This window comes from Scatophagus argus, chromosome 12, assembly GCF_020382885.2.
Source record: "Scatophagus argus isolate fScaArg1 chromosome 12, fScaArg1.pri, whole genome shotgun sequence".
Taxonomy (NCBI): domain Eukaryota; kingdom Metazoa; phylum Chordata; class Actinopteri; family Scatophagidae; genus Scatophagus; species Scatophagus argus.
The window spans coordinates 16,800,018-16,923,389 of NC_058504.1; the positions used below are offsets into that span (position 1 = coordinate 16,800,018).

Below are 123,372 nucleotides of genomic sequence, written 5' to 3' on the forward strand. Positions count from 1 at the left end.
CTGTCCGGTAGAGCTGAAGACGTATGTAATTTGGTGGATGATGTGTCAACCCGAAAGATAAACCGTTTGATTTCCAAATTTGTTTTTGCAATTAATGACGAAAAAAAAAACAAAAGAAGTTTAGCTCAAACCGAGCCAGACGAGTGAGAATCAATCATGATGAAAACATTTTCGCATGTCCCACCACCCCCAGCCCACCCACCCACCCCTTCTCCCACTCGCGTTTACTTTATTTCACCAATTATTACAGCAGGAGCCGGGCCAATGTTGACTCTCACTGCGCCTGAGAAAGATTTTACGGCCATTCATCAGCTTCGCGAGGCGCACAAATAGTCTTTAAAACTATAAACACCATCTCTGGGTCGGAGACAGGGGGACCCATTTACCCCGTGGCTGTGCTAAACGCTCAAGATAAAACAAACGATAATACTGTCTGTCTCCTGTGACCGGCTCCACAGGCATTAATAGCAGGTTTAGTGCCAACCTTGCGGAGGGGGAACACATGCGGGCTATGCGTCAATGCGCAAAGTTGTCTCAGTTTTACCGTGAAATAATTTCATTTTGTTTTTGCTGATCTGCTTATCGTGGAACTGAACAAAAAACTGAAAGTGAACAGCTTAAAAGTCGTAGAGACGTTGATGTTTAATTGGTTAAATCTTGGGTGTCATATATGACACATCTTTAGGATAAAGTGACTTGCAGCGTGGGTGGGAGTGTGTGTGTGTGCAGGCAGGTTTGTCGTCATCTGTTATCACGTCCTGATAACGCAGACAGTGGCTCCACAATCTTTTGGGAGACAGACAGCAGAGTGTGTCGCTCCTGGTTTCAGGTTCCATGTTCAGGGACCCAGCATGTTGTCTGTCCCCCTTTTCTTGACGCTTAGTCTGCTCAGTTTCCCGTCGGATGACGGACGGGTCTACACCCAAAACCCGTGCACGCGCACGATCGGGTTTATCAGACACGTTAACCCCTGTTAATCCCTCTCTACAACTCCCATAATGCAAATCTGACCTCCTTGGTCGTTATTATGAACTTCTGATGGGTACAAAGTTAGATAAATTATTTCTCTTGGTACTTGAGGATACGTATAAACATCCTTCCCAATGCTGCGCCTGTGTAATTAACTGGGAACGCATTGTGCGTGATGACTAAGTGCAGAAATATCCACCTAACAAGGATGTATGAATATGAATGAACTTCATATGCTATAACCCAAGTTAGAAGAGGATACATACCTCCAACCAGGGCCAAGAAAATGACGGCTTTAAGATTCCTATTATCGATTTAATTTGCTTTGGAAAGGGAACAATAAACTCTGGGCTGGTGTAGGTCGGGATTATCTGTAGTGGTTGAACACATATAAAGGCCTATAAGCAACATCAGCCCTAACATGTACCAGACATCACCTCACGTCATAAAACGGGAATACCAGTGGCTCCATACGGAGGGTCCCACTGGCTCCCTTCCTCCCTCCTCCCTCCTCTCTCCTCCCTGCGTCACCGGGAGGAGAGGGAGGCCAAGAAGAAGTTTGGAGACAGGACTGACATTCAAAATGCACACTTCACTCAAGATCAGTCTGCTATACCAAACGAATACTTAAATCTAGTAAATATTACCAGGAAGGAGAGAGAGTTTGTTGACGTCTTTTTGTTGCCTCCATATGACAGGTTAATAGGTTACTTTTGGAGCTCTTGGCAATGTTTCCCAGCCCCAGCACGTCCACTCCCTTCTCTGTAAAGGATATATTAAACCTGGAGCAGAGTCATGACGTTATGGTATCTTCTCTGGATGTCTCTTCTCATATGGACTGCTGCACCGTGCCGACCTCCTCCTGCATGCTGGCCCGCCTGAAGCAGGAGCCTCTCCGGGACATGTCCGCTGCCACCTCGCTGTTTGGAGAGGACCTTCACGAGTCCAGAGCGGGCAGAGGCAATGCACTCAGCTTAGCTACAACCTTTTATGGGAAGTCACTCATGGAGATGGATATTGTTAAGGATGGCAAATCGGACGCGTTTGAGGGGAAACGCGCAAAAGGTGAGTCGATGAAGATGGCGAAATTTGAATTAGTAGGCCTGTGCAGAATTAGGCCCACAGACTCCTGCTGTGTTGATGAGGGACAAAGCGCAACAGATGCTCCAAAAATTAGTCCACTGAAGCAAGCAAAAAGGATTAATACAAGAAATACTTCTATTTGCGTTGATACTGGATTTTTACATTTGAAACTTAAGTCAGAATTTTCTTGTAGGCCTGTTAAGACATCAAAGATTTCAGAAAAATGAAAATCAATGTCAGGACTACAAAAGGTGCATTGGCAAACATAACACAGGTTCTATGGAGTTATCTAGTTACGTCTCTCATGTGTTATACTACATTTAAACAGTAAATTATATTTTTTTCTCCCCAAAGTTTAGACTGAATACATCATGGGAATTGAGCCACCAACCTTGGCAGAATTTGCACAAGCGAATTACAGATACTATAAAATACGATACAACAATATTAATATATTTATCATTGCTTTAATAATTATATTTTTATTGGGCCTATTACTGTTGTCAGTAATAACAGTAATGACTCTAATGACTGACTGAATGTTTGAACTCTGAAAACAGTCCAAATACCTATCGAGCGCTCTGTGAAGATATATTATATTTTATCACATTTTCTTTCCGTCTTTCCGTGGAATCAGAGGAATTCAGTCCTCCGGCCGAGCCCGTGGAAGACATAAAACCCGAGGATGTGGACCGACCAAAGTCTCGGAGGCGCAGGAAGCCGCGGGTCCTCTTCTCCCAGGCGCAGGTGTACGAGCTGGAGCGCCGCTTTAAGCAGCAGAGGTACCTGTCCGCCCCGGAGAGAGACCACCTGGCCGGCGTGCTGAAACTCACCCCGACCCAGGTGAAGATCTGGTTCCAGAACAGGAGGTACAAGTGCAAGCGGCAGCGGCAGGACCAGAGCTTGGAGATGGTGTCCCTGCCGCCGCCCAGGAGGGTGTCGGTACCGGTGCTGGTGCGGGATGGGAAGCCTTGTCTGGCGGCCGACACAGCCACCTACAACCCCTCCTACAGTATGGGTCACATCAACCACTTCACTTATAACAACTATCCAGCTTTCAGCAACTACACCAGCCCCGGCTGCAACACAAACTATGCGTGTAATTATCCTGCAGCCACAATGCAAACTATGCAAGGATCCTCCAACAACGGGAATTACATGAACTTCGGGGTAGGGGACCTGAATAATGTCCAGAACACGTTTTCTGCCAGTAATGGTGTGTCTTCGTTACATGGCATTAGGACATGGTAAACAGGAGACAAAATACCAAACAGGCCCTATAAGCGTGTTACAGTTTAACTGACTGCATGTGGTTTTAGATGTGTCAAGACCTTGCCGAGTTTGTGTAACTTCTCTTACATCTAATAACTTACTTTTAGTATATTTTCGTTTTCTTTCCGCACCAGATTTTCTCTAACATTTTTATTTAGACTATTTTCGTGCCGTTCGCGCACAGACACGTAAAGCGAAAATAAAAAAAAGACCCAAAAAGTTCTTTAAATGTTATTTTAAACTTCTAATCTGCCAGATCATTTTCCATTTTTAATTAATTCCTTATTCTATTGGCAATGATCCACGATATGAATTGTTAAACATTCGTATTCTACTTATAAGAATAAGACGGTGAGCAAAAAAAATACAACCTAATACTCAATTTGAGTAATTCGATATAGGATATTATTGTTATAATTCTAATTATTATTTAAAAGAACGACTACGTTCAGAAAAACATCAGAAAAATATTAATTATACAGTACATAATAATAGTGAACTTAAACTATGCCAATATAGGCCTAATCTGGATCACATAATGGTTCAACTAATTATACAATAAGTCAACTTAAAGGACTCAAACGTCTGTACACCCCTCATATGGCTTGTGTCTGGTTAAAATGTTGAAGTGGCAATTGGGAAGCTTCCTTCAATATGCTTAAACAAGGTGAAAAGGTTGCTAAAAGTTTACACATTTTACAGCCCGCTGTCAGCCACATGTACACTGTGCACACTTTAAATTTTCTGGCACAGAGAAGCCTGTGATCCTCGACCTTGACCTGTATTAAAGGACTTTTCTTTTTTCTTTTTTCTTTTTTTTTTATTAACTAGGTTCTGCTCTTTTAAGTGGCAAATTGTATTTTTTGGATCCACAAACACTTTGATTTTCATTAATATGTCAAACGCCATCCTGAAAGTTGAACGTTCACTCTGCAAATACGGGGACAAATCTGTTAAGTGGTCCTACATATTTATGTTATTTTTGGACAGTATATTTGATTATTAAATACATACCCTTTTTGAAACTTTAAGTTGTTGCTGTGTTTTATTTGAGAATTTGAACTAACTTTAACTGCACTCACAGTGAAAATGCACAGATAATGTGTGTAACAATGAGATAAATAACTGAACAAAGCTCCCTTCACCTGTAAAAGTTAATACACAAGTGCGGAGTTGGACAAACTCCATCTATTGGTCCTGTGCTCATGCCATCAGTCCCCTCAGACCCAAGTCCACTCGTTCAGATACAAACCCAAACACTTGATTGACACGACTGCAGTGCTAAATGCAAGAATAGTCAATTTGCTTGACAGAGAGCCAGAGTCCTTGTCTAAGTGTGCAGTTATATGAACAAGCTAGGAACTGACTCTGCCCAACTGCCACCACTTTACATGAGTAAGAGATGCTTAGGCATCTCTCAAGTCCCTCCACACACGTTCTCTTGTCTTCTGTCCTGTTTTAAACAGCACACATCTTAGAAACACGTCAAACATCAGGCCAGAGGACTTTTTATTTATTGTTAATCAATACTGACAGCATTTACATATATTAAACAAAATGGCAACGCCAGGCAACTGCAGAGAGGGTAGCAAGGTCATGTAGCTCCTCTGGCCACCCTCTCCTCCAAGGTGTTGAAAAGGCAACGTCAGATAACAGTGCCACACAAACCTAAAAATATCCCCCCTCATCCTCCACCCGCACTGCAAAGGCAGAGGGAAACGGGTCGCAATAATCTGCTTTTCCGGGTCTTATCTGAAGAAAGGCAGAGATGTATGCTGCTCTATCTCTGCCAGTGTGATCACTGCCACTGCTTTTCTGAGCTTTTCTGCTCCGCCGCCGACCCGAGCAAAGCTGGTGGGAAGTGCGCGCACCCGTTTTCTTTTGCTCCGACAATCCGGCTCAGTTAAACATAAACTTAGTGAGCGCAGTTGAGCTTCAATAGCATGAAAATTAAAAGTCAATGCAATATTTTGTTCCTTGCAAAAAAGCATTAAGTAATAATAGTGCTATAATAAATTAGACCTTACGGTAATCATACAGTACATTGTTATAAATAATATTTTTTTTAAAAGCGTGTGCATCACTTGCACATTGATTTTATGATATCAGGTGGTTCAAACACCTGTTAGTGAGGAATGTGAAGGAATTTCTGCTGAGCAGAAATGCTTGTTTTTAAGTTCTGGTATTGTTCCTACAATGTGCATACTTAACATTGTTACAACATTATAATAAATCACATACTGCTGTAACAATGTTTTGTAACATACATGTCATTTAAATCTGGTTGAACTGACACGAAAAGTGCACTTGTTTAGTGAATGTCAGATTTTATTGAAATTCTGTTTCTCTCTCTCTCTCTCTCTACTCACACTTACCTGCACTCAAAGCAACGTATGAAGTAAACTGAGAACCACTATTTTAAGTGTGTGGGAATTATTTTCTGCACTTTAAGAAGCTTTAGGTTTGTGAGAATATGCGTGAAAAGAAAAACCATACTGATATCTTCCACAAGAGTGTATAAAAGAAAAGATTAATATGGTTTGTCTATGTGCTCCCACAACTTACTGTCACAGTAACTAACTAAGGATGGATATTGGACACATTTTGTTCCACCAACACGTCTTTTCCATTAGAATGCACTATTTTCATTATATGAAGAACCAAATTCTTTTCGATAAATTAAACACTGCATGGGACTACAGGATTGTACCTTTATATTCCTCTTTGCGGACAGTATTTCACCCTCAGCAGCATCACAGTTCAGGAAAGTGAGCGATCCACATTCCCCTGGGCAGACACTCGTGTGTAGCGTGTGTGTGTGAGTAGTATGACAGGCAGCATTCGGCGGTGTTTAAATCATTTGCCCCGATCGTGGACAGCGCAAATGTGTGTGGTAATGGGAGAGTCCCTCAAAAGGTACCTGGTCTACAGGAAGGGGAACAGTCTCTTCTTGAGGATGTAGAGAACTGTGGCGAGGAAGAGGGCAAGTGCCAGGAAGATTAGCAGTTTATCAGTGAGCTCCCTGCGGTTGTATTTGGTGATGAGTTTCCTCCCGAGCTGGATGGTCCCCGTCATGGTCTTAAATTCGTCATTGGTCTCTTGGACTGTCCTTGAGGACGTTGCTTCAAACAGAAGAGAAGACTGCTCTCAATACAAATTCAACTAAACTAAACCGACATTTTAAGGATCTTTGGACATTGTGCCCATGCCATAAATAAGATAATTAGGAATTTTGGGAACGTTATGTTATGTTTCCTTCACTTACCTAGTGATGTCATGGTCTCCTCGCTCTGCTGAACCTGCTGTGCCATCATCCGGCTGATGCTCATGAGATTCTCAGTAATATCACTAGCTGTCTGAGCCAAGGACTCTTTGGTCATCTTCCTGAAAAAAACAAAAAAAAAACGAAAAACAAAAAACAAGACTCATGAACGGACTAGAAAGATGCAAAAACAATGTACTTTTCAATTACAACACTGAAAATACTTTTATAAGGCATAAAGCTGGTTCTTGCCTGTGTCCCTCTCATTTATGAGACAGTTTCTCTCGCAAGCACAACACATTGTCAGCTCACCTTTGCCTCACTGCACTATTTGTTCCATTAAGAAGTGCCTGCTTTTCCATGTTGTCTATGGACAGTTTGCTGGTCAGGTTGGCTTTCCTCCAAGCTGTCTGGTTACTGAAAAAATCAGAATCAGAATCAGAATCGTCTTTATTGCCATGTAAGTGAACAGGTTTCACATTGCGAGGAATTTGTCTTGGTGATTGATGCATACATAGAATGGAAAAACGAGTAACATATTATAATAGAATAAAATAAAATAGAATAAGGTAAAACAAAATAAAATAAGATAAGTAAAATAAATATGGTTCTGGAGGTAGTACAAAAGCGAGGTAGTACAGGGTGGAAGTAGTGCAAGTAGGTGAGGTAAACAGTGCAAATGGTCAGCAGGTGGATCATGACATGACAAAACAACCACAACAACAACTTTATGTAACTTTAAACAAGCAATTTTCACATGCTACTCCTCCACATTATTACTGAAAATAAGACAACAGTTTACAGTTGTAAAAGTTGGGGAATGGTTGACAATTAAAATCTACAGGCATTACCTTAGCATTTGTTTTCTGTGTCCCTCTACCTGACCAATCATAGCTTGCTTGTCTGACTCTTTGTCCTGCTCCTTAGCCAGTTGCTCGAAATCCTGCCAAAGAAACACAACAGCACCAATATTTCCTGAGCCGTTTATTATCATGAAACCAAGAGCAAGTGGTTGATGCACAGCCAATAATGAGGTTCTCACATGTTTGCTCAGACATTCACACGATATTCAGTTTCTTACCTGAATCCGCAGTCTGAGGTTGTGGAAACTCTTTTTAACCTCTGTGTTCAGCTCTGTCAGCTTGCTTTGAGGACCTGTGCACTCACTAATATCCTGGTGAGACATCAAAACAAGAAGGACACGTGACTTCCATATCATTTGGGAAGCAAAGACATGCTGCAGGAAGGTACGTGTTGTGGCAGTCTCAGCTGTTCTATCAGGATGAAATACCATAGGAGATCACTGTAAGCCCGGGTGCATTGTAGGAAAGGAAATGGAAAGGAAAAATGGAAAAATCAGAATTCTTGACTGAATATGCACAGAATAATGAGCTAAACCCTTGGTGTATTTGGATTTTTTAGCTTACAAATGACTTTAACTATAAATCAATTATCCAAATCATTTTCTATTAATTTCAGAACTAAGTGACCCAGTCACGTAAGATATCGACTGGATTTATAATATTACACAAAGCTGATAGAAATGTCTTATTTTTTTGCACGTTTATCTAACCATTTAATTTGTTTTTGATCTGACTGAACTAACGGTCTTTAATTTTTGATACCGATTGTCCAGATTTCCTGCTATTTCACTGAGTATTTTAAGCTCAATTTGATGTAAATAGTCAATTCTGACTAAGAGATATAACTCCATCGGCAGGTAAGTGTAGGGACAGCTCATTTCCAGAAAACGGCTCTAACTGTCGGCACACCGGCTGACTGCAGCTGGAAACAGGAGATGTAGCATAAATGCTAACAGACAAAAACACTCGTCCCTTCAATGACAAGCTCAAAAACGGACGTGTCTTAACACGGCACCAAGTAATCTTACCAAATGTACATTCGCACCTGAATGAGAGCTTTGATTTCCAAGTCATATTTCAGTATTTCTTGTTCACATATTCGTACGTGGACATCTGAAGACGCCATGTTGCCAACGTAGTCGGCCTGATGTACGGCAAGCCGGAAGTCTATTTTAAACTTCGACTTTCAGTTTTGGCCAAACTGCCAGATCCATGGCATCAAAAACATACACTGCTTACAAAATAACCAACCGAAACTAATTCAATATAATGCATAATATAGAAAAAAAGCAAATGAAAAGTCTTATAAGTACATACTTGGTAATACTAATAAAATCTATGGTGAAAATAACATGTACGTGTTCTTTACATGTCAAGACACGTGTGAGCAAACACGTGTGTATATCCAAATATATGTGTATACATGTGCACACACAGGATGACTTTATTTAACAGGACAATTAAGTCATTACACTAATGAATTAGGCAAAGCAAAATAAAAATGCTAGAGACCAGTCGGGTTGATTATTAATTTATTACTTAACAAATATTGTATTGTATCACTAATACAACCAGACAAAAAGACATTAAACACACAGCACATCATTTACTGAAAGGCAAGTTCATTCATATTAACAACAGCAATAAACTCAATATACATAATGTAAAAACCCAACAACATCAAGTGAAGGTTGCTTTAATTTAACAAAAGCACATTCAGCGAGATCTCTCAGTGCTCCTTTGGGAATCATTCTGTACAAGGCACCAGTGTGGGCATCACTCAATAATCACACAAGGGTCTGAGTTTAAGGCGATTCAGATGGAATCTCTGCTCACTGATGGGAGTGAGCAGTACACATCCATTGGTATGCAGTAGTGTCAGGTCCTGTTCTGCTGAAAAAAAAAAATCACAATGAATAAACGTTTAGGAGAAAACCAAGCCAAGAGATAAACTACATTATCAACAGGCTACATGTTGTATGAGTGCAGTGCCTGTAGGTAGGTTCAATACTTTATTCTTCAGATGAAGATTACCTGCAATGATCAGGAGTCCTGGGAGGGTAAATTAAGGCCAGTGGAAGCTCAGATACCAAATGGTGTCAGTGGACAAAGAAGGCCCAATAAGTGGGTTCAGCTGGGCAAGAATTGCTATCAGCCAGCTGATGGACAGAAAGATCAAATGTGTCAAAACAAAACTATTCACACCCTTCAAAACTCTGTGATATGGGTTGTTTCCTTCAGTCTAACATTTATTGTTCTACATAGTACTAAACTGAGGGTTATGGGGAAATAATTTCACTTGGCTGCAACACTTCTTCGTCTCTACTGCACCCTTTTGCCCATTTGACATGTAACAGGACACCATACGCACACTTGCACCTAACTGTGAACATAAATAATTTACTATAACACAGAATACACTTTATACATAACAGCACTGTACACCTGCTCCTTACTTTGGCTCCATTATTTTGATTAAACACGTGCTGTGGGTATACACAAATGTTTTAAAACACAGACTGCCACAACATGATGTTAAAGAAATCTTGGTATATTTCCGGGATTATAATACTTACAACAGGTAGCAGCAAACTGAAGTTAACACCAGCATTGTGACTATCACTCTGCGGGAATACGAGAAAGTGTTTAGAAGTGGTATACTTAACATCCCATTACTGCATACATGGTTTTCAGTATACATCACAGGTCACAGCTCGATCTCGTGATGCCAGTGACAAACGGGGAAATAAGGGAAGTTGCACTGAGCACATTTTCCAGAGATGGAGAAAAAAAATACTCTTGAGTGTGGTGTCGACATTTAAGGAAATAAACGATACAGATTTAAGGCAGGAAGATGTTAACAACCTGAGCATTTAAAAGGCAATACGGATGAAGTTTCCCTCGACTCGCGCAGGAGGAAGGGCTGACAAATTAGCTCCAGTTAGCTAACAATAACTTTTATTTAACGTCACCAGCGAGTTAAGTTTAACGTTTAGATTGCCGAGACTGTTAAAACTCAGAAACCTATTTAATAAGGCCGCGCTAGGTTATAGACTCCACATATACCTGTATTAAATGAGAATCATGAGAAAACATACTTTAAAAACCTGAGTTAGTTAAGCTTTGAACTGGCTACAGGAGCTAGCTAACAAACTTACCCTCTGTTTGGTCCTTTGGGGATGAACCAGGGCACAACTCCTCCAACAATACCCCAAAACAGGGTCATCACTGACATGGCAATCACAAAACGCAGCTCCGCCATCGTAGTACTTTATTTTAAACCACGAATATATCAGAAGTACAAACTTTTGACTTGAGAAACTTCAGAGCTGCCCAGCTGTCAGAACAAGCAGCAGGACGACGGAGGAAAAGGCAGCTCGTATCACATGACCAAACGCAGAGGGAGGGCTTAAGTGAGTCCGCACAATGTTGTATTAAATATTTGTTCGCAAAATCAAAGTCTGAAACTCCAGGAAGACGAGGGCAAATTTTCTGTAGAACAGCGCACTATTTCATATATAATTACAGCTTTACAAATGCAACCGGTTAAGTTGTAAACTAAAGATTATGACAATTTTGCATAGCAAGCAGTTAAAGTAAATGCCTGAACTTCAAACACCATTTTGGGAAGTTAATTTACTTAGGCATTTTATTTCGAAATGGTTTTCACGTAGTAGTTTATTTCGGACTTCCTATAATCGGAAAAGTTCATACTGCGGTAAAAAGTGACACCTATTGCTCATTTTGTAGAATTGCAAAATTATCAGCACCATACCAGCAACATCAGACTGCTGTTGTTAAAAAGTACACTATATAAAAAGTACACTATATAGACAAAAGTATTGGGATGGGGCAAAGTCCATAAAGACATGGTTGGATGATTTTGGTGTGGAAGAACTTGACTGGCCCACACAGAGTCCTGACCTCAACCCCATCCAACACCTTTGGGATGAACTGGAATGGAGATTACAAGCCAGGCCTTTTTGTCCAACATCAGTGACTGACCTCACTGTTGCTCTACTGCATGAATGGGCAAAAATTCCCACAGAAACAAAATCTGGTGGAAAGCCTTCCCAGAGGAGTGGAAGCTGTTACAGCTGCAAAGCTATCTATGTATTTAGAATACAATGTCGTTAAAATCCTTCTTGGTCAAGAATTTCCCTCCAGGGATTAATAAAGGAATTCTGATTCTGATTCTGATTCTGATGGTTTAACGGTGAGGTGTCCCAATATTTTTGTCTATGTATAAGAATAAGAATAAGAAAACCTTTATTTGTCCCACAAAGGGGAAATTGCAGCGTTACAACAGCAGGGTACAAGAACAGCACTGGAATAAGAGTTACGGAATAGGATATATAAGAAATATAAAAATAAACATAAAATAGCATCTACTTATCTGTAGCTGTATATATAAAAAAAACAACAAAAAACAGTTATATGGGTCGGGTCACATTTTGAATAAATCAAGTCCTGACAAGTTTAAAGCCAACGGTGATAGTCATTTTAGTCAGATGATTAAAAAAAAAACACCAGTGGCATTTTACTCGATCTGCAGTTTTCATGTACAATGTCTACTCAGGAGGGCCCAGCTGCATATTCAGACTAAATTGTACTACGCAACAGACCCTGATGAAGATCTTCACCAGGTAGGTTTGGTTCATATGCCCAAACATCTCCAACGTGTATCATGTAATGTCTCTTATAGCTAATGTAACACTGTAGATAGACCTACTTGCTTCCACCTCAACTCCAGTTAAATTTAACTCAGTGTAATGATTCCATGCTCCTGTGCGTCTAGGCTTTTAGACGATCTTTTCAGCTCAGTTTAGCTTCTTCATAACCTTGATGGATCAAAAGCATGTGAATCAAAGCCACTAGGCCCCACACACTTCTTCATTTACACTCTGTAGCATGCACACATATGCCAGGACAAATTCATAAATAAAAACATCCCTTTCCTAGACTTTTGCTGTTACAAGAACTTCAAGCACTTGATTTAAAAGCAGTGCGCTAGCGTGAGGGTTTGAGGACTTTGTATAGACCTAACGCAATTTCCCAGTGCTCAATAATATACAGTACAGAACTTGTGTTCAGACTACATAAAAAATGGCATGCAGGTCTAAAATATAAATTCTTTCCCACTCCCACACTTAAAACACGACACAGACAAAGCATGTGTTTCCATTTACACAGTTTATTGATAGCAAAAGATCATTTTCACTCCTGCATCTTCTCAATAGTCTCCTCCTTGTATTTGCCCTTCTCCTTTCCATCAGCGCGAGACTTGGCCTTGCGTTCCAGGATCTTCTTGCGGTCCTTGTCCAGCTTTAGCCTGGTGATGACCACCTGCAAAGGAAGAGAAAAACAAAACTAGGTTAGCAAACAAGTTGTAAAGTGTCTCATTGACAGTGGTATCAAGTAAAGATGAGGAATAGCTGGAAATTTTCAGGATTTTACACATCCACATGTAGAAGGCATAAAATTAGCGGGGATCACAAGCAAGACTTCAGAGAATGGGAGGAGTTAGGAAGGCTTGACATGTTTTGAGTTTATTTGCTTATGTTGCACAAAGTACCACACATCTCAATATATCACAGCATTACTTATTGCTGTCATATTGTCTGTAAAAGACTAATAAAGTAAGCTCATTCTCTGCAGCTATTAAAGGTATCACAACAATGAGGTGTACTTGTAATTAAACGGCTGCACTCCATTTGTGTGTGCCACTGCCGATATAACTGCCTGCTGTGACATGTAAAACTGTCTGCTAAGATGGGCTTTGAGCCGAGCCAAATGCAAGTACAAGAACTGCATTTCTGATACCTCTAGTCTGCTCTGGTCAGTTTAAGTACCTGTGAGAAATTGCCAAAATGCTGTTGGTAGTTCTTCCAATCACATCTAGTCGACACTCTTGATGTCCTCAAAGCTGATTGAAATGCTACAGCCCAAACACTATTTGATTTGATCATGGATGTAAAATCCAACAGCTGTACCAAACTCAATTTGCAATGTAGGAAAATGTTTAAAAAAAAAGGCCACATTGGCTTGGTGGAAAAGAGGGATAAACCTAAGGATTGGTTTACTGTTGTGGACTGAACAATAAAACTGTAACAACAGTAGTAGTTAATTCAAAAGACCCTTTTCCCACAATATGTATTTTGACTGGTTAATGAACAAAAAGTCCATGTGTTACTAATAACGCAGGCCCCTGTCTGTTCAAGTGTCCCAGTAAATCACGGCAGTATAAGATGAGAAATAAGATGAACTTTACTGATAGTATGATAGTGACCAAGCATGCACAATATTGCACTCAAACTGAAATAGCTAGATGGAACTCAGCCATCGATTTTATTAGTTACACATGTACTTTTCTTTACTATGGCATGTCAAAATGTATTCCATGAATAAGGTGTCTACAAAAGCGCTACAACACATGCTACCTCCACTGTTGGATACTGTACTGTATCTTGACATTTCAGTTGTGTGGCTCCATTTTATGGTTCTGGGGCTTTATTTTAAAATAATATAGTTGAGGAAGTATTACACTGATATTTCTAACTCTCAGTTACATATATAGATGAGCAGAAACTTTATTAATAACTTGCATAATAACACATTTAATGCATAAACACTGAGTTACTGCCTTAAAAATTACCAGTATCCCCTTAGACGGTTGTTCTAATGGACTGCATTAACATGTGCAAGGGTTTCCAATTCCGGATTATAATAAACAGCTCATTATTAACATAGATTCATTACCCAATTAGATTCCTCACTTTCACTACCACTCACAACTTTATAGGGACTGAAAGTTCAGTAATGTTTAACACTGCTCATCCACTTAGTGCTTCCCTGTTTTTGTTTTCTGTTTTTGTTTACCAGTCAAGCACACTAAACATACAAGATGGAGAACAAGAGGACTCAGGTCTTGACAATTTGATGAACCTAATGGACACCAAGAGATATACCACCTTACCATTTCAGAGAGACTGGAAATCACAAGAAACTGTCACACATATGAACTATGTAAACATCAAACATCAGAACTCTCAACAGGACCTAGTCAAACATAGCAACAGCCCGACTACAGTCCCAAAGATCACCATGAAGATGAAACACTTCAGTGCTCTCAAACATTCAGCTCTTTTTGAGTGTATTATAAGTCTGTCATCTTGAATACACTGCTTTATAACTGTTGCACTAGACACATCATTGGTATGTATGATTATCCGATTTTATATTCAGCATGTTTGCACACTACATAATAACTTAAGTTATCAAAATATACGCAACGGTGCAAAGGTACAGTATTTGCCCCTAGAATTTACTGAAATGGAGGTATAAAGTAGCTGAAAATAGAAATACTTACAGGTATACTACTAAGAAATTTCCTAAAAATCAATGAAACACTTGTGCCAAACTCATTCACTTCTAATATCAATAACTTGTCGCTTTGATGGCTAGTAACTGGCATCACAGCTCATAACAAAGACGTGTTTTGACAAATGTCAAGCATTTTTAATCTAATGTTGAACACTACACACCACAGCTAAATGTTGCTCTCCCCTTTCAATCTCCGTAACACAGCGTATGCAAGCTCAGTAATACAAACTTCAGGCCACAATAAATAAAATTTCTCTGGTACTTAAGGAGCACAATACAAGGAAAGTACGTATAATTCTATTAAAGTAAAAGGTGTTAATTGCTTAGGATTGCACACAACATTGTGTGATAAACTTATACTCACTTCATATCAATGAAATGTCAAAAAGGCACAAGAACCTATTGCTTAAGTGTGAGTTTTGACAAGTACACGAAATGCTTTCTGACACAAGTTTGCATTTACTTCCCTGGTGCACAATAATCAATTTTATAATACTTTTTTTTAAAAAAAATTGAGGCAGTCACACCATTTGAAGAATCGATATAATTGTGTCTAACCTTGCTGGGGTGGATGCCGACATGGACTGTGGTTCCGTTGGCCTTCTCTCTCTGCACACGCTCAATGTAGATGACGTACTTCTTCCTGTAGACTTGCACAACTTTGCCAATCTGCTGGCCTTTGTAGTGTCCACGGACAACCTGTTTGTAAACACAACAAGAAAGTCAAACAAATGTGCCTTGCAAATCTTGTGTGAATTAGGACAAACTTTCAGCAATCCAGACAATACCTGGACTTCGTCATCTTTGCGGATGGGCATGGACCTCACGTTGTACTTCTGGCGGAGCTCCTTGGACAGGGGGGAAGACATGATCTTCCTCCTGATGTGTGAGGGGGCATTGAAGTGCCTCTTACGGTTCTTGCGGCGGGAGGATGTTACAAATGGGTTCAGCTTCATGATGCTGGCAGCAAACAGGACATAGAGATTGTTCAACACTTGACAACTATGGTTTCATGTTGGAGAAGTTGCAATTGTTTGATAAATCTTTTCCCATTAAAGCTTTAAACGTGAATCCTACAAGCAAAGTTCTAAAGAAAATTAGCTTAATGAACACCGAATGCTACTTATAAAACATCCATCGACTTTGCGTTCTTTGCATTTTAATTTTCCTGCACACAAACACTCCTGAAACACATAAAGTAACACTGACAAACTAACGCTGCAACCGCTTAACATGTACGTTTACCCTACAGTATTAAAGTAGTAGTTAGCTAACTAGCATCGAGGGTATGACAGCTTTTAAGCTAGCTACATGACGCTACTGCGTTAGCATAATACATAAACCTTTAGCGATTGTATATACCAACATTAACTCAGTGACAGTGTCGAACGAGGTACGGAGTAAATACAAAACACAATAACTACGAAGGAAGCCCAGTATTAATCGACCAAAGCAGGAACTAAAGACAGTCAGTAGCCGACATGCGGATAACGACGAACAGAATGGAAGCACAAATACTGAGGGGCTTTGATTAAATAATCTATAGTCAATATGGATTTAATATTGGTTACTTTTGAATTGTGACAAGGTTCGCGGGGTGTTTAGACTGTTGTAGGAATACACAGTGACGTTAAAGGGAGGATGGATGGTGATAACTTTAGTGAAATTATCTGCCAGGAATTCTTACCCTGCCGTTTGCTCCTCTATGGCCGGCGGAAAAGAGACTCGTAAAGTACTTCCGCTGGCATTAGTTCACACTCAAGTCTCGCGAGATGTCCACGGACAGAGCCATAAAACTCATACGAACATTTATGTAAACAGTAAATATATTACACTTACAGTTGTACTTTGTAGTTTTAGCCCCTTTAACACTACTGCGCGTCAGAATAGTAGAATGTATAGTCAACGTATGAAGCGATTTTTAAAACTTTTTGCTCGTTTTGATTACTTTTTCACGGTCCCGCATTATACTAGGATAAGTTCAAGTTCATAAATATGAATTTAATGAGTCCTATTTTCAAACTATTAGCCACTGGTTTTCTTACCTGTTATTTTTGCGACGATTTAACTCTGGTGTGCCGTCCATATAAAATATTACCACGAGATGGCGCCAAACCAAATTAATCGATAACTTGGTAAGCAGCTGGAAACAAGTTTTGTCTGTGATTCATCAAGTTTTGGCCTATACTGACCTCATACTCTTACGATGTAATTTTGTGCCGCATATGATTGAGCTTACTCTTGTAATGCGAAAATACAAATGGGCTATAGAACATGGTGATCCAATTTGCAAATTTAGTAAGAGTTATTAATAGCCTGTTATTGAATATCGTTACAGAATCATCATTTCCAATTGCTCATTTTGCTCCAAAACCCTTACAACCAAACAAACACGAGGGTTGGATGGAGGAAGAGGAGGAGGTGCATGGTGGTGATGGTTACACCGACAGACCACACATACATCGACCTCCCATCTGAGAGGACAGCGACCCCCTGTCCTGCTCACTCACACAACTAAGCTACATACACGCAGTGAACTGACACCGTGCGCTGTAGTGTCTCCGAGCGGCGCGCAGTTTCACTGGAGCCTGCCTGCCTGCCTGCGTTGTCTGCCTGCGAAAAGTGATGCTGTCATAGCCCCCTGCGCCGCGGACGGAGAGCCCGTTTCCCCTCCCGCATCCCCCCCTCGGTTCCTCTCTGGCTGGCTGTCGCGGCGGCAGTGCGGATGAGGAGCCCGCAACTCAACGCTCTTCATCCGTCGGCAAGCATCGGAGAAGAAGATGAAATGTTTTTCCCGTTATCTCCCGTACCTTTTCCGCCCTCCGAGCACCATCCTCTCCTCCACTTGCCACACCGAAGGTAGGGTGGGACGCCGAGGAGACTGTCAAGGGCTGCGAGTTGTTTACTTTGAGCTTGTGACATGAATGTTTAGGCTGCCACTCTGTCTCCGACAGCACAGCACAGGCTACATGTGTGTAGAAGTTAAGATTGTACTGCTGTAGGGCTCCTAACCCACTGTAGATTTGCCACTGTGCGTGAAGTTGTCGGAGCCATTCTCAAATCTTGAGATGGGGTATATAAAGATCACTGATGCAGATGACTTGAGGGATTTTTATGTGTGTGATTGTGTGTCTGTCTTGTCTGGTGACTGTCACAGCTGGTTTCACTTATGTTTGCATTTTTTTATAGCCAGAGCTGAGATCACACAGGCCTAGATGTAATGAAATGTCAACTTTGTGGAGTTGCTTGACAAGGATCTTTCATTACCCCTTAATATTGGTTCTTCCAATCATTTCATCCTATCACATTTCGCTTAAACAACCCCTAACACTAAAACACATGGCACTAAGCCTGGCTGAGACTGCTAACTCACTTCAGCTCAGATGGTGGAATTTCCTGAAAAAGTCAGAACCTTTGCTACAGTCACTGCCCTGGAGCTTTCCAGAGTCAAAATCTTGAACTGAGTGAATTGACCTCGACTATGATAGCAATAAATGAGTTCATAAGAACAGGGCGATACATCTTGCTGATTGTGCTGTCAGACAGGGAAGTCCAGGAGGGTCTGAGTGTTTGTATAACCAGTCATTTACTAGGTCATAATGTGGAGAGTGAGCCACTGCATTATTTAGCTTTGCATGGTTGCCCTCCTTCCTGTATGCGCTCTGCCCTCGGCCCTCTGGCATGCCAAGGAAGATGGTGTGATACAGTCTACAGTGGAGTGTGTGGTGGTCACAGCCACAGTCACAGTCTGTGGAGTTGTCCTATATAATGTATACTCACTCACTCGCTCCATCAGTCTTTCGCTACAACATATCCATGACCGTTTTCGTTTTCAAAGTTGTACTTCCTGTCCCCCATTCATTATTGTTGTGAGCAATTCTACATTGATTTGTTGGAGAAATTTCATCTATAAGGTTTAAGAGAGGACATTAATTAATTAATTGATTAATACTGAAAAAATGTGGAATGTGAGTATACACCACAAAGCATGAGCTTTAGAATGGCAGCAAAGCAACATACAGTTAAACAATAGGAGGGAAAATATATTCAGATAGACGGTATCAAAAAATAAAATACAGATGAGGTATTTCTGTGTTTCCAGGTGAATTAAAAGAAAACCCTGTGACCAAAGGAGTGCAAGAGACACAAGATATCTGAAGAAAATATTAGGGAATTGTACATTTTGTTTTAAGGAATTTGACCAGCAAAGTTGACAGAAAATTGACAGTGCACACAACATAAACATTACAGTGTAATTAAAGTAGAAGTGTGAAACATAAAGGCCTTGTCTTTGGGTATATTACTTGTGATCCATCTAGTGAGCAGGAAAATTAAGTTTTGTTTTTTTTTTAATTAAGGTTTTTTTTGTTTGTTTGTTTTTTCCCAAGGCCAGTAACTTTCAGGTTTCATTTCAGCTATGCCTCTGGTTTGTATTTTTCTCTTTTAACAGCTGCTTATGTTTTGTTGAAATGTGCTGTTTGAACAGTTCATGCCTCAATGCGAGGCATGATAGCCTGCAAGATTCTTTACCATACAAAGTATAGAAAAATGGTTGTCTTGAGCTCTTAAATATAAGAGGTGAAGTCAACAAGCACAACCCTTCACTCTCTCTCTCAGACTCCTTTTGGCTGAGATAAGGTCGTGGAATAATGGAGGAAATGATAGATCAGTAAATGTAGAGCTGCGATGCTCAGCCACAGTAACATGATACACAATCCTGTGTTGTTGTCTGTGTGGAGAAATATGAAACAGTTTTACACAGAAAGCCTCATGTGCTGAAGGCCAGCAGAGTGTGATGACACAGCAGACGACCTTGGAAATGTGATGTAAAAAATATGACACAGGCTGTTTTGTACGTGGGCTATCGACTCTGTGCATATGTGTTTAAAAAGGCGAGAAAATATGTTTGTGCACGTTTGGTTGGAAGGCAGCTACTGCCTCGACGTTTGTTTACGCCTCTGTTTGCGCTTCCTGCAGTTACCTTGTTACCCTGGTTTGACCTTCCACTAGACCTGCTGGTCTTGAGGAGGCTGGTGAGTGCACTGCTGAAGCTCCTTGTCCTTCTCAAGCCCCTTGGTCCTGGTCCCCACACCCCCGCCCACCCCTCTTCAACATCTCCCAGCATTCATGTCTGCTCCAGCTGAGCAGAGTTCACCCCAGGGAAGATGAGTGTGTAGTTACCATGTTGGTGGAAAATACATTACATAAGCCCTGCGCTGGACCCTATTTTGTGTATGTGTGTGTTCTCTGTATTTGGGCCATTGTGGAGAGCACTGTGCCAACATCACATGGATTCACCTGGATCCAGTCTCTGAGGGATATACAGCCATTTTTTGATTGCATGTGTCTTTTAAAGTGTGTGTGTGTGTGTATGTAACCCCTGTGTAAGTTTACACGAGTCTCATTGTGGCTTTTATGTATTTTTTTCTGCTCTTTTTCCCCCTGGTGTTTTCTTTTTCCCCCATTTGATTTCAGTTTGTCAGTTCTGGTGTGATGGATTAAGTCTTAAAGGTTTCCGATGGGAGTGTGTTTGTATGTATGTGTGTCTCCTTTCTGCTGTCCTGTGTTTGAGTCAGAGAAAAATGTGTGTCCCCAACTGACACCTCGCCACATCTCACGCTGCCATCAATCAACATGGCCAGTCCTGCCAGCCTGTCGGCTTCCTCCTCTTCTTCCTCGTATTTGCTGTTTTATCTGTGATCCATTACTTGTTTGAGTGTGACAGAAAAAAAGCAGAAGAGAGTAATGAATATTTAAGATTAGATCTGTGCCAAGAAAGTCTTTGTGATTAATGACTCTAGAGTGTGTATTTGTATATGTGTGTCTGTGCATTTTGCATTTTTTGTTTTATTTATAGGAGCTTGTCGTAGCAGTGCCTGAAGGGGACCTCTGTCGGCATTTTGACAAAGCACAACACTAAGTTGGAGTTTTGTTGGTGAGGAGCACAGCGTATGCTGGTGTGTACGTGTGCCGTTATCATGCATCCTGTTGTGTTATCCTGACAGACACCCACTTCACAGTTCAAAACACACTCCTCACAGTCACTCCGTCCTTGTGTGCCACCGGGGACAAACACCCAGTTTAAACACACACACGCATGCACACACACACACGCATAAGGCATCTACACCGTCATACACGTGCTTGCTCAGTTTCACTTTGGTCAGCTTTTCTGTTCAGAGGATAGAAAAATGAGTGAACAAGGAACAAAAGGATAGTAAAAAGGATACCAGAAGGAAGAACTGAGACAAGCAGACGTGGTAGCTCTTGAAAGCCACTTGTCAGTCCAGTCCTTTATGTTCATGAGCAGCTATTACTTTATATATTACCACTTTGATAAGCAAAGTAACATGTTGAAGAAGGTGAATGTACTTAAAGGGGAACCCCAGTCTTGTGATTGTATTGCACTCCCGTAAAGTTTGTGGACTTAGGAGAGGGGGATTAATAAAGCAGCACAGATATCCTGCCTTGTGGTCTCTTGTGTGAGAGTCCACCTCCAAATCCACTGGACCCAGTGTTTACCACAACACACCCGAGCAGTGTCTTTTGTTAGACTCTACCTGGTAATTGTCCATGTCCTTTAAAATGAATGGAAGTTTGTAACACAGGTTTTTGATGAAAAGTTGGTTCCATAGATTAGATCTTTATCCTCAGATGTGAGAGAGCTCCTCCAGATCCACAGAAGACACTATGCAACTCTATCTGAAATAGTGCTGCTCAGACTGAACTTGATGTCAACTGAACTTGATGTGCGAGCTCGGTAGAGTGGGGTAGACGTGCAGAAGCTTCTGTTGACAAGTAAACATCTGCTCTGCTGAAGTGCCCCAAAGCAAAACATTTCATGCCTACTTACTTCAGGTTCTCTTCTGGAGCAGACTTTATTTGTTTGTGTCGTTGCACAAAGGAGAATTTACATTCATACAGAATGACACAATAAGATGTTTGATTCTGTTTTTGGAAAGGATTGTTTAAAGCAGTGTTTTCATATTTATTTAGGAGTGTTATTTCCTATCCTTTTCTGTTTGTAGGGATGGAGGATTGTTCTTGTAGCTTTCATGTAGATAAACCACATCGTCCTTGTAATGCAGTAAAGTTTAAAGCCTCAAGAATCAATAGAGTAGTAAAGTTTAAAGCTGTGCTAAGCAATAATTTTATATTTACCTGAAATAACTATGTGTAATTTGAAAGGTGTTGGCAGTAGCGATTAGCCCATAATAATCACATGACTCTGGAGTTCTAAGGAACATTTTAGTGTCTTCCAGTTAATTATTTTGTTCAGAACGCAACTTCACCACTTTGTTTTGCTGCCCTCATCAGCATCATTTCCACAAACTCTGGTAAACCCACCGTATCGTACCTGCCCATCACCAGTCAACAAATGGACTAAAACATCAACAAGCTAATAAACACTGTGGAACATCTGTTAGCTAAACAGTTAGATATTTTTCCCGTGCTAATGCTGCTACATGCCAACTGTTTTTGTAAATTGCCAACTGTTTGTTAATAGCTTTCTGTTTACAGCTTGTTGTGATGTCCTGAAGTGGCCAAAATATCAATTAGTGCAGGTTTAAATTATCTTACTGATGTTTCTTGTGTGTTTTAACTAAATGGTGCACTGATCCAATAAACGGGATTGGTATCGGTGCCAATACTGACCTTTCCAAACTGATAATTTATCAGCCAGATGTGACACGTCCAGTCCACATTTAGTAGTGCTTTCTACTAACAGAACAATTTTACAAACCTCACACACAACAGCCTAATTTGTATTTTCATCATCCTAAAAAATATTGGTGTAAGAAATATTGGTAAACCCTTGTGGGCATCATAATGTGGTCTCCACAGCAGTGACTGCCACCGTTGGTGTGTTTGAACTTATTTTGACCTGGTGGTGGAGCTCCTCGCAGACATGTGAAAAACAGTGGCGTATTGCATCAGATATTTGTAATACATGCTCTGCAGTACAGTGTGTGCCCTCCTGAGGCTAACAGGAGAAATTAGTAGTGGCATGGTGTGCAAAGGGAATTGGCCAGTGCGAAATGGAGCAAGAGGGAGAGAAATGCAAACAAATGCCATGTTAAGTCATTGTAGTTGGTTAAGTTAGGAGTAGATTAGGGTTATGTTTAGGCATTATTTTAGAGGTGGTTAAGGATAGGTTTAGTGCTGTTTTAAGGTAGGTTCCTTAAATTAAGTGTGGGTTGGTATTCTTAAGGTCAGATACTCTCTTTCATTCAACTACATTACCATATGACATTGATGAAAGTCTGTAAATCAAGGAAAGATAACAGAAATTTCATATTGATGAAATACATATTTATGTCTTCTGCCTATGACGAAAGCCAGCCATGACTGGAGGCATGGTTTTCATCTTGTTCATGTCTATGTCTCATTTGCAATATCTCAGAAAAGTCTTGAGGGGATTTTTTTTCATATTTGGTATAAATGTACTCTTGTTTTTGGCCATAACCCAAGAATTCATATGATTTCGTGAAAAAATGGCACATAAATGACCAATGGGATAAAATGAACAATGTTAAAGTCACTGTGACATCATAATGTTTTGCAAAGATACATTTCGGGTTATCATTCAATGCCATAACTCAGCAAGAGAAAGAGATGGAGACTGTGATCATATTTCACATGTTTGGATTATGAATTGGTGACAGTAATCATGCCCACCTTGAAACTGTAGTGACTGTAAAGATATTCTGTGCATGTGATGAAGCTCTCTATCAGTCATCTGTACTCTGGAAGTGTCTAAATGAAGACAGCTAATTTCTTTCTGGAAGATTTCACTGAAATCATACATGTCAGTATAACAATGACGTCCACGTAACCATGAGCTACACGTAATACATTTTAATAAATTCTTTCAGTGTTTCCACTACTGAAACATGACTGGTGCACAGAGGCGTACAACCCAGAGACAGTCATTCTGGTTTTTATACTGAAATGAAATGAAGGGACATAAAGGGGTGTCTCGACGGACGGAAGCAAAGATTAAGTTTTATGGTATGCTTTGGAGAATGCTGAGTAGTAATATAAATTATAGCTGATATGATGTTAATGGGATAAAACGTCGGCCTTTGAAGCCCACCAGGTGAATCTTCCATACAAATTGAGATGAAAACACCACAACATACAAGCCTTTTTCTCACACAGCACTTATCCGCAGTCTCACTTTACCACAAACAGTTCTACACAGTAGGTCGAAATGAAAACAAGGAAAGAAGCGAGCAATTACAGCATCTCTGAAACTCCCTTCACTCCTACAGCCTCACAGGAGGTAGCATATTATTACAGCAAACATAGTGACGCAAATTTCATTCTCTCCTTTCTTTATCGCTGTTTCACAATATGTACAACAAGCATAAATGTTTCATCTCTGGCCTGTAACTACTCCCAGCATTGGAAGTCTTGCACAGCATCGACTATGGCCCTGTTGGGAGCTATGGAAGCAGACAAAGAGGCTCCTGATTGAGCGGGACTGCTTGGCCTGTGCACCGGCTGGCAGGCTCCAGAACAGAGACTCCTGTTGGGATTGTGGTATATATATAGAACATCAGGATGGGCTTCCTCTTTCTGTCTCCCTCCTTCTCTGCATCTGCGTCTGTGGTTTTATTAAGGGTCCTGATGGTTTGAGTGTGACAGGTTTGCACTGCTGCAATAAAATTCATTCATTAAATCCTGAAGTAAGGCAATGTTTGTACTTGAGTTATGCACCTCTGACAGTAATGTAGCAATGAAACAAACAATGACTGACAGAGTTATTTCGGTGTAATACCTTCCTAGATGTGATGGACCAGTGTATTAGTTTAGAGACAACAATGGCTTGATGATTCTTTTAAAAATTGCTCTGATTAATCTCTTTCAGATAAAATCTAAATGACTTAAGTTAGATTAAGCCAAGCTATGATATCACAAGCATTCACACACAGATAAAAAAAAACAAAAAAACATCTTTTTGTTTGCATCACAGCCTCTTTACGTTGTGTGAATAGACTAGCTTGGATGAAACTTTAATGAGGACCCAAAGCTGATAAAATGGCACTGGAGATAATAAAACAAAGAGTTGCAGCAACTTTACATGTTTTAAATAATTCAGCAGAAGGCAAGAAAAACAGATTTTTAGGTTTAAACAGAAGCACTGTATGTATGTGTAGAAGAGGTAGCCTGATGGTGGATTTTTGATTGCAGTAGTTATGGGAGAAAAACATATTAGCCGATTAATTGGCCCAAATCACTTGCCTAACTCTGTGGAAAATGTTTGACCCTGAAACAAACGGTCTTAGACTTCAGAATTAGAAAGTGTTGAAGTGAACATCTGAATCAAAGTGATACATACCTAAATAAATAAACAAATAAACACACTAAACATCCAACTCAAAGTAATTAAAAATACAGCTCAAACTAATCTTGAAAAGTATAGGTGTGAGCGATTATTATAATTTTCCCTCAAAGTTGGTGATTCCAGCTGAGAAGTTTACTGGTGGAGGCTGCACAGCCTCTTAACGTCCTGTTGGCGAAAATTAATCTACCTCTAGATTGTAGTACAACTGTATTTAAATTATGATGCATACTTGGAAACACATAGACGGATGGGGGTATTTGTACACCAGTTGCCATGGGCTATGTGGAAAAATCATACTATAGCTGATTAAGCCACAGCAGGCAACTGTCAAAGTGAAAAAACAAAAACAACATAAAGAAAAAAACACAAAGCCATTTGCCAGGGAGAAAGTTAGTGACTGACTAGTGAACAAAGTGTAGCATTTAGCAGCTAAATAGCTAAATGTGCCCTTCAGGAAGACCAAAAAGAGCTTTAAGGAGAGCCAATACTGGACTCAGCACAATGCCAAATGAATGCTAATGTTGCTCCATGTCTGCTGGATGTGTAAATAAGTGTTGACTAACAAATTCATTATATATTAACAATTCCAGTGACTGCATTTGTAACATGATGGGTTTTGCTGTTTCAGGGATTCTTAAGCTCATCTGACAGGGCTGTGGGGGTACATTAGACAAAATTAGAAAAGATTACAAGATTTATCTATTGTTAATGGAAAGTAAAAGTTAAACTGAGCAGGGTGCTTGAAGAAATAAGAAGTCCTGTAATGCTTTTTGGGTGTGAAAATAGATGAGCAACCCTTCCCTCCATAAGTGAAAACTGTGATTATACTGGGCTTGTGTTTCAACTAACATTATGCATGTTCAGTTGACTTTCCTTGGTTAAAAAATGGTTAATAAGAAAATAAGATTATGGATAGGAAGGCGGGAGAGCCTGAGGCCCCAGATATTGATTCCCTTTTGTGATCTCTCAGAGCTCCAATGTCCTGGTTTCACAGGAGCCCTTAGACAGATGAGCCATGACCCACACTGTCCTGACTCAAGTCCTAGGAGAAAACAGAAGAGGGGTTTTTAATTTAATTTCCTACAGCTGGTGTTACGCCCATTTTGGTAATAATAATTACACACATACACAGGCCTAATCAAAATGCTCAGAGAAGTCAAGGGTTGCGACTAGAAGTGGGAGATAACAATGTCATGTGCTCTCAGGACAGTGGAGAAGTCGTTTTACAAGACCAGAGTCCCTGCTGGGGGTTTATCTCTGTAGAAACCAGCCATACCCACAGGAGTAATGGCTGCCATCCAAGTAAATCTCGCTTTAGGTTCCCTTTTATAGTTTCCCTTTTATAGTTGCCCTGCATAGTTCTTCAATATCTCTCTGAAAATAGCCGCCCACTATTGCACAGTCATCACAGCCCTTCTTGTTCAGAATAACCTTAGTAATGCGGTCGATATGGGGAGGGGATCAAACCAAAACATAGTGTGAAGCAGAGCTGGCTATAGATAGAAAGCTGTTTGTTGTGTGTTCTGTCTGTCAGCACCACAGACAGAGTAGTGGTCACTAGTGAAGGAGAGAGAGAGAGATACTACATCACTCCTCAAGCTGTTCTGTAGTGAAGGCTTTTACTGTTCTGTCTGAATGGTGTTCTACACATGAGACATGGCACTGGATAAATAATGTAATCTAATGCTACTGTATGAGGCAGCAGTACATGAAGTACCAGTCTGTCTCTCCTTTCTGTCTCTTTTTCACCACACAGCCCCCACATATGCACACATAGACACAGTCTAAGTGCTTTTATATCATATATTTGTGTGCATCTCTCATTTAAGATTTGTGATATTCAACATTTGTGATTTACACTGTGAGACACATCTTATTCAAAGCTAGTGCCGATGTGCAGGAAAACAAGGTGGTGGTGCTCCCCCTGTAGTGAACCTTATTAGTCATCAGTGGGCCCATTTAAGCCATTTAATACTCTCTAAACTATTTTCAAGTTTCAAGAAGTACTGCCCACACCTCAAATAATCAATACAGTTTCTTAGCACAAGTGTATCACCACACACTTTCTTTTGTTCAAGCTTCTGTACATTGTAGTCTGCCTGCCACCTTTGCAACTCAAGTTTTATTGACTGTGTATATTGCCTGTGTCTATTAGGAAGTAAGAAAATGTCAGTCTTTTCATACAGGATCTGCTTAACTTGCAAAATGGCCTGTATATTCCAGATACATGCAAACAATCACACATGACTTGTGCACTGTGTAGATTTATTTACTGGCAGATACGGGAAAGAGGACACTCCCTCCACTATTCGTTCAGACTGAAACATCTTCATAATTAGGCTATTATATGGATTGCCATGAATCTTTTAATGTGCTTTGTGTTGTTGCTAATTAGCAAATGAACATGCTAACAAGCTAAACTAAGATGATAAACATTATACCTACTAAAATGGCATGTTGGCAATATCTTTTTGGACATGTTAGCATGCTTATGTTAGCACGCTCAAAACACCTCACAGAGCTACTAGATGTTAACATGAAGATTTTATAACCATTTGACTCTGTTTTGTGACTGAACTATGTACCGCACATATTAAACAAACGAAAGTGTGCTCTGTATAATACAGATTCATGCTTTCAAGCTTAATTTGTCAAAATTTGCTTTCTAATATTCGGTATTAAACACCAGGGTATAACAACACAGTGTAACATAATAGAACACATCTACTCATGGTGTGATAAGTGTTCATCATTTTTTGAACATTTTCTTCTTTGAGACATTTGTGGAATATTTCACATTCTCTGGTTTGTCAAATAAAATTAGATGAGGAGCCCATGTTGACCATCTTTGTCTCGAAGAAGAACTTATATAGATTTGGTTACCATACTGGATTCACGCCTCCCTCTCATTCGGTGGATTACTCAGACGTGACTGAGTCTGACTCTGTGGGATCAGCGCTGGTTATCTCATTTATTCAACATATTCACAGACAGGCTCAAGAGACTCACAGGCTGTTTTCAGAGGGCAAGGACTCCAAAAGAAAAAACATTTTTGGCAAATCTATTAAAAGAAATCTAGAAAACCAGCATATCTGAAATATTGTCCAGAGCATCGTTATCCATTTTCCATCAATGTTAATCATGCACAATATAACACTGACACAAACATTTTAGGAAGAAAAATTGTATTGAGAATGCCAGAACAGGAGCAGCTGAACTATGACTGGGTATTGAAGACTGTCAGGATATGTCAGTTCAATAACTCTTCATTTTCAGTCTCACATTGGCCTGAAGATAAATGACTTTGCAGTCTTTCTAGCAGTAATAGTTTCATTTTAAATTATGTGTCAGTAAGTAGAGGGTTGTTCCCATTTTGTTATATAAAATGTGCTTTGTTCAGTTCAACCTTGGCTCTTAGTGATTAGCCAACATTGATCTGAACAAATGGCTCTGTGACCCACTGAGCATAAAATGTGTTTGGACGCCTGGTGTGTGACTAAGTGTAAAAATTGGGTTTCCCACCAGCAGCCAATTTAAAGTTAGGAAATGACTTTTGAGAGCCATGACCTGACACAACCAAACTGATACATCCTGAGAAAAATTATGTTTTATTCTTTTGCATGTAATGTCCTACACATTGCTCCATGATCGAATTGACTTTGTGCTGGTTTTGTAGAGACAAAACTGCTCAGAAAAATAAAGTAGCTCAGGAGATCACTAGCAATATGGTGATTTAGATGGCTGCAGACAGTGGGGTGCATTTCATTGAGCCCATCTGGCCTGTTTGAAAGTGTTGCTGAGTCTGAGAGAGGCGGTCAGGCGATAGAGCCGTGAATGTGATGGATGGGGTGATGGATGCAGGGGGAGGGGAGAAGATGAGAGTGCAGATTTGGGGTGAAAAAGAAGCTCTTTTCCGGCAGAGTTGAATCTCAGGCTTGGCTGCGGCACACTGCTCTGCCTGTTTTCATACCAAGCACTCGGCTCTGGCTCCCAACCAGCTTCAAAGCAACCAATGCCTCTGAACCCACCCGCAAACTCTCTTTCACTTTCTCTCCATGACGTTTTGGCTCACCCTTGTCTTCCCCTCCCTCATCTCACTGACTTTCATTCACAACCTGCTTCCTTTGGCTCTCTTTTTTCGATTTTTCTTACCTTCACTCTCTATTTCTCCACCCCTGAGCCTTTTCTCTGGCCTTCCTGTGGTGTAGAGGGGTGTGGGATGGGGCCAGGGTCTGCAGGTTTCCATAGTGACACTTTGTGTCCTGATGTCATTAGTATTGACGATGTGCAGCTAGGCCAAGCTGTCCTGGCACAGGGGCTGTTTACTGTTTACCCCAAACTTAGACCATTCACTAAATGATATGTGTGCATGTGTGTGTGTGTGTGTGTGTTACATCACAACTCTGTCTGTCTGTCTGTCTGTCAGGGATGAATAAGCAACAGATGTAAAATAAGTGGTTAATGTATGATTTGACTGAATGAATAACCTTAGTGTGAAGCAGCATCGTATGGTTCCAGGAACTGAATTTGCACTGTGGGGAGAGGCTTGGCAAGGTGGAAGTGGCTGTTTCACAGTGAAGCATCCCCTCTGTCTGCTTGCTCACTGTATGATTACTGACACGTGCCTGTCGAGCACAACTCCCAGCACCCACTCGTCGTCTCACTCCTCGTTCTTCTGGCTGCTTCACTGGCTTGTCCGTCTGAGGAGATGGACATCCCGTTAGCGCGACCTCTCTCAGATATATGTGTGTGTGTCATTATTTGCTTGCTGGTGTGCCCACATGTATGAACTCATGCATCCATAGTAAATGCATGAATCACAGGGCTGCTTTAACATCCCCTCTCACAGATTGCTCAGCTCAGAGCTCTCCTGCAGGCCCTCAGCTGGCAGGTTTGTCGCCTTTGCGTTGCCAGGATAATTAGTTCTGCTTTGTGTCTTGGGCCAGGACAAAATATGGATCCCATATTGATGCTGTCACATCACATGGAGAGCAAATGTAGGATGCTCGCTCAGGACATAAGCTTGTTCTTACTAACTTAAATAAAATCATCTTTGCATCATCTAATCCTTTGTGTACTGTGTGATATAATGGTTACAGAATGTCTTGGGATGTGGGAAAAAAGCACTTCCTGCATTGATTGAAATACGAACTGAGTCTTCTCCTCACACACACACACACACACACACACACACACACACACACACACACACACACACGGATATAAATAGTTTATATTTTGGGTTACATTCAATAAGAGTATCAGAGAGTGGATACTGTATTACAGCTAGTATTTGTTTATCAGGATAAATCAGTACTGCAGTGTATAGTGCACTTTATTGTTTGTCTGTTTATATTTGACCCTACTTTTTTTGGCTTTAAATTTAATGTATTTTTTGTAGTTGTGTGTATGAATTATTTATTTGTTTTGGTGCATTTTAGTGAGTCACCTGTACAGAACTGACAGGAAATGAGTGGGGAGGGAGAGAACATGCAACAATAGTTCCCAGCACTTGTTTTTATTGTGCCCCCTGGCCACACAGGCATCAAAGATATTCCTTTCAATTTCAATGTAAGTGACTGGGGTCACAATTCACATCCTTTGCAAAAATATATCCCAGATTTCAGCCACAGTTAATATGAAACATCTGCAGTCTGCAATCGTACAACGTTTCAGATTTTCTGGTACAAAATCCCCTCTTTGTGCTCCAATAAACAGTGTTTGCTTGCTGATCCGTGAAAGAGGGATAGTACCACAAAAAGGGAATTTTCTACTAAAAAGACTGGAAACACAACTTTAGAAGGTACAATGTATTATCTCAGACTGCTGAAACCTCATGTTGGCTTCAACTGAACTTCACAAATGAGGAGTGCACATTTTGTCCTCCTCCCCACCTTCACTTCCACTGGAACTGAATTAGGGAATTATTTGTTGGCTGTCAAGAAATAATTAGGGAATTATTTCTTGACAGCCAACAAACAAAGACTCTTTCAATGTACATATGGCCATATGAGTATTTAAGACAGGCTTTAAAAAAATGCAAACCAGTCCTTTAATCCTGAAGGCCCTAAGTTCAGTCATCTCCTGCATCAATGCATATTTTTCACCCAGCTCTTCAAGAATGAAAATGGATGTATCCTTGCCAAAAATATCCATATATATTATGTGTTATGCTGTCATACAGTACAGTGTATTGTTATCAGTTTTTTCCCTCACATATTGATATTGGTATTTTTCTCAATTGTTCAGTATTGTTGGAGCATCACTTCACTTTGCCTTTGATTTTAATGATTTATTCTCTGCACTTGGCACCAAGACGTGCCTGGCACTTAATTTTAATTCTAATCTAATACCAACAGAACAGACAGAAACCATTTCTGTGCCTAATGGAGCTGCAATGTGTGTGTGTGTGTGTGTGCGTGCGTGCGGGTATGCATGCACAAACTAGTCAACTAGTTTGAAACCAAAACTTTCCATTAATAACGGACTGCATATTCTCTCCATCTCTCTCTCTCTCTCTCTCTCTCTCTCTCTCACACACACACACACACACACACACACACACACACACTTGGAAATCATGAATGGATTGATAAAATGATGATTTCTGCATAATGTTTCATTACTCTTATAGTTGTGTTGGTAGTACTACTCTACCATGTTTAACCCTGTAATATTTCATTTTGCCAGATGGTGGAGCTCTAAGATTAGCTTTATTAAGGCTGAAGTGTGGTTGCTCATGTCAAGAAGCTTTGATAAATAGATAGATAAATAGACAGACAGACAGACAGACAGATAGATTGATAGATAGATGAATAGATAGATAGATAGATGCTTTATACAGTGCTTTGTGTAGTTCTTGATGTAGATACACAGGGCATTTCATTTCATTGTTTCATATTACCTGTGTATGAAATCACTTTCACTAGAAAGTAATTTTGACAGACAACCAGCGGGAGAAACAGACAGATGGACAGAACAGTTTTGTGTGCCAATCTTCTCCAACTTCGCTATGTCAGAAATGGCAAGTCCCTAAGGCTGCTTTGGAACAGAAATCCCTCGTACCAAATCAATACATTGAGCAATAAAAACTAAGCCCTGTCCAAATGAAAACCTGCCTCGTTGAGCCAATCGACATGTTTTCATAAAATAAGTGGTGTGAATTTGTCATCGCAGCAGTAGGGCCCGTCCCACCTTTAGCTCGCTGTCAAATGCATGTGTGTGTGTGTCTAGTTGATAGAATAGTGTGGATAGACAGCTTGCCACCCTGTGGGCACCACGACTACAGTCTATCTGTGATCCACGCCGGCAGCTGCTCTGCCAAATGGGATTTTCCAGGAGATTACAGCCTCTAAGTGTGACACGCTTGCATGTGTTTATCTTTGTTGTTGACGGAGTGCGTGTGAGGACTTTTTGTAATAAAGCTGTGTGTTTTTTGTGTTTAAGTGTGTGTGTGTCTGTGTGTGTGTGCATGTTGGGCAGGGAGTCTTGAGCCGAAGTGCAAAGAGAACATGTTCTGTTGTCACATGGGGCTTGCTGGAACAAGACTGAACACTCCTTGGCAAACTGTACCAAGAAAAAGAGAGGCAACGTGTTCAGTCATGGGTCACACTTATTCCACACTGTTGTCTTATAAGCAACATTAAGCCTTGCTGAATAGACCTTATCTATCTTATGAATATGGATGGTAGGAAAGGACACATTTGCTGTATGCCAACTACTTATTAATGTTAGTGTGTAAAAGGCTGAAATGTTCCCAACACATTTTACCAGAGACCAAGGCCACATCCTCAAATCTTTTGCTTTGTCTAATATGAACAGTGTAAACCTCAAATGTATTCAATTTATTATTATTGAAGACTATGAAAACCAGCAATTATTCACTTTTGGAACAATCTGGAACCTACAAACCAGGAATTTTTAATCATGTGAGCGCTCTCAATGATCGTCTGTCAGGTGGTCCATCACTGTGGTCTTGACTGAAATATTTCAGCCACTGGATTGATTGCCTTGATAGTTCACATATTCATGGTGCTCAGATAATAAATCTTAATCATTTTTGGTGATCCCTGAACTTTCATTTGTCACTGATGGTGACATTTAATGAGTTTTTATGTGATATATGACAATTTTAATTTGTTGGTTTTGAATATAGCTATTAAAGCAGCTAACTATCCAGTAAAATCATTATGGATGCTGTTCTAATATCTAAGTTGTTCATTAGTCTATGAAGCAGCTCCTGCATTGGTCACTAGATGACACCATTATAACGATATTGTCTCTATCCTGTGCTATATTATAAAACCTGAATTCATTTTTAGGGTGGGTTTTCAATTTAAGCCAGTTCAGAAAGACGTTTTTTTTGTTTGCTTCAGCATCTGCTCTGTTAAAAGCTGTCCACGGTCCTGAGCACAAGCTGTGCATGGGTCCCTGGTCATGTATGGGGAGGTGGCTTTGTAGTCACACACTAACCTGCTTAACCTACTTTCTACTTGCCGGTCTTTCATCCATCCACAGGGAGGAAATTACTGTAGGATAAATATAGCATGCTTAACAACATGCACAGTGCCCGTCCAAGCTTTCTGAACAACATGAATAGTGCCATGCTTTATTGTATTTCTTGTATCCTCACCCTTAATGCATCACTGATCATTTCACTAATGAAATCCAGCGTCACTCCGAACATGAACTCCCCATGTTCAGTCCATTAACCCAACTGGTAGAAAACATGTTGGGACACGCTTGAACCTTTATTGAGATGAATATGACCAAAATAATGACATTTCAAGATCTTAATTGTCCAATTATGTAGACAGCTGTTGTGTTGCAATGCAATGCCAGTTCAATTGCAGTTTCCTAGCAACCAGAGAGGTACAATTCAATGATTTTCTGTTAAGTAGCATAATTTCCTCTCAGTGAGACTAGCTGAATATTCACAAAACAAATCTAAAATCTGCAATGTGTACATGCTTCTTCATCTTTGGGTTTATGTTTCTGTGCTGTTTAAAACATTGTGATGTGACAGAAACAATTCTGTAAGTGTGTGTGTGTGTATGTGTGTGTGTGTGTTGTGATAGGGTAACTGTTTATGGGTCATGTATGCATCTGTGTAAAGTGCAGTAGACTTTATGAAATTGCTTTGTTGCTGTAAAGAAATTCCTTTCAGTTGATTAATTTTTATCCAGAATGCACAGTCTGGAGCTAATCATCGTGCATTCCTTCCTTTCACTTAATTCATTATGAAGAGAGATAGAAAGAGGGGGGAGGTTGGGGGAGGGGATAGGAGAGTCGGGGGAAACAGAAAATCCAATCCTGCTGGTTTGAAGTCTCAGAGCAATGGAGCATTAGTCTCATCCTGATGTAATTGGAATGACACCAAGAGTAAAGCTGGCTGATTTAGGGACAGCCTCTAGGCCTGATTTAATACCCTCTACCAAAACTATACATCCATCTTTTTATCTTTCTGTCTTCTCCCAGGCCCTGTGTTCTGCTTCATATTCCTCCCCCGCCCTGCCTTGTGCTCCATTCATTCACCAGCCGCTGCCATGTATCTCCATCTGCACTCTGTTATCAGAACAGTAGCTGTGTTTTATAATATTTAAAGCCATAAGGTGACAAACCACTAACAGAGTGTGTATCTTTGCATATTTCAGTGACTGTGTGGCATTTACACACTTGCGTGGATGTGTGTTACTGTCACTAAGGTTATGTTTTAACACTGAATAAATATCTCCAGAGAAGAGTGCAAAGAAAGGGCAGACTAAGCAGGTGTGTCCAAGCCAGGGTGCTGCATCCCCGAGGTTTGCTGCTGCTCAGTCCCCTGACAGATGGAGTGCCAGGCCAATCCTATTACCCCCCATGTGTTTAGCTGCTCTTAATGCCAGGGTGGGTTGCATGGCTAATGGAAGACAATGATGGTTTGGAGGGAGGATCATATACAACTGAATCTAAAACCAGTGAACAAGCAGTGAAAATTCTAACCTTGGTGACTGTTTCTCAGCTACTGTACTTACGTAGCTTGGCTCTCTAAGGGATGTTTTGTCATATTATCTCAGCCACTAACCAGGCTTTACTGTGTGTATATTTTATCCTTATCCAGCAAATGATGAGGAAAGTGACTTTATAAAAGTCTCACCATCGCCTTCAACCTTCTGGAGTGAAACTGTGCTAAAATACTGTTTTCATTAAAAGTATTAGTACCCTGAACTGTCCTGGAAATACATCATGCTTGACTGAGACATTTAGTGACTATATAATAAATATGGAAATAACGGGAGTGAAAAAAAGCCTCGGGTTGAATCTTAATTCTTCAGTCTTTCCTCCTTCTGTATTTATGTCTCTAACATTGGAAACCGTGGCTTTATGTGCCATGAGATAATCATTTATATTGCTGGTAGATGTTCCTTTCACTCTCTGACTGTGCTAAACCATTGTGGGCAATATTGTTAATTAGACTGCAGGAATGTTTTATGACAATACTGAATTTTTAGCCATGCTAGCAGCATGGCTCCGTGAAGCCCAGAGTGAAATAACTCAACAACTATATGCTGCATTGCCTTGAGATTTGATATAGACATTCATGTTCTCCAGAGGAAGAAGGCTCCTGACTTTTCATCTAGCAACACCTTGGGGTTGACATTTTTTGGCGACTTATCCTGCTAAACATCTCAGCCTCTACTTGATGGATTGTCACAAAACAGACAATTATGTTTCTTTAATGTTTTATCCCAATAATTTTCTTTTGTGCAAACACAAGCTTGACATTTTGATTGAAATATTTAAAAACCGTTAAGTGGATTTTTGTGAAACTTGGTATGGAATTGTAACAACTTTGGCAATCCCTTAACTTTTCCTTTTATTCATTCTTGTGTTTCGCAAAGTGGCAAATCTTTCTCCAGCCTTGTTCATGAACGACTGGGCCTTTTCGAGGGCACCGCTTCACATCCAATTATCTGTTACCAATGACCCTGTTTACCTTTTCTCAGTCTTTTCTTGTCCCTGTCCCAACTTGTTTGCTGACATCAAATATAGAGTAAGCATATATTTACAAACATTTGTGATGTTGATGAGGTAAAACATTAAAAGTTTAGTCTTTGCACTGTTTTCAATTGCATACATGTCAAAAGGTTAATAATTAACTGTGTTATTTATGTTTTACACAGCACTGAGGTTGCATTATAAGGGTTAGGTTGCATTATAAGGGTTAAAACTCAGGCCTCTGTAGGGTTAAGGCCTGAGTTTTCCAGTAGGCCCATTGCCCTCCCCTAGTCCTGTATTTGTGGTCCATTTTGGTCTGGAAAATAAGTGAGAAGCTTTTATACAAAAGCATTGACATTTTTCTTTATTTTGCCTAGAAACGAGTCCTGATCATGACTGCACTGACATGCTTCTCTGTGCGTTTTAGTAGAACATCTGAGCAAAGGTATTTGATACAATTTCATGGGCTCGTCCAAATCTTATATTGCGTTTATCTTTTGTGTATTACAGATATAAATTGCTTCAAGGATATCAGCCTGCAGTTTAATCAGTGTCAACCAGTTAGCACAATTTATTGTACAATAATAAGTTTATTTATACTTTATCCTTCTCAAAATATGATTAAAAATATGGGTCTTAAATAGATTTTGTGTTGATTTACCTTAATGTCATATTTGCTGGATTAACTGGATGAGAGTAATCAATATCTTACCCTATTTAAACCAGACATTACCCAGTGGTCAATACTCCAATGACTGCAAGCTTGAGATATGGGAGAATTGCAGTAAACGGGGAGATTAATTGTGCTGTATAGTTGCCATGCAGTCAGATATCTATACTCATGTGTACATGTGTGTGCATGTATGGTGCTTGGTATGCAGACAGCATCTGTGTTGCCTGTAGCCCTCCACTGGCCTCCGTAGGTCAAACAATTACCACACATCAAGGAAAGCAATTGGCCATGACTAAAATATCATTGCCATGTGATTGTGTCCCTATGTTTGGGCTGCCGGAGCCTAATTTAACCCACTTTGTCCATACGATTGAGGAGAATTGAGGACACGCTCTCCAATTCTGGTGCGCCCCCCCGAGCCTTTCCTGCAAGTGTGACACACACAGCTGTGTTATAGACATGCTGTCACTGGTCTCTTTCCCAGTGGAGTGGGAGATGGGGTGTAATGGGCAAGAGAAGTGAAGTAGCAGAGAACAAGAAAGTAGCATGGAGTTAGAGGAGGGGAGCATTAAATGAGCCAAAGGCTGCAGAAACCTGAGGTCTTCTGAGTAAAGGCTCTGAGAGTAAGTGCGCATCGACCTGAGATCACTTATTAAGTCATGTGATTGCATCAGTTTAAGAGACAAACCGGTTTCCAGTCAAGGTTGTAGCTCTGAGATGCTTTCTGCTGCGCTTAAGAATCAGGATGGTCAGATTTTGACTAAGCAGGAGAAAAGGGGGAGAGAAGTGGGAGATGAGATTGGCATATATGCGACAGAGGAAGAGAGGGATATGGTGGATGTTATTAACGAGACAGCATTGATCCCAGACTCTGGCTCCAAGCAGCATTCTCCACTTATTCCTTCATTATACAGTCAAATATCTCTGTGCCTTTAAGTGCCACCCCTGGCCTTCCTCTGTCTGTCTCACTGCCTCATAATTTACTCATTTCCAACAAAATCTGACATACCTGAACCTCTCATCCATGTAGCCTTCATTCTACTAAATCCATTGTTTTGCTGATTCCATTTCAATTTCATTTGGTCTTTGCTGCTCATCTGTAACTTAGCCGAAGTCTTTGTGGAAGGCGAACGCTGTGTGTTTCTTTTGTCCTCGCAGACCCTGTTTAAATATTGATAGAGACAGGAAGCACCGCTGACTGCTCAGTCAGATCTGAGGGGGTCAAGGATGGCAGAGTTTCTGTGCAGATTTCATTAAGGGAGCAGAGGACTGTAAATTTGGAAGCACGCGAATCACAGACCTTCGCTGATGCTCTACCAGCCTTCATTATCTGTCTGCATGGCTAACGCCCTCTAATGTATTCCAATGGAGGTGGAGGTTGGAGAGTGATGGGGTGTAAAATAATATGTGTAGGAAGGCCCTGTTTTTTTTTCTTTTCTTTTTTTGCTATGAGCAGCCTGCCACTCTCTCAGCCAGATCCCCATTAGTAGGAGCAGAGGATTGGATGTGCAAATGGTCCTGTGGATTAGAGAGCTAATGCATTTAGGAGAGGGGGGCTCCACAATCTCTTTATTGCTGCTGCTGCTGTGTGTTGAGGCTCGTGCAGTGGAGATACCCAGTCCCTTTGTGGAGCCTGAGAGATTTAGGGTAAAGTGAGTAGATAAGAGCAGAGATGCACTGAGAGCACAGCCACACTGATGCAACACACACTCATCATAGATTATTGCTGGACCACAAGACGGCTTGTTGTGTGTGGTGTTATTAAACACAGCATGGAAATGAGATCTTTCCAGAAAGCTGCACAGACGGCAGCCCTACTAATCTAATTAATCAGCGTCTGAGTTTTTTTCATTTTCTTCTGCCCTCTTTTCTGCCACTCCTTGTTGCTCTCTCCTCTCTGGTCTAGTCATCTCCCTTACTCAACCCATCCTTCCCTCTGTACTCCCCCCAATCTGCCTTCTTTATGTACCTCTCGCTCTGATATCTGCAAATCTGAACTTCACACCCTCTCTCAAGTGTTTGGGCACAAGTGTGCCATGTCATATGTAACTATAAAGCCTCCCGTTGTCTTTGTTTCGTGAATAGCTGCTGTTATGGAGCTGGGTTCAGGAGCAGAGAGGAGATCAAAGCAGGCACACTGCTCAATCTGTTGTAACAATGTGTAGATGCCTCTGCAGCAAGATGGAGGGATGGTGATGCAGGATCTACCAGGCTTTACAGGCAACCTGCTACCACGCCAGAAGACAGCTGTCGGCTTTACACCTTGCTGGTGGTCATCATGCTGTGAGCGGACAGAGTTTAAACTCCTTCTCTATGTTGGTGGTTCGATCGAGCGTCACATTTGCAGCTTGTGGTTTTTAAAGAGCCAGGCAGCATGGGAGGGGCCCTCCCCCGTTGAAGCGCAGCAGCAGCAGAACAGTGGGGAGCTACAGTACAGTTCTGCGCCATCCGGCACAGTGAGTCAGCTGAGCTGCCGGGATCACAGACGCTGGTGAATGAATGAATGAAGGAGAGAGGAGGAGAGAGGGAGACCCAGGATCTGGATACAGAAATGCGAAGGTGCAGCCGAGGAGATGCGCGGGGCTGAGAGTCTGACACGGAAACACTGAAGTGATCGGAGCGAGCTTGTTGACGCATAATCCCACCCGCCCCGCTGGCTTTGGGATGGGGCAGATCCAGCCTGCCTAAACTCAAATCCTTCAAGAGAGATTTACGCAGAGTGCTGCTGCGGGTTCAGCCACCTTCAAGAAGACGTGACATTTTATTTTAGACCAGTTCTACAAACGTTCTAGGGTGATCATGAGTAGATTTTAATTTTGGTTGGTGGAAGATCCATATTCTCGCTGAGTTGTCCGAAGCAGAGGATCTAATGCGCTCATCATCAGGGTATTAAACACGCCGTTGGAATCGGCACTGTCACTGCGTCGCGGCCGGGTGGTCCTTTGGTTGGATAAGTCTCGAGGACCTGTCCGTACATCATCATCATCACCACCATCCTTATCCTCATCATCATCGTTACCACAGGTATTTGTTCGTGATTGAGTTGATTACAACGGAGATCTGGAGCCATGACAGGCCCCCCGCTGGTCCCACAGCCCGCCTGCTGACGGTACCGGGCATGATGGGAGCAGGTCTGCCGCTTTTAGGATCCCGAACCAGCCGATTTATCAATGGAGGAAGAGAGTGACACCCGGAAAATCAACAACAGCTTCCTTCGCGACCACAACTATGCAACCGAAGGTATTTAAACTGGTGATGTTGGACAGAAAAGCGGCTCATGTTGAGCTATTTTACCGGCACAGCAAAAATAACCCCAGGCAGTAGCTAGAGGGATGCCAGGATCACAGCGAAAATAAGTCACATGCACAGGGATATCGAAGGAATGAATAAAATAGATATTATTACAGCAAATGAGTGCTATAAATGAACTGGTTGACTTAAATAAATGTTCATATACTTGGATTTAGTGGTGATATTTGGCCACCACAGAGTGCTTGAGGGGTCACTTAAATTACATTTAATCACCTCAGACGCACCATAAGCTGCTATTGCCATGAACATTAGATTAGGTTAGCCTGTGGTGTCAGTGGCTGGAGATGATGATGTGGCCTCCCATCATACCGGCTATTTTAGGATCCTGACCGAGAGGAGTCAGACATTTAATCTGCGTAGACTACACGGGAAGCAGAGGAATAAAGCCTCCTCAGAGTCTAGAGTCCAAAGCACATGTGATACAATTGATATATATATATATATAACGAGTTGTCCTCAGTCTATGCATCACAGGGAGACAGAGGAGCTGCCCTCATTTTAAGAGGCAGTGCACTGAAATGTAGATCTCTCTCTCTCACAGACAGACACACACACACACACACACACACACACACACACATGTGTACTGCACATTTTCATAACTGAACAATAGCTGTTTTCTGCAGCACCCAAACCCAAACGTAGCTCCTCCTGCACACACGTGTGTTTGTGTTTCCTCTTCACTGACCACACAAGAGCATCCTGATTATCAGCCTCTTAACTGTTCCATGTTTAATAGTTCCCTTATGTTCCACCAATCAGCTCCACCTGTCCTCCACAAGCTGCTCAGATCATTGGTAAGCATAAAGCATTGATTTATAGGTAAAAAGCTATCGTTAATCTCATTACCACCTCACTCCACATTTACTGATTATGATCGGTTACGGACCTTAACGGCTGCTAATATCAGGAAGATAATAAAACCACAAAGGGAGTTGGAGGACTTTTAGTGAAGCATTCAGAACTGATAAGAAAACACAGACTTGTTTTATGCAGAGCAAACATATAATTCTGTAATGAGCGTAATGTAGCCTCATGATACATAATGGACTGCTTCTAAGGAGCCTATATGAAATTGCACATTGATTGTTATTTCACCACAGATTAATACAATATTTCAATCAACTTGTGTGTGAGTAGGTGTTTATTTTTCTTTTATTTGTAACAAATAATTAATTATCATATATTTTAAATGAGTACAGTCATCAGTATTTATTGATCAATTTGAATCACTGTCTTATTTGCAGTGTACTCAGTTTTAATAACAGTTTCTGCAACACCCTGACAGCCTGTAATTCTTTGACACCAGATGAATCTGAGCTTTGAAAGTAGAAGATCTAACAAAAAAGAAACATTTAAATTCGAAATGTGATGGAGCTTCCCATATTTTGACAGTCAAATGGCAATCTGCACCAGTTTATCTGCAGAATTCAATAGACTAGAGGGATATAGAGTAGTACATATGGGCTGTTGGAGGATACATGTGGCTGCAGGGAGGGTCAGAGCCATCCCCAGTTTCTTCCCTTTGCCATCAGATCAGGTTACTGATGCCACACGCAGCTTGTAGGAGAGTCTAAGTCCAGGCTCCGAAGGCAGAGAGTTTCATTCTCATAGTTTCTCTTCTGCTTTCTTGAAATTATGCGAGGGCATCATGATTTGCTGCGCTTACACACAATTTCACGATTTCCTGTCACTGCTAAACACACAGTCGCTGGTTCAGAGCGAGGGGAAGTGAGGCGGGGGTGGGAGAGGGTTTGATGGATATCTTTGTTTGATGTGTGCGCTGAGATGAAAAACAGTAGGGGAGCTTCCTCTTCCAGCTTCTCCGTGTCTCACTCTGTCTCATTCATATGATTTGGTGAAGGTGCTTGAGAGTTACAGAGGGTGTAAAATGTTTGTCCTATAGGCAAAGAACTGTCTGGTCTGCAGCCCATCTGCTCTTTTCACACAAGAAGCGTCTACTTTTGTTATTTTTTTATTGCTATAATTTATGACTTGTTGTCACACACCATATATCATGAATTTGTGTGTGTTGTGTGTGTGTGTGCGCATGTGCCCCTTCACTCTCTCTCCAAAGTGGTATGAAGTCAGTCTGTAGCCAAAGATCACACAGGCCGGTGTCTGGGTCCATCACCCATCCTCATAAATTCACCAAAGAGCACATGTTCCATCAGACCCAGTTGGTTCAGACCACACACACACACACACACACACACACACACACACACACACACACACATACAGAGAGAGTCACACAAACGTACACACAGGTCCCTGGTAGGGATTTCCCTCAGGCCATGCTTGCACACACCAGCAGGACACTTTAATGATGTCACATTTTAATGATGTCACTGGTGCTGACCTTTGGCTCGCACCAATCCCACGCTTCAGTGGGCCCGTGGGCGGTTACATTGACTAGGTGTGAGCATGTGAGTGACACTGCAAGCGAAGCTGTGTTGGTCATCTATAGTCTGGTATGAATTTTCAAAGGCTTCTCAACCTGAAACCAAAGTTTCCATTGTTGTTGTCTAAATGAAAGAAAATTGCATTACAGTCCGAGCTGCATTCAGCAGCTGCGTGCACATGCCACATTGCTAATGGTGATAGGATGGATGGTGTTGTGTCTCACTGCTGCTGTGCATATCGATGCATGTTGAGTCAATGGACTGTTAACGCTCCTACAGAAAGGGTCTCAGGTAATTTTCATAATCTGGACCGTTAATGTTTCTATAATGGATGAAATTGCCAAACAGCAGAACACAATTTGGGGTGTGAAAATGTAAATTGCTTCCTAGCTGTGAGGCAGGACCCAACCTAATGTCTGTTTTGGTATTGATTTCTGGTCCTTTACGATTAACCTACTGGAACAATGGCCTAAAGATCTGTTGGTAGGACATGTAATCCTTTCCTCCTTCTCTCCCCCTCTTTCCATCTGTCTTATGCAGGTACAAGCTTGTGTGTGATGTGACCCTTCTAGCCCCACTGAATACTGATGCAGTCTCGTAACATAGAGCTCGCAGTCTTTATTGCAGTTGCTGATGAAAGCAGAGAAGCGGCTGGTTGCCTGTGCCAAGGCAAATGGCCTGGGGCCACACTTTAGGACCCCAACATAAAAAGACTTAGCCCACCATACCCCCAGGTCCCATCCATTATTCACCATGGAACACTCAAAAACACAGAACCCTGCCTCTGCACATCGCGCAAGAAAGATAATGTGTGTGAGTGTGTATGGGGGCTGGTGTGGGGGTGGCGGGTGCTTAATGGCAAGCTGTGAAGTTGGGGCGAGTAACACTCTTTATCCAGCAGCTGCTTTCATCCCCTGATTAGCTTTTTATCAAGTCTGCAGCTCCATGAAATTTTAATGAGAATTTATTAAAGAATACCCATGGTGTTGCTTCTGTAGCATGATTATAAAAATATCCTATTTCTCTAACTGGCTTCCCGGTCAGTACATTTAAGGTGCTGCTGTGATAGATGTACTTCATGAGAGTCATTCAGTGCACTGCTAGCCTGCAGGCTGAGCAGTGTTTGACCTTTCAGGATTTTATAATGGGATACATTTGTAAGTTTTGATAGCTAATTCCTGTGTCCTTTCGAGGAAGCAGCGTCACTCAGAATCTTTCATGTTTTAATGATAAGGTCACTGTAGATACAGGATTTCGGTCTGTGCATCTAATCTTTGATTCACTCCAGCCTTGAAAACAGGAAGATGAAAAGAATTGCACCAAAGCATCGCAGGCATACAGAAAGAGAGGGAGAGACAGCTTTTGTTATGGTGGTGGATTACACACACACACACACACACACACACGCACACACACACACACACGTCCCCTCCATCCCCCTCCTACATCTTCAATTTCTAAAAGAATACCAAATAACAAGCTTTTGAAATGATCCCTCTTGGTATTCATCTTAGTGCAAGCTAAGATTCAATCGATTACTGATTCCACTGCTTTTCAGCTTTTCTCTTCTTCCTCCTCTTATTTCGTCCTGTCCCGTGTTGTGTCTGTAGTCAGATGTGTGCCACGCTGATGTGTTAATGAAGTGTGAGAAGTTCCGCAGTAACACGTCTCGCCCATTTCACCCTCAACTCTCAGGAGTGTGAGGATACAGAAAAGCAAGCACACACACACATACATACATGTACAAAAAGGGAGAAAGAGTGCACACACACACACACACACACACACACTGTGTCATTCTCAAGGGGCTGATCCTGGAGAAACCAGGTTAATTAGCTTGTTCACTCCAGATCTTACAAAGAGTCATGCTCTTCAGATGAAGAGAGCCGCATTGTGCTCCATTGCTTTGTGTGAAGCTAATAAAGCCTAATAAACCCTTAATCATACGTCTGGGTACCAGACCAGTAGGTAGCAGGCTTTATTCAAAAATTTGATTCATCTGCATTGTTGCTGGTGTAAAATGAAGCCGTTATCAGCTGCCTATTCAGCACAAACATGGTGAATCGAAAGGCGTCCAGTCTTTAGGTACAGAATTAGTGATACATGCATGCATGTACGTGTTCATGTTCCTGCAAAAAAAAACAACAACAAAAAAAAAAACAAGTTCAGATTGATATATTGCTGAATTTCATAGAAGGAACGCGAGTGGCGTGGAAAATGAAAGAGAGAACCGTCCTGAATTATTCCCCAGCCTGATCCTTTGACGCAGGCAGCTCAGCACAAGTGCTGTAATCCTCTCCCATCCACGTCTAACACTAACAAAGCATTTACACGACACCATGTTGCTCACGTCCCTCCCTCTACCTGGAATTATGGCACACTTACGCAACTAACTTTCCATGCTGTCACGCCATTTTGGGCCTGTCCGTCTTACACAACCCTCCACTGACACAGGATCAAGCCTCATTTTGTTTGTGTTTATCTTTTTCACCCTGGATGGGATTAAATGTTGTCTAGCGGTTGTCCAGAGCGCTCCTGTTTTCGTGCCTTTGCTTCTGTCTGTGCAAACAAGACTTGCTGTACGATCTTTTATTGACTTGGTTAGAACAACAAACCTCCCTGCACAGACTTTCCCCTCAGATTTCTTTTAGTGGCCCTCTCCGTTATGCGTGATAAATGTTGCATGCTTTTGGGGGGGGGGGTCTATAAATAAATTCAATATCTCAGCTCCCCACGCTCCCTACTCTGGTGTATCTGGTTCCTCATGCTCGGTTTTCATTCCAGAATCAATGCATATCTATGTTTCCATCCAATCGGTTTCAGTCCCGATTGTATATTGCATGCTGAAGGGCAGTTAGATTGAACAGAAAGAGACAGTGTTTTTTGGTTTTTTTTTTCAGTCATATGGACAGAATTAAACACATTCCTCACAATAGCAGGCCAACTGACTTGGCTGCATTATTACTAGTGATGGATGTGTGTTATCTCGAGCATCCCTCTGTTGCATCAAGAAGCGCTGACCTGTCTGTGTCAGACCTGGCTGGCCACAGGATTTATGGGCTTCATCTGGTTATGGTCTGCTGATGAAGCTGTGTGTGTGTGTGTGTGTGTGTGTGTGTGTGTAAGTACTCATTTGATCATCACCAGCCTGCTGCTAATTCCAGTCCACCTTGAACCTGCTGATGCTCTCATAATAAAAATCTGATGCAAGTGGAGACCCCACCCATCTGCGATTCTGCTGCTAATTTGTTTCCTGTGATGACATTTTTATCTGAAATACCCTGTATTTAAACAAAGTTCCATTGGTGACTGAGGTTCCATAGATTGCCTTGTCTTTGAATACATTTGCATGAGCAAAAACTAATTTCGGGAAGCATTCCATCATGTTCCTCTGAGTTTCAGCTTCACTGGCTCTCCCTGATTCTTCATTTAGCGAGATGAGTGAAGGTTGTATTCCTGTGTAAACTCATTAAATGGCATTCATCAATTACCGTTTCTCCTCGGTGGCTTAATGAGCTGATGATGAGAGAAAGAGAGGAAACAGGGAATGGTGGCGACTGAAGAAAAGGAGGAGTATGAAGGACAAAAAGGGAGAGAGAAAAGCTTTGATTCAAGAAAGCTGACTAGTAAGCTGATTCCATTCGATTCACACCAGTGGCTTTGGTCTGATGGTGTTGGGGAAGACACCACTGTGTGTGTGTGTGTGTGTGTGCGTGCTGAGGTGTTGTGCTACACATCTCTATGCCTGCATGGGGTTGATTACAGAACAGAAAGAGCGTTCAGTGCAGACTGACAGGGCGTATGCAATACGGTGTGTCAGTGGAGTATTCCCAGGCTGCAGTTAGGTCAGAGTACATCTTGTCGATGAGACATTATTAGTTTCTAGATTCAAATATGATGAGGAGCGCACCCACAATCCTCACTTCATCAACACTATGAACATATTATCATAATCCCTCTGGCCTCCTCATCAAATGTCACCATTCAACATTTAAATGCAGCAACAAGAGAAAAAAAAAGCTCTAAAGCTCAGCAACTTCATGTGAAGAGAAGAGCCTGTCTCTAGACTCTATTGTCTGAAGTTGTGTGCTGCATAAAACTGCACACAACTGCACACACTCCCCCGGATGCAGTAGCAGGTTTTCACTCTATTGCAGCACTCTCTCTGTTCCTCTGTCTGCTGCATTACAGCTAACATCAGCAACTAAGTATGAGTGCTATTGGCACACACACACACACACACACACACAAACATATACACCCCTCCGACTGCCGCTAGAGATGGAAACTGTCTCCATAGCAACATTCTCCTCTCCTGTTCAGCGCTCTGGCAGTAGCAGGTCCACAGAGGGTGTGGGGGGTACAAAACAACAAGCTCTTTCTCTCTGTGTCTAATATTATTGTCACTGTTAAACAGTGAGGTTAGCCTGAGAGTGTCTGCATGCGCGTGACAGATGTATGTTATGTCTTTTTAGCTTGGGGCTGTATAATAATTACAGTCACCATTAGCCTCTCCTTAATCCAGGCAGATGTATGTCTTTGAGGAGGAGAGGAAAAGCTACCTTAAGGGTAGGTATCTGTTATTTACTTTTTGGTGAAACCCTACTAATGCAGAGACACTGAGAAATGTTTGACAATGAAGTATAGATGAAGCACTTCTCTCTTATTACTGTCATATTTTTGTTACCCTGTTGATGCAGTGCATAAAGGTACGCCACACGTGCACAGACGTACTGTATATCAGCGGCTAATAGGTACATGCTATTAAGGTTTATGATTGTGTTTTTTAATGAAGCAGCAGGAGAGTCACTGAGCGGCATGGGGTCTTGCAGCACTGGAGAGAGGGGTGAATGACATTATTAATCAACTGAAAAGCAGGAGTGCTGTCAAATGACACAGACTGGATCAGTTCAATCAGATGAGGGGCTGAACTGCACCCAGTGAATGACTCATCTAGTGGCTTTTCCTAACCCATATTTAACCAAACTAGGGTATCTGTGCCGGGGAATCCTCTGGGGGTTGACACGTGATTCGCCTTCCCTTCTCCCTTCTCACTTAAATCTTTCTTTTTGTCTGACAGATATCTTGACAGCTTTGTGCATGTCCACACTGACTTTTTCTCCCCCTCTGTGCTCTGCTTCCTGTGTTGCAGCTGACATTATCTCAACGGTTGAGTTTAACTCATCAGGGGAGCTCCTGGCCACCGGGGATAAAGGAGGGAGAGTGGTTGTCTTCCAGAGGGAGCAGGAGGTATGAAATGCCAACAATGAAACACTAATTTTGTTGCCCTTCTGCTAAAAGGATTTTACAGCCTTGAATCATTAAAGATGAATTGTTTGCTTTTAGGTAACTAGGAAGAAAAGGGGTATATTTGGTAGCTTTGCTGTGGCCATGATTATAAACTAATGTCTTATTTTATCTTATATTATTATTATTATCTTATTAAGGTTGCCAGTGATACCAAACATTTTATGCTGAATAACAGAAAATGTGCAAACGCTAATGTAATAGAGTGGTCATAAAAATTCAGCATGTGGCAATTGGATGCTCATGCCAGATACTGTGGTGATGGTGGTGGTGGTGTGGTGCTTTGAGTTAAATGCTAGCATCAGCATGTTAATCCTAAACCTGTGATAATGCAGGCATGCAGTTGTGTTCATCATTTTAGTTCAGCATGTTGGCCTGCAAAGACTGGCACTAAACTCAAAGTAAAACTGAAGCTGATGGGAATATTATAAGTTGGATAGGTAATTTAGTTATAAGTATAGCAAAAATATTTGCAAAATGAAAAGTCATAGGATCACCATGGCACCACCATAGTTACAATTTCATGGTATGGACCTTGAGTGTCTGTATAAATTTTCTGACAATCAGTTCAGTACCTTTTGAGTTATGTCAACCAGGACCTACCAATTAACAGGACGACAATGCCATAAGAATCTCTTCGCTAACACGGCTAGTTAATGTTTTATATTACTTTGAATCTTTGAATTAAGGTAGAGAGAATCATTTGTGCTCAAATGTTAGGAAATGTTTGGAAATAACTCATCATAACAAATCTGTATGAACCAATATTTAGTCTTCTAGAGTTAACAGCAAACACGTGAGTCTCACTGTGTTTCTTTTTCTGTCCTTCTCTTGCAGAGTAAGAGCCAACCCCAGCGTAGAGGGGAATACAATGTTTACAGTACATTCCAGAGCCATGAGCCGGAGTTTGACTACCTGAAGAGTTTGGAGATTGAGGAGAAGATCAACAAGATCAAATGGCTTCCTCAGCAGAATGCCGCCTACTTCCTTCTATCCACCAATGGTCAGTCACTTAGCTAAAGTGACCCCACTTTAGGAGTAACAATATAGTCAAGTAACACATGAATCTGTCATGAGAGTGTGTTTAAAAGTGGGCCTTGTGTTGTTAGTCATTAGAGTGCCAACTAAAAGAGTCATTCATTCCTGACTTTGCAGAATGGGCAGATATGCAGCTGATGTAAGAGGAGAAGTTATTATTATCACATTTGTGTTAATGTATTGCAATTTCGCTTGGCTGAGCAAGTCCCACCAGCAGACGCATTTCAGATTGAGAACTTCATGCATAGCTGCCACAGTAGGAACACACACACACACACACATCAAAGAATGTGGCACCACACAACATACATGTGCGGTAGCTCAAACACATCAAACTCACAGACATCAGTACAAAGATGTCTCGCAGATTGTGGGCTTCATGCATGGCTGCTACAGAAGTGCTAGCTGTGGCTGGAGCAGATGGTTGGAGGGTCCTGTGGTGATGGCCTCGCTGCTCTGACACCAATATTCACAGCGGAAATTAAAAGTAAAAAAAAAGGCAGCAACCTGACTGCTGCCACCACCCCCCTTTCACTAGACAGAGAAGATGAGATGTAACTGGTGTTTGTGTGATGCAGAATTGAAAGGCGCACAGATGGCTTTTTCAGGGGGAGCGTATACTGCAGCTGGGAAATGCGGTCAACTTGTAGATTGATATCAGTGACATCAGAATGTTCACAGGAGCTGCCATACATCATTCTTGCTGGCTCCTGCCCAGCTATATGCCAGATTGGCTCAACCCCCAGCATCCATTTTGTTTTGATATTCACTGTTCTGAGCCATGATCTAACTGTATTTTGTGTTTGTGTGTGCTTGTGTGTTTGTGTAACGCAACCATCCCAGACAAGACGGTGAAGCTGTGGAAAATCAGTGAGCGAGACAAGCGTCCAGAGGGCTACAACTTGAAGGATGAGGATGGACGGATCAGAAACCCATCGACCATCACCTCGCTACGGGTAAGGGGTCGCGCAAAACTATGAAATGTAACACCTAAATGCCACATCCAGTCAAGTAAATATCTCAATGTTTGGTGTTGCTAGTGCTGAAGTTCTGCTGCTTGGCTTGGAGTCAACTAGCAGCTGAAGAAAATTTCAGATTATTGTTGAATCTAAACAATTTCAAACTTCCGCCTCAGGATCTTTTTAATCCACTTTTAGAGACAGAAATAGTAGATGTAGAAAATGGATGCTTATAAGACGTGTTACATTACTGTAAAGGTGAATTCTGCCAAAAACAGTGAAAAACACCCAGCATCACTCCATCAAAGATAACATAGCTGATCTAGCAGAACCTCTGAAGTTACCCCCCACAAAAGAAAGACATTACATTGAAAATAAAAGCTACGTGTAACTATTTTTTTGCTTTTTCTAGACTATTAACAAACTAGATGAACATTGGAGGTGCTGGTAGGTTAATCTTGTTATCTTTGGAGGGAGCCAGGTTAGCTGTTTTCCTCTTGTTTCCAGCCTAAGCTAACCGACTGGTTTTGGTATCTGTTAAGTCTGGCAAACCACACAGAATATGACCCAAGCACACAACTCTGAATCTTTAATTCAGAAACAGAGGTTCAATACACAGGAAGGCAGTCAGCAAAGACAAACAAATCCAGAGACTTGAGCGGAGGCAAAGTCAATGAGGCAAGTTAGAGTCTAAACAAACCAGAGCAGTAAAACACTAGTAAAACACTGGCAGGAACAAAAGACAAAGAAGTACATAAAGAACTGGCAAGGAAACAGAGACAAGGCACGGCTATATATACACAGGAGGTAACTAGACACAGGTGAAACTAATTAGGGGTGGAGCAAAAAACTGGCAGGAATAGAACAAAGACAGGAAATGAGACTGAGAAAATATAAAAATAAATAATAAATAAATAAATAAATAAAACAGGAAAGGCTGAATCAAGACATAACTAGGAGTCATGAGATGTGTCAGTACCTTTGTATTGACACATATGTGGTATCCATTTTCTAATCTAATTCTTGGCAAGATAGCAAACAAATGTATTTTTCATTATCTCAAACTTAATCCCATAAAGGGCATTCAGCATTTGAGGAAAAGTACTATGATAAGGTTTTGGAGGGCTTGTCTTTCTGGAAAGGCATGTTGACTTTTTCACAGTCGACATTTTGACTTGCCCTATCAGGGAAAGCACTGGGGTTTTTAGTACCATAACCAAGTGCTTTATTCTGTTCCAGTGTGCCATTAAGCTGTGACAGTGAACCAGCATGTACAAAACCAAGACATCATTCACTTTATAATTAACACCTGTTCTTTTCCAAATGTCAGAATGTTTTCTCTGACAACGGTCTGTCCTTACTTTGCACACCAGGGAGTCTGAGGTCTGAACACATACAGTTCAGTTAAGCTGATTAAATCAAAATGTGGCATTCAGCTATTATGCTGTGATGGCTTTTAATCCTCCCTAAACTTCTTAGCAACACTTACTGACACGGATACACATATTGACACAGTTTTCCCTTTAAAAATACCAGCTGAACATATACTTACTTTCGGTACTGATAAATGACACGCTGAAACACAATCATTGGACCATTTTGAACTTGCAATGCCAGGAGAAAGTGAGAATGAGTGATCAATATGTGCACCGAGGTGAAGACCAAGGGATCAGCCTCTCTGAACCCCCCTTCATTCTTATCACGTCGCTACCTCTAATTTTCACACAAAGCAGGCAGGCACACAGGACAGCGTGTGTGTGTGTGTCTGTCTGTCATAGTAGATTAGTGCTGTGTTCAGCGTGTCTGTCCCTCTTTGTCTGGCTGGCCAGGGGATCATAGCAACCTGGAGGACAGGCTGGGACTGTGGCAATCCTGTTTAGAGCCTCTGAAATCTGTGCACAGGGAGAAAGCAGAGGAGGAAAGGGCAGAGCTTTGAAAACAAAAAACATTACAAAATATATTCAAGAAAAATAATAAATACTTTTTTGTTTTGTATCTGTCAGTCATTATCTCCGTAAAGCAACAATTATGCTGTTTTTGTGTTTTATCTGATTGCAGTGTGTTGCTTTAAAAAGGTGAAACTGCTTGAAACTGTACTTGTTACTTTTTAAAGCAGAACTGTCTCAATTTAAAATATTGTTTTACATGGTATAAGGGAGAGAATCGGGTCATATTTAGCAAGCTGAGCGCTGTTACTGTCAGCATTTGGGGTTATGGGTTAATATGGCCCTTGTCTTTTTGGACAGCCAGTGAAAGACATGGAAATGAAGTGACACCCATGGAGATACAGCAGCCTGCTGGGCTGCCATGTCTCTCTGTCAGTGCCAGAAATGGACGAGAGAAAAAGGGAAGAAGCAGTCGATTTGTTCTTTCTGCTCCCTCCCCTCCCTTCTCCCTTTGTCTGGGTTTTATCTGGCCAACGGGGGGCTGCATGCAGACTGGTGCTGGGTGTCTTTGAAGACCAAGCAGCACACACAAGTGCATATGTGTGTGTTTGTGCGTATGTGTGTGTGAGCTGGTCTCAAATCTGCAGAGTTCAGTTATCATTCCTCAGCAGGGCTTAGCGATGCCCGTGGGCCACATCCCCTTCCACCTCCTTCACTTTCTCCCTCTCTCTCTCTCTCTCTCTCTCTGTCTCTCACGCACACATCACACACACAAATAACAGAACAGGAATGACCTCTTCAGCATTTACATGAGAGAGAAAGAAAGAGAGAGAGAGAGAGAGATTGAACAAGCTCATCGGAAAGCCCTGGAGCCGTCGTTGTCTCTGTTTCATTAAGATTTGTGGAGTAAATGTCACATGAATCCCTGGAGTCATCTAGTTGTGATTCTTACACACATATTCACACACTACGACACCGGCACAACCGACATCAAAGTGTGTAAAATATTGAATCAGTTTCACAAAAACACATCAAAGCCTTCAAGATGAATTTTATATTTGCTTATTTTTCTGTGCTTCACCTTTTCCCCTCCCTAACACTCCTGTCTTCACCATTAGGTGCCGGTCCTGCAGCCCATGGACTTGATGGTCGAGGCTACAGCCAGGCGTATATTCAGCAATGCCCACACCTACCACATCAACTCCATCTCTGTCAACTCCGACCTTCAGACTTTCATCTCCACCGACGACCTCAGGGTGAACCTGTGGAACCTGGAGATTACCGATCGCAGCTTCAGTATCCTCTTACATGGGTCTTGTTATTATCCCTGTTATTCAAACCCTTTTTGGTTTTTTTTTTTTGATTTTTAAGAATTAAAATTAACTGCAACGGTCTGTTCACAGTATTAGATGTCGACAGCTGTCGGGATGTGGTAGTTGTTCCTTAGCGTCTGTCACTCAGACATTGTTGACATCAAGCCAGCCAACATGGAGGAGCTGACGGAGGTGATCACCTCAGCAGAGTTCCATCCACAGCAGTGTCACACCTTCGCCTACAGCAGCAGCAAGGGTTCAATACGCCTCTGTGACATGAGACAGGCCGCGCTCTGCGACAAACACTCCAAATGTGAGTACCTGTAGAACCACAGTGCATCATGGGAAAAAGATGAAGAAAGAAGTCAGTGGCTAAGTTTAAAAATGATCCCAGCAAAACCCAAACTTCTCTTTTTTAAACACCCATCAAAAAATGCTGGAAAAATCAGGCAATGGCATGATATTGTTTTTATCCATTTAACTGTTCCTTTCATTTTTATTTTTTTCTTGTATTTAAAAATATTAGATGTGGTGTAGTTTGACATGTAATTTGTGTGTAATTGTAGAATGTAAATTCCTTTTCCCAACTATCAGAGATTTCCTGAAACCACACCGAAAACAGAACAAAGCTTCGGTGTCCTCAATGAGTTAAACAAAATGGGAGTTTGTCCAAATTTGTAAACACATGACAACATCAGAATGATGGCTATGGGAAAACATGAAGAAATAAGAAATATATGTGCATGCTACATGGAGGCAAATTCACACTCAGCCTTTGTGTGGCTGCTTAATATTCCAGAATTGATAACCCGTCAATAATTCCCCCTGTGCGTTTCCAACAATGAAAGGTCTTTTCTAAAGCTTAACATCACGTGCACGCACTTTGGTTGAATGAATAATGAATACATTGACATTTTGGCTGGAAAATCAATGGCATAAGAGCAATCGCATTAGTCCCTCATGGACACACCTCGTTGTTCAATAATGTCAGTCATTTCCTCAGACATATTGATGCATTCACTGGACCGTGTGCTAATACGGCCTGTTGAATTTCATGTACACATTCATTTGAAAGGCTAAATAAAAAGAAACATCTGGGTTTTGGAGTAAATTTGAAGTTGTGGTATTCAAAGCTGCCCTCTGATTGGTTGATATTGACATGAACGTGCTATTGTTTGACAGGTGCTTGCGGCGCACATACACACACATTCACACACACGCAGACACACACAGACTCACACAGAAAGCGGGCAGGTGCTCTTCTTTGCCTCAGGACATGTCTGTTTATACCGACTTACTGTCTCACTGCATGAATGTACAATATATTATTCCCTCCCCCCCACACATACCCACGCAGCTCATCCTTCCCAAGACACACACACACACACACACGCACACACACACAAACACACACACACTTCCTAAACCTTCTACATAAACAACCCAAACACACTTACTCCCTGTAAATCTGCAATCTTGGTAGCTGGTAACACCAGTGTTAGAATGAGGATAGGTGGATGGATGGAGGGCTGTATGAGGGGATAGGGGAGGATCGCTAAAGCAAGAGGGAGACCAACGGCCCCCATGCCGACTCCCCAGGGACCCTATTATACAGGAGGGAGGGCATGTACGCACACACATGCATATATACATGCACACATTGTACATACCCGCTCATACACAAACACTCATTCGCTGACACACACACAAATCCAGCAGGCTCAAAGCGGCCCAACATTTTGACATTGATTTGTTTTTCTTATCCCTTCCTCATCCCCCCATTTTTTCATCTCTCACGCTGCATCCCTTGTTAGACTCCCCACTGGCTCATCTCAGGCCTCAGCTGAGGGGGGGAGGGGGGAGCATGGTGGGGGCATATTTGGAAAGATGGAGAGGAGAGAGGGGAGTAAGGGTGGGAGGAAAGGAGGAGGAACAATAACTTGACAGCTAACGATGGAATGCCTGGCTCTTATCCCCAGCGTGCTGGCCTGCACACAGATCAGCAGCTGCCAGAATCAATATGAATCATAACCAATATTTACCCAGCATGCTGACCCACGACTGCCTCCCTAAGCACACAGAGAAACAATACTGCGAAGAGATGCAGCTGCTGCAACACACCCCACTTCCAGGCATTGTTATGCCTGATGGCCCCCACCAAATTAAACAAAATCCGCTTTGCGTTTCCTTGCTGTGAATGATTAAAAGACTTGCAGGAAGAAAAACACCTCGTTTAAGCAGCAACCTCCCACAGTGCAAAATGTGTTTGCTCTGTCAGAAGATAACTGCTTTTCATGTATTATTTTAATCTATTGTTTTTTTGCTCGTAGACTTTGAGGAGCCAGAGGATCCCTCCACTCGCTCCTTTTTCTCTGAAATCATCTCATCCATCTCTGATGTGAAGTTCAGCCACAATGGGCGTTACCTGATGACAAGGGACTACCTCACTGTCAAGGTGTGGGACCTTCAAATGGAGAACAAACCACTTGAGACGTACCAGGTGAGCTTTCATCATGCTTTTATGTGCCTGTTGGACAGTTTGGAGGCTCTAAAGGTAATTCTCAGCTTGTGAAGTTAGCAAATAATGGTTTGGTTGAGATCAAATCAAAACCTATTGATTTCAGACTAATCACTCAACGTAATCCTGTTTCACTGTCACACTGCCAATCTGTAACCATGTCATCTTTAGCAGTTACCCCAGAAGGGCTTATTGAGCCGACTGTCCGTTAAAAGACAGATAGTTGAGGCGCTGATGCAACCTGAAGGGCAAAACCTCCCACTGTGTGGTCACAGAGGTCAGACCCTCACTGTCTTATCAGCCATCTTAGGGCAGGTCATGATTGATAAGGCCATCAGCTGGGCTCAAGGGATTTTTTTGTCCAATTGTAGCTCCCTGTCCACCTGCTACCAAGCATCTTAGCATAGGTCGCCAGCTTTTGGAAGGATTACTGAAAGTAGAGCATATGGCAGTGCAGCTTACAGTTGTGTGGCAATTTAACAAACGGGAAGAGTGTGACCAGGATCCACCAACTGGTTGAGACCTTTATATATATTTTTTGGTTTTGTTTATTATCATTTTGTTTTTCAGGTTCACGATTATTTACGAGGCAAACTTTGTTCTCTATATGAGAATGACTGCATCTTTGACAAGTTTGAGTGCGTCTGGAATGGATCAGACAGGTAACATTTATTTCTCATTTCTCATCCATCCATCCATCCATCCATGTCATCTCCATAACCCTTTTGCTCTCCTCTGCTCCTCTTCAGTGTCATAATGACCGGCTCCTATAACAATTTTTTCCGAATGTTTGACCGGAACACTAAACGTGACGTCACACTGGAAGCATCCAGGGAGAACAGCAAACCCAGAGCCATTCTCAAGCCTCGGAAGGTACAGTAATGTTTATTAATATCTGGAAGCCCTCTGTTTAAGGCAGCTGGATTTGCTGGGTATCTTGACCAGTGACAAAAACTGTAAAAGCCTCCACTGGAATTCAAATTAGTATTATTTGATACCCTGATGGCTGGGAATTTCCATAAACAAGCTCCCATATAATTAGTCACGATCCAGAAATCAATCTAAGTCACAAAGTGAGATTTTTCACAAAGGTTAAAGGGACAGTTCACTTCTCTTGAATATCATGGGACTAGGTGGTGCTTGTGGTGCTCAAAGTGGGGGGAAAAAAATGTACAGTTCTTTTTACAAACTCAATAGCAATATCTCTTTCCAGAAACCATGACCTGGTTACTAGATAAGATAAGATCAGAAGATAATCCACAAACCCTAAACAGTTTAATGTAGGGACTATTGCCTTTATATGAGCTATAGTGTATCACCCCACACAAGGAAATGTGCATCTATTCGAGAACAAGATGCTTGTGAATGTGTCAGTGTGGGATGTAAAAACCAACTTTAAGCTACCGGTACATGCCCAGAAAATAATGGCAGACAATTTCAGCAATTAGCTGGTCAACACAGTGGAATGTTTAGCAGCTACAGAGCGAGATATTTTAAAGTCAAAACTCAAAGTCAAAATTAATTTTATTGTCAATTCTGCCATATGTGCAGCACATGCAGAGGATTGAAATCCTCAGACCCACGGTGCAGTGGTAGGACACTAGAAAAAGGTAAACATATAAAATTTAAAAAAGCTCAGGGCATGCAAAATAAACTAAGTAGAATAAAAGTCAACAAATATAAATATAAAACTTAAGGCACAAAATAGGTTGAAGTGACATGCAGTGTGGAGAGAGCAGCCCAGTGCTTTCCTTCAGGAAATTAGTAGAGACCAGCGCCAAAGCATCAGACAAAGTTAACGCTCCGTGTCTCCTGGATGTGTAAATAAGCAACTGTTTGCTTAATCTACTATATGAGCTAATAATATATCAGTGTTATATATGACAGTTTGCTCTGGTCCTGTTCTGTAACATAAAAATCAATGTTACTTCAAGCTTTCAGTATTAATTAATGCTTCAAAAATTGTGCACACTCTTTATCCCTTCTGTTGTCCTCCAGGTGTGTGTAGGTGGGAAGCGTCGCAAGGATGAGATCAGTGTAGACAGTTTAGACTTCAGCAAGAAGATCCTTCACACTACGTGGCATCCACATGAGAACATCATCGCTGTAGCGGCCACCAACAACCTCTACATCTTCCAAGACAAGGTCAACTAAAGGAGGATGTGCCCCTGCTGACCCCTGACATGAGGGGCCAGTTAGGAGAAGGAGCAAGACAGAGCCCCCTATCTACATCCTTCTCCTTCCTGTCCCTATGTCCTGTTGCTTGAATTCTGATGCTCTGCAGAGGAAGTGCAGAGACGAAAATCTCTGAAGAAGAAGAAGAAGAAGAAGAAGGAATTGATAAGACCTGGATACAACTTGAGGATAAGGTTCCTCACAAAGTGAAGAATGGACTTTTATTCTTCAGTGTGACTTCTAATTTAATTTATTTAGTGATGCGGACACCTGGAGAAGTGACTCCTGTGCATTTATGCAACAAGAGGATTGCTGCATGAGTAACATGATGTAGCAGCCTGCTGAAAGGGGTTGGAGATGGGTACACTGAACACAAACCAGAGCACACAGACAGAAACCTAGCTTACGTGATGGTGGCTCATTGTCATGTAGCAACAGTGCCCCCTCTCTTTCAATCTGCTCATGCTACGGCGCATGTTATCAACCCTGCGGCCTCTGACTGAGGCGAGGCTTCAGACAGTGCACAACACTGCGAAGTTCCGATAAAAAGAGGAAGTGACTGTTAATCTCTGACCCCAGAGTTTTCTCTGCCTGTGACACAATGTGGTCAGTCTGTTCGTACCAATTCTGTGTCTCCCTGCTGAGACTGCTGTAGTCTGTAATGTGAATGAAGCCCCTCAAGGCTGTGTCAATGGTTTTATTTAATGCTGTTGTTTTATTGAGTCCTCGTCTCGGTCAATGAGTCTGTTTAGAAGCTGTGGTGCCTTCTTTTGGTATATGGGAGTTTGATGTAGGGGGGAGCGGGAGGGTGGGGGCGGGGGGGGCTGAGTACAAGGCAGGAGTGTGAATGTTTCAAATGAAATGTCAACTTTTTTTCCCCCTCTTTCTCTATAAACAAAAACAAAAATGCTCCACTGAGGTCCCAAGTGGAAAAAGTGCTTGAAGCAATGTAGTCAAAATTACATTATAGCACCGGCTACATGCTTGTGATTTCAGGGGAGGACGCTGTGATATGTACAAAGTAATTGTTGCTCTTATCTCTTATCTTGCAGTAAATCTGATGTCATCAGCTTGCAAGAGACACGGAAAAGTCACTTTTCTCTACTTTTTCCTTTTTCTTTTGCAAAGTTCCTGTTGGAAAAAAATCTTCACTACATTTTTTCCTATTTGCATTTTTCTGACAATGATCTGTAGATGGTAGAGATGGGAACTTTTCTTGTAAAATTACTGAACTTAATCTTGGCAAACACCATGCTAGCTTAGCTCTTTTTGCATGCACTGAATTGGATTCTGATGAAACTGACAGCCTGCACACGGATGTTTGAACATCTACAGATCATCTGAGGCATTATGCAAGTAAAATAAATTCTGCCAGTTAAAAAAATGTTTAATTTGAGACAGGTAAAATGGAAATGGTAGCAGGATGCGTTTCAGCTTTCAGCTCTGATCAGTTTGGAGAGCAGTCAAAGGTCTAAATAAACTCTGTGAAATCAGGGAATTATTAAGTGTGATTCCTTTAAACAATAACGTCTTCTAAACAACCTCTTTGTGACACTAATTGAAACAAAAAAAACTTTTATAGCTCAGAATGTATTGAAATGCAATTAATTACCATGCAGTCTTTCGGCTCACTGAACTTTCTTTGAATAAAAAAGAATAAAGATGTGCAAGTTCAAAGCCTGCATTGTTGTGCCTCCTCTGTTCACACTGCTGACTGACAAACTGAATAGAAATCTGACATTATTCATGTTCCAATGATGTTCATTGCAGCTTGTGGTACAAAGGCGCCCTCTTGTGGATGAAGAGTGGGCCTAAGATATATACAGTATCCAGACACAACTCTCATATGTTTTTCAAGGGTTGGGTTCAGCCCCTTACTTCCAGTGAAGGGAAATCTTAATGCTTCAGCATACCAAGACATTTTGGACAATAGTTTGTGGTTGGATGAGTTTGGTGCGGAAGAACTTGACTGGCCCTCACAGAGCCCTGACTTCAACCCCATCCAACACCTTTGGGATGAACTGGAACAGAGATTGTAAGCCAAGCCTTTTGGTTCAACATCAGCGTTTGACCTCACAAATGCTGTACTGCTTGAATGGGCAAAAATTCCCACAGAAACACAAAATCTTGTGGAAAGCCTTCCCAGAGGAGTGGAAGCTGTTACAGATGCAAAGGGGGGGACCAAATATCTATTTATTTAGAATGCAATGTCATTAAAGTTCCTGTTGCTGTAATGGTCAGGTGCCTCAATACCTTTGCCTATATAATGTATAAAGGCAGCGTGGCTGTTGCAGAAAAAAAAGGGGAAGAAGCATGACATTGCTGCCAGTTAAGGAAGTTTACTGCCCATTCAGAGGTTTTGGGTTGCATTGTCTGAGGTAAAATGAGCTATAGAGGGTGAACAGAATTTGGTGTGTTTAACATGAGTTGGGTGGTTTTCAATAAATTTAAAGATACAGTACATTAGGAGATACACACCCACCACTTACTCTTTAACTATACACAAGCTGCCGTGTTTTCACTGAAACAGAAACCTATATGTTTAAAATACATACAAATTGTCTGGCTCTTAATAACACAGAATTGGGTATACTCCTCCATGCATGTTTGTGTGTGGTGTGTGTGTGTGTGTATGTGTGTGCTTTAAGTTGGTAAGAGTTAAGGTTTGTTGCAGTTTATTTTTTTTCCAGTATTTCTTGTTATTTTTAGCATTTGGATGTTTTTTTCAGTTTGAGCAGATGTTGTCAATCCAATTCAATCTCTTTTCATCAACTGGACAAAAGCTGCTGTCCCACCCAATTCACAATCATTTATACAAATAAGAAGTCCAATACATTCATCTGTCATGCTGTGCACATTATGCAGAGTTTTTCTAATTGGCCCCGTGAGACTGAAGTCTACGCACATTTTGTCACCTGGGGACAGCAGCTGTCAATCAAAAAGCACCTTTATAACCAGCTGCTGAAGCTGAATCATTGTGTCTCAGTATAAACCCGGGGACAGACAGGAGCTCTGCTGTGATCATTGATTGTCAATCAATAACTTCTCTGATGCAATAATTCTAACAGGTTTATTCAGATAAATTCAGATAGGCAGTATTATATTAAAATCTCTCTTTTGGGCACTTTTTTTTCTCAATTTTTTGAAAGCTTCTACCCCGAACCTGTTGTCTACCTTTTTCCTATCCTTTCTTTTTGGAAAAGATGGATAAGCTGACTGGGAACAACGTGACGGTGGTGAACAGCTCCGTAGACAAGTGGTCTTTCAGTGACAGAGGCTCATACCAACACCTGGACCACGAGGAGCTGAGAGTCCTGGTGCCATCTATTCTAGGAGTCATCTGTGTTTTGGGTGTAGCTTGTAATCTTACTGCAATGATCATCTTGTTCTCCAATGCTCATAGGGGCAAATTATCTCTCATCAACTCCCTCATCTTCAACCTGATGTTTGCTGACGGACTGGTGCTGGCATTTACGGTGCCTTTCAGGGCTGCCTCCTACTCCAAAACAAGCTGGAATCTGGGCTGGGTGGTCTGCAAGACAGCCGACTGGTTCCTTCAGTCCTGCATGGCAGCAAAAAGCTTCACAGTGGCTGTCATGGCCAAAGCGTGCTACCGCTATGTGTCTAACCCCACCAAGCAGGTAAGCATCCACCTGAGCTCCATCTTGGTGGTGTTTTTCTTCATCTGGCTGTCTGCCTGCTCTGTCACCATCCCTCACTGGCTGTTTGCTAGACTGCAGAGAGAGATCCGCGGGCTGGTATGTGTGCTGATAGTTCCTCCTGAAGCCAGGGATTTCATGTCTGTGTACTCCAAAGCATACCCTCTGGTGGTCTACTGTGCACCTCTCAGCTTTGCCCTGGTGTATTTCTGGAAGGCTTATGGCCAGTGCCAACGTCGCTCCAGTAAGACTCAGAACTTGCGCACACAGATCAGATCCAGGAAGCTTACCTTGATGCTGTTTAGCTTGACTGTGGCCATGGCTATTCTCTGGCTTCCACAGTGGGTGGTGTGGGTTTGGGAACGTCACATAGCAGAGAAGAAAATCGAAGGAGCTCAGCCCCTCATATCCTCTCTTCCACTTCTTCTAACCCTGTGTGCTCAACTGCTCACCTTTTCTCTGTCCCTGGTGAACCCTCTCATCGTCCTCTCACTCTCTGAGGAGTTCAGAGAGGGCTACAGGGGGCTGTGGAGACGCCTTACCCTACGCAAACAACCTCCTCCAAAGCCAAAACCCGGACCTCACAACCCCACAGCTCACCAGTCACCTTGCCCAAGACCAGAGACTTCCGGCCAGCTACAGGGGGAGAGGAGCCTTCGATTAAGTGCCAGCCAGGGTCCCAGCAGAGCTCAGCCTCAGTTGGAGCAAAGAGGAGGAGGGAGGGAAGCAGACACGGTGAGCCTCAAAGACGGGACTGTCTTGCCTGATGTGGAGCAATTCTGGCATGAGAGAGAGACGGGATCGCACACAGACGAAAATGATCCTGTGCCATGGGAGCACCAGAGCACAGAGGGGAAAAAATAACAACTGCCTTCCGGCTGATCTTATAAACGACCTTCAGTACAGTCCTCAGCCAACAGCAGCTTCATCAACCAGACCTCAGTTGAATGGACTGCTGAGTGCTGCACAATAAATCATTTGTGTTCTGTCAGCTGAATGTTTATGATATTATTAAAAGGTGAGAAGTGCAATCAATGTGGACTATGCGTGTAGACTATAAATAGAGCATCATCGTCTGTATATATGGTAAATGTTGCACTGTGTTATCTTTTTTAGGTTTTATGAGAAAGAACTACATAATAAATAATAAAATGTATGACTTTTGGTGGCTGTAAATTAAAGCTTCTGAGAATATTTAAAAATGTATTATGCACTTGTGCGATCAAGCATATACTCTTTGGATATTAGTGATGTTGAAGTACACAGTTTTTTTACGTGACAGTGAAGGTGTCTGTGTACCCTGTCTTCTTTCTGTGAGAGCTGGAATATTTTGTAATCATCGTGCATCAGAATGATCAGTATTTACAATAAAGGCAATTCTAAAATGTGTGTGATAAAACTTGCAGGTTGTGGTGTAAGAAATTACATGAATTACAAGTGAAATATAGAAACACAACCACCGTATAGCTGCTTGTGTTGGTATCTGTGTTCTTGTCATTGGTTATATCAATGACACACATGTAACAACTCATAAATGTACAGCAGAGTCTTAATGAGATGGATCAGACATCAGCGGATGATCTCCTGCTGACATTGAGCCATTAAATATGTTTTCATAAAGGCGTTCATTAGAATTGCCAAGGGTTCTAATTAGAGGTAAAGAGCTTTCGTCTGAACTCTGTCTTCTGATTTAGTGGACTCACCTCTGTGGGAGTCTCATAAGGAATTCTCTCTTCATTGATCTGCATACACATGATAGGTCAAAACCTCAGAGTTAAAGGGATAAACAACATTAGGAGACTGTACAGCAGCAACCTGAACACTGAAGCCACATGAAAACAACACTCCCATTCCCTCTAATGAAAGACATACATGTCAGATTTGCTATCAGGTTAACTGTATGTTGGCTTAGGAAAATGTATGTAAAAAGTAAAACAAGAGCAGATGAAAATTCTGAATTTGGAGTCTTTTCACTGTTAATTTACACTTCTATACACCCCCTCCCCACAAGCCCAACCCCATGACATTTTTCTCTCATTAATCATTCATATTGACCTTTTATTGCCAGAGGCAAGTGCCTCAATCAGAACAACACTTAACTATATAACCCACCATCAGTCCCTGGGGTGCTGACCTGGCCGTAAACACTTAAGGCAAAAAGCACTGCAGTCATTGTTGGGCTGAAATCTGAACCTTCACTGTATAAATACAGAAATGATTAGGGATTATTGTACAACAATAACACAAAGTAGTAACTGTGAACACCTAGGACAGTTGTTGCACTATTTTTAAATTCACTGCATGACTACCATTGTCAGCCATTACTGTTTGACACCTCTGGCTCCCGTATTAATTATGTTAAATGAGCCAGTGAACCTGTAGTTGTGAGATTTCATCCCATTTTAGCAGAAAGGTCCAAAGCTGCTAATCACTGACAGTCAAGAGTTGCAGTCCAGGCCATTCCATATTTCAGACATGCTTAATTAAAAAGTCCCTACATGGCAAAATACATACTATGACCGATCTCCATTACTCTCCTGTTAGTTTACTGGCACCCCACAAACAATTGGGCCATTTGTGGAAGGTAAACCATGAATAGAAACTGATTTCAGACACATTCACTGAGCTCATGCTGTGTAATTATCATCATAGCTCTGCCCAGATACAAACAGAGTGTAATCAGCAAATTAACTGCCAACATCTGTGCAGGTGAATCAGCATTTTAATCAGCAGAATCAGCTGGACCTTATTAGGTCAAAGTATGACCTGCTGACCTTTTGTGTTAATTGTACAAACGCTGCTGCTGCCAACAGACCTTAAAATTCAAATGAATGATGTACAGAAAATGCACAATGAGTAACTGTATTTTAGTAATTAGAGAAAATGTTTTACTTTTATTCATATTGTATCAGTGTGTAGATTTTCTTATTCTTAAACCCCCTGGAGGAAGTGATAGTGCTGCTCAGGTGCTGAGATACTGACTGCCCTTAGATGTCATAGCTGGTATTAGGAAATATTTTTTTTGTTTGGTTTTCTGCAAAATATTTTACTCCAAAACAGCATAACCATTAAAAACTTAAAAATGTTCAGACATAAATAATGACATTCAAGGTGAAAAATCTGAGAAACCAGGATTAGACTGATCAACATCATGAGGGGGGAAAAAAATCTCAGGCTTAATTGTGTCATTATTCAAGGCAGGGGAGCTTTCAGCAGGTGAGATCTTCTCTTTGCTGCCCTCCCGGCGGCCTGGCTGCGCCCCCCACCTCCTGCTGGGAGGGGAGGCGGGGGAGTCACCCCTGCGTTTTATCCCTCAGCCAATCATCATCTCTAATAAATGAACTCCACAGGAAATGACATGCTAGCTAAAGCTAATTATGCTCAGCAGGACAGGCTGCAATTAGGCCACATGCTAAAACCTTTGCCTGCCAATGCCACATCTCCCTCTGAGTCACACCTACCTTGGTCTCCCTTTGGTTCTGTGGAAGATCACCTGGTCGTTGAGTTCGCACACAGTCGACCAGGGAGTGTGTGCCTATGTGTGTGTGTTTGTGTGCTTCTTTTTGTGTTGTAGGAAGGTTGGTTCAGGGGGTCTGGCCTTGGTATTTAGCAGTCTTTTGATTAGAATAAATCAGATCAGCTTTCATCTCATTGAAGGATGTGGTGATCCAAAGGGCAGGCACCTTTCAGCCTTTCCAGCAGTGCTTGAATGCGGGGAAGGGGGGTCATTTAAACCTATACATACACTATTGATTTATAACTGTTTGTTTAAAAGGCAGAAGGAGGTTAATGTTAACATCAAAGACCTCCTCTAGTTACACCAACAAAATAAGTGTCCTCCAATGAGGTAATCAAGGAAGTGACGTGATGCACCATTTCACTTTGGCATAAACTGATTGATTTAAATAGCCTTCCTTGCTGAGAATCATCTGTTTATCAGTACATCTCTTGTGCCAAATTTTTTGGTACACTTAAAGTCCTCAATGTTCCACTCAGTTTGATTCAAATGTAAAGCAGACAGCATTCTGCCAATTTAAAATTGTCTTTTAAATCAATACTTTTCAACAATAGATGTAATGACTGCATGTTATATGGAAGGTGTTGGATGTAGTGATTAACCTGCTGGCGCTTATCACCCATTTCTGCTGTTTCCCTCAGCTGTGCAGAGTTTCTTTTACTGTATACAGACAAAAGTATTGTGACACTTGACCATTACAACAACGGGTATTTTGGTGACATTGCATTCTGAGTGCATGGACATTTCGTGTGGAGTCGTCCTACTCTCTGGTTCTTACTGCTATCATCAGGTCTTTTTCTGGTACAACAGACTGCTGTTGTTAGCCATAACAAAGTTAGTGATTAGCTGATGGACAGTGGGTCATTTAAGTCACCCATAACTGAACCAACAGGAGAACCTAAACCAAAAATAAACTTCAATTGAATAATAATCCTGCTTCATGTGCAATTAAGGCACTGTTTTAGTTTGCCATATCAATTTCTCACTTGGTCTCTAAGTTAATTTGCTGCCCTCAAGTGGCAAAAATATGAATTAAAGTACACTAAAATTAAAGGTCTTATATATATGCTTTGCCTTCCCTCAAACTTGACTCAATATGTGTGAAAAAAAAAAAAAACATCTTTAGGATTTAAACATAATGGCTTTCAAGAGTCATGCTGTGACCTATTGGTGTGAAAATGAAAACGTATTACAAATTCCATTATAATGTACAGTTGTGTGACAGATATAACAAAGGTGAAGTGATATTATTTTGTTTCCTTTCTCGGAGCAGAGAATTTTCAATTAAAAACATGTCTGTGAATCATTAGTTTAACATTCTTTTCCAATTGTGATCAAAATTGGCTCAAATGATGAAGTCATTCTTACTGTGTGCAGGAATTGCAGCTAACAGCTATATACAGCTATGGAAAAATGTAGCGAGCGACTGTTTAAAACATGGTATGAACAAGATCACATAAATTACATGGAAACACATCCAGTTAAAATGTAAAACATTTTATTCTCATTTTTCCATTTCATTCCAGTTGAAGACACGGCGTTGCACAGTGTCAGGGTTTGCATAGGTCTGATGAGAAGGTAAAACATGGCAGCTGACACTCATATCACAGACAAAAACAGGACATCCCTGAAGCAGTTAAATGGACCAGGGATTTTAACAGCACCTTTCATTAATGCCAAAGTAACTCCTGTTACACAGCCTGAAGTCACATAACATTGTCTTCTCAGATAAAAGAGTAGCATTATAGCATTTTGGTCATGAGGTAAGTCCCGCTCAAGAGTTTTAGCAACACGTATATGGTATAATTTTCAGATGCTTACCTGTTATATATGATTCATTTTTGTTCCAAATTTGAAATGGCTTTGAATATTGCCCTGGACAAAGACAAGTTCATCACTGAGTGTCAGTGATAGAACCAAGAAGTAACACATAGTGTGGGTTCGAATGTTCACCGTACCATCAAACATTCAACTCCCGTAGGTTTGAAAGGTGACTTTTGGTTGGTTCTTTGTGGAAGGATGTAATTAAATTAAAGAACCACCTTTACTGCCCTCAGAGGGTGAATATTTGATAATAAAAAAGATTGTTCAAAGTGCAACACCACAGCAATATAAAATCATTGAAGCAAAAGTGAAAAATCCCTATTAGTTCCTGCTACATATCAGACATGTACAGTATATCTCATCATAAGCATATACTTACAGCATGCATGAAGGGCCTTCACTCGTTAAAATCCCATTCTTATGCACACATAAGAAGAGTGAGCACTTCAACATCTTTTCTTAATATAAGACATCCCTTTAGCGTTGATGCTCTTTAAGAGACACCATGTTTAATACATAGGCTACACTGTAAACATTCGCTTTTCTCTGAGAATAAATACTTCTGGAACTGTGTTTCAGCACTGCTGCACACACTGAACAATTTCACATTTCCTTGAACTTTTGGGGCAATAACAACAACAACAACAACAACAACAACAATAACAAAAAGTTCTTAAATTCACAGCTCTGGCTGTTTCAAATTGTTAAAGCAGACAAATTTACAAAAAAAGATTAAGCCTAAATCTTAAAGACTTAAGACTTAATGTATATTAATTCTGATATGTACTACGACTGTAATTCTACCCCTTTCCCTCGATACACGTCAGTGTAAATACACTGTAATCTGCAATCCACTGAGTAGAGATATGAGAATTCATCATATTCCACAGTTGGACAGATGGAGGCAGTCCATTACTGGATGTAGGTGTTTGGTACACAACGTCTCCCTGAGCTCTTAGGTTCTAAAATGACAAAAAGTAAGACGTTAACAAAGGATTTTTGTAGAATCATATTTGAAACAGGCAAAATATGAAATTACCTGTTTGGCTTTTTCTGTCCAGCAGATGGAGCCAAAGAGGTTTTTCCTCTTTGAAGGGCGTTAGCTGTAACCCGCGGGCCTTTCATTTCTTGTTGTTCCTACATAAAAAAAATTCCAAGACAGACATTTTAACATTCAGTTCATAAAAAAAATAATGACCCTATTTACATAAATACAAAAATACCTACCATTAATTTTTTGTTGACAGGACAAGGTGGTGGAGGTCTGTTTGGGGGGTCTGGTCGAGGTTTGGGTACTGCTGAATGCTCTGTGTGGGGTAAAGGTGATGGTGGTGGAGCCTGGTTTCGCCTCTGCTCAGATTTGAAGGGAGATGGAGTGTAAGCCTGAGGAGAGTATGGTCTCTGAGGTGAAGCTACAAGCTGGATCTGGGCCTGAGACGTTCGCTCTTTCTGCTGTGTGGCATGTGCAGGTACGGGAGGAGGCTTCCCTGCTGGACGCACAATAGCAGGTCTGGCCCGTGACGGACTCGGACGAGGAGAGGATTTACCCTGTGGAGGAAAACATCCATAACAAATTTCAGTGGGTCATTCTAATATTTAAAATAATACAGAATCAAGTAGTGTCTGGATCATCATGGGCTTCTTTACCAGGTGGTCTGAGCCGTGTTTTTTTATCAAGAATGTTGGGTTGGCGTGACCATTCTCGTGAACATCGGCATATAGAGGCTTGCCCTCAACTGGGACTGAGCAGCTGAGGATTAAACACAAATACAAAAGTCCAGAACCATCATTCATACATCCACAAAATATAGAGAATAAAACGAAAGCACATAGACAGTAACCATTATTGTTTCACACAATTACGCACGTTGCCGTTGGTGGAGTAGCACAGGTTTTCAGCGGGTGGAGTTTGTGTCTGTAGCAGCACCACAGGCCAACAGCAGCTAAAATCAGGAAGAGAACCAGCGGGAGGACCAGCAGGACTGGAAGAAGACTACCTGTTACATACATAATAGACAAAAGAGTCAGAAAACTGCATAATCATACAGGAATATTTTTAAACTGTCAATCCATGAAAAACACAGCTGTCTCACTGTGGCTGACGACAGGTCCACTGTCTACACTACCCCCCGAGCCCTTCTGGTCACACAGAGGAGGAGCCCAGCCAGCATCGCAGTGGCAGTTATGATTGTTGTTGCACAGCTGGTGAAAGAAGATACTGCACAGTAAAATTACAGCGTAAAGGTTCACAGTTATTACACTGGCATGCAGGCATCAGAGGGAATGACCTCAGAAGTATTTCAGAATCATTCGAAAACACAGAAAAATATGACAGAAAAATAATGTACTTTTTACTGCACTACGCATTTCTGACAGCTATAATAACTTTGCAGATAAAGATTTCACAGAGACAAGGCCCATACTGCTGCTACTTTACATACATTCTGCTGACAACATCTCAGTACTTATCCGTAAATTAGATTTTTTTATGTATGACTTTAACTTGTACTAGGAGTAATTTTACATTGCTGCATTGCTACTTTTAATAAAGTAAAAGACCCAAATACTTCTTGCACTGCTGCCAAGTTTGCCAGCATTCCATATTTGTGGGCTAGCAGCCAAATCCATCATCTGAACATCCTTTCTCATACACATAGAAACCTACCCCGTGTCCATGGCACTTGGCATTGCACTCATCAGCTCTGAGGAAAGATGCATTGCGGCATTCTCCATTAAAGCAAATCTGTTAAGAGAAGGAGGAGTGTGAGGAATAGAGCCAGAGAATGGCTTTCAGGCAGGTAAAAACTAAACTGACGTCTCAGAAAGAGATCTAAAGCAGGCTCTTTGTCACAATGATTCCATCTAATATATCACGTATGTATGAGTCTCACCGAGTCAGCTCCACACTTGGTGCCTGTCATGACCAGGCCTGGGTCCAGAGTGTCGCCCTGTGCCTCTTGGTCCACCTGGCCAGCTTTGTACACATGTGTTCCCATACACTGGATCTTCTTGCTGCCCACACTGACAATGGTTTCTATGCGAACAGCATTGTTCTCAATGGGCTTTGCGGCTGAAGTTAAACACTGGATTTTCCCACATTGAGCATCCCTGCCAGAAATAAAATCATTAAGTATCATCTGTTATTTGAGACCGAGGAAAGTCTAGATACCCTTTTTGAACTGAGGAGGGAGTAGATGAATCCTAATGTTTTGATCTTCACCTTTCCTTACAGCTCCTGTACTTCCCAAGCACATCTCTGCCACAGTTCCCATACATGTCTCCAGCTTCATTTACCTTAATGAAACACAGGTCAGGGGCACGGCGGCCATCTGTGGTCAGTACAGAGAAAAAAGAACATAAACAGAAACATATCAATATGGCTGCACATACACACACAATAACACACACACACAAATGCACAGTGTGTCATATGACCACCTGATGGAGATCTGATGGTACCCCTTACTGTTCTGTGTGTCTCCTGTGGACCACAAAGGCTGTCCAGGGAGGCTCTGTCACAACATGAACATGGACCCTGTCCAATAAATTCTCTAATCCTGTGACCCACTGAGGGCTCATCTCTAATTCTATCCAGACTCTGTGCTTCAGCATGAGAAGGATGTTTAACTGCTTTGAAGATACAAAGTGACATTATTTGATAATCAAAATATTGTTTACGTACAATCATGGTAAACTGATTATCTCATTAAATATTTTATCATCAAGCCATGACATTTAAGAAGAACAGGATTCACTTTTTGGAGATTGACTCATACACACCTTAATTCAAAATATATGTCAATCTGGTGTCATATTAAAAATGTATCTTCATCTTTTCCCATAAACTTTATCTGTTTGTGTAACATGCTGCCTGTAGGAGGCACAAGGCATTTTTCCAGTTGGTCATTAACTAAACATTTTAATGCATGCATAAGATATACTACTATGTGATCAAAGCGCAACAAAAGGTTTATAGATTTTCAGTATGCAGTTTACCCACCACGCCCCCATAGCGACTGACACTGCTGCTCCAGGGTCAGACACATGCCCGTGTAACAGTAGGCCTGTCCGCCTGCACACGATGTACCATCCACTAAATAGAAATTAGCAGGACAAGACTCCGCCTTCCCGTCACAGTACTCTGGCAGGTCACATGGCCCAGAGGGAGCACGACACAGCACACCTGGGCCCTTCAACTACACAGGGAGAGATAAAGAGGAGGAAGAGCGGCTCATCAAGATGAGAAGCATGACAAGAGAGAGGAAGAAAGAACTGACCGTAGAGCTACAATTCAATCGCTGCATTGTTTAACCAATGGGAAGAACTAGCCTACCAGACACATTCATCATTCATAGGGGATTTTTGTGTTTCTGTTTGTTTAGATGTTAGCACCTTGCAGTTATGGCAGCAGACGCCATGGGCACACTCAGCTCCAGCTTTCAGAGTGCAGTTGTTGGCATTACAGCAGGGACTGGTGCACTCCTGAGAAAAAAGCGGAGCAGAGTCATGAGATGAAGGGAAAACATACTGTAACATTCAGGAGTAACAACACACACAGACCTCTTCATCTCCACAGTCACATTCTTCTCCATCCTCCAGGTAGCCATTGCCGCAACGCTGACCTCCATACATGGCTCTGGTGTTTGGCAAGTTGAAGAGACACTTCCCGCCTCCAGAGTTCAGATAGCTCTTTAACTCTTTCAGATTACAATCATTAAACACACGTGGAAATGGATGCCTGTGAGAAACGCAAATGCAGTGTGTAAGAAATGTCATCTGTCAAATCTTTTTTTTTCCTCTTCCCTGCTAGCTCAATAACTGTAATTTGTTCAGTCAGGGGTCATTTGTGTATCATACCCAGTGGCAGCAGCCATAATACAGCCCCCGTCTTCAGCCCTCGCCTGGCAGCAGCCTGTACTGTCGTGGCTCATACCGAAGTTGTGGCCCATCTCATGTGCCATGGTGGCAGCTACACCCACAGCTGACTCGGAGTGGTCCTATTCAGAGTCAAAGAGAACTTAAAGATCAGAAAGTCAACTCTTTAGGGAGTTGGCTAAAAATATATTATGTCACATCATGTATTTCTCATTAAATTTTTCAGGCATGTTCATGTTCTACAATAATAATCAAAATTAACTTAAAGCCAGGGCCATATTGGATCATATTTCTACTTGTAAAAAGTTTGACGTTTTGTACACAGAACTAATCTTGCTAATTATTTTTTCTCAACCTGCAATAGAGTTTCCATTACCACTCAAATGCATGTAGAGGATTCATGTTCCTTTAGCTGCTGCTACTTGTCTCTCACCGTATTCACTCCACCGGACTGGTAGTCGGAGCACATGGCTTTGAGAGGTGCCAGCCCAATGGTGGTGCCCTGGAACCCCCTCCCCCTGAAGGCGCAAAATGCCACTGGTGATTAGTTTCAGCTTAAAACAATGGCCCACTGGGATACAACTGGTGATGGCAACTGTCTCGCACAATGAGGATAAAAATCAAAGGAGAGATCTACACCATGGGATAGGAGGCTCAGAGGAGGTAGAAAGACAATAGCACTGGATAGAGTGGAGAATGACAAATGGGAAGACTAGTGGAAGATGAGAGAGAGGAAAGGGACTGACGTGATGAGCTGAGCGTTGTCGTGGGGGAGCGTGTGGAGCTGTTTGCGTCTCCAGGACAGGAAAGCTGCCAGAGTGCTGTGAGGGTTGTCTGAAACGCTGATCAGGTCCCTGCTGGTCCACACCTCCAAACCAATTAACGCCACACGGATTTTCAGGGCCTTGTAGTACTGCGGGAGTGGACACGGACACAAAATTTCACTTGTCACTACTAAATACAAGCATGATAAACCTGAGTGTGGTGTTTGTGGTTTTACGCTTGATGTCAGATGTTACCTTGTCAACCAAGTTGGCTGCTTCCTGTAATTTAAATTTCGTCTTCTCGAGACTACTCCCATGCTTCTCAAACTGAAAATGACATAAAACACATTCGTCTGCAGAATCAGACACACTTCTTTATACACTTTCCTAAACTTCAAAAGAGGACTTCACAGTTCAGACAGGATGTGAATCAGATCTTACACTTGATGCAACTAGCTTTAAACAGAATGATGGGTGCTTGCTTTTGATGTTTCAGTTTACTACAGTGCTGTGTAATGTAAAAATACACTATTCATATTGCTTAAACATATAGTTCTTAACGTCCATCTGTCAGTCCAATAGCAGCGCCTGCTTAACCGCTGCAGAGTATAACACGGATAGTGGCCAGTCAGTCATAGAGCTATCCCATTCAAACATGCTCGCATTTAGAACTATGATCAATGAGCTGCCTATGAATATTACCTGCGTATATTTGGACTACTTCACAACAGGCTATTACAAATGATGCTGCATTCCCTTGAGCTCATGATACCTAATTCTGCCTACCTGACTGATTTCATACACACATTCACATCCTGTGCTCCCACATTTAATGGTCTGCTTAAAATGTGGCCATATTTGACCCCAACCACATCTGTGTCCTCACCTCAGCCTTGTCTGCCACTATCAGCAACTCTACATACTTCATATTCTGGCTCAGGTCCCTTTTTTCCTAGAAATGGAGACAGAATACTTTAATGAAGAATATGTGACAACCCTACTGCTTTGTGTAAAATCTGCGAAGGATTTCAGGCTGACGATTATGTCCGCCCTGTCCAAACTCACCCTCCCGCTCCGTGGTGACATCATTTCTTTGATGAATTCGTTGAGCCTCTCCTCATCCTTGTTGCCATGGTGATGCAGGCAGTGACCTCCAGGTACCTGGAGACTCTGGGCTCTGAACACAGCATGCTGCGCATCCGTGGAATCAGGAAGAGGCTCAATCAGGTAGCTGACGCTTGTGTTCAGAGAAATTAGTCCCCTGGGAAAGCAAGGAAAAACAACTCCTGATGGTTCCATCCTATCCCAGCTAGAAGAAATCAGTGTGGATCAGATCTGAACTACAACCATATAGTAGCACATCAGATCTGATTATTTTTTTTTATTTGGCTGTTGCAGTTTTACGGATGGGTGGAGCAGAGGAACATGTCTCAGGTGATTTATCACTGTTTATAAATGAAGATCAGCTGGGACAGACAGAGTGATATACAATCCTCTGGCTCCTTCACAAATCCGCTCATGAAAGAAGACATCTATACATAAACACACGAGCACGCACACAGCGGCAGATCAAGCAGCTGTAGAAAACATCTGGAGAGGTCAGACGCCCACATGTCAGAGTCCCTCTATGCTGTGTCTGCATTTTTCCAGAGAATCAGTGAGAAGACATATTCATTCTCCCTTCCTCCAGACGCAAAGCACTGAACTCACAAAAACACACATATGGCTATGATTTCTATCGGTGCTTGCTGTTCCTCCTCTGTTGCCGGTCTCTTCCTGCTGAGTGTCTCTAGCAGGAAAGATCAGCTATCCTGGATCCACACCAGGAGAAAACACAGGATCTCCACACTGAGCTGGACTCCATGAACCAACTCTAGAGTCAATGACCTACTAACCTACTGGACTGCACAAGACATTACACACAATGTATTGCCTTGTTTCAACTGCCACTGATCATAAGAGAGATTTCTCCCGAAGAAAGATGATTTCTATATGTGATGTAAGTGTAACCAGGTTTCTATTCAGCTTTATACATACATATAAGTAAGAATGTTGTTGTCAAAGTTGACCAAAAAAGGAGATGTTGAACAAAAGTAAATTATTTATTACACTACGTAGATGAGCATTCTGTCAATGACTCTGACTGAGGAAACTGCTATGCATCCATTAACTCTGCTCTGTTGGCCCAAAAGTTTTGCATGTCAGCCAGAAAACAAATAAACCAGGACTGTAAAATAAGCCTTAATGGATTGAATAGCTTTAATTCAGTGAGCAAGTGGTGCAAACACATCTTTAATAGAACTGACAAAGATGTTCCCTATGAGATGTAATGCATAGCATTAACTCCCTACTTTTGAATATTTATGTTTAGAAAACTTTTATCTTGCAGCTCTTTACTCTTTTGTTAAAGAAGCTACAGAAAAGGCTTCTTCTCTGCTCTTAACTGTAGGATCTGTCTTCACAAACGGCATTTTATTTAGACTTAGACTTCCTTCCTCTTAGACTTCCTCTGACTCTAAGAAATGTCTCTCACTGTTGGGACCAACTATCAATAATAGAGAAATTAATGTATTCATTATGTTTTCTATTATTTATCATTGGTCTCTAGTGGAGTTTTACATACCTGAGTCCTGAGCATGTGCTCACAGCAACACTTGAACCCTCCATACCAAGAACCTCCCCATGGTAGAAACAATGTGTCTGGAAGACAGAAAGAATTGAATATTAACACATAGCTTGTGATGTGGGGAAGCAGGGTGGTGTAGCAATAAGACAGAATGTCATTCAACCAAAGAACCTATGTTATGTAAGAACAAAATTTTTACCCATATTGTGATTTCCTGCCTGTTATCCAAAAACATTGATATTTATTTCTCTTCCACAATCATTTACAACTCCCCATTGCAGTTTGAGAACATCAAACTGTCCCATAGACCTACATTGCTGGCAGGAGAGGACGACTTTCGGGCTCCATCAGGAGTATACCATATTTCCTGATATCCAGGGGCCAACAGCATTCTGGTGAAAGACGGGACAAACAAAAGAGACCATTTGCAAGACAATATATGTAGTGTCAGACATTGAGCCTCCTGAAACAGCAACACTATTTTGAAATGATGGTGGAAAATTGGTTTGGTGGGAAAGTAAAAGCTGCAGTACAGCAAACAGTGGAGATAAAAATAATTCTCTCCAGCAGCTCACAGCTCATAAAACATTCATTCTGACAGAGACACATTAGAAAACCAGACTGCTTCAAAGATTTTGACAAAGACCTTCTCAGAGATAAGAGGAAAGACAAACAAGAATGTAGAGAAATGTTGTAACTTTAATAAAATCGAAATGTACCTTTCCCAAATGGCCCTTCTTACTTTAGTTGAAGTAGATGGTCTTCCACATGCTGAGAGTTTGAGTTTGTTAGTATGTCCAAACCACTTTTGCTTGACAGGACTATTATTTAACAGTGTCCTCCTATTTTTTTCTCTATAACTTGGAATTTCTCCATTAGTACACAATACAGACTGCACAGGACAGGCTAATACACCAGGAAAACACGCACATGTGGAGGGAAACATTACTTTCTTTGAGATTAAACATTACATTCCTCTTACTCTCCATCTGTTTGTGTGAGTGTGTTTCTGTCAAACTTCTGTCAACCTACTGACCCACTATTTACATCTCATACAAATGCTTATTTTCCAGTCTTTCTCCCACCAACTCTGTCTCAATCCATTCTTCCTGTTTTCATTCATAAATTCAGCTAACAGCTGGTTTTATTTTACTGTCCCTAAATCTCCCAAAGTCGAACTTTTCAAACAGGCTGCATCTGCAATGAAATCAGGCCATAGACAAGCTGGCATGTAACTACTTATGGTGATTTAAAGACCGGATTTAACTGAAGACTGAAGAAACATGAGAGAGACCTAAGATGCGCTGCTATGATTTTATTATTTATCACATATCTCTCATTTATTTTCCTACTTAGCCAGCTTGTGGCTTTACTTCTGGGTAATGGTCATGCTAGCTACGATAGCTAACATACAACAGCGTAGTTATTTCATTTTCATCTTTGCTGAATGAAAGCGTATAACAGTTGGGTGAAGTTAAAAGAAAACATCTAAATATTGTGGGAAAAACACTTATTTTTCATCATGCTGATGACTCAATGAGAAGACTGATACCACTCTCATGTCTTAGTTTAGTTTTAAGACTGGAAACAGCTACCTTGGTTCTAACTTAAGGTTAAAAATAATTTTAAACTCATCTAACGCTTATCAATTAACACATAAAATCTTTTTTAGTTTTGATCTGCACAAAAAATTGAAATGTAAATACAATAAGTTGCAGCTGTGATAAGGACTTTTTTTTTTTTACATACATTTTTTTGCACTCTGAAAGTAGTACAGTAGCTGCTGGACAGAATCAGGCTACTTCTTTCTGCTGTTTTCAGTCTAAGCTAAATCACACAGAGATGAGAGTATTAATCTTCTAACTCTCTGCAGGAAAGCTAATAAGCGCATTGCTCAAAATGTCAGACTATTCCTTTAATGGATGATGAAGACAAATGAAGGGGATTTTTCCTTTTCTCTCTCCTCAGATGCCCTCAAGGCGACAAGCGCCTTCAAACAATGACAGCCTGTTGATGCAATCAGCCACAAAGCAAGTAAAGACTGCTTCTTCCTTTAACAGACTATCACTCTGGCATTTGGGTGAGAGGGGCTGATGTCATCCTAAATGCGGTAACCCCCACTATATTCCAATTTGAACTACTAACCTCATTTATATCTAGCCTAATTTAGGTTTCCTTAATATTGCCATCATGTTCTCATCTGTGTCACCCTCTTTGTAACTCTAATCCATAAAATTAATGGTAGTTGTTTCACAGTTATTAAACAGGAGTCACTTCTTCCAGGAGACACACTCTATCCTAGACTTCCCCCTCATTCTCACATGCCAGTCAGTGGTCAGTCCATTACGGACTGATTGCTATACCACTCGCCACCTTTTGACTAGAGTAATCATTCAGTTAACAAAAAGTTCACCACTAGTGAAAACAGAAAAACTATTGTTTTAGTTTTCACTAAAAATGTTGATGGAAAGTCCATACCTAGCAATGTATTTGTCACATTCAAACTGTTCTATTGAAAGCTAAATACAGTTAATACCTTATCTGTTTAGACAGTGAAGACAAATTATCTGATTGACTTTATCATAGAGTCAGCATAGACCATTAAGAACTGGATGAAAGGCGCAAAAGTGCCTCTGTCAACTGACAAGGCAACCACAATAACCACCCAAAATAACTTGGAGGTGTGTTTAGTTTCCATTTGTCTCATCAGTAATATGCAGGAGATGTTGGTGGTTAATCTCCAAACTGCTTTTATGTGTTTAAGTTATTGCATCTGCAAGGCAAAACCACCAGCAGAAAAGACTAAAGCAATTTATGGTTATATCAGAGCATTTCTTGACCAGGCGTCGTGACTTCCTAGAACTGGCTGTCACCGTGAAGTTGCCAGGCAGCCGGCTGGGACTCCAGAGATTCACAGCCCACCATAAAACCAAAAAAATATTGTTTTTGTGCAGATTAAACAAAAAAAATGATAGTGAGTTTCAGAGGTACCTGGAGAAGAGTTTGTAACCTCTGGACAGAGAGAGCTGCTTGCCCCCCGTTTCCATTCATTATGCTAACAAAGCAAGCCCGCTACGATTGCAGCAGTCACCAACACTTTTCAATATCCCAGGCCTTTCAAATCATGACTGCAAAAGCCCTCTATGCGATGGCGTGAGCACCGCACAGAGTTTGGATGTTGTCCAGTGCTCGGACAGATGCTGTGATTGAGGAGTGCAACATTGGCTGAATCATGGCTGGCTGGTAGGGAGGCTGAGACAAAAGCTTGCTTCAGCTTCATGGGGGGAGAGGGGAGGTGGGAGGAGTAAAGCTAATGTACTTGGGAGATAGTGAAGGAGAAGGGAGGAGAAGGGGACGTGGGGTAATGCATTGGGGTCAGTGGGTCGCATTCTCTCATATTGTCGAATGACATCATCGCACATGGTTGGAGGGAGAGAGAAGGCTGATCCAAAGTCAAAGTGCCACTCATCAAAGGATGACGAAGAGGTTTTTATTGCACAGGGAGGCCAATGTTTAGTTGCATGAAGCCCTGTGAGTGTTTCCCCAACACACAGGCCAACACAAAGGCCTAGATTAGACATGGAAGCAGACAGTACCACACCACAGTGAGACTAAACACAGAAACAAGGGCAAGCGAACACATCCCTGCTCTCTCCCATCCAGACCTGTGATCCATCAGGTCTGTGCTTTTATGTTTGTGTTCTTTTGGTGCTGCTGCTGTGTGTGTGTGTACAAGTTTGTCTGTGTGTGGCCACAGTCCTAGAAACCCTGACCACAGAGAGCGCGTGGGAGATGTATATTTGTACTGGCGCCCTGGAGATTTTCAGATGAGGTGAAGGAGAGAAAGAAATGAGAAAGAATTGGGGTGCTTGCTTTTTTATTTTTTTTGGGTGGACAGCAGAAGACATATGAGGTGAGGAGAAGGAGAGGAGTAACAATGATGTGAACATTTCCCAAGGGAGTGCTTAATTCAGGTTCATGCTCTTAAGGGTGTTCTGGAAGGGCATTAAACAGTAGAACAGAGAAAGTCATGCAGAGGAGGAAGGAAAGAATATCCACACTATTCATATCTGAACCAGACGCACATAACTCACACCCAAACTGACCCTAGCTGTCTGTGCTTTCCTCTTTCCATGACTTTTCTCACCTTAACCCTTCTCCTCTGGTCCATCATTCAATTTCTTACACTATTTCCTCCCTCTCTGTTTTTGCATCCCCTTTCCTGCACTCTGAGTCAGCACACTAGCCCCCATCTGGCTCTTAACCAAATCAGCAGCACTGCCCTTCATCAAGATAAAAGCTCAGGCAGACGCACACAGACACCACTACCAATTGCACTTACAAACCGGGAAAAAAAAAAGACCTATGCGCATACACATATACATTGACAAGCATGACTCAGGAGGACATAAATGGATTGCATCTGTACTCCAGCCACTGTACTGAGTACTGATGAGCACAAAAAAATCACAGTTCTGTCTTTCCTCAGGCTTTCTTGAATTGATACATTAAAGTAAGGAGCAGATGAGGTGGACTGGAATTAAAAGGGAGAGAGCAGGAAAAAAAAATGAGACGTAAAATGCTACAGGAGGATAAACAGAAAGACAAGATTGAGAACATCTCACGGCTAGTTTGGGTTCTCCCTTATCTGCTGACTGTCAGAGTTGTTGCTGGGGCACTGAGGACAACAGGGAGTAGCCAGGATACAGAGATGGACACTGGTAGCATTTTCTCTGGCTTCTCTCCAAAGGCAGACACTGATCTTCACTGACACAAACTGTAGCCTTCTTCTGGCATCTCTATAGTCTCACATAGTCAGATTCGTGTACATATTAGGCCAACACAGGAAAAATCAAAACACAGTAATTCTGCATGGGACAGGGAGGGGAAACATTGGCTGGCAGGGAGAAGTGGTAAACCTCATGACTAAATAATGACCGTACGACAGCCTGCAAGCTCTTTCTTTGAATGCTGTGGAAGCTATTTTTGTAAGGGATTGCAAGGCCCTGCCAAACTTTATCAAAAATTTGAATGGATGAATGGAAGAGGATTTAAATGACTTCTTTTCTCCCCAGATGAATAAAGCTCTCAGACACACTACATTAAATGATCAATACAAAGGAAATGGGGTGTGTTTCATTAATATTAACTATGTCTGTTTTTCCTTTAAATTGAATTGATGTTGTACGCTTTGTCATTAAAATGACAATTCACAAAAGTTTTCATTTATTTAAGTCATATCAGGACCACTCCCATTTTCACATCACCTCACCCATACTATAACGGAAATGATGAAATGAAGAAATGTTCACAGCTTTCCTGTTGCAGGAAACAGCAGAAAAGTTGCCTAAAAATGGTTTCAAAATATATTGTACTTTGATGATGAGGAACCCAAAAAACTGCAAAAAGTGTTATCGTCTTCTTCACCACACATATGCAGACAAACACTGTGGGTGATTGATGAAAATTCCTTTGTCAGGAGGAACTTTAATAGTATGACCACCTGCTGAGGAGGGAGAGTGTGTGTGTATGTGTGTGTGTGTTTGGGGGGGGGGTCCCTGAGGGCAAAGCCAGTCAGACACAGTGGAGTCATGGTTTGTTAATGACTGTCCATGTCTGTAAATGAAAGAACGGCAGAGAGAGCCTGCATTTGATTAAAAAAAAAAGAAAGACTCCGGTTCTACTTGTGAGCTGGCTAAAATCCAAAAGTGACAAACCTCAACCCTGTTGTCACCACTGACATCTTTCCAGCTCCAGTCCTCCCCAGCATCCCACCCAGCCATCACACTATCCATTAGACGAGCCAGATACTCTGCTCCCTTCCTATCACCATCTCATTGTTCCTGTCAGACTACAGGATGTTAGCTGCAGAGGCACAGCCTCACTTCCTCTCTGCTCAAGGCACACAGATCGGATGTCAACCCTCTGTCGTCCAAAACCATCACCCCGCTTTCCTCCCTTAATCCCCCTCTCTGCACCCACAGGGGCACTGACCTGTGACTGCACCATGAGACCTAGCATCTGGTCAAGTAAACAGGGCTAGCTGGGGTGTCTTTGGACAGGCAGGGATACACAGAACATTGAAGATGCCTAATTTGTAATGGGCAACGTTTTCAATTGTTTTTGATTTTATTTCTTTCCTTAGCAGTTCCTGTGAAGCTTTGCTATTTCAAAACATTTCCACACATTAAACTTCTCTCATCCTGTGTAGAAAAAAACTGCACTGTAGCACACTTTATTCACCACTCACTTGTTTTTCTCCAGGTGTAGTTTGAGCTCCTGGCCCTCAGCTGAGATCTGAACCAGTGCCTCTGCAGGATGCTGGAAGGACAAAAAACTCATATTGTTCACCAGCCATCAGGAGTTCACTAAACAACAGCTGATTTACATCAATCCAAATGTGTGTCTGTGTGTTTTTTGAATCATGTTGTGAGTCATATGCACAGATGGCGAGGCAGACAGATCACCTCTTGGTTTGCAGACCTCCTGTGTCTGTGAGGATGCAGCCACGTCGGGTAAGTAATCTCATAACTCTGTACGTGCCCAAGGATGCTCCTCAGGGAAGCATGCTTATTTTCACCTGATGAAAACCGGAAAAAAACACAAACAAAAGCAGGGTTAAAAAGTTAAAAAGTACAGGGGGGATGACTATATTATACTGGAGGTGTTCTGCAGCATGTGCACTTAAGTAACCTATAGAAATATCTGTACAGTTTCTTTTCTTTGTGGGCTGGATGACTCGCTTTGAACGTATTTAAAAAATTGACTAAATACAGATATTGTACATGGCCAACAGACACATTTTAAGACTAAAAATGCATTAATAATGCAACGAAAAAACGATGTAGTTCCAAGACGCGTTCAATTCCAGTCATCGCTCCGAGAAACAGTCGGACTCACCGTTGTACACAGCGCCTCCAGGCACAGCAGCCTCAACGCGAGGGAGAAAAACTAAGAGACACAGACACAGAGAAGACCGCACGGCGTCGAGAGGAGGAGGAGGACGCGCTCCCGGACGCATTCTAACGACGAACGGCTCCAAATCAGTCTGCTAAGCTCAAACATAAATGTGCAGTGGACAAAGTCTCCGACTTTCACATCAGATGGAGCAAATTCAGCCAGTGTAAAATCACGACAGGCCGTCGCTGAATGAGATGCTTGCAGTGGGGTTGGTGGTGGTGGTGGGGGCACATCTCTCTTTCATTCTCAACCCCTCCCCTTAATCACACACACACACTCTCTCTCTCTCTCTCTCTCACACACACACACACACACTGTTGAGATGGGGTACGATAAGGAAGGCTATGATGAAAGGATGCAGACTACGAGTGAGTGACAAGACACCATATTCAAATTGATTTAAAAATACTTTCTTAACGGTTCAATGTCTTATAAGGACATTTTTTCTTTTAAAGAGACACTCCAGCAATTAAGTAGGCCAACATAGTGAACACCAAGTCATTAAGCAAGCCTACGGATCCTACATTTTACATGCACATAACACGTGAATTCAATCAGTGCATTTGCTTTTAATGTAGCTTAATCAATTGTATTAACGTACACTCGATTTCATTTCGCTGTGACTGCCAACGATTGCGGCTTTGCAACAAAATAGCTTCAGTTTTTCAACACTTTGTGTGGTTCTTACCAACTTAATGTCCCAGCTGGGTTGCTTTCAAACACAGACTGAACAATGTGATGTGAATGCAGCTTATATCTCAGTCACTATGTAAACGATCAGCACTGTGGGCAAGAAATATTTTCAAAGAGCTATTATATGTAATGATACTGAGGTTGTGTAGATTATTTCCTGTGTTTATTCCAACCAGTAGCCCAACAGGCTTAAGTTTAGGTCCTGCGTGTAAACACATGCTCTCTTTAAATAACTACACCACTTGCCTCAACAGGCTCTTATACAATAGACCATAAGTCGAGCCAATCCATGTGGGCACTTTGGAAATGGTCCAAGTAAACTGATCCATGCACACAGTTTGCGTCATTAAGACATTTTTGTAATCTTAATTCGTTTCATACTTCCTCTTTAACTGAATATAACTGTGCATTAATTCACCAGAGCGCTTCAGCACATTTTCTTTTTTTTTTTTTTGTTTAAAACAAAAAGGTTTCTTTGAAGGGATTTGATCCCAAATGCAAACAGTGGAGTTGAATCCTGGTTACATGAAGTACAGTACAGTACAGAAGCAACAGGCTTTCAGCAAGGTCACCAAACCAAAAATACACCAATAGCCAGCAGTAACTGAGCCTACTACAGTAACAAAATACAGTAGGCTTCTAACGCTTCACACTCCAGCAGCCATTCATACTGAGCCGGTCACTTGTAAGTGTTATGATAAATATGCCACCGACAATATGTCAGGAGGATAGAGTGTACTCAGGGTGTGTGAGGTATTCTTAGCACTGATGACAGTGCCGGCCGCTGAATCCATTCATATCTCTTAAATGGTATCCTGGCTGCAAAACAAGGCCACTCACTACTGCCAGGGTATTGGTTTCTGCTTTACTCTGCTTATTCCTGTGGTCTTTATTACTACAGACCGTTAAGTGATATCGAACATTTTGCGGAATCCTGCAGAATTCCTGAATCGTTAGGAACTTTAATGGGAAAGAAAGGACACTTGCGATTCAAAGCAATGCTATACACACATAAAAAGGAACAAAAAGTAGCGGGCCAAGTGAAACTGTGTTAAACATGCAGAAAGATCAGGTTATGGTAGTATTATAAATACCATTCAAGATATCAAATGAGGGTTTATTTTTGGAGAAGCCACCTTAGAACAGGGTAGAGTGGAATGGGCAGATATCTGAGTCTGGGTGACAGTATAAATTACCAAACTGCTGTGCATGTCCTCAACACACACTGCTACAAGATTATGAAATTGCCTGCTTCCTTTTGAACATGCCACAAGTCATCTCGCAGTTTGAGCAGAAAAGTGCCTTTCAGGGGAAGTTATGACAGAAGTTTTATACATGAAAATAAAAAAATGTTCTGGTCGTCCAAGGCCTCATTCTCAGAAAACACTCTTTCAAGGGAGCTAAGATTCAAGGGTAGCATGTTTTTTGACACACAGTCATTCATCTATAGTCAATATCAACCTGTCCTGTCTTCCGTCCACTGCTTGAATAGGTCCACTTCAACCGTTTTGACATGACTCAGTCCAGTATTTTTTTTAAGGCTTCTACAGAACCACTGGGAACTAGGAGTTGTCGTCTTCCAGGACGTCTGGGTGCTCCTGCCAGAACTTCTCTCCTATAACGTCACAGTGGTAGTCCTGCACCTTCCTCCTGCTGCGGGTCACAGACACATTCTGCTCCTCTTCATTTGGTAGTTTAATGCATTTAGTGACAGTTTCATCTTGCTGAACATAAAGAAAGAGGAATATGATTAGTGCTATTAAAGGTAACTTAAAGGGATAGTTTAACATTTTGGGAAACTCCACTCCCTGACAAATTTCCCATCAACCTCCAGACTACAGCAAGCACTCAGCCAAAACGTAGTCCTGCACATAATCTCCTGTAAGCATCCTGTTTTTACACCTCAGTTTTTGTATGGACGAAACAAACACAGGTCAAGATAACTGTCTGCAGGCTGTCACTTCAGGTTCGACTGACACATATAAGAGTGATTCAATCTTCCCAACTTACTCTCTGTGAACAAAAACTCCCAAACAAAGCAGATTAGCATGTTTCCAAAAATGTCAAACTATTCCTTAAAAGGAAAATGCTCTTTAAAAAGTAGCCGGTTCTGACACATGTTGCTGTCTTTGGCTTGTTAATAAATATTATTTATCTTGTGAATAACTGACCCACAATCCAATGGCATGTAGAGGTTATGTACATGCAGCACTACTGCAATTAAGTCCTATGGAATTCACCAGAAAAGACCATTTTGTCATCTTGATTAATATATACAGCACAAGAAAGAAGAACCTTAAAAAGTTTACCTGCTGTTGACCTGAAAATTTTAGCTTTGCAAAACATCACCAGTAAGCAGCTCACCTTTTCCCAGATGAGAATGGTTCCCTTCTTATGGACGGCAGATTCGTTGTTGTAGTTGATACCAAACTCAGAGAATAGGATCTCATTTTTGTCTGCAGCCAGTGTACCCTGGAGAGAGCATGACAGTTAGACATGTACAGCTATAAAACCTCTAAATCTAGTTCTTATTTTGTTATTCCAGATAATAACATGAGCAGATGGATCTTTATGTGTAAACCCAAATGCATATTAGTTAACCTAAGACTGCGTTTTCCTCCTACCCTTAGACGATCCTCTGCCTGCGCTGTGGTGAGTCCTCCCTTTTGTACTAATGTCCAAAATACTGTGTTGTATAAATTATTAATGTGACCTTAAAGACACAAAAACACATGTACAGTCTGTCATCTCTCACACCAATCAGTTTAAATGTTAAATTCATCTTAAAGTTAAATGTGTGACTTGGAGAACAGCTGGAACAAGCATGTGCTTACAATCTGCTTGCCTCCAGCTGAGATAGTCTCTGAGGTTGCGGTTGCTAGGATACAGGACCACGCGTCCATCAAAGCCTGGGGGATACAAGAGAGGCTGGTCCCCAAAGAACTCCTTCCAGTAAAACACATATGAGGAGGAGAACTGGGAGGTCACATGTGTCATTAGCTTACTGTCAGAAGAGAAAGATGGAGAAATAAGGTCAGACAAAATGTAACAACAGGTGAAAAGCATGTGTCAGAGAGGTACTGGTCTACAGCATGGCTAAACCCATGTACCTGGCTCTCCTCTTAAACAGAGTGGATGTCCTCTTAAAAACAAAGCTGAACTCATCACTTTGACCATAAGCGATGACAATGTCCTCCAGTTCACCCATGACGGAGCGCGCACTCCGGACCATCAGGCTCAAAGCCCTGTCATCATTGGGCTTTGCAAATTTGTGCTGCTCTGCAAACCTGCAACAAAATGAAACAACAGTAAGGTTTCTAATGATGCCTTAATCTATTGACTTGCAACATCGCTCAAATGTTCAGCTGGAAAACGAAACCCACTTGTGGAAGTTGCGCCCATCCAGTCTCACAACAATGTAGCAGTTTCGGAGACAACTGTCATCTGTTTCGAAGTTGCGGACATACTCAAACTTGCTCTTGGCCATGTTGCTGGAACTAGTGAACAGACAAGCCAAGGGTTTGAAAACATGAGTCCCGAAAAGGCTACCAAAACTGGAGGTCTTTCCGATCAACATTAGAGACTTCCTGAAAAGAAAATTCAACGATCACAATACGCAACACTTGGGTAGGACGAAAAGATGTGTCATATTCTCAGGCAAAACAGCAGCATAACTACTTTAACTTGTCGTTAAATCCAACTTAAAAACAGATCAAACTCCCGATGAGACTCATTATGGCATAAACAATGTTACATGCTCGTTCGCCATACTATTAGACTCGGACGGTCATGTATAGCATTTTCTTCTACGTAAGTTGTCTTAAAGAAGCCGGTTTACGTCGTGCGCTATTATCTAGCTATTTCGTCAGTTATACAAACACCAATACATTAAGTGAGATTAGTTAGGTAAGAAAGACGTATTATCAATTGAATTGTCAACTCACATGCGTTAATTTGTGTACAGTCCGTCATTTAATTGTGTCGTAGTGGTACCGCACACAGTAAGAGCAGATGTTCCGGAGCACAAGCCTAAAATTATCGGCTTGTAAAAAATTAAGGTAACTTAAAAGAATGACTCGCTGTTCTCAGGTGCCCGTTCACCATAACTAAAAATTCACAACCAAGCCATCTATTTATTCCTGTGGGAATAAATGGGACATCACATGGGATAACGAAAATTATGAAACATTATCTGTGTTTTATTGCCATCTTGTGGTAAAGGCAGAGGGTGCAACCAAAGATCGTGTATGAAAAGGAGGCAACAGCCCGATGTTTTATGGAACTTGTAGTCCAGTTGCTGTGAGATAAGTTTTTGATAATGTATACAAGCGTGGAATGTTACTGTTAAATAATTACGTTTGAAGACCACGAAAAATAATGTTTCCGGAATTAAAATGCATCTCATAACTGACATACTCTATGACATGTCCTCGAAATGGATTTAAAGTGAAAGCTCAGCATCAACTGACGACAACGACTTTCCCAGGATTCCTCGCTTCGCCTTGTGTTTGTCTGCGGTTGTTTCAAACATGGAGGAGAGGGAAAGAAAAAGTGTTAAATCAGATAGTAAGGAAACAACTGCAGCAGGTTGTCCAAGTACGCTAACCGTAGCGGATCCCAAACCGAAAACAGACGGTGAAGTCGGCGACGATGACGCATATAAAATGGATGTCTGTTCCGATGCGTTTGACCCTCTTCTGGCCTTGTACTCACCAAATGTACGGCTTCCTTTTCCAAATGTCAGATGCTTTAACAATGTGTCGGAGTACGAGAGTTTTCTGAAGGGCGGCCGGGGCAGAGCCAAACCGGAGAATGTGGAGAAAAGGCGGCAGAAGGCGATGAAAGGGGTGGCGGACCCGGAGCGCATTGAAAGGTTGAAGAAGCTCATGGTGAATAACTCGGTGTCGGAGTCAAAGGAGGGGGAGAGCAGCGGCACACCGCTGAGAAGGAAGCAGAAGCCCCAGAAGAATGTCCTGACAAGGATGCCTTGTAGGTTCAGCAGTCAGCACCACCACCACTACAACTGCAGTAGTACATACTACATTAACTGAGTTTTGCTGAGTGTTCATTATTCAGTGTCATTGAGTGGACTGGTATGATCATATTGAATATTTGACATTAGTTTGGTTTCACATTCTCTGCAAAAGTCGCAAACGGCCTCTAAAATCCAAAGTAGTAACTCATCCACATATATTTTTGTTTTTCAGAATGATACGCGGTGTCATTCATACCTCTAAAGTTACGTATTTGCAGGGTCGTATTGTACTGCTACTAAAATAAAGGATTAGAAATTAACTTTTTAATGATGTCAAATCTACTGTTGGCTTTTGCATGTTTAGCCTCTTTTTGTTTTTGGCAGAAATCAAATCTTTCTGTGCTTCGGCTTAATTCCTTGTGTAATTTGTCCTGTGTTTTTCGTGTGTCCTCAGTGTGTAAAGGCAGTCCATTGGGGGAGCTGTACCGATGCGTTCAGGAGAGGATCAGGGTTAAGGTTCACATCAGGACGTTCAAGGGACTGAGAGGAGTGTGCTCTGGCTTTGTCGTGGCCTTTGACAAGTTCTGGAACATGGTGAGCTCTGCCACTCGTGTTTCCTCATGAGAGCTGCCATATGCTGATTTTGAAATAGTACACAACTTACCGTAACCAAGAATTTGATGTCTTTGCGTTGGCCTTTTCACCGTTTGTTTTAATTTCTCTTTGTCAGGCAATGGTAGACGTAGATGAGACGTACAGAGAGCCTCTGCTGGGGGAGGCGTTCTACCATGAGAAAGCCCTCACCATTTCACGGGTAGGCACCAGTTTCCATTGTATATCAAAGTGAGATGTGATTCACTTTGTAACTAACTCGAGCTCTGATTAAAATAAATAAATTGTGAGATTGTTATCAACTAGAGGAAATTACAAACAGTCATGCTGGATTGTGTGCATGCGTCAATTCTGTAAATCACTCAAGTAATTTGCATCTTGTATTGCCAGACCCCACCATTAACAATGCTTATTATGCAGAGAGGCAAGTATAGAATGTAAATTTCTTAAATGGCAATTGCAAAACTGGGGTTTGATTTCACAAAAAATAGAACTTCAAGCTCTAAGTTCAATCCGCAGATATTAATGTGACAGAAATCTCTGCAGCTTTTCGAGAAGCTAAAGCTCCAGGAGAGCTCAGCAGGCGACGAGCCGACAAAGAAGCGCGAGGCCCAAGAAACGGGCAACAAGAACCGACCTGCACACGGTACTAGTGAGAGAGGGCGCAGCAGGACAGAGGCCGACCTGTCAGACTCTGTTAAAACCAGACGGGATGATGACAGTGTCTCGCTGAAGACCCAGGATCCAGGAGTCCGTCACAAGAAAGACTCTCAGATGTATGGCAAGGTCCATACACGACACATAAACCAGCTTTTCATCCGGGGTGAGAACGTCATCCTGGTTAATCCACAGCCACTCTGATTTTTTTTGTTGTTTTTTTTGTTTCTGTTTAACATTTATCCTGGATGAAAGAAAGGAGAGCTACAGTGTTATTTCATGCTGAAAATCTGTCGAGATGGGTGTGAAATACTGTGATGTACCGCCACAGAGACGTGACTTGCTTGGGATTCAGAAGAATCAAACAAGGTGTATTGTTATATCATATTGATATAGAGGCTTTTCTCTGCCCATCAGAGAAACTATCTTGATTTTGAGGAATAAAAGCTTCTCAGGTCTGATTATAGTACTTTCTTGTCTTTTTTTTCTTTTGTCTGACATCCACTAAAAGGTAATTTATTTTGACACTGCGTTTGTGTTGTGGTAGGTGGCCAGCAGGTGGCAGCATATGCGCATTAGTGCCGTCTTCGAGGCCATTGTCATCTCAAAGAGCTTGTCCCTTTATGTTGCTTTTCCACGTTAGCTTGAACAGGGATGACAGCGCAGTCTCAGCGGACTTCATAAATGCATTATGAATAATTGAGTTTGTGAAGCTAGAGATTGCAGATGGCACTCAAAAGCTGTCATTTGTCTTGACGTCTCAGATTGCTTTTACTCTTTAATGGGCACATTACCCATAAAAGCACAATTTACTGCATCTCGTGGAAGTTGTAAAGATGTTGCGTTTTTTTTCTGTTTGAATTGGCAGAGGTTACTTTTGGATGAGTGGCACAGGATGATTGTATGTTGCTGTAATGTTTCTGGGTCTGAGTCAGAAGTTTAGCTTACTGTAATTTTTTTTTCCCTAATGTGACTGCTGAGTTTAATTGACCCTTTTTTCTACATGTTTTATGCCAGAAATAGATCATATTATAGCAGTAGCTAAACTGTTGTTCATCCATATATTTTTCATATAATGTATCAGAATATTATTAGTATAGCCCATTTAATAGTCTTCCTCTCCAGAGAGCCAAAATGAGGTCAATTGTTTAATGCTTGCTGTGGTTTCAGTGGTGTTTGCCTCAGTAGTGTGTTCCAATAAGCCTCCATGCACTATGAGAAGGGCACAGTGCTGGTGGCAAAGAGATGGGCTGCAATTAAATTACACACTTTTTCCCTTTAGTTTATCATACAAGAGCAATCAGGCCACCCATCTCAGTACGACAAACTCTTTAATCAGCTGAATGGATACTGAAGCAATAAGGACACTAAGCATTAACACTTCCTCTACAGTACTACAAATCCTCGCTGTTACATGAAAGATTAAATCAACAGAAAGTTTTAAGGTGCAGAACTGCTGCGAGGGTCATAGTGAGAATGAGATGGAACTTTATTCTAGCTGACCTGTTTGCTGTTCCTCTCTGGTCTTCTGGTTACAAGCACCGTGATGCACTTGCAACCTATGGATTTGATGTTTTTACTTATTTAGCAGCTCTTTTTGCACATATTGCTATAATTTACATTCCCTGCATTTGTTCTGTTGTCTCTATGGCTTATTAATATAATTTGTACATGTGCACATTTGTCAAAGGACCTTTTTTTTAAAAAACTTAAAACAACGAAATTAACGAACTTGCATCAACTAGATGTAATTTCCAAGTCAAGGGCAGTGGCTTCACTTTTGCTGCTTGAAGCTCTTTTGAATGAGGCTAATGGCACAGCACACCAAATAACACACACCATTAACAAATTTCAATCAACTGTTTAATGTTGTAGATAGAATCTTGATGTGTAAATCAAATCAAAATGGAAAAATGCAAAATTTCATTTTCTCAAAGGATTCTCTTTTTTTTTTAAATATTTGCATAAGCTAGTGTTTCAGTAACAATACCATTTTTGAGAAGATCAAAACAATCAGAAGTAGAAAAAAATGCATATAACAACCTCTACTGATGTATTTTAGAAAAGACAGCAAACAAATTTTGGTCATTTTAACATGTCATACTTGGACGCAAGGCTACTAAGTGTTAAGTGTGCTCAGCCTCTTGAGCCCTCAGAAGGGTCGGAAAGCACAACTTGTAATCCTCTTGGGGCTGCAGAATCTACCATCTTCTCTGGCCAGTGAATTATTTATCTAATCGTTGACAAAAAGTGTCAGGCAGCCAAGATTTTTCTATCAGTCACTCATTAGAAGTATCAGAAGGCAACTGTTGTCAGGCACTTTAATCACTAAGGAGCAATGCTTTGTACATCTAACAGGTCAGTTGTAGTACAGCTGAAGGCCGATTGTTCATTATGCACCATCCCACAGCAACACCGTAACGTACTGGGTGCGTACAAGTTGGATCTCAGCTGGTGGAAGTGCTTCCTCTCACACAATCTTTCTGATAGGTTGCAAAACATGTAAACTTGAACTGATGACGATTATGACAGCAGCGCTTTACGATTGCTCTTTTTAATGCGTTACATTAATAAACATGGAAGTTGTGAAGGTGGCTTTCACTGAGATGCACTGGTGAACATTTAACACACATACGCACGGTGCAATCTTACAACAGTCTGCGTCAACATATTTTTATCTTGGGGTGTTTTTTTGTTTTTTTTTGAGCTCTGAAGTTATTGACGTGAACACAGTAGAAATAAAACTATGGGACAAACAACAAAAAAAGTGAGCGAAATAATTATACAATTGCATTTGATATCTGTACAGACAGAACGCTTGGCTTGAGGCATTAAGTACAAACACACATTCGTACATTGTACAGAAGCTCCTATCTGGAAGCTGTCCTCAACACTGCACAGTCACACTGTCTCCTTCAAAAAGGTTAACAGAAGAGAAAAGGCAAAGGTCTTTCAGGCACTGTGCTGTAATAAAGAACCCACAACCCCCAACCCCTGTATCAGGATTATCCTACCTACTGATTATCTCATTTGGGTGAAAACTGATTATAATCTTCTTTATATGTAATTATGTGTATATAATTTCCAATAGCCTTCACTCCAAATGTTTATTACTTTAACTGTAGCACTGATGGGTCACATTTGGAGTGTGTGGACACTCAAAGAGAAGGTGTCAATGTGCTTTGCTAAAGGTCTTAACTGGTATCAGATTTGGTCTGCGTGATACTCTTCACTCTGTCACTTCCTCTCATACAGGAACTTCATAAGTTATTTGTAAGGGCTCCAGATTTCTATTTACAGGTTAAAGGAAGAGCAAGGACAAAAAAGAGGTAACCTGACATTCTTAAACAAACATTAGAAAGTTAAAATGGCTGATCATGTTATTCAAACTCTTCATTCAGTAAAGTTACATAGAACGCAGCTCAAAAAATTATACAGCTACTGATATTTTTTTTTGCTATTCTGGTGATTTCACTTGATTGAGGTTATAAAGCAAATCCCCCTGACGTTCTCTTGGTGGCACGTTCTTCCCTCCTCTCACTGACTTATAAGGAACCAATAAGGCACACTGTCCATCAGTGTGTGTCTGACCATCACCCCAGATCAGACAGTTCATTGGTTCAAACAACACAAAACACATTCATTTAGTTGCATATCACTACACAGCATTATTTTTTTTTAAAAAAAGGAGATTTTGGGGTGTATTGTGATAGTTGACAATATTCAAGTACTCTTTGTTTGCAGCTCATAACATTCCTTCACCAATGGACGGGGTGAGAAAGAAAGAGAGAGAGACAGAGGGAGGGAAAGAGCTACACCAATCCACCATAATATTTGCTTTCCAGCTCCATCACTTTCCAAAGTTACCAAAGTCAGCGAAGGCATCGTGTTTGGGCTGTTGGACCATTGCAGGGTTCATCCCCATACCCATTCCCATAGCACCGGGCATTCCCATGTTCATTCCCATCCCCATCATACCCTGACTGGGAGGCATCCCCATCCCCATCCCCATCCCCATGCCCATGCCCATTCCAGCAGCAGGATGCATCATAGGATTTACAGATGGTCTTATTGTTGTAGGTCCAAGGGTCATACCGGAAAATCCCTGGGAGAGCATATTGGTAGGTACCTGGTTGCCTGGAAATAAGAGAACAAACTCAATGAAGTTAAATACCAAATTGGAAATCACATCGGATTGCGTTGGGCTGCTTTGAAGGACAGTCTGACTGTAGTGTCACGGCTCATGCCACCATTCTTCTCACCTTGCTGGAGGGTGTTGAGGGTGGGCTGGCTAGGCTTGGGTGGTTGCATGCCTGGGCCCAGGAAATCCAGACTGATGTTAACTGAGTGGTCTGACCAGGTGGAAGGGAGAGACGCTTTGGCTTCTGCACCGTGAGAGGCTATTCCCTGCTGCACAGGCTGAAGGGGCACGACAGACTGCGGTTGTAAAGGATCCCCCACGTGTAGTGGCTAGCAAAGACAAAACATGATGTCAGACAAATCCATGTTCATAGAAATATACATAAGATACATAACTCCAGTAATGAAATCCACTAAAGATACAGGTCCTTCTCATAATTCAAGGCCATAACCCTTTTGCCTTTCCTGCTTAACCTCGATACTATCAGAGGAATCTTCTAGGTCTCTTTCTGAACTCATTACAGCCTACTATCTATGATAAAGAGAGTAAAAAACAGGGGTGGGTGTCTTCTCAGCGAAAAAAAAAATCTTTGTTTTTAGTAGGTCAGAAACCTTTCATCATGGAAATCCAGCAAACACTGACACACTGTTGTTGGGATTTGAATGTTTTTGTAACTCAAAACTGATTCTTCTCATTCTGTATGTCAGTAACAGCAGGAGTGGGTGGTTAGTGGGAGGTCTCTGGGGGAGATGAGCATCTGGTGAGGCTGCATGCTAACCCTCTACCATCATGCTTGTCCTCCATCTCTCAGTCACACAAGGTATGTCTTTATCACACAGGCACACGGACTGACTGAAATTACTCTCATCGTTAGGATTACAAACACCGATTTTATAATGAAGAGCACCCAACAACAATTTTTATCTTGAACCTAATGATGTTTGGTTGCAAATATATTCAAAGCAAGATACCGTGAATACAGGGCAATACTTTCATCTATTTTCTACTTAACCAAATGCAGTGCGCTGGAAGCAGAGCAGAGAAAGTCATATGCACACGCAGCTAACCTTAACCCGATCCCAGTTCACATCTTACCCCCTAACCTGGACTCAGAAATGATGCTATGCTTCATTAGGACTGGGCTCTGGGCCTCACAAGAACCAGAAGGCCCCCGATATGGAACAAAAACACAGGTGTACTGCAGGTCTGTCATTTTCAAGGTTTTCAGTTGACTGGCTGACTGAAATTAATGAAATATTAGCAAGCACAAAACCTCCAACATCTTTGTTGTAAACTTGAGATCCACAACAGCATTTTAGCTTCAGTATCTTTTTGTATAAATGTAAAGGTTTTTATCAGATTTCAGTCAACTCGGAAACTATAATAATATTTTTTTAATGTCATTAATGTTTTCTATCAAAATGAAAAACATAATTTTTCAAATACTGTCGAACATACATAATACATATCTGTGACTAAATAAAAACAAAAAAACCCTAAAAATTGTAGCAGTTTAGCTCTGTATCCATGAACTCTGAAATCATAATGTGTTATTTCCCTGAGGATATTTTGCACCCTGTATCATTTAAGCATCCCTCTGTGAGTATTGTAATGATATTTATATCAATAAATTATTAATTAAGGATGCATGTGTATGAGTGCGCTCATGCATACCTGTGACCTAGACTGGGGCAGGACTGTGGTGCTCATGCTCTGTGTGCTGCTCATGCTAAAGCTGAGGCTCTGAGAGGAGGTGAGGGACTGAGAGGGCCCCATCAAGTCAAACAGGTCTGCAGAGGCAGGACCAGAGCCTGGAGCTGAGACTGGGGCGGGGACAGTAGCAGTGGCAGGACCTGCTGTCATGGCTCCAAACAGGTCATTTCCACTGTTGTCAGCAGTCTGAGCAGACGCTGGCATCTGACCTCCAGGGAAGGCATTCCATTCTCCAAAATCTCCATTGCTGCTTGAGGCTGGCGCTGCTGCAACAAGAAAAACCAGTGATGTTTGTATTGTTTGTTTGTAAGAGCTGTGCAAATAATTGGAGGATGTTTCAAACAAAAGTTAGATGAGCAAAGTTGAATCTGTCATAGTAATTAAGAATAAACAGTTGAGTCTTCAGTGAGACCAGTCTAGCTTTATCCAGGGCTTTCTCAGTGACCAGTTTTAAATTTTCATTGCTTGTTGTCTCTATCCCTCCTCTCAATCTGTCTCAACCTCCTCCACCCCCACCAACTTCTTCCTCTGTCCCTGTCTCCTTGTCATCCATAACAGGAGTTGATGTGTGTCTGTTCTTGTTATGCAGAGCAGGTAGCTGGCTCCATATGGCCAGGGCTTCCTCCCAGCATTCCTCTGAATATTCTAGCAGTATGGCTACTACAGCACAGCACACACATGCACACAATAACAAAAAAAGTCTTTAAAACCAACCAGCTCCCGAGGAGAGGACGGCGGAGGCAGCAGACGAAGAGAAGTCAGCAAATCCACTGATCAGGTCTGCATTGAGAAATCGACATAAAGACATCAATTTTAAATAAGTGAGCTCAAAGTGTCATTCTACCATAGTTAGCATTCCTTCAGTGTCACAAGTGTGGGAGGGAGGGGAGGGGTAGTGGCAGTAGATGGGTGGAGAAGACCAAACATCTGTTCAGCACTCCCGCCCTTCCCATTCACCAGGGACTGCTCCAAAAACATCTGGTGCACTTAGTCCCTATACATCAACTCCCTCCTACTGCTGTCCCCAAAATCTGAAGCTAGCACCAGCAGCTGGGCACAGTCAGTGCAGAGTCTAGTCCAACAGGCACAGTGGAGTTTCCTGTTTTGTACAATTTTGTATCACTGATCTAAAACGTTATTTACTGGTGGATTTGCTGGCGTATAGTTTGTTTGCTATGAGCAGACAACGTGTCAATAAAACATATTTGGTAAATGGACGGGATATTGTTCATTTTGGGCAGAGACAAAACTATGCTGCAAAGGTCTTATGCTTAAACCACAAAAATGCATTTGATACCAGTCTTCTTAGCTAGCTCCTGGTAAGACAGCAAACACACACATTTCACAAAATGTCAGGATATTATCGGTTGAAGTTTGTGAGATTATACCTGTGGATGCAGGTTGGCTCGGTGTTGTGTCCACCATAAGCAGATCTGCGAGGCCAGTACTGGAGGGTTGAGGGGCTGCTGGCGACTGGAATAACAAAGAACCAAAAGCTCTCGGCACATTGCATACATGACTATACACTTATCAAGTCTTTATCTTGTGTGCACAAGTGCTCTTGCTACCTGTTTGGCAGAGGTGTCTGGGCTCTTGTCTCCTGTGTAGTGGGCAGCGGCTCCCAAGTCTACTTTCCTGGATGGGGCTCCTCTCTTTCGTGTTGCTGTAGTTTCTGTTGCCTGCACTATGTGTACACTCTTGGTGGTAACAGTTTCCTCTTCATCTTTAAATTCTTTTCCTGTCTGGCCATTGTAAGACGTTCGATTCCGGTCCTCCTCATTGTCACTATCAAAACAATCAAGGTTTTAATTGAAAACTGTTTGTGTTTTCCTAGTGTAATCATAACTAAAAATAGATGACAGTTTACTGTTGTGTTTACAAGCTGTGCTGATGTAAAAATATGTAACAGCATCAGAAAACTTAACGTTTGTGTAGTTACTGTTGATTTTGCATTATAAAACTATTTGAGTCTATTTTCCTAGTGTGACTATTGTTCATATTTCCAACCTGAATCGATCTGGTGAGTCATCTCTATCCTTTTTCCGAAATCTGCTTATGGTATCATCAATGGTGCTGCCGATTTTGTCGCTGATCTCCCCCAGCTTCTCGCTGAAGGGGAAAGGTCCTTTACTCTTGTCCCAATCATCATCCCACCTTGACCGGCTATCGCTGGAGTCGTGCCTGTCCCCCGCTGAAGTGAAGTAGGTAAAAAAGGAGTTAAGAGCAAGTAAGAGAGGACTCAAATCCAACCAAAACCCAAAAGTTAATTATATTACTCCCTGAACCGAGGACTTACTGTAACTTCGGTAACCCATACTGTCTGAGGATACTCCAATGTATTTGTCTTTGTTCTTCTTTGCCTTTTTCCGTTCTTCCCTAAGCCTGTCATCATCCTGGACAAACTCCACCAACTCCTTCACTTTCTGACGCACATTCACACCTTGGTCCTTCCCATTCTCATCTAGAGAAAGAGTGTGACAAAGAGAAACACAGGCATTAATATATTTAATGAATTAGCGCCTTTTTGGGGGGTGAACTTTACACCACACACACAGGTGATAAACATGAACATCTCTATACAAAGAAGTTGAACGTTCTTGTTTGTAAACTGCACCTTGAATACACACATGGCTGGGAAGAGGGAAAGCAGCTTTGGGGCAGTGTGTGTGTGTGTGGTTTAGGGTTTTGTGCACTAAGCAGTACTCAGAGCTTCTGTTCATTCATTATAGTTCATACTTAAGCTTTTGTTAAGAAGCACTAATCACAACAGTGTTGAAGCGAAGAACGCTCCTCACCTAATGAAAGCTAAATTGGAAAACAGGAAAGCTCTTTTTGTTTAGCATGTTTGTTTAGGTACTACTCTTCTAAATTGCAAATAAACAGATGTCATAAAGGAGAGAAAACATACAGAAAGAAAAGAACACAATGATGCCTTACCTATAAAGTGGTAGCTTTCTAATGATCTGAGATCATACAGATGTTCTCTGGCACTGGTAACAACCCTCTCTGATCCATTCCTGATTAGGTGTGCCAGCAGCAGCAGGGACTGATAGACAGAAATACAGCAGCAGTTAGAGGAAAATTTGCTTAGGGTTTAATTCTTTACTTTATTGTTTCATTCAATCTGACCTTAGAACCTATCCCATAGCCTTGGACTGGATCAGTTATGGCTATATTCTATTCAGAAGAACTTTTCCCCTTAGTTAAGAGTGTATTAACAATCAGAGGCATCTACATTCAAGGCCAACTGTTTTGTTTTGTGAATTATTTAAAAAAGTAATTTCAAATGGAAATAACCCTCTTTACCTAATGTTTCTTTTTTCACTAAAATTTGAAGTGGACACTCAATTCTTGTGTGTATGAAGTAATGAGCAGGAACTTTGGAGTTAAAGCCAACAAATGGCTCATTTTAAGAGGGTAACTAGCTTAGTGGGGTAAAAACCAGTTGGGTCTGGTCCAAATTTTTTGGTCAAATCAAAACTGTACTCAACTCTCATGTCATAATTAAGAATGTGTGCTTGCAGGATGTTGCAGCAATACTGTGGCAGACCTTGTAAACTCTCCTCCAGTTCTTCTTATTATCCCTCAGCATACGAGCCCACAACATGTTCATCACCTCTGGAAACTGCTCATACATGAAGGTGGCTCTGATTACAGAAACATTTGCAGAAGAAAGAAAAGTTGTCCTTTTAAGAGAGAAGGTTATTTTTTTCAAATGCATAACAATCAACAAGTAGACTGTTTAGCTCTTTAACAGCCTGTACTACTACCACTTTTACAAAAGCTACCATTTTTGTATGCTTCTTTGTATTGCAACCCAGGCACAACAATTTCCTGCGGGATCAATAAAGTTCTTATCTTATCTTACGTAGTGAAAAATGCTCCTGTTGAAGGTCCTGCAGCTGAAAAGGGCTTTAGGATGATCTTTCTGAAGTTTAATTTATTTACAAATAACTAGGTACTTTTCAGTGTTTGCTCTGACCTTGAGATTTCACTCATCAACTGTCCTGATGGTCCCCAGGGGTCATCATTGGTGGCCTCTCTGACTTTCGACTCCACCTCTGAATAGTTCATCACCACGTTGGTTCTAAATAGTGAGATAAAAAACAAAAACAATATAATTTCATTAATCATGTCTATATGAAGTATTTTTCAAGGCATTTGGCATTTTAGTTCAAAATATATGGCATCCATTGAGAGCAACCACAATGAGGATAATAAATGAAAGTGCTCATGTTACAGCCACACCCACACACTTACTGAGTCTAACAGGAGTACTACAATAGAGAGCGGTTGTGTGTGTGTGCGCTCTGAATCCAACCAAAAGTTAAAACCAAAAACAAGGGACTAAACAAACAAATGCAAAGCTGTGTCAACAATAAACACATAAATGGGAAATAAAATGGTACTGAGTGATACGGGGTTGTGCTTAGAGTGTGTGTGTGTGTGTGTGTGTGTGTGTGTGCGCTTTTGCTTGTTGAATCAGTCTAAGGAAGTAAGAAGAAAAGCAAAAGGAAACTCAAATATGATGAAAAGAACACAACAAATAAAACAAACTCAAACCAAGAAGCGCATATTGGATCTGTTCAATGAGACTGTTAGGAGGTCTATAATATTTCCTCACATCCACACTCACAACAAGCACTTACTGTAAGACAGCAAACCAATGTCCAGCCTGTATAGTAAGAATGTCATGAAGGGTGTTAAGAGGAATGCATTAATTTCTAAGCAGAGGTTATGCTAGAAACAATTAATGATACTGGACCATTTATGCATGCATTACTGCCAGTTTACAACAACTACTTTAGTTTTTAGAAGAGATTCTGAGTCTAAATTGTACTATTCCTAGGAGGATATCTAATAAATGTTTTTTTCTGATATATAATCCATAATGACTGGATAAAATGGTTATTTGGCATGCTATTGCAAAGTGCATTGCCTGAAAGCATGCATAGCTTATAGCCAAGCCATTTGCAACTGCCAGCAACCAAGTCACATTTTAACTTTTTGTTGGCTTGAACACGCACAGTTTCTTACAGGACTGTCTTATTCCAAATAATTAAGTGAGCCATGTCACAACTTTAGCCAAAACATGGTGAGCCAAAACATTTGAACCCTGCACCTCCTCATCCCTCCCCCACTACTGCCACATCAGCAATATGTAGAGGGCCTAAAAGAGCAGCACAGATTTGAGATACATCCTCTCTGTGGTTCTGGGGAAAGGCCGTATTACTATTACAAGCTACAGGGTAACCTTACCACTCTGATAACATATTCTTTTTTGTAAAATTGGAGCTACTCCAAAATTATTTGAACGCGACCATGCCAGGTGCCTTTTCTTTGATTAAATAAAAAAAGTCTCAAAGGTGGACCATGGGTTACAGTAACCTTACATGCTGGGAGATCTAAAACAGTCAAACCTTATCCTGTATCAAACAAAATTCTGATGGACATATTGTTTTTATGACTCTTTCAGTTCTGGACAAGACTTAGTGTTCTATTTCATGTTCATGTTCATATTCTAGTTTGTTTCTCTTTAACTTCTTTCTGATCGTCTTATTGATTACTTTGTGTGCTATGTTACTAACTACATGCATCCTGAGTCTTTCTAGCTATGTCTACTGACATTGCACAAAGTTTAGTTGTTAGTGTGTGCTTGAATGACAGGCAAAACACAACAGGACATGATGTAGTGATGTGAAGCCTTATCTTTTCACAGTGGCGGCCCCTGTTCTAGATATCAGCAAGATAAAACGGAAGTTGTGATACTTTCTCACAGTGACACACTATCACATTTCCGTTGAACAAACTATGGTGCTGCATCTGTCACAAAATTTCCCTCGTAGTTATTCATGAAACCAATTGTAATTTATTCTTCATATGAAATGTGAATTCATTGCAAAACCTATTTGAAAGAGGATAAAACATTTGTTTGTATGTCATGCCTCAGCAAAAATCTCACATACTCATACGACAGTAAATGTTGCATTATGTCACACCGTTAGTGTGACTGACTTACAGCTTTTTGACAATCATTTTTTAATTTAAGCCAATACAAAAAGCGACAATTTCTGAATGTCCCAAAACACAAGCTCTTTCATCACCCTTGGTATCAAAGAAACTAGGATGAAAACAAACACGGAAACTCCCTTCTCTTTAATCTTTGAAACTTGCATCTTTATTTTGTTTCTCTGTCGGTAGGCCCCCTGTCTCCCTGTCACATTCAGGAGGTCAAACTCCAGGGAGAAAAGTGCATTAGGCAGGAATGCATTCTTGGATGGACTTAAGAACATGCTATTGTCTGGGTGTGCAAAATTAGCCAATGAGCCCTTGAAGGGAGGAAAAATTGTGCAAAACCCTACCACACCTCTACAGTACAGCCAGTTAGTAGCTAAAAATAAACAGCATAACAAAAGATGTACAATGCTCAAAGTGTTGCCAAAGTTCAGCACTGGTATATAAATTCAGGTGCTAAACTGCTGTCACCAGCCATGCAGGCTAGTACTGACACTACCAGCAAACTATACAAACAGTCATGAGTGGACATTTTGCACTTGACAGCTTGAAATCCACAAGGAAGTTCCAAAACACTGCAGGATCGCTGGTCACTGATTAATAACTACCATATTGTGGCACCGTCGTTTATCTCGTTGTTCTTTGATATTACACAATCACAATAAAATGGCAACGTAGTACTGTAACTAACGTAACTATTTCATACTACTATCTACTGCATTGATTCACGTTTTCTTAGCAGTCGTTTAAGGAAAACCCTAGCCGTATCGTTACATACTTTATTCATCTCCAAAGAAAATGCATGCATTTTGATACTTGAGGTCTTAGATTGTCTAATAAATTTCAGTTGACAAGTAGTCTAGGGTTGCAGACAAAAATATAAGAATTTGGCTCTGAAATAACCCAGGCATATATCTAACGTTACAATAATGCTACAGCTAATGTTACTGTAATGTTAAGTGTGTAACTTAGCTACAAGTGTCATTACTTTCCGACCGGAGAGTAACGTTAAATTAACGCATTTATACACTCCAGGAAGTTTTAAAAAATGCTTCCAGACAGTGGCAGCCAAGCCACAGTAGAATCCATATGTACGTTAACGGGCATTCTGTAAACCTTCCCCACTGAATGTACAGCCCATGAGCTGTCAAACTAGCTTAGCTGGCTAGCCTCGTCCGGTAGCTCTTTTAGCCAGAAGGCTAATTAGCTAGCATGTTAGCTCAGTGTGTTAGCTTATACTGTCGGACAAAACGCACAAACAATAAGCTCGAAATCTCATAACAGTCAAAACCCCATCTCACACTAACAATGAGACCAAGTAAAATAATTCGGACAAAGGAGGGATAACGTTACTCATACTTGAAACAAATAAACTAGTATTTGCCAAAGTCAGCTAACTAACTTGCTAGTAGCATACGGGCTAGCTAACTTGTTAGAGTGATGTGACGTCAAAGTTTTGGGTACGTGTCTCTACCAAACAGGTAAAGTACAGGCACAAATAACACAAAAGAGACGTGATATAGTTGAGAGATACTTACGCTTTATCAACCAACTCCCTGACCTTCCACATGTTCAGCATCTTGGCTCCGTGAAAAGGGGCTTTCTACCTCGACAAACCCTCTACTTCAGACGAACACCGAAACTAAACCTTGAACTCTGGAAAGTAAACTCTTCCTCACCTCTCTTTCAAGACAGGAGGCGCAAACGCACCACTCGACAGACAGGAAAGGTTACTACGGGAAATGCCGCTGTCATTTTGCGTAAAGCAGTAGTGGAGTTGTAGTTTCTAATTAGTTTTCAGTCACAGCCGTCGATAATACAGTATAAGTACATATAAGTAACCTTAGCTCTCACAGCCGTCAAACATCGTGGAAAAAAGATAACCAGTTTGGAGAGATGAAACACTACGGAAAACCGGTGACCCCAGAAATAGTGGGATTAAACTGTAAACATAAAAATAAAAATATAATAAAAGTGGATTATCTCGAGAGCCCATCGCAATATCTTCGGTGAATCGGTGAACCACAGGTTTCCTGATTTAAAAAGTAGTACCTGTCTCTTGACAAAAAGACAGTCAAAATGTTGGTTTTGCATAGATCTTATTTAGAAAATATATAGGCAGGTATAGTTTAGTGGTTTAAATATACTTGTTAGTGATTCATGAAGTCACCATTTATCCTGTAGAGTATTTTGGTATAGTAACAGAAATGGTACAGATATGTCTGAAGTAGTTTCCACATTATAATAACTGCATACTGTTAATTGTGCTCATTGCAATGGTTCTCTGCATTATCTGAAAGACTTACCCAAACAGTACTGTCTGACCAACTCAACTAGGCCTACCCCTCCTTCAGCAACACCAGTTATCTTCAAAATATGTTGATTTAAATTAATTACAAACTGAATGCTATTTTACTATTAATCATATAAAAGTGGAAATAATATTGGGTGTTACAATATTTTTATACAATTTAACTGTTCAGATTTAGATTAATTTAATCAAGCTTGCATTTGTTCTACAACCACATGAAGTGCCAAAACCGACTTTTGAACCATTTAGCGATCTACATATCAACAGTTTATCCACTAGTTTTAGTTTATTATTTGCTTACTAAATGTAGTAACAAATTATTCGTAAAAAGTACCCCTGACGGCTGTGGAAGTATCCCTTCGGGTACCAGTACCCACAGTTTGGACTCACTGCTCTATTGTAAAACCTGTTCTTTTGCCCCAAACGTGTTCCAGCTTCCAGTTACAAACGTAAGCTGCATCATCATCATCATCAGGTCACCACCCTGTATGTTCTCCATCCCTCCTCATCTGGCATTCAGGCATGCTACAATGACCCAGTGATGCTGTGTGACAGGCCAGGCAGGGCACTGGCTGTTTGTGTCAATCCAGATCAATCACTCCCTCTTCTGGACAGACAACGTCATCATTGCAGAGAAAGGTCACAGGGTGTACTCAAGCCAGGCCTGATGTGGTGAGCAGGGAGGTCATTGTAGCAAGTGAACACCCTTGACTGACTCAGTGTCATCTTAAGCAGACACAGTTGCCTTAGGAGTAAGAAAAAATTGATATTCAGTTGTTCATTTTGAGATTTGTGAGATCTTAATGACTGGAAGTGGTCATTCCTTCTGAAATGAAATGGTTTCTTTGATTCTCCCTTGACTGGGTGTAATCTGAAAGTATTAAGACTCTTTGTCATATTGATTGATATTCCAGTGGGAAAGATAAGCCCTCGGATGCCCTGCGTCTGACAGGGTCTCTATTCTCTAATGATACGTGTAAATATGGCCCACAGCTTACACTTCCATAGAAGAGCAGGAAGAAACAACACAATAGCCAAAATACACCCATTTGAGAAAAAAACAACAAGAAACAGCACTTAACGGCCCAGAATGCACTGCACCCAAGGGAGCAACCTCAATTACTGTTACACGTCCGAAGAGGAGAACTCTAGGAGAAGTGATTGCCGAGATGGAAATGGCTGTGTGTGTGTGTGTTTGTGCATGTGTGAGTGTGTTTTTGTGTGAGTGTGTGGGTTGGAGGAGGATGGATAGAAAGGCACTCAGTAAAAAGATCTTTCAGAAACACTTTGCCTCTGTGACGTTGATGTGAGCTGTTGATTGACATGCACTTCTCGACAGAAACCAGAGCTATCAACCTATCTGCTACGCATTAAGAATGGCACGGTCCTCGGGGAGGGGCCTAAGTGGTAAATGATGTTGCTGAAGACACTCTCTGTCAACAATGTGCATGTATTTGTGAGTGTGTGAGTGCTGAGGATGGCAAAGTATTCAATCAAACCTTTGATTGAAAAACCCCTTGTGTCCTTAAAGATCTGAATTCTGTACAGTTGTGTATAGGATGCATGTGTGTACGCAGGGTTGAGCCCTTGTTTTAAGAGTGGTGTGGTGCTATGCAGTCTTGGCGAAAGCCAAGCTAGCAAAAGGCTTAATTGTAGAAATCTGATCTCAAACAATATTTATGCAGTAAAATTGTGCTGAGTTTTAATTTTTAAGCAAATAAAGAAGCAAAACATTCTTTGTTAGAAACCTTACTGACCCATATTCCGTCTTTGCATATTTGCAAAGATATATCAGCCTTTCCTTGATATTTTGGATTGCATAACTGTTTCATTCATCATCTTGCTCTTAAGCTGATCATCAGTTTGGTCTACTGAGACCAAATTGTCTCAAACAACTTTTCACTTGAAGGAAATGACAAAGTAAGTCAGATAAACGTGATTTAAGTGCAAGCAGCACTAGGGGGCACTCTGACTTTTCTGGAGACTGCTGAGTATTGCACAGGGGTGAGTGTGTTCAATGTCTGTGTGTGTGTGTGGATGTGTAGTCCTGTATTTGTGGGGACAAAAATCTGTTTACACAGTCACATTGTGAGGACCTGCCTTACTTATGGGGACAAAATGCAAGTCCCCACAAAATAAATAATTAAATATTAGGGTGAAGGCTTGCTTTAAGGTTAGGCTGAGGTCAGGGTTAGTTTAAGGTAAGGGTTAGTAATGTTTATTGTTGTGGTTAGGTGGTGGTTAAGCCTCGAGGAAATGAATGTAAGCCTATGTAATGTCCCCAGAAGCGATGGAAACAAGACTGTGTGTGTATGTGTGTGTGTCAGTCAGCGTGACACACAAGGGGCCGGGACTCTGTGTTTACATGGCTGAATTTCCCATGACAAATGTGGTCAGAACATCATCTCGACTTGGGAATGTGCACAAAAAAAGATGCAGACTCTTCAACTCTGCTATTATTCGTCTCTACAAACATGTGCTTTCAATCTCTCGAAACACTCTGTGTTTTTTTTTTCTTTGCAGTTTTACAATGTCATTAGAAAACAATGTTCTTTGTTTTGCACATTAGCAATGAATTAACGCTCCCGCCCATCTCTGTGCCCTCGGAGGAGACTCTGATCTGTGGAGTCACCCACTGGGGCCCAGCTTTCCTCCTGTCAGAGCGAGGGTCCGTTCACTGCTGTTATATTTCAGGCTGTTATTGTTGGCCCTCTTGCTGCCTCGGTAAGATCTTTAGTCCTTTTCCCAAGCGATATAACCCCCACACACATCACACAGTATCTGACCCCTGTCTCCATGACACATGACAGGTCCACTGTGGTGCGTGTGTGTGGGCATGTGAGCAAGGACTGGTGTGAGTGTGTGTATTTATGTGTGTGCATGCTTTCATGTAAATGTGTATGTGAATATGTGTGTGTGTGGTGTGTAGCATAGATGTGTGCAAGAGTACAGAATATATCTGGTACAGTATGTAGGTACTGAATATGCTCAAACAATGAGGCCACTTGTCATATGTTCAAAGTTGCAAAGACAGCCCGCTGTGATCTGAAACCACACACACAGATGTTTCTAATGGGACTAAAGTAGCATTCACATTCTCGTGGATAAAGAGTCTGTTTATTTTTCTCTCTAAACTGAACTGGATTGCCACTTTCCCTGGTGAGAAAAAGGATGGAAGATGATTAAAAAAAATAAAATAAAAAAATACAAGGAGCCTGATGAGAGAGACTCAAATCACAATTTAGACTCAGAAGCCAACTGTCTTTCCTGCTAAAACAGCAAACATCAGCTGTGGTGATTTAACGGTGATGGTAATTCAGTGTATAATGGAAGCTGATGCCAATGCAATACTTTGCAACTTAAAACTGCTGTTGTCTTATTCCCCTATGAGAAAACAACTTTAGTGTAATCGTGGAGGCTTATGTTTATGAGTCTGGACGTTACAGTAAATCCTGTTGCTTTGTACATGGGCAAGAAAACATACACATACACACAGAGAAACCCACACAGGTATGCTCAAGCCCTGAGAGCATCTGCTCCTTTACAACCAGATTGAATTAGCAATTACAGAGAGTAAAAACCAGAACAAAACATCTGGAGCTGTAAGCAGCAGAGGTTATAAATCTGAGAGAGGGGGGGATATGAAAATGAGCCAAAGTGAGATTTTCAAGGACAGTGTCTCTGATTGGCCCATTAACGTGCCAGGGGTGTCAAAAAGGACCTGAGGCAATGGGAGAAATGGGACAGAGCAGAGGGCTTTAGAGGGCATAAAGAACACTAGTGAATGGAGAGGTAGAGAGTAAAGGGAGAGCGCAGGAGAGGGCCCGTGTGATACTGTAGGGGAGTGAAATGCAGTCTTAGCAAAGATAATACAACTGCAGGAGATACATGGATGTTGTTTGTATCTCAAACCTCCTCAAAGGAAATCATCCTGATAAGAGGAGAGAAAGCTATGGAAAAGCTGAAGGGAAGTTGTGAAAAAGACCTTGGAGAGGGGGGGGTGAGGGGTGGAAAAAAACCTGGAGCTGTGTGGGTGCAAGAATTAAGAAACAGAGGCTAAAGATCACTACTTTGCCAAACCATAATTATGCATGTTTGGACGAAGAAAAATGCTTCAAGTGAACGGGAGGCTGGGTGTTCATAAATGTATTTTAATGATTATATCCACTTTGGTTTAAGTCCATATAAATGTGAGGTTGGAAAGCCACAGTACCATTACCACATCTGTTTTTGCTATTATTGGCACAATAAATTACGTAGGCAATTTGTTTGCGCTGTTGTTAGAGTAATAGAATCAAATTATCCTATGTCAGGGAAATGATTATGTACGAAGCGGAACCCATCAGGGATTCACAGGGTAATCAGTGAAGTAAGACAGAGCTGAAATGTTGGCGCTCTGCACATCAACTGTTCCAGGTCTACTACGCCATTAGAAAGAACTTCTCAGCCTTGGACAGGATATGATCGTACCTGGTTCACACAGCAGTCCACCCACTAATCTGGCAATGCTAATAGTGCTAAGTCAGTACAGAACCAAAGTGCTGTTGTGGTAGTACAACATCAATCCAGTGGAGCTGTATGAGGAAGCACAGAGACAGAGAGTGAGAGAGAGAGAGAAGGAGATAGGAGTCATCACTGAAAGAGCCTGACACTGGTGAAATGAGAAGTGTTCTGAAAGAAGGATGATATCAAATGAGTCTTATCAATTAAAAGTCAGGGAACATTGTTTGCATTCCCATTCCAAGGCCAGGCACTGGGTGGATGTTTCAAATAGGTCAAGGTTGAAGTGAAAACAACAGTTAGTCGATTAGCAGTCGAGGTGCAACATTTCTACTTTGTATGCTAATCTGGCAAATCATCATAACGTGTAGGCTCTGCCTGCGATTCTACATCTGCACGTACTCATTTAATTATCCAAACACAATTCACAAAAGTCACTGGAAACAAACCAAACCAAAATAAAATAATTTGCATATATTTAAAAGAGCAGATAAAGTCCCCCGGGGTTAGTTAATATTTCAGAGGCATAATAATAATATGCTAAATCATTCACATTTTATCCAGCACCAAAACAAAGTGGCTTTGTCGATGTAATTAGGGTGTTTTAGAGTTGAATCACCCTGGCAAATGACCATGTTTTTCTCTCTGGGAGATCTGGGTGTGAATCTACCTAATCCTCTCTCACTCTCCCCATATATATATATATATATATATATTTATATATATATGTGTGTGTGTGTGTGTGTGATTGTGTTGTATTGTCACTGTCCCTCTGTGTGTGCAGTCTTAGAAAAGGATTGATTAAAGAGAGAGTGTCTGTCTCAGAGCAGTTAATGAGGTTTAGTCCCATGAGCTGGAAGGTTTTGGCATTGTGTGAGTGCACGTGTGTGTGTGTTTGCATATGCGCATGTAGACCAAGTGGAAGACACTGTTAATTGGCTAAGACTTACATTCAGCAGGGGGATAGTCAAGGGCACAGTGCCTTCACATTTGTGGAGAGCCATTTGTAGAACATGGTGATACACTCACTTTTTGTATTAAAATTATTCTGAGCAAACGATGAGTCAGTAACAGGCTGACAGAAAGAAATATGATTGTAATTATAATTCTAATTTCAATTTGTAGCTAAAACATCTGGATGTTTTTCTTCATGTTTGAATGATAATGAAAACACAAAACACATACTGAAAACTAAAAGAAGAACATTTTATTTTGCTGTTTTGTGTCACTTGAGTGTATCTGAAGATGTGAATGAAACTGATTCACTTTTTTCTCTCTAGGGACAAACAGAAGAAGAAGAAGAAGAAGAAGAAGAAGAAGAAGAAGAAGAAGGAGAAGAAAAAGAAGAAGATGAAGAGGATGAAGGAGAAGAAGAGAAAAAAGACAGACAGAGAGGATGAGAAAAAGAGGAAATGAGGCAGATATTCCACAAAGGCCAAGCTACGAGAGGTGGATATGATCTCACCTGCTCTGGTCTCCACACAGACCTGTCCGTTTACATGTATATGCAGACCTGTATGTTCTATTGCAGAGCAACACACAGCTCGTCTCAAACAGCAGGAAGCATCAGTGCTTTCATGTGGAGCACAGCCTAAAGTAGAGCAAGATCACAATGTGCGTGTGTGTGTGTGTGTGTGCGCGCGTGTGCGTGCATGCGTGTGTGAAACCCAGGCTTTTCCCCCCTTGGGACCTGCACAAACACGCTTCCCATCTTTCCTTTGAGTTTCACATTCAAAGGTTCCACTCGTTCAGCTGTCAATCATTCTCTCAACCAATCAAGGCTCTTCATTCTGAGTCTGTTTATAGATCAAGGGTGGTTTAAGCGTATGTATGTGATGTGACTGGAATTTTTACCATGACTAATACTAATACTGTAAATATTCATATTTTTTTACACATCACCAGTGGTGTCAATCAAAATCAACACTTATTGTGCCATACTGTGAGCGTATGCTAAGTCTACAACAATGTTTCTGACTGCACGTCCTGGAAACTCATTGTTTCTACTAGAAGGATGCCAGAAAATGCAGAAAGAAATCTGGACCAAGAAAAAAAAGGTCTCAAATGTGGCTTAATGGACCAAAGTAAGTTTATGATCGTATGTAGAAAAAAAGAGAAAATTCTTTAAAAAGAGGCATAGATTGAGATTATCAAAGGAAGAGCCTTTGTTGGGGAGTGCTGGTGGCTGGTGAGTGTGTTTGTGTGTGTGTGTGTGTGTGCGTGCGCATATGTGTGTGTGTGTTTGTGTTATCAAAAGAGATTCAACACTGTATAGAAGCATTAACTGTTGTGTTATAGGGCCATCGCAACCCAGATATGTCATCCTTAATTTAGTGGGCAAGAGTACAAGAGTATAGGAGGGAGTAAAAAAGCTACAAATTACTGTGAAATGTACAATATATCTGCAAGTATGAGTACATCACACAGCAACTGCACTTATGCTTTAACACATAGGAAACCTTAGAGTGAATAGAGACCTACAGTGATAGAGAGATAGCATGAAACCGATGGAGCATCAGGTGACAGCAACTGCTAACAGAGCTCACCTCTGATTGCCATCTATTATGATGGAACAATAGTTTCCTGTGGGCCATGCTAACGACCTGTGTTTGTCAGCAGCAGGGGAAATTAACCCAAGCCGTACATTGTTTGCTTCATGCCAGCAGGGAAATTGACAAAGGGAGACAAGCGGAATAGGAGAAGGAGGACTCACTCACACACCTGCTAACATGGTGACTGACAGCTGCCTTATGTCCATACCTGCACCGTGGGGGCACAGTGTGTGAGGTTCAGTGACCAACAGAGGGCAGCAGAGGGCTTCAGAGCTGACATGTTTCCCAGAGGTGGGTCAGGGAAAAGCTCATCCTCAGACTCACAGACAATTCATGCCATCGAGATATACATTTCACCTCACAAATATCCACTCAACGCTGACTTTATATTTGATTTGCAATTATTAAAGGACTTGAAGTGTTTGTGCCTAAATCTCTGAGCTGCCACGTTGAGATATTTGTTTGTTTTGTCAACTACCTGTTTTTCTCCAGTTGAAATAAGGTGGGAGTGAGGTTTGAACTGCAGGGCACTGGTAATGGCTGATTGTGTGTTCTGTAGCACGTCTCAACGAGAAACTAGCTCGATCTATTCACACTACATGCAGAGCCGTGGCCTCCAGGCTTGAGTTTCTGCTTTGGTAATGACTCTGTTCCCCTGTGGAATGTAGAACATTGTCTTTCCTCAAATGAAGGAAAGCACACACTCACAGACAGGCACACACACACACGTCACATGCCCTTCAATATGCGTGAAATACACAAGGTTGTAAACATACACAGATGGAATTGTGCACACTTGCATGTAAGTTCACATAAATACACACATACCTGCACCCACACATGGCCGGACACACACTATCTGCCCAGTGTCAGAAACACTGATTGGGCCTCGTTCTCAGGTTTGCTTGCCTCTACCACGATCAATCAGTGAGTTTATAGACCACAATGTGTGGCAGCTTGTATTGCTCTTTCTCCATCTTCGTTACCGATCAGAGAAAATCCCACTCTAAGCAAGCGCAATGCACATTCATACAATTTTAATGACTCTTAAATTAACCATCATATTTTTTGCTCCACTCCTTCACTGACTAAATCGGTTAATATGCATCAACACTGGCCTCACTTGTGGGATTGCCGTGACATTTTTATAATTCCTTTGCACGAGCATTGTGTTTATTTATGAGTGTGTAGGCTTTTTTGGCTGATAAATGGCACAATTAAACAGTGCTCAGACACTCGAGCAGGCGTCTCAGGCTGCTGACAGATTTTTAGTGTCCTCTTCTTTGGCTAACGATGAAAGTAAATAATGTCTTAACGAGGTTGCTGGAGCAGTTGTTTGAGGATTCATTTTACATTTGCTTTGAGCAGCAGTGGTTGAACACAACACAAAAGTGAGTTTCACAGCCTAGATTTAAATGCTTTGAACATAATTTAGAAGCTTGTTAACAAATTCCTTTACAATTATTACCAAGGTTACAAATAAAATTCAAAATAATTTCTGAATATCTCAGGATTGTGTGAGCAGTGCACAGAATAATTCATTTTCCTTCTCTGTTTCTGCAAATTAAACTACTTTTTGCAGTACGTTTAGTCTTTATGTGCATGTTTCCGTTCCCATTTTATATTTGCAGGGTCAAATAAGACAGCTGTGTTAAGCTGCAGTTTGCAGGGTGCCACGGAACTCAAATCTTCCGACTTCTTGTATGCATTATTGAAGGACCCCTATTGGCTGCTGTGTGTTTAGTGATGAAAGCAGCCTGACGCAATACTCGGCAACAGTGTTTTACAGTATTGTTTTACAAACTATTGTAAGGCAGGGTTAGAACAAGAGAGAGTATTAGCCAGGCCCTGGGAGGAGAGTAGCTTTATGAGCCCTCTGAGGCCGGCTGCGGAGTGCCTGGGCTCCTGTGCAGTTAAGCAGTGGGCTACGGTGCTACAAGCTGCCCCCACATTTACAGAATGCCCTTGGACGGAGGATGTGTGTGTGTGTGTGTGTGTGAGAGAGAGAAAGTGTGGAGCATGCATGCTCATGGGCTAATGAGTGCATGTGTTAATGCCTGTGTGTGTTTGTGTGCACATGTGAATGTGCACGGACGAGATGTTGTTGGGTTGAGTCAGTCTCCAGAGGAAAGGAGAAGGACAAATGCTCCTTAAAAATAGCCCCTGGGCAGCTGGTGTACACAGTCTATCAGCAGTCCGTCCCTGGGGCCAAGGAGGGAGTGAGGGTGGAGGGGGGGGAGAGAGGGAGAGAGAGAGAGAGAGAGAGAGAGAGAGGATGGATGTGAGAGAGAGTGAGACAAATGTAGAAAAATAGGGTAGAATATGGGTGGAATGGAAAGAGAGACAGAAAAAATTGAATATATATATATATATATATATATATATATATATATATGGACAAAAAAGATAACGCTCCTCTCAAGAAGGAAAAAAAAAAGAACCAAAAGTCAAAAAGAAAAGGAGAACAAACTGAGATAGTCAGCGAAAGATTGAAGGCAAAAGATGGAGAGTGCCTCCTGGTCCCAGTTGTGAATGCTCTAGAGGTCACAGTAGAGGGATAGGGTTTTAGAAAGAGCAGCTTTGTCCCCAGACGTCTTCAGTTACTAATATACCAGAGTGTGCTTCGCTAAATCGCTCCCAGTCGGCGGGAGAAGAGATCCTTGAGACCCACTGAGACCCTTTATGGAAATAACTCTACACCATTTGCTCTCAATAACTTGCTGTAACATTTTGTGTGTATCTGTGTGTGTGTGTGTATATATGAATTGAAGTTGCTCATTGAGCATTTGCGTGCATAGCTTTAATGGACATGCACATAATGGATAGATGGTTTTTACAACTGTTCAATCTACTGGGAGCAACAATCATCAAGTTATTAGATATTTATGGCACTGGGATGCTCTGATTTTAAGGTTGCAGAGTGTGTGCTTTCTTGTGATCCTGGAGTGATCTCAGGTATGACATTATCACATGTTAGAAAAAATTTGATTAAACCCAGACATAAGAAAAAAATCTCAAAAGGAATATCAGGTAGAATGTAGTTTGCAGCATGCAACTGGGAAGGTTTGTGGGTGTATTTCAACTTTAAATGAGAAATAAAGAGCTGGAAGTCATTCTATGGTTGCCTGACGGATCCCACACTCTCACAGTATCATCAACACACCAATTAGAGCCACAGACTGGGAAAGGATCAATGCGATTCTGAGTGTGTGTATGTGTGTGGGTGGTGTGTGTGTGTGTGTATGCATGTATAGATGTATTTCGTTAGTTCCTCCACTGAGCTAATTGAGCTGTTTTTCCTCAACAGTTGGGAGCTCTTAGGCTGTGGACAGATGCCCTTGGGCACAAGGTTTGTGTGTCAGTTTGTGTGCATCTGTGTGCCACTGTGAGCATGTGTTCCACCCTACCATAGCGATTGCAGGAGTTTGTTGGTGCATGCCAAAATGCAAACCTGTGTGTTATGTGTGTGCGTGTGTGTGTGTGTGTGCGTGCCTGGCATGCAGGCGGTTGGACCGTCAGTGGCGTATTTAGCGGTCTCCAGGCGTCATTAGTACCCTCACTGTCACATCGAGCCGTCTTAGTTGAGCTCTTTATAAAGCTTTGTTTAGAATACTCTGGCCACATGTGCTCCGCTGCGACTGATGAGCCCTGAGCGGGTGCTGACGGAGTCTGTGTGTGTGTGTGTGCATGGAAAGCGGGGTGGTGATGGAGCAAAGCCGTCCTGACAGAGACGTTACCCAGCAGCAGGATCCTGTGCCCCCTTACACACACACACACACACACATGCACAGAAACACACATGCTGCCATCACCTATCCAAACAACTTGGCTCTCAATGTCATCGTTCGGGTCATGTTTAGTTTGAGAGAAGAGGATATACTTTGTTTATTCCACAGAAAGGACAGTTGACCATTCCTCACATACAGGAAATGCAGCATACTGTACAAGGCAACAATAGTCACACAACACTGCAGCAGTGGCACATAGTAATGAAGTACATTTACCGACTCAAGTACTGCTCTTAGGTCCATTTGGAGTAACTACTTCCATTTTTATTCCAAACTGCTTTCAGAATCATCCAACAGCATCTGAAACCACCTCTCCTGACTGACCTTTTCCCAGTGTTTGTATAGGGGGTGCTGGGGTCTGACAATTTCTTTTGCTTTCCAAAAGAGGAAACCCGTTAAACAGTTTCCGCTGTGATTGGCCAGATGTGTGGAAGTGTGTGAGTACAGGCAGAGTTTTATGTAACTTCTCCCATCACTTTTCAAGGATAGTCTGTTATACCAGTTTGTACAGGATAGGAGACTATAAAGACTAAGTTCCTGAAGAAAGACTGGAAAGTCATTATGATCCAACCAGTAGGAGGATGGAAGGCTTTTTTTCATGCTGTCTGCAAGTGTGGCCATTTGGAATTGTTATAAACACTTTTGCTTTAGACATTACTGGATCTCATAAAGTAGTTTGTTTTACACATACTGACTCCTTAAAGCCAAAGCATTAAAGTAAGATAATCCTTCATTGATTCCCAGGGGAAAATTGAGGTCTTAAGACAGAAATAAGCATAGATAAATTGAAAAAGTATAAGAAATAAACAAATGAAGCTCAAAGCCTTCATTGAGGAAGACTAGCTTCACACTCATTCATGCGCAGCTCTCTCTCTCGCTTTGTCTGCTTCCTGCTTCCTGCTTCCGCTGACAACGGGCATTTATTCTTTCAGTTAAACCACAGCTTCAATCAGCATTAATAATAATTGGATGACAGTGGAGGTTTTGGAATAAGATATAAGGCTTTGGATGCACAGGAAATGCTAATTAGCAGGATAAATTCATTGTTGATTTTAGTTGTTTTATGGAAAAATATTGATTATTGCCAAACTATCATTTAAAATGCTGCTTATTATGTTAATGCATCTGTAATAATAATTCAGTTTTATAATATATCCATAATAATAACACCCATGCTACATAATGAGAAGTTTTACATACTTAAGTGGAATTTTGCTGCAAGTAGGTCTGTCCTTTATAATGCAGGACTTTTACCAGTGACTGAGTAGATTATTTTTACATTGTTTACACATGATCTGAACATATCCTCCCCTGCTCAATCAGGATGTGAATTTCTATGTAACAGTCTGTAATTAAAATACTCATGAGATTTTTTCTGTAATACTATATAACACATGCGAGCAACCGTGGAATCTACAAGTATTCAATGTTGGTTTCAAGAATACTTTTCTGTAGCATCTAGCTGGTGCTGGTCGTCTCTCTTCACCACGGCAGCTGCCTGTGATGGTTATCTCTCATTCATTTTCAAAGACACACACACACACACACACACACACACACACACATGCTCAGACCCGTGTACATTTGCACACCCACTCGTACCTTCTTCCTCATTTGCACACTTGCACACGTTCACACACTTGAACACTCACACACTTGAACACTCTTGTTCTTTTTCCCCCCTCTCTGTCTTTTTGACAACACACAACTTCCAGCTTAACTTCCAGCAGAAGTGCGCCACTCTCAGTCCTTCAGTGGGAGTCGTTACTTTGAGCTACTCAGGAATGCAGTCTAACTTTCTAGTACAAGACTAGTCATTGAGTCTCTCTCTCCAGGGACCCCTGCTATATAACTTATACTCGCTTTACAGGACTTCCATATCAGTGGAAGGCATCTCTCTGTGAAAGCACTGAGGTAGGAGTTGGGATAAAGCTATTTGATGTTTTGTAGCAAACGTATCTGAGGTAATGGATACTGTGTGAAAGGCTATGGCTGTGTGAGTGAAATGACAAAGTTAGTTTGGGCCTTACAGATCTTTAAATCCCTCTGGATCACTCAAACTGCCCCCTTCTACACTCACCGCTCCACTGATTGTGTGTGTGTGTTTGTGTGTGTGTGTCAGATGATTGGTACCTGGGCTAACAGAGAGGAGTCCCTCAGGTCCTTCTGTGGAGGTTCTCAGGTCTGGTCAGTTAACCTCCATCTCTCTCTTTGATCGCTGTGGCTCAGACGACCCTCCGGGAAAACACAACACACTCAAACCTTAGTCAGACCTCTTTCAGCAGTCACGCACACACAGTAGACAAACAGATTGACACATACACACAAGAAACACAAGAAACTTTGCACATATGCCAATGCATACACCCCCTCATCCACACACACACACATTTTGCCACACAGTCTGACCAAGCGGTAATGCTATACAGCCAGTGTCAGTGAGAGCAGGGTACTTAAGGTGCTATTACACTCCCATTACCTCTACTCTCATGTGCAATCAGGGAGAGGTGATGGCCTGCGCTCTGGCAACACACACCGTGTTTCCCTTTCTGACAGCACTGCGGACAGAAGCCCAAGGCATCAGACTCCGGCATCGTAAGGCGAGGCAAAGCGAGGAGATTTAATCTGAAAGGTCTGTGTCATATCCGTTAGGTAGAAACAAATGCATTGGGTAACAGCAAGACTAGCAGGGATAAACTCATGCTCCTATTTGCAGATGATGATGATGGATATGCAGAGTTTCATGTGTTTGGGAATCTGTTTTAATGATACATATGAAAAGAAAACACCCCACACCCCACCCTGCTGCCATTTTCTACCTCAGGTTTTTTGTGCCCCCCTGTCTCTCTCTCTCTCTCTCTCTCTCTCTCTCACACACACACACACACACACGCTCCCTCTCTTTCTCTCTCAGCTGGCCCTAGATAGTTTTGCTCTTCCCCCAGCTCCTCTGGGACTCCTTCTCCGTGTCGTTAATCAGAGCTTCTCAGCTCAGCTTCTCTCTCTCTCTCCCTTTTTCTTTCTTTTCCAACCAATACACACACACTTTCTTGTGCGCGTGCACACACACACACACAGACACACACAGTCTTATAGTCTCTCTCCCCTCCTCCCCTGTGCATCCTCAGCCCCATCCATCATAAAACAGCAGTGTGGAGGTGGGGTTGTGTGTACGTGTAAGTGCGTGAAAGTGTGCGTGTCAGGTTTTGTGTGTGCGTCCGTGTGTGTGTCAGCTCATGTATGTGCGCACCATAAGCACACATCACTGTGTCTCCTCAGCAAAAATGAATTGAGACTTTACAAGAAGAAAGCAATTAGGCCAGGGCTTTGCCCTATCATTCACCGGCTAATGTATCAGAGGCGGAGTGAATATTATTAACGGATGGGGAGGGTAAGGCTCTGTGGGTTTTACAGCCAGAAGGTAGGACAAGAAAAGACTAATGATTGTGATGAAGTAACCCTGAGTTGAAGGGTTTTAATCACTCGTAGGCTTTGTGACTTCACAGTTGACATGGTCTTTATGATAACTGCATAGCTTCCAGCTCTCAGTCTCTGCCATTCACTAAACACTGGTAGCGAAGAATCAAATGAGCCATTATCGGACATGGACAAGGATGGCTGAGTACAATGCAACAAGATTACTCATTCATCAGGATGTGTGAGCGAGGGCCACAGGGCTGAGGGAGACAACAAATTGTGAGTCAGAAAAATGGGAAACTATGATGAACAGAGGACAAAAAGACAAATTATGAGGGGAGAGGGGGGAAGCGAGCGCAGGGACAAAAGTGCAAAGGTGAAAGGGGTGACTAGGGTGGAGCTTTGATAGACAGAGTCAAGAAGGAGCAGACAGAGGAGAAAGGAGGTGAAGGAGCAGGAGCAGCGTTGGGTCAGTGATGTGTAAAGACAAACCATTTGCACCTCGGCAGTAACTGAGCAGAGTGCTCTTGCTTTCTGTGTGTGTTTGTGTGTGTGTGTATGTGTGTGTGTGAGAGACATCATGGGTAGGGAGAAAATGGGTTCAGATCTAGGATAGGTCACACTGTAATACTAGGTTTTAACAGCATTTTTGTTTTACATCTCTACAGTGCTCTTAAATGTCATGCATTTTAAAAAGTCAGGTCTCAGCGGGTCGTGCTGACATTGATGTGTGTGCTTTCTTCACACAGGAACCTTCCTCTTTGTGATTTAAAGCAACATTTTGTGTTCTCTGGTTACATTTGTTGACATCACTCAGCTCTTAACAGCAAATGTGATATGATAACTCAATCAGGCAAGACGCTAAATATTGAGATAAGCCCATAGTGACCCTGAAGAAAAATATGAGGCCAATCTGTTCCAGCCTGTTTCTGTGTTACAGTCACAATTACTGGAGATTACAGCTAAATCACTTCCACATGGGCTCAATGAAAACTTTACAATCTCTCCCACAATACACGATGAAGTGACTTTGTTTGGACTTAAACCAACAGAGGAAAGGCGAGAGTAGGTGAAGGAAGTGAAGGAGAGAGGGGGAAGGGGGTGGGTGATAGGTGGAGCATTTTTGTAAAGGGCTTATATCTGAAAGCATCATGCAACCATCATTTTCTCTCCCAAGAATTTCTGTTCCAGAATCTGCCAAATGGGAAACAAATGTTGTGGGTAAGACCGCACGAGGATAAAAAACATTCTTGTTGTTTCACAATCCACCACCAGAAAAGAGCTGGCTCAGAGGAGAAATAAAAGAATGAGCAAGCAAAGACAAAAATCAAAATCAGCTTCACCATCACAGAAAGCAGAGGAACGCTGCAAGAAAGACCCTTTACAAAAGCATTTGTACTTGAAAAAGAGGCAGGCATAATAAGGGACTGTACAAAAATGATTAGGGGTGTCAAAAGTGTGGAGGGTTATGTATTATTGTTGTTATTATTATTGTTATTATTTTTATGGCTTGTTTTTGCTCGAGATTAGCAGCACCACACCACACACACACACACACACAGACACACACACACACTCTTAAATAATTTATGTACAATCCCTGGGTCGGTGAAAGGAAGGGGGCAATTGTTCAGCTAAGTAAAGTCATTTCTAGTTTTTCTCCACTCTTCCTCCATAAAGTAAACTTGTTGAAATGTCCTCTTTGTCCACATCAGCTCCTTGGTAAAACAATCCAGGGCAAAGACAGAGCGTGTGGTCGTTAACTCAGGCTGGCATACCTGTCTTGCTTTTATAGGTGGCAAAAGCTACTAATCCTTCAGTCCAATATTTACTTAGTCCAAGTTATGCTTTCCTGGACCCTGGCTATGCATCTCCTGCTCCCTGCTTATATATTCTTGGCCCTTGATGTATTCCTGGCTCAGGAAACAACTTTTAGTGCCCCGCAAGGGCTGAGTGAGAATTGACAGTGTGTGCCAGAGTGAGAGCGAGAGGTAGGGGGCCTGTTTTAGTTCCACTGTGTTTGTAAGGTCATTCAGAGTACATCTGTATGGAGTGGGAACTCACTCGCTTTCACTGTCACAACCACTCACAACAGCCATCTGTAATGCTGTTATGTGGAGCACTGTGTCCCTTTGTCCCTTTCACACTCACACAGACACACACATGCAACCACAGAGTCACTCACACCGCTAGCACGTGCACGCAGAGACACACACAGTCAAACCTGCACATGCTCGCGTGGTGTCACCATTCACACGACAAACAAATGAACCGACACAAACAGCCATTAACATAATGCTAGGATATAACTCCGAAAGCATGTGTTTCTAATGAAAAAGTTGTTTTAGGGTTTTATTCCGCTCGGCTGTCAAACAATTCACCCGTGTTTTGAAATATAATTGTGGGGACCGTAAAAGTTTCGAAACCAAACCAAAACATTGCAGCGATCCTGGTTTCTAATGTTTCTAATTTGTTAAAATATGCTGAGTGAATGACAAAAGTAGAAGTCCGACCTGCCAAGAAAAACATATCAGAGGCAGGGCCATGTGGAAATACAGAGTCTCTTTTAGAAACATGATCAATGTAACCTTTGTTACAGGAAGGGAGAGAGAAAGACAGGAGAGGGGGGGGTGAGAGGGTGGGAGGCAAGGAGACAACATACAGAGACAGTAGGTTCATGTTTATGTACATGTTTATTTATCACGATATCCCCGGTGCATACAGTAAAAATAAGATGAAGAATTCAAGTGGACAGTTTAATTCTGCTTATGTGTGCACCACATGCTGATGTCCATGCATTGTTGTGGTGAATGCTGAGTTATTTTCACAAACTGTCAAATTCTGAGAGGAAGAGGAGAAGGATTTAATCATTTGCAGATGGGAAGTATATCTTTTACTTCTCATTTATGCTCATTCTCTCTAAGGCCGGCCCCTCCTCATTCCACACACTTCAAACCCAAAACTAACATACAGCCTGGAAGTGGTCTGAGGGGTGTATATATGTATGTGTATGTGCATATGTGCTGGTGAGAGGGAGAACAAAATTCATATGGTTGCAGAGCATCCCCCCCATCCCCCCACCCCCCACTGCTCTCTGCTTCTCCTTCTCTCTGTCTCCCCTTCCCTCCCCACATATCTGTTTCTCCGAAAAATAACATACAAACCCTCTGTGAAAGGATTCATGGTTTATTAAACCAGAGGTCCTTTTCCTGTTTCAACACTGAGGAGAAAAAATAAATACCACAGTTTGTTTTCTCTCCCTCTAGCTTCGTCCTCTATCTATCTATCTATTTTCATACGTTTTTTTCTTCAAATAATTTTTTTTCTGTCATTCTGCTTGGGTCTGTCAGTCTTTCAATTTTGTTTTAAGTTTTTTTCTCCCTTGAACTTTGAATACTCTGACATTTCTACTTCTTGTTTCATGTCTTTTTTTCATCTCTTGGACACCAATCAGCCACACAGCCCATTAAAGCAGGGTGTGTGACCATGGAATAGGTCCCACTAGTTTGTGTGAGTGTGTGTGTTATGTGGAGGGCAGACTAGGATAACTCAGGGTAATGTATTGTCCTGGGTGTGCACCCTGACAGTTCCCCCCGCTGGTGCCTGGTCATTCATTACTGCTAATTTGACATGTTTACGGACCCCCCTCCTAACATTACATACTTAAGCCGATCGACTGACCTTAAATGGAAACACCTACAGCCGCGCCGCATGTCAATACCAGATGAGGATGTTTGTGTCTGTGTGTTCTGTGTGTGTGTGTGTGCTCTCATGTGCGTACGTACCTGTGAAGCAGTGCATCAATATTGAGTTAGTGGTTAATCTCAAGGAGCAGGTGAGTTATGCCTGTGGAGATGGTTTCCAGAATTATCTGAGTAAGTGTGTGTAATGCGGCTAAGAGATGAACAATTCAGAATGATGCAGGAAGTGTGTGTGTGTTTGTGTGTGTGTAAAGGTAGTGTCAGACTGGGTATGTTCAAGAGAGGAAAGTGAGAGATTAGACATGTAAGAGCTAATATCTGTTTTTATTTCAATCACAGCCTCACTAATCCCACCCCCGCCTTTCTGTTTATGTTTTTACATATTCAGCACTTAAATACAGTGTTGTGCCATTAAATGGCCAATCTTGCATTGTCTCTCACTGCTACACAACATTAATCATCAATTAGCTTGTCCTGCGACTGGCCACCTCTCTCATTAGAATATGATAGAATATAATGGTACTTAATGATGCTTAGGAAACATAATTAAATGACTGAGCTGTGGAACATGTGGAAGAATTGCGGTGCATCAATCAAAGGCGACCCTGTCAATCCAGTGCCCGTCAAATGCATGCAGAGAGTAAAACTGAGGGTGTGTGCGTGTGTGTGCCGAAACCACTGGCCTCTATCATGACCTCATTAGGAAGAAATGAAGGGTGGATGTGTCCACATCACAAGATACCATTGGTGCTTCAAAAGTATGAATGACATTAATATGTGACTGCCTCTGCCTGAATGTCAGTTGGTCTATCTGGCCACACTGGAACAGGGGGGGGGGCATCTCTCTGAGGTATCTACTTCCAGCTGTAATTAGCATGTGAATAAATGGAATAAATAATCTATAGTATTTATGGATTTGCTTTTATCATTAATCAACATAACAAAAAGCTTGTCTAATGTGCTTGCTACCGTCACCACTGTACCACTGTACTGTCAGCTGAGGGAAGGATGGAAAGGGAGAGAGAGAGAGAGAGAAAGTGGGAGGGGGGCAGATAGCTTATCTTTGTTTTTTTTTTTCATTTTAGTAGAACAATAAAGATAAGTGTTCTACATGCTTGCTTAACACACACAGTTCGCTGGCCTCCTCCCCTTCTCCCTCGCTCTCTGCCGGCAGTGGTGAAATCCATCTCTCTATCGCTATCTCTCTAACATCCATTACATACCCCAGCCCCTCACCTCCCTACTCATTAGGCCAACGCACAGTAAATTAGCAGCAGCAATTACAGGGAATATAAAGCATAGGCTCTGCCGGGCTCTCTCTGACAGGTACCACACAGATCATAGACAGACACCCACAGTCACTGGGATAATTACTGTGGGAAACGACCACACACCCTCGTAAGAGAGAGCGCAAATCTGAATGTGAGTGCACACTCATTCTAGGTATGCCTGCACTCAGATATGCTCTGTCTTACTGGCAGGCATGTACAGATGCAGAGAGGCAGCGCGTGTGCACCTGCAACACACACACACGCACACACACACACACAAGTCAGGCCAGGAATGGAACTTGCTTCTTATTGCCTCTCTTCATCTCTCTATGATGTCCATTGTGACTATTTTTCAACACAGAATATTATTAATATTCATTCCTCCTCTTCCTGTCTTTGGCTCACTGTCTAGGTCTGCCTCCATTCTGAATACCCCCCCTCCCTGCACTCCCATCCTTTCTCCATTTCTTTCCTTTTCTTTCTTTATCCGGGATCCCCATGGGGACTCCTGTTTTTCTTTCAAATATGCCTCTCCGCTCTTCCTCCCTTCATGTGTCCATGCAGGGAGGAGAATGAGAAAGAGAAGGAGAGCGAGATGTTGAGGAATATGTGCATTAATATATTTCATTAGGATACTAGTAGCATAGAAGCTCCTGAACAGCGCCTCTCTTGATGTGTGAAGGCTCTGCCGTCGGTATTCAGAAGAGGAGTTCTCCAGGAATAGCGTCTTTTAATGTTACATCTCCGGAGGGTTGAGGTCTGCTGACTCCACGCTGCCCTCTGCCTCCCACTCCTATTGTCCTCCTCCCACACTGACCAGTCTATCTGGGCCTGAAAAGCTGCTGGAAATAAAGAGCAAAATGGGTTCACCTTTTGTATGTGTGTATTTATGATTTATGAGTGTGTTTGAATGTGTGTGTGTGTTTCACTGCAAGCCACATTTGGGGAAGCGGAATCCCTGGAGCCACGCGGTGCTACATGGCAGCGGTGCTTGGCTCCCTAATCAAAAACATTAGGCTGCAGTACTCATTTTCCCTAGCACTGAGTGTGTAACC

The 123,372-nt window shown here is 41.6% G+C and overlaps 10 protein-coding genes across 16 annotated transcripts; 4 read left to right on the plus strand and 6 right to left on the minus strand.

Annotated features, from left to right (window-relative positions):
- The first annotated feature begins 1,505 nt into the window (after window positions 1-1,505).
- nkx2.5 (NK2 homeobox 5) lies at window positions 1,506-3,322 on the plus strand. The gene is made up of 2 exons (XM_046406430.1): window positions 1,506-2,034; window positions 2,690-3,322. Exons 1-2 carry the CDS (start codon window positions 1,698-1,700, stop codon window positions 3,301-3,303), a joined length of 951 nt encoding a protein of 316 aa, XP_046262386.1. The 5' UTR covers window positions 1,506-1,697; the 3' UTR covers window positions 3,304-3,322.
- Window positions 3,323-4,809: 1,487 nt separating this feature from the next.
- bnip1a (BCL2 interacting protein 1a) lies at window positions 4,810-8,650 on the minus strand. The gene is made up of 6 exons (XM_046406431.1): window positions 8,495-8,650; window positions 7,668-7,760; window positions 7,438-7,529; window positions 6,899-7,003; window positions 6,590-6,708; window positions 4,810-6,446 (listed from the first exon to the last, which is right to left on the minus strand). Exons 1-6 carry the CDS (start codon window positions 8,573-8,575, stop codon window positions 6,250-6,252), a joined length of 687 nt encoding a protein of 228 aa, XP_046262387.1. The 5' UTR covers window positions 8,576-8,650; the 3' UTR covers window positions 4,810-6,249.
- Window positions 8,651-8,964: 314 nt separating this feature from the next.
- atp6v0e1 (ATPase H+ transporting V0 subunit e1) lies at window positions 8,965-10,842 on the minus strand. 2 transcript variants are annotated; one of them, XM_046406434.1, is made up of 4 exons: window positions 10,608-10,842; window positions 10,026-10,073; window positions 9,484-9,608; window positions 8,965-9,342 (listed from the first exon to the last, which is right to left on the minus strand). In XM_046406434.1, the coding sequence occupies exons 1-3, from the start codon at window positions 10,709-10,711 to the stop codon at window positions 9,515-9,517; spliced, it is 246 nt and encodes an 81-aa protein (XP_046262390.1). In that variant the 5' UTR covers window positions 10,712-10,842; the 3' UTR covers window positions 8,965-9,342; window positions 9,484-9,514. The 2 variants fall into 2 exon arrangements, with proteins under 2 accessions (XP_046262390.1, XP_046262389.1); XM_046406433.1 differs by having other exon boundaries at window positions 8,965-9,339; window positions 10,608-10,840.
- Window positions 10,843-12,627: 1,785 nt separating this feature from the next.
- On the minus strand, window positions 12,628-16,675 carry rpl26 (ribosomal protein L26). The gene is made up of 4 exons (XM_046406213.1): window positions 16,520-16,675; window positions 15,621-15,792; window positions 15,391-15,531; window positions 12,628-12,795 (listed from the first exon to the last, which is right to left on the minus strand). The coding sequence occupies exons 2-4, from the start codon at window positions 15,786-15,788 to the stop codon at window positions 12,667-12,669; spliced, it is 438 nt and encodes a 145-aa protein (XP_046262169.1). The 5' UTR covers window positions 15,789-15,792; window positions 16,520-16,675; the 3' UTR covers window positions 12,628-12,666.
- A 532-nt stretch (window positions 16,676-17,207) lies between these two features.
- ppp2r2ba (protein phosphatase 2, regulatory subunit B, beta a) lies at window positions 17,208-59,423 on the plus strand. Of its 2 annotated transcripts, none has more exons than XM_046406211.1 (10): window positions 17,208-17,691; window positions 47,703-47,800; window positions 48,695-48,860; window positions 49,739-49,851; window positions 52,859-53,036; window positions 53,202-53,366; window positions 55,384-55,553; window positions 56,142-56,233; window positions 56,321-56,444; window positions 57,570-59,423. In XM_046406211.1, the coding sequence occupies exons 1-10, from the start codon at window positions 17,613-17,615 to the stop codon at window positions 57,723-57,725; spliced, it is 1,341 nt and encodes a 446-aa protein (XP_046262167.1). In that variant the 5' UTR covers window positions 17,208-17,612; the 3' UTR covers window positions 57,726-59,423. The 2 variants fall into 2 exon arrangements, with proteins under 2 accessions (XP_046262167.1, XP_046262168.1); XM_046406212.1 differs by lacking the exon at window positions 17,208-17,691 and adding an exon at window positions 38,479-40,073.
- A 1,526-nt stretch (window positions 59,424-60,949) lies between these two features.
- On the plus strand, window positions 60,950-62,269 carry gpr151 (G protein-coupled receptor 151). Its single transcript, XM_046407056.1, has one exon. The coding sequence runs from the start codon at window positions 60,950-60,952 to the stop codon at window positions 62,267-62,269; it is 1,320 nt and encodes a 439-aa protein (XP_046263012.1).
- Window positions 62,270-66,398: 4,129 nt separating this feature from the next.
- adam19b (ADAM metallopeptidase domain 19b) lies at window positions 66,399-82,205 on the minus strand. Its single transcript, XM_046406767.1, has 23 exons — window positions 81,912-82,205; window positions 81,479-81,591; window positions 81,262-81,332; window positions 75,325-75,403; window positions 75,009-75,085; window positions 73,451-73,646; window positions 73,272-73,337; window positions 72,641-72,712; window positions 72,368-72,534; window positions 72,055-72,139; window positions 71,604-71,743; window positions 71,307-71,484; window positions 71,139-71,228; window positions 70,747-70,942; window positions 69,967-70,075; window positions 69,638-69,854; window positions 69,412-69,489; window positions 68,840-68,948; window positions 68,614-68,743; window positions 68,394-68,496; window positions 67,974-68,294; window positions 67,786-67,883; window positions 66,399-67,708 (listed from the first exon to the last, which is right to left on the minus strand). Exons 1-23 carry the CDS (start codon window positions 82,030-82,032, stop codon window positions 67,702-67,704), a joined length of 2,823 nt encoding a protein of 940 aa, XP_046262723.1. The 5' UTR covers window positions 82,033-82,205; the 3' UTR covers window positions 66,399-67,701.
- Window positions 82,206-83,596: 1,391 nt separating this feature from the next.
- Window positions 83,597-87,508, minus strand: thg1l (tRNA-histidine guanylyltransferase 1-like). 4 transcript variants are annotated; one of them, XM_046405647.1, is made up of 7 exons: window positions 87,378-87,508; window positions 86,048-86,161; window positions 85,775-85,951; window positions 85,499-85,668; window positions 85,289-85,377; window positions 85,029-85,136; window positions 83,597-84,388 (listed from the first exon to the last, which is right to left on the minus strand). In XM_046405647.1, exons 2-7 carry the CDS (start codon window positions 86,149-86,151, stop codon window positions 84,227-84,229), a joined length of 810 nt encoding a protein of 269 aa, XP_046261603.1. In that variant the 5' UTR covers window positions 86,152-86,161; window positions 87,378-87,508; the 3' UTR covers window positions 83,597-84,226. The 4 variants fall into 4 exon arrangements, with proteins under 4 accessions (XP_046261603.1, XP_046261601.1, XP_046261602.1 ...); XM_046405645.1 differs by lacking the exon at window positions 87,378-87,508 and adding an exon at window positions 86,609-86,757 and having other exon boundaries at window positions 86,048-86,251; XM_046405646.1 differs by lacking the exon at window positions 87,378-87,508 and adding an exon at window positions 86,609-86,747.
- lsm11 (LSM11, U7 small nuclear RNA associated) lies at window positions 87,054-89,377 on the plus strand. Its single transcript, XM_046405644.1, has 4 exons — window positions 87,054-87,653; window positions 88,094-88,233; window positions 88,370-88,453; window positions 88,798-89,377. Exons 1-4 carry the CDS (start codon window positions 87,194-87,196, stop codon window positions 89,110-89,112), a joined length of 999 nt encoding a protein of 332 aa, XP_046261600.1. The 5' UTR covers window positions 87,054-87,193; the 3' UTR covers window positions 89,113-89,377.
- A 2,069-nt stretch (window positions 89,378-91,446) lies between these two features.
- clint1a (clathrin interactor 1a) lies at window positions 91,447-102,507 on the minus strand. Of its 2 annotated transcripts, none has more exons than XM_046405643.1 (12): window positions 102,316-102,507; window positions 98,745-98,849; window positions 98,313-98,409; window positions 97,700-97,808; window positions 97,059-97,223; window positions 96,770-96,953; window positions 96,331-96,547; window positions 96,151-96,235; window positions 95,477-95,542; window positions 94,724-95,025; window positions 93,171-93,378; window positions 91,447-93,045 (listed from the first exon to the last, which is right to left on the minus strand). In XM_046405643.1, exons 1-12 carry the CDS (start codon window positions 102,354-102,356, stop codon window positions 92,759-92,761), a joined length of 1,866 nt encoding a protein of 621 aa, XP_046261599.1. In that variant the 5' UTR covers window positions 102,357-102,507; the 3' UTR covers window positions 91,447-92,758. The 2 variants fall into 2 exon arrangements, with proteins under 2 accessions (XP_046261599.1, XP_046261598.1); XM_046405642.1 differs by having other exon boundaries at window positions 94,724-95,028; window positions 102,316-102,505.
- Between the last annotated feature and the right edge of the window lie 20,865 nt (window positions 102,508-123,372).

Excerpts from the sequence above, each read along its gene's own strand:
- nkx2.5 (XM_046406430.1), top strand. The coding sequence starts at position 1,698 with ATGTTTCCCAGCCCCAGCACGTCCACTCCCTTCTCTGTAAAGGATATA. Across the intron at positions 2,035-2,689 it reads TGAGGGGAAACGCGCAAAAG|AGGAATTCAGTCCTCCGGCC; the intron begins GTGAGTCGATGA and ends CCGTGGAATCAG.
- bnip1a (XM_046406431.1), bottom strand. The coding sequence starts at position 8,575 with ATGGCGTCTTCAGATGTCCACGTACGAATATGTGAACAAGAAATACTG. Across the intron at positions 7,530-7,667 it reads ACCTCAGACTGCGGATTCAG|GATTTCGAGCAACTGGCTAA; the intron begins GTAAGAAACTGA and ends TTTCTTTGGCAG. Across the intron at positions 6,709-6,898 it reads AATAGTGCAGTGAGGCAAAG|GAAGATGACCAAAGAGTCCT; the intron begins GTGAGCTGACAA and ends TGTTTTTTTCAG.
- atp6v0e1 (XM_046406434.1), bottom strand. The coding sequence starts at position 10,711 with ATGGCGGAGCTGCGTTTTGTGATTGCCATGTCAGTGATGACCCTGTTT. Across the intron at positions 10,074-10,607 it reads CCCAAAGGACCAAACAGAGG|AGTGATAGTCACAATGCTGG; the intron begins GTAAGTTTGTTA and ends GTATTCCCGCAG. Across the intron at positions 9,609-10,025 it reads TCAGTTTGCTGCTACCTGTT|CTGGCTGATAGCAATTCTTG; the intron begins GTAAGTATTATA and ends TCTGTCCATCAG.
- rpl26 (XM_046406213.1), bottom strand. The coding sequence starts at position 15,788 with ATGAAGCTGAACCCATTTGTAACATCCTCCCGCCGCAAGAACCGTAAG. Across the intron at positions 15,532-15,620 it reads GCAAAGATGACGAAGTCCAG|GTTGTCCGTGGACACTACAA; the intron begins GTATTGTCTGGA and ends GTTTACAAACAG. Across the intron at positions 12,796-15,390 it reads TCGGCATCCACCCCAGCAAG|GTGGTCATCACCAGGCTAAA; the intron begins GTTAGACACAAT and ends CTTCCTTTGCAG.
- ppp2r2ba (XM_046406211.1), top strand. The coding sequence starts at position 17,613 with ATGAAATGTTTTTCCCGTTATCTCCCGTACCTTTTCCGCCCTCCGAGC. Across the intron at positions 17,692-47,702 it reads CTCCACTTGCCACACCGAAG|CTGACATTATCTCAACGGTT; the intron begins GTAGGGTGGGAC and ends CCTGTGTTGCAG. Across the intron at positions 56,445-57,569 it reads CCATTCTCAAGCCTCGGAAG|GTGTGTGTAGGTGGGAAGCG; the intron begins GTACAGTAATGT and ends GTTGTCCTCCAG.
- gpr151 (XM_046407056.1), top strand. The coding sequence starts at position 60,950 with ATGGATAAGCTGACTGGGAACAACGTGACGGTGGTGAACAGCTCCGTA.
- adam19b (XM_046406767.1), bottom strand. The coding sequence starts at position 82,032 with ATGCGTCCGGGAGCGCGTCCTCCTCCTCCTCTCGACGCCGTGCGGTCT. Across the intron at positions 69,490-69,637 it reads CCAAGTGTGGAGCTGACTCG|ATTTGCTTTAATGGAGAATG; the intron begins GTGAGACTCATA and ends TTCTCTTAACAG. Across the intron at positions 68,497-68,613 it reads GCTACTCCACCAACGGCAAC|CTGCTCAGTCCCAGTTGAGG; the intron begins GTGCGTAATTGT and ends TTTAATCCTCAG.
- thg1l (XM_046405645.1), bottom strand. Across the intron at positions 85,378-85,498 it reads CAGCTGGAGGCAAGCAGATT|GTCACATTAATAATTTATAC; the intron begins GTAAGCACATGC and ends TGTGTCTTTAAG. Across the intron at positions 84,389-85,028 it reads CCATTCTCATCTGGGAAAAG|CAAGATGAAACTGTCACTAA; the intron begins GTGAGCTGCTTA and ends CTTTATGTTCAG.
- lsm11 (XM_046405644.1), top strand. The coding sequence starts at position 87,194 with ATGGAGGAGAGGGAAAGAAAAAGTGTTAAATCAGATAGTAAGGAAACA. Across the intron at positions 88,234-88,369 it reads TTGACAAGTTCTGGAACATG|GCAATGGTAGACGTAGATGA; the intron begins GTGAGCTCTGCC and ends TCTCTTTGTCAG. Across the intron at positions 88,454-88,797 it reads AAGCCCTCACCATTTCACGG|CTTTTCGAGAAGCTAAAGCT; the intron begins GTAGGCACCAGT and ends AAATCTCTGCAG.
- clint1a (XM_046405642.1), bottom strand. The coding sequence starts at position 102,356 with ATGCTGAACATGTGGAAGGTCAGGGAGTTGGTTGATAAAGC. Across the intron at positions 98,850-102,315 it reads AGGGAGTTGGTTGATAAAGC|AACCAACGTGGTGATGAACT; the intron begins GTAAGTATCTCT and ends CTCACTATTTAG. Across the intron at positions 98,410-98,744 it reads TTGATGAGTGAAATCTCAAG|AGCCACCTTCATGTATGAGC; the intron begins GTCAGAGCAAAC and ends TTCTGTAATCAG.